Source organism: Pristiophorus japonicus, unplaced genomic scaffold (assembly GCF_044704955.1).
Source record: "Pristiophorus japonicus isolate sPriJap1 unplaced genomic scaffold, sPriJap1.hap1 HAP1_SCAFFOLD_380, whole genome shotgun sequence".
NCBI lineage: Eukaryota > Metazoa > Chordata > Chondrichthyes > Pristiophoridae > Pristiophorus > Pristiophorus japonicus.
In genome coordinates, this window is record NW_027253653.1 from 414,772 (window position 1) to 558,950 (window position 144,179).

Below are 144,179 nucleotides of genomic sequence, written 5' to 3' on the forward strand. Positions count from 1 at the left end.
AAGGGTCAAGGATGTCTCGGAGCAGCTGCAGAGCATTCTGGAGAGGGAGGGTGAACAGCCAGTTGTCGTGGTACACGTAGGTACCAACGATATAGGTAAGAAGTGGAAAGAGGTCCTACAAGCTGAATTTAGGGAGCTAGGAGTTAAATTAAAAAGTAGGACCTCAAAGGTAGTAAACTCTGGATTGCTACCAGTGCCACGTGCTAATCAGAGTAGAGGGAGCAGGATTGTTAGAATAAATACGTGGCTTGAGCAGTGGTGCAAGAGGGAGGGATTCAAATTCCTGGGACATTGGAACCAGTTCTGGGGGAAGTGGGACCTGTACAAAAGGGATGGTCTGCACTTGGGCAGGACTGGAACTGTTGTCCTGGGGGTAACATTTGCTAATGCAGTTCGGGAGTGTTTAAACTAATATGGCAGGGGGATGGGAACCTATGCAGCGAGACAGGGCGAAGTAATATGGAGTCAGAAACAGATGGTAGAAAGGTAAAAAGCAATAGTGGAAGGCCGAGTAAACAAAAAAGGCCACACTACATCATAATTCTAAAAGGACAAAGGGTGTTAAAAAAACAAGCCTGAAGGCTTTGTGTCTTAATGCAAGGAGTATCCATAATAAGGTGAATGAATTAAGTGTGCAAATAGATGTTAACAGATATGATGTGATTGGGATTACAGAGACGTGGCTCCAGGATGATCAGGGCTGGGACCTCAACATCCAGGGGTACTCAACATTCAGGAAGGATAGAATAAAAGGAAAAGGAGGTGGGGTAGCATTGCTGGTTAAAGAGGAGATTAATGCAATAGTTAGGAAGGACATTAGCTTGAATGATGTGGAATCTATATGGGTAGAGCTGCAGAACACCAAAGGGCAAAAAACGTTAGTGGGAGTTGTGTACAGACCTCCAAACAGTAGTAGTGATGTTGGAGAGGGCATCAAACAGGAAATTAGGGGTGCATGCAATAAAGGTGCAGCAGTTATAATGGTTGACTTCAATATGCACATAGATTGGGCTAACCAAACTGGAAGCAATACGGTGGAGGAGGATTTCCTGGACTGCATAAGGGATGGTTTTCTAGACCAATATGTTGAGGAACCAACTAGGGGGGAGGCCATCTTAGACTGGGTGTTGTGCAATGAGAGAGGATTAATTAGCAATCTCGTTGTGCGAGGCCCCTTGGGAAAGAGTGACCATAATATTGTGGAATTCTACATTAGGATAGAGAATGAAACAGTTAATTCAGAGAACATTGGTCCAGCACTTAAAGAAGGGTAACTTTGAAGGTATGAGGTGTGAATTGGCTCGGATAGATTGGCGAATGATACTTAAGGGGTTGACTGTGGATGGGCAATGGCAGACATTTAGAGACCACATGGATGAACTACAACAATTGTACATTCCTGTCTGGCGTAAAAATAAAAAAGGGAAGGTGGCTCAACCGTGGCTATCAAGGGAAATCAGGGATAGTATTAAAGCCAAGGAAGTGGTATACAAATTGGCCAGAAATAGCAGTGAACCCGAGGAGTGGGAGACATTTAGAACTCAGCAGAGGAGGACAAAGGGTTTGATTTGGGCAGGGAAAATGGAGTACGAGAAGAAGCTTGCAGGGAACATTAAGACGGATTGCAAAAGTTTCTATAGATATGTAAAGAGAAAAAGGTTAGTAAAGACAAACGTAGGTCCTCTGCAATCAGAATCAGGGGAAGTCATAACGGGGAACAAAGAAATGGCAGACCAATTGAACAGGTACTTTGGTTCGGTATTCACGAAGGAGGACACAAACAACCTTCCGGATATAAAAGGGGTCAGAGGGTCGAGTAAGAAGGAGGAACTGAGGGAAATCCTTATTAGTCGGGAAATTGTGTTGGGGAAATTGATGGGATTGAAGGCCGATAAATCCCCAGGGCCTGATGGACTGCATCCCAGAGTACTTGTGGAGGTGGCCTTGGAAATAGCGGATGCATTGACAGTCATTTTCCAACATTCCATTGACTCTGGATCAGTTCCTATCGAGTGGAGGGTAGCCAATGTAACCCCACTTTTTAAAAAAGGAGGGAGAGAGAAAACAGGGAATTATAGACCGGTCAGCCTGACCTCAGTAGCGGGTAAAATGATGGAATCAATTATTAAGGATGTCATAGCAGCGTATTTGGAAAGAGGGGACATGATAGGTCCAAGTCAGCATGGATTTGTGAAAGGGAAATCATGCTTGACAAATCTTCTGGAATTTTTTGAGGATGTTTCCAGTAGAGTGGACAAGGGAGAACCAGTTGATGTGGTATATTTGGACTTTCAGAAGGCTTTCGACAAGGTCCCACACAAGAGATTAATGTGCAAAGTTAAAGCACATGGGATTGGGGGTAGTGTGCTGACGTGGATTGAGAACTGGTTGGCAGACAGGAAGGAAAGAGTAGGAGTAAATGGGTAATTTTCAGAATGGCAGGCAGTGACTAGTGGGGTACCGCAAGGTTCTGTGCTGGGGCCCCAGCTGTTTACATTGTACATTAATGATTTAGACAAGGGGATTGAATGTAGTATCTCCAGATTTGCAGATGACACTAAGTTGGGTGGCAGTGTGAGCTGCGAGGAGGATGCTATGAGGCTGCAGAGTGACTTGGATAGGTTAGGTGAGTGGGCAAATGCATGGCAGATGAAGTATAATGTGGATAAATGTGAGGTTATCCACTTTGGTGGTAAAAGCAGAGAGACAGACTATTATCTGAATGGTGACAGATTAGGAAAAGGGGAGGTGCAATGAGACCTGGGTGTCATGGTACATCAGTCATTGAAGGTTGGCATGCAGGTACAGCAGGCAGTTAAGAAAGCAAATGGCATGTTGGCCTTCATAGTGGGTACAGGGGTAGGGAGGTGTTGCTACAGTTGTACAGGGCCTTGGTGAGGCCACACCTGGAGTATTGTGTACAGTTATGGTCTCCTAACTTGAGGAACGACATTCTTGCCATTGAGGGAGTGCAGCGAAGCTTCACCAGACTGATTCCCGGGATGGTGGGACTGACATATCAAGAAAGACTGGATCAACTGGGCTTGTATTCACTGGAGTTCAGAAGAATGAGAGGGGACCTCATAGAAACGTTTAAAATTCTGATGGGTTGAGACAGGTTAGATGCAGGAAGAATGTTCCCAATGTTGGGGAAGTCCAGAACCAGGGGTCACAGTCCAAGGATAAGGGGTAAGCCATTTAGGACCGAGATGAGGAGAAACTTCTTCACCCAGAGAGTGGTGAACCTGTGGGATTCTCCACCACAGAAAGTTGTTGAGGCCAATTCACTAAATATATTCAAAAAGGAGTTAGATGTAGTCCTTACTACTAGGGGGATCAAGGGGTATGGTGAGAAAGCAGGAATGGGGTACTGAAGTTGCATGTTTAGCCATGAACTCATTGAATGGCGGTGCAGACTCGAAGGGCCGAATGGCCTACTTCTGCACCTATTTTCCATGTTTCTCTGTTTCTATGCTGGCCAACATGCCATTTGCTTTCTTTACTGCCTGCTGTACCTGCATGCCAACCTTCAATGACTGATGTACCATGACACCCAGGTCTCACTGCACCTCCCCTTTTCCTAATCTGTCACCATTCAGATAATAGTCTGTCTCTCTGCTTTTACCACCAAAGTGGATAACCTCACATTTATCCACATTATACTTCATCTGCCATGCATTTGCCCACTCACCGAACCTATCCAAGTCACTGTGCAGAGTTAAATTCCTTTGTTTCGACAGCCAACAAATGCAGACACCATCACTCAATGTCAACTTTCATTGCATGGTTTGCAGCCTTTTCAGTTTAACCTTTCTGCTTTTGCACTTAAAGAAAAATATAATCTTCCCTTTTTTCCTTTTCATTGAGTTATAACTATCCATTATTCCCAATACACGTGAGTCACTAAAACGAGCACTTTCTCCTCTTTGTTTCGTTACTTCTTCCCTTAATTGCCTTAATTGCTCAATTTTTGGTTCCATCTTGTCACTCGATTGTAAAAACTGTTGCACTATAATTATACCGGCTTTCTGGGCTCTCTCTGTTTTCTCTTTTTCCCACCAAGTCCTTTGTTCGGCTGGTTCTTGTGACGGGCCCCACCCGTTTTTTAACATTTTGTCAATTAACCCCTTCTGGTCATTTGCATCGAATTTGGAAAGGCAAGTGTTCGAACCCCAGTCTAATCCTTTACCCCATGCCATTATATGGTCTGAGTTACCTGCCAATGATTGACAGCTCTCCAATCGTTAGTTTAATCCAACCTGTTAACTCTGAAACTTATTCAACCGGTACACTACTTGCACAACACAGTTTTCATCAATGACTTTAAACTAAATTTTTAACTTCAAACTAACTTATCATACTCACGCGGCAGCAAATTTGTTCTTTACCAGACTTTTACAGTTCGGAATACCCAGTTGACAGACAGTCTTGTCATCGCAAAAACCATGTAATTTTGGAATGGTATTTTAATCTTACTCACTCCGACGTGTTCTACCAACGAATTGGACCTGAGGGTGGATTCACTCTGAAGCATCCACGATGCTGAGAATGATGTGAGTAGCACGTGTAGCGAGTTGGTCTTACCGCAGGTGAAGGGTCCACAGCCAGATAGGGAATGGAAGACCATCAGGAAGAGCAGTGCAAGGAAGGTAGTGCAGGGGTCCCCTGCGGTCATCCCCCTGCAAAACAGATACACTGCTTTGGGTACTGCTGAGGGGGATGACTCATCAGGGGAGGGCAGCAGCAGCCAAGTTCATGGCACCGTGGCTGGCTCTGCTGCACAGGAGGGCAGGAAAAAGAGTGGGAGAGCGATAGTGATAGGGGATTCGATTGTAAGGGGAATAGATAGGCGTTTCTGCGACCACAACCGAGACTCCAGGATGGTATGTTGCCTCCCTGGTGCAAGGGTCAAGGATGTCTCGGAGCAGGTGCAGGACATTCTGAAAAGGGAGGGTGAACAGCCAGTTGTCGTGGTGCACATTGGTACCAACGATATAGGTAAAAAAAGGGATGAGGTCCTACGAGACGAATTTAAGGAGCTAGGAGCTAAATTAAAGCGTAGGACCTCAAAGTAGTAATATCAGGATTGCTACCAGTGCCACGTGCTAGTCAGAGTAGGAATCGCAGGATAGCGCAGATGAATACGTGGCTTGAGCAGTGGTGCAGCAGGGAGGGATTCAAATTCCTGGGGCATTGGAACCGGTTCTGGGGGAGGTGGGACCAGTACAAACTGGACGGTCTGCACCTGGGCAGGACCGGATCCAATGTCCTAGGGGGAGTGTTTGCTCGTGCTGTTGGGGAGGAGTTAAACTAATATGGCAGGGGGATGGGAACCAATGCAGGGAGACAGGGAAATAAAAAGGAGACAAAATCAAAAGACAGAAAGGAGATGAGTAAAAGTGGAGGGCAGAGAAACACAAGGCAAAGAACAAAAAGGGCCACTGAATGTAAAGGGGCTTGTGGAGGGGTCAAAACTAAAAATCATGGTTTAAAGACTAGTATTAAAACACTCTACCTCAACGCACGCAGCATTCGAAATAAAGTAAATGAGTTGACGGCACAAATCATTACAAATGGGTATGATTTGGTAGCCATTACAGAAACGTGGTTGCAGGGTGGCCAAGACTGGGAATTAAACATACAGGGGTATCTGACGATTCGGAAAGATAGACAAGAAGGGAAAGGAGGTGGGGTAGCTCTGTCAATAAAGGATGATATCAGGGCAGTTGTGAGAGACGATATTGGCTCTAATAAACAAAATGTTGAATCATTGTGGGTGGAGATTAGAGATAGTAAGGGGAAAAAGTCACTGGTGGGTGTCGTTTATAGGCCCCCAAATAATAACTTCACGGTGGGGCGGGCAATAATCAAGGGAATAATGGAGGCATGTGAAAAAGGAACGGCAGTAATCATGGGAGATTTTAACCTACATATCGATTGGTCAAATCAAATCGCACGGGGTAGCCTGGAGGAGGAATTCATAGAATGCATATGGGATTGTTTCTTAGAACAGTATGTTACAGAACCTACAAGGGAGCAAGCTATCTTAGATCTGGTCCTATGTAATGAGACAGGAATAATAAACAATCTCCTTGTAAAAGATCCTCTCGGAATGAGTGATCACAGTCTGGTTGAATTTGTAATACAGATTGAGGGTGAGGAAGTAGTGTATCAAACGAGCGTACTATGCTTAAACAAAGGGGACTATAGTGGGATGAGGGCAGAGTTGGCTAAAGTAGACTGGAAACACAGACTAAACAGTGGCACAATTGAGGAACAGTGGAGGACTTTTAAGGAGCTCTTTCATAGTGCTGTACAAAAATATATTCCAGTGAAAAAGAAGGGCGGTAAGAGAAGGGATAACCAGCCGTGGATAACCATGGAAATTAAGGAGAGTATCAAATTAAAAACCAATGCGTATAAGGTGCCCAAGGTTAGTGGGAAAATAGAAGATTGGGAAAATTTTAAACGACAGCAAAGAATGACTAAGAAAGCAATAAAGAAAGGAAAGATAGATTACGAAGGTAAACTTACGCAAAACATAAAAACGGATAGTAAAAGCTTTTACAGATATATAAAACAGAAAAGAGTGACTAAAGTAAATGTTGATCCCTTAGAAGATGAGAAGGGGGATTTCATAATGGGAAATGTGGAAATGGCTGAGACCTTAAACAATGATTTTGCTTCGGTCTTCACAGTGGAAGACACAAAAACCATGCCAAAAATTGCTGGTCACAGGAATGTGGGAAGGGAGGACCTTGAGACAATCACTATCACTAGGGGGGTAGTGCTGGACATGCTAATGGGACTCAAGGTAGACAAGTCCCCTGGTCCTGATGAAATGCATCCCAGGGTATTAAAAGAGATGCGGAAGTTATAGCAGATGCATTCATTATAATCTACCAAAATTCTCTGGACTCTGGGGAGGTACCAGCGGATTGGAAAGCAGCTAATGTAGCACCTCTGTTTAAAAAAGGGGGCAGACAAAAGGCAGGTAACTATAGGCCGGTTAGTTTAACATCTGTAGTGGGGAAAATACTTGAAGCTATCATTAAGGAAGAAATAGCGGGACATCTAGACAGGAATAATGCAATCAAGCAGACGCAGCATGGATTCATGAAGGGGAAATCATGTTTAACTAATTTACTGGAATTCTTTGAGGATATAATCAGCATGGTGGATAGAGGTATACCGATGGATGTGGTGTATTTAGATTTCCAAAAGGCATTCGATAAGGTGCCACACAAAAGGTCACTGCAGAAGATAAAGGTACGCGGAGTCAGAGGAAATGTATTAGCATGGATAGATAATTGGCTGGCTAACAGAAAGCAGAGAGTCGGGATAAATGGGTCCTTTTCGGGTTGGAAATCGGTGGTTAGTGGTGTGCCACTGGGATCGGTGCTGGGACCACAACTGTTTATAATATACATAGATGACCTGGAAGAGGGGACAGAGTGTAGTGTAACAACATTTGCATATGACACAAAGATTAGTGGGAAAGCGGGTTGTGTAGAGGACACAGAGAGGCTGCAAAGAGATTTAGATAGGTTTAGCGAATGGGCTAAGGTTTGGCAGATGGAATACAATGTCGGAAATTGTGAGATCATCCACCTTGGAGAAAAAAAACAGTAAAAGGGAATATTATTTGAATGGGGAGAAATTACAACATGCTGTGGTGCAGAGGGACCTGGGGGTCCTTGTGCATGAATAACAAAAAGTTAGTTTGCAGGTGCAGCAGGTAATCAGGAAGGCGAATGGAATGTTGGCCTTCATTGCGAGAGGGATGGAGTACAAAAGCAGGGAGGTCCTGCTGCAACTGTACAGGGTATTGGTGAGGCCGCACCTGGAGTACTGTGTGCAGTTTTGGTCAGCTTACTTAAGGAAGGATATACTAGCTTTGGATGGGGTACAGAGACGATTCACGAGGCTGATTCCGGAGATGAGGGGGTTACCTTATGATTATAGATTGAGGAGACTGGGTCTTTACTCGTTGGAGTTCAGAAGGATGAGGGGTGATCTTTTCGAAACATTTAAAATAATGAAAGGGATAGACAAGATAGAGGCAGAGAGGTTGTTTCCACTGGTCGGGGAGACTAGAACTAGGGGGCACAGCCTCAAAATACGGGTCAGCCAATTTAAAACCGAGTTAAGAAGGAATTTCTTCTCCCAGAGGGTTGTGAATCTGTGGAATTCTCTGCCCAAGGAAACAGTTGAGGCTAGCTCATTGAATGTATTCAAGTCACAGACAGATAGATTTTTAACCAATCAGGGAATTAAGGGTTACGGGGAGAGGGCGGGTAAGTGGAGCTGAGTCCACGGCCAGATCAGCCATGATCTTGTTGAATGGCGGAGAAGGCTCAAGGGGCTAGATGGCCTACTCCTGTTCCTAATTCTGATGTTGTTATGTTCTTATGTGACCCCTTTGTACTCGCTGTAAGTACAGACCCGCTCTGTGTCTCCCCTGTTTACTCACTGTAAGTACAGACCCACTCGGTGACTCCCTGTTTACTCCCTGTAAGTACTGCCCCACTCTGTGACTCCCCCTGTGTAGTCTGTGTAAGTGCTGATACACTCTGTGATTCCCCTGTGTCGTCTCTGTAAGTACAGACACACTCTGTGACTACCCCTGTTTACTCGCTGTAAGTACAGACACACTCTGTCACTCCTGTGACTAGTCGCTGTAAGTAGTTCTCCTGAGCAGACATACAGTGTGACTCTGATACTGAATCCCTATAAATACAGACCCGTTCTATGACTCTCCCTATGGAATATATCTGAGATCAGAATCACTTTTGACTCCGACATTGAATCTCTGTAAGTACAGACACACTATGTGATCCCACTGGGAGGTCTATGTAACTACAGACCCACCACCAGCTAACAATCTTCTCCCACACTCCATCAGCCTATGAATCGTGTTGAACACCACTTGCAAGCAGCACGGAGAGTATCGAGGGCACAGAATGTACTGTGGGTGGGGGACTTCAATGTCCATCTCAAGAGTGGCTGTGCAGTACCAATACAGACCGAGCTGGCCCAGTGCTCAAGGGTATAAGTGTCAGACCGGGCCTGCGTCAGGTGGTGAGAGAAACAACACAACAAAAATACCCATTTGACCCCGGCCTCCCCAATCTACCTATCGCCATGTATCTGTCCATGAGTGCATTGATAGCAGTGATCAGCACACAGTCTTTGTGGAGACAAATTTGTTTTTCACACTGAGGTGACACCCAATCGTGTTGTGTACAACTATCACTGTGCTAAATTGAATAGATTCGGAACTGATCTCGCAGCTAAAACCTGGCTGTCCATCAGGCATTGTGGGCCATCACCAGCAGCACAATTTAATTCCAGCACAATCTCTAACCTCATGGACCAACATATATCTAACTCTATCATTACCATCAGGCCAGCGGACCAACCCTGGTTCAATACCAGGGCAGAAGAGCATGCTGGGAGTAACACCAGGCGTACACAAAGATGTGGTGCCAACCTGGGGAAGCTTCACCTGAGGACCACAAGCATCCTAACCAGCAGAAGCAGCATGCTGTTAACAAAGCTAAGTGATCCCACAATTAATGGATCAGATCAAAGATCTACAGTCCTGCCACATCCAGTTGTGCATGGTAATGGATCATTAAACAACTAACGGGAGGAGGAAGCTCCATGAATATCCCAATCCTCAATGATGGCGAAGTCTAGCACACACGTGCAAAAGACACGGCTGAATGGTGTAGAACCATCTTCAGCCAGAAATGTAGAGTGGGTTTTCCACGTCTGTCTCCTCCGGAGGTAACCATCATCACAGAAGTCAGTCTTCACTCCTGGTGATATCAAGAAACAGCAGCATGCACTGGATACAGCAAAGGCTACGGGATCTGACAACATCCCGGCTATTGTGCTGAAGACATGTGCTCCAGAATTAGCCTCGCCTCTAGCCCAGCTGTTCCAGTCCAGATACAACACTGGCATCTACCCGGCAATGTGGAAAACTGCCCAGGTATGTCTGTCCACAAAAATCAGGGCAAATCCAATCCGGCCAATTACTGCCCCATCGGTCTACTCTCAATCATCAGCAAAGTGATAGAAGGTCTCGTCAATCCTACGATCAAGTGGCACTTACTCACTAATAGCCTTGCTCACAGCAGCCTAGTTTGGGTTCTGCCAGGACCACTCGGCTCCAGACCACATTACAGCCTTGGACCAACATGAACTAAAGAGCTGAATTCCAGAGGTGAGCTGAGAGTGACTGCCCTTGAAATCACGGCAGCATTTGACCGAGTGTGGCACCAAGCAGCCCTAGTAAAATTGAAGGCAATGGGAATCAGGGGGGAAGCTCTCCATTGGCTGGAGTCATAGCTAGAACAAAGGAAGATGGTTGTGGTGGTTTCATGTCAATCATCACAGCCCCAGGACATGGTTGCAGGAGTTCCTGAGGGCAATGTCCCAGGTTCAACCATCTTCACCTGCTCCATCAATGATCTTCCCTCCATCAGAATGTCACAAGTGGGTATAATTGCACAATGTTCAGTTCCATTCACAACTCCTCAGATAATGAAGCAGTCCATGCTCGCATGCAGCAAGACCTGGAGGACATTCAGGCTTGTGCTGATAAGTGGCAAGTTATATTCACGCCACACAAGTGCCAGGCAATGACCGTCTCCAACAAGCGAGAGTCTAACCAGCTCCCATTGATATTCAATGGCATTTCCATCGGTGAATCCCCATCATCGACATCCTGGTGGTTACCATTAACCAGAAACTTAACTGGATGAGCCACATCAACACCGTGGCAACAGGAACACATCAGATGTGGATTATTCTGTGCCGTGTATCACAACTCTCGAATCCCCAAAGCCTTTCCTCCATCTACAAGACACACATCAGGAGTGTGATGGAATATGCTCCAATTGCCTGGAGGAATGCAGCTCCAAAAAGACTCCAGTAGCCCGACACCATCAAGGACAAAGCAGCCTGCATGATTTGTATCCCATCCACCCCTGAATCATTCATTCCCTCCACCACTGTCACACCGTGGCTCAGTGTAGACCCTCTATAAGATGCACTGTGGCAACTCACCAATGCTTCTTTAGTAGCACCTCCCAAACTCCCAAACTCTAAAACCTAGATGGACAAGGGCAGCAGGCGCATAGGAACACAACCACCTGCAAGTTCCCCTCGAAGTTACACACCACCCGGACTTGGAAATATATTGACGTTCTTTCATCGTCACGAGGTCTAAATCCTGGAACTCCCTCCTTCACAGCACTGTGAGTGAACCTTCAACACACCGACTGCAGGGATGTAATGTCAATTATGGGGGGCAATTAATGCTGGACTTGTCATAGACACCAAGATCCCTGAACGAATAAAGCAAAACACCCAGGGCAGGTACGGGATCGGTTCGATGCAGAGTCATTCGGGATTGTTGAATGCGACAGTGGAGAAGGAAATTTGCATCTAACACATGCTGCACCTGCCCTGGAAGTGTTTGATGGGATAGTGTAGAGCGAACTTCGATCTGTTTCTAATGAGCACTTTACCTGACCTAGGTATGTATTTCAGGACAGTGGAGAGGGAGCTTTAAAATGTACCGAAGCTGTGCTCTGATTGTCATTGGAGTGCTGGATGTCACCGTTTACACGGAACTATCCTCTGTTTACAACACTTCCCTTTTCTGAACATCAAGTGTTGATTGGGACAATGTAAATGGAGAGTTAATGTACACCTAACCCCGTGCATTACCTGCCCTGGGAGTGTTTGTTGGGACAGTGCAGAGGGAGCTTTACTCTGTATCTAACCCCGTGCTGTACCTGCCCTGAGAGTGTTTGATGGGACAGTGCAGAGGGAGCTTTACTCTGCATTTAACCCCATGCATTACCTGTCTGGGAGTGTTTGATGGGACAGTGTAGAGGGAGATTTACTCTGCATTTAACCCCATGCATTACCTGCCCTGGGAGTGTTTGATGGGACAGTGTAGAGGGAGCTTTACTCTGTATCTAACCCCGTGCTGTACCTGCCCTGAGAGTGTTTGATGGGACAGTGCAGAGGGAGCTTTACTCTGTATCTAACCCCGTGCATTACCTGCCCTTGGAGTGTTTGATGGGACAGTGTAGAGGGAGCTTTACTCTGTATCTAACCCCGTGCATTATCTGCCCTGGGAGTGTTTGATGGGGCAGTGTAGATGGACCTTTACTCTGTATCTCACCCATGCTGTGCCTGCCCTGGGAGTGTTTGAGGGGATAATATAGAAGGAGCTTTACTCTGTATCTAACACGTTCTGCAGCTGCTATGGGAGTGTTTGATGGGGCAGTGCACTTGAAGCTTTACTTTGTAATCGAATGCGTGCTGTATCTGGACTATGAGTTGTGATTGGGACAGTGTAGACCGAGCTTTATGCTGTATCTAGAACGTGCTGTATCTGCCCTGGGAGGTTTGATGGGACAGTGTAGAGGGAGCTTTACTCTTTATCTAACCCACTGTACATTGCCCTGGGAATGTTTGATGGGACAGGTTAGAGGGAGCTTTACTCTGTATCTAAGGCATGCTATACCTGCCCTGGGAATGTTTGATGGGGCAGTGTAGAGGGAGCTTTATTCTGTATCTAACCCCGTGTACCTGCCCTGGGAGTGTTTGATGGGACAGTGTAGAGGGAGCTTTACTCTGTATCTAACCCATGTTGTGCTTGCCCTGGGACTGTTTGATGGGACAGTGTAGAGGGATCTTTACTCTGTATCTAACCCTGAGCTGTACCTGTCCTGGGAATGTTTGAGGGACAGGTTAGAGGGAGCTTTACTCTGTATCTAAGGCATGCTGTACCTGCCCTGGGAGTATTTGATGGGACAGTGTAGAGGGAGCTTTACTCTGTATCTACCCCGTGTACCTGCCCTGGGAGTGTTTGATGGGACACTGTAGAGGGAGCTTTACTCTGTATCTCACCCATGTTGTGCTTGCCCTGGGACTGTTTGATGGACAGTGTAGAGGGATCTTTACTCTGTATCTAACCCCGAGCTTTACCTGCCCTGGGAATGTTTGATGGGACAGGTTAGAGGGAGCTTTACTCTGTATCTAAGGCATGCTGTACCTGCCCTGGGAGTGTTTTGATGGGGCAGTGTAGAGGGAGCTTTTCACTGTATCTAACCCGAAGAGATTAGTGTGCAAAATTAAGGCACATGGGATTGGGTGTAATGTATTGATGTGGATAAAGAACTGGTTGACAGACAGGAAGCAAAGTGTGGGAATAAACAGGGACTTTTTCAAAATGGCAGGCAGTGACGAATGGGGTACTACAAGGTTCAGTGCTGGGACCCCAGATATTTACAATATATATTAATGATTTAGACAAAGGAATTGAATGTAATATTTCCAGGTTTGCAGATGACAATAAATTGGTGGCGGTGTGAGCTGAGAGGTGGACGCTAAAAGGCTGCAGGGTGACTTGGACAGGTTAGGTGAGTGGGAAAATGCATGGCAGATGCAGTATAATGTGGATAAGTGTGAGGTTATCCACTTTGTTGGCAAAAACAGGAAGGCAGATTATCTGAATGGTGACAGATCGGTAAAAGGGAAGCAGCAACGAGACCTGTGTGTCATGGTACATCAGTCATTGAAAGTTGGCATGCAGGTACAGCAGGCAGCTCAGAAAGCAAATGGTATGTTGGCCTTCATAGTGAGAGTATTTGAGTGTAGGAGCAGGGAGGTCTTGCTGCGGTTGTACAGGGCCTTGGTGCGACCACACCTGGAATATTGTGTTCAGTTTTGTTTTCCTAATCTGAGTAAGGACATTCTTGCTATTGAGGGAGTGCAGCGAAGGTTCATCAGACTGATTCCAGGGATTGGAGGACTGAAATGAGAAGAAAGATTGGATCGACTAGGCTTATATTCATTGGAATTTAGATGAAGGATAGGGGATCTCATAGAAACATGTAAAATTCTGACGGGATTAGAAACATAGAAACATAGAAAATAGGTGCAGGAGTAGGCCATTCGGTCCTTCGAGCCTGCACCACCATTCAATAAGATCATGGCTGATCATTCACCTCAGTATCACATTCCTGCTTTCTCTCCATACCCCTTGATTCCTTTAGCCATATGGGCCATATCTAACTACCTCTTGACTATATCCAATGAAGCGGCCTCAACAACTCTTTGCGGCAGGGAATTCCACAGGTTAACAACTCTCTGAGTGAAGAAGTTTCTCCTCATCTCAGTCCGAAATGGCCTATCCCTTATCCTAAGACTATGTCCCCTGGTTCTGGACTTCCCCAACATCGGGAACATTCTTCCTGTATCTAACCTGTCCAGTCCCGTCAGAATCTTGTAAGTTTCTGTGAGATCCCCTCTCATCCTTCTAAACTCCAATGTATAAAGGCTCAGTTGATGCAGTCTCTCCTCATATGTCAATCCCGCCATCCCGGGAATCAGTCTGGTGAACCTTCGCTGCACTCCCTGAATAGTAAGAATGTCCTTCCTCAGATTAGGAGACCAAAACTGTACACGATATTTCAGGTGAGGCCTCACCAAGGCCCTGTACAACTGCAGTAAAACCTCCCTGCTCCTATACTCAAATCCTCTCGCTATGAAGGCCAACACACCATTTGCCGCCTTCACCGCCTGCTGTACCTGCATGCCAACTTTCAATGCCTGATGAACCATGACACCCAGGTCTCGTTGCACATCCCCTTTTCCTAATCTGTCACCATTCAGATAATATTCTGCCTTCGTGTTTTTGCCCCAAAAATGGATAACCTCACATTTATCCACATTATACTGCATCTGCCATGCATTTGCCCACTCACCTAACCTATCCAAGTCGCTCTGCAGCCTTTTAGCATCCTCCTCGCAGCTCACACCGCCACCCAGCTTAGTGTCATCTGCAAACTTGGAGATATTATATTCAATTCCTTCATCTAAATCATCAATATGTATTGGAAAGAGCTGGGGTCCCAGCTCTGAGCCCTGCGGCACCCCACTAGTCACTGCCTGCCATTCTGAAAAGGACCCATTTATCCCGACACTCTGCTTCCTGTCGGCCAACCAGTTCTCTATCCACGTCAGTACATTACCCCCAGTACCATGTGCTTTGATTTTGCACACCAATCTCTTGTGTGGGACTTTGTCAAAAGCCTTTTGAAAGTGCAAATACATCACACCCACTGGTTCTCCCTTGTCCACTCTACGAGGTACATCCTCAACAAATTCCAGAAGATTTGTCAAGCAGGATTTCCCTTTCATAAATCCATGCTGACCTGGTCCAATCCTGTCACTGCTTTCCAAATGCGCTGCTATTTCATCCTTATTGATTGATTCCAACATTTTCCCCACTACTGATGTCAGCCTAACCGGTCTATAATTACCCGTTTTCTCTCTCTCTCCTTTTTAAAAAGTGGCGTTACATTAGCTACCCTCCAGTCCATAGGAACTGATCCAGAGTCAATAGACTGCTGGAAAATAATCACCAATGCATCTACTATTTCTAGGGCCACTTCCTTAAGTACTCTGGGATGCAGACTCTCAGGCCCCAGGGATTTATCAGCCTTCAATCCCATCAATTTCCCCAACACAATTTCCTGACTAATAAGGATATCCTTCAGTTCCTCCTTCTCACTAGACCCTCGGTCCCCTGGTATTTCTGGAATGTTATTTCAGTCTTCCTTCGTGAAGACAGAACCAAAGTACTTTTTCAACTGGTCTGCCATTTCTTTGTTCCCCATTATAAATTCACCTGAATCTGACTGAAAGGGACCGACATTTGTTTTCACTTTTTCTCTTCACATGTCTATAGAAGCTTTTGCAGTCAGTTTTTATGTTCCCATCAAGCTTCCAATCATACTCTATTTTCCCCCTCCTAATTGAACGCTTTGTCCTCCTCTGCTGTATTACAGTCCTCAGGTTTGCTGCTTTTTCTGGCCAATTTCTATGCCTCTTCCTTGGATCTAACACTATCCTTAATTTCCCTTGTTAATCACGGTTGAGCCACCTTCCCCGTTTTATTTTTACTCCAGACAGGGATGTACAATTGTTGAAGTTCATCCATGTGATCTTTAAAAGTTTGCCATTGCCTATCTACCGTCAACCCTTTAAGTATCATTTGCCCGTCTATTCTAGCCAATTCACGTCTCATACCATCGAAGTTACCTTTCCCCAAGTTCAGGACCCTAGTCTCTGAATTAACTGTGCCACTTTCCATCTTAATAAAGAATTCTACCATGTTATGGTCGCTCTTCCCAAAGGGGCCTCACACAACAAGATTGTTAATTAGTCCTTTCTCATTACACATCATCCAGTCTAGGATGGCCTGCTCTCTGGTTGGTTCCTCGACATATTGATCGAGAAAACTATCCCTAATACACTCCAGGAAATCCTCCTGCACCGCATTGCTACCAGTTAGGTTAGCCCAATCAATATGTAGATTAAAGTCGCCCATGATAACTGCTGTACCTTTATTGCACACATCCCTTATTTCTTGTTTGATTTTGTCCCCATCCTCACTACTACTATTGGGTGGTCTGTACACAACTCCCACTCGCATTTTCTGCCCTTTGGTATTCTGCAGCTCCACCCATACCGATTCCACATCATCCAGGCTAATGTCCCTCCTTACTATTGCATTAATTTCCTCTTTAACCAGCAACGCCACCCCGCCTCTTTTTCTTTTCTGTCTATCCTTCCTAAATGTTGAAAATCCCTGGATTTTGAGTTCCCAGACTTGGTCACCCTGGAGCCATGTCTCTGTGATGCCAACCACATCGTATCCATTAACTGCTATCTGCGCAGTTAATTCGTCCACCTTATTCCGAATACTCCTCGCATTGAGGCACAGAGCCTTCAGGCTTGTTTTTTTCAACACACTTTACCCCTTTGGATTTTGATGTAATGTAGTCAGAGTAGGAATCGCAGGATAGCTCAGATGAATATGTGGCTTGAGGAGTGATGCAGGAGGGAGGGATTCAAATTCCTGGGACAATGGAACCAGTTCTGCGGGAGGTGGGACCAGTACAAACCAGATGGTCTGCAGATGGGCAGGACTGGAACCAATGTCAGTCGAGGAGGCGGGAGCTCGGAGCAGTGTGAGTCCGAGGTCGGTGAGAGGACTATAAAGGCCAGCGGGAGTCAGGCAGTTCGAGGAGGCGGGAGCTCGGAGCAGTGAGAGTCCGGGGGTTGGTGAGAGGACTATAAAGGCCAGTGGGAGTCAGGCAGTTCGAGGAGGTGGGAGCTCGGAGCAGTGAGAGTCCGGGGTCAGCGAGAGGACTATAAAGGCCAGCGGGAGTCAGGCAGTTCGAGGAGGTGGGAGCTCGGAGCAGTGAGAGTCCGGGGTCAGCGAGAGGACTATAAAGGCCAGCGGGAGTCAGGCAGTTCGAGGAGGTGGGAGCTCGGAGCAGTGAGAGTCCGGGGTCGGCGAGAGGCCTATAAAAGGCCAGCGGGAGTCAGGCAGTTCGAGGAGGTGGGAGCTCGGAGCAGTGAGAGTCCGGGGTTCGGCGAGAGGACTATAAAAGGCGAGACTTGTGCAGCTACATGGAGAAGGCAAAAAAGAAGTCGAAAGAAACAGAAAGGTGACGTCACAGCCAAGGGGGTCAGTGATTGGCTGGTGATTGGTGAGTAGTTTTTCTTTTTTCTCTTCTATAACAGTGAGTAAACTTTAGCATTGTTGTTGCCAATTTAAGTGTATCTAATGGTTAAGTCATGGCAGGAGAGCTCGGACACGTGATATGCTCCTCCTGTACCATGTGGGAACTCAGGGACACTTCCGGTGTCCCTGACGACTACGTGTGCGGGAAGTGTATCAGCCTCCAGCTGCGGAGTTGGAGCTGAGGGTGGATTCACTCTGGAGCATCCACGATGCTGAGAATGACGTGAATAGCACGTGTAGCGAGTTGGTCTTAACCGCAGGTGAAGGGTCCACAGCCAGATAGGGAATGGAAGACCAGCAGGAAGAGCAGTGCAAGGAAGGGAGTGTAGGGGTCCCCTGCGGTCATCCCCCTGCAAAACAGATACACCGCTTTGAGTACTGTTGAGGGGGATGACTCATCAGGGGAGGGCAGCAGCAGCCAAGTTCATGGCACCGTGGGTGGCTCTGCTGCACAGGAGGGCAGAAAAAAGAGTGGGAGAGCGATAGTGATACGGGATTCAATTGTAAGGGGAATAGATAAGCGTTTCTGCGGCCGCAACCGAGACTCCAGGATGGTATGTTGCCTCCCTGGTGCAAGGGTCAAGGATGTCTTGGAGCGGGTGCAGGAAATTCTGAAAAGGGAGGGTGAACAGCCAGTTGACGTGGTGCACATTGGTACCAACGATATAGGTAAAAAACGGGATGACGTCCTACGAGACGAATTTAAGGAGCTAGGAGCTAAATTAAAAAGTAGGACCTCAAAAGTAGTAATCTCAGGATTGCTACCAGTGCCACGTGCTAGTCAGAGTAGGAATCGCAGGATAGCTCAGATGAATATATGGCTTGAGCATATGTGGTGCAGCAGGGAGGGATTCAAATTCCTGGGGCGTTGGAACCGGTTCTGGGGGAGGTGGGACCAGTACAAACCGGACGGTCTGCACCTGGGCAGGACCGGAACCAATGTCCGAGGGGGAGTGTTTGCTAGTGCTGTTGGGAAGGAGTTAAACTAATATGGCAGAGGGATGGGAACCAATGCAGGGAGACAGAGGGAAACAAAAAGGAGACAAAAGCAAAAGACAGAAAGGAGATGAGTAAAAGTGGAGGGCAGAGAAACCCAAGGCAAAAAACAAAAAGGGCCACTGAATGTAAAGGGGCTGCAGGAGGGGTCAAAACTAAAAATCATGGATTAATAAACTAGTATTAAAACACTCGACCTAAACGCACGCAGCATTCGAAATAAAGTAAATGAGTTGACGGCACAAATCATTACAAATGGATATGATTTGGTAGCCATTACAGAAACATGGTTGCAGGGTGGCCAAGACTGGGAATTAAACATACAGGGGTATCTGATGATTCGGAAAGATAGACAAGAAGGGAAAGGAGGTGGGGTAGCTCTGTTAATAAAGGATGATATCAGGGCAGTTGTGAGAGACGATATTGGCTCTAATGAACAAAATGTTGAATCATTGTGGGTGGAGATTAGAGATAGTAAGGGGAAAAAGTCACTGGTGGGCGTAGTTTATGGGCTCCCAAATAAAAAGTTCATGGTGGGGCGGGCAATAATCAAGGGAATAATGGAGGCATGTGAAAAAGGAATGGCAGTAATCATGGGGGATTTTAACCTACATATCGATTGGTCAAATCAAATCGCACGGGGTAGCCTGGAGGAGGAATTCATAGAAAGCATACGGGATTGTTTCTTAGAACAGTATGTTACAGAACCTACAAGGGAGCAAGCTATCTTAGATCTGGTCCTGTGTAATGAGACAGGAATAATAAATGATCTCCGAGTAAAAGATCCTCTCGGAATGAGTGATCACAGTACGGTTGAATTTGTAATACAGATTGAGGGTGAGGAAGTAGTGTCTCAAACGAGCGTACTATGCTTAAACAAAGGGGACTACAGTGGGATGAGGGCAGAGTTGGCTAAAGTTGACTGGAAACACAGACTAAACGGTGGCACAATTGAGGAACAGTGGAGGACTTTTAAGGAGCTCTTTCATAGTGCTCAACAAAAATATATTCCAGTGAAAAAGAATGGCGGTAAGAGAACGGATAACCAGCCGTGGATAACCAAGGAAATAAAGGAGAGATTCAAATTAAAAACCAATGCGTATAAGGTGGCCAAGGTTAGTGGGAAAATAGAAGATTGGGAAAATTTTAAACGACAGCAAAGAATGACGAAGAAAGCAATAAAGAAAGGTCGATTACGAAGGTAAATTTGCGCAAAACATAAAAACGTACAGTAAAAGCTTTTACAGATATATAAAACGGAAAAGAGTGACTAAAGTAAATGTTGGTCCCTTAGAAGATGAGAAGGGAGATTTAATAATGGGAAATGTGGAAATGGCTGAGACCTTAAACAATTATTTTGCTTCGGTCTTCCCAGTGGAAGACACAGAAACCATGTCAAAAATTGGTCACAGGAATGTGGGAAGGGAGGACCTTGAGACAATCACTATCACTAGCGGGGTAGTGCTGGACAGGCGAATGGGACTCAAGGTAGACAAGTCCCCTAGTCCTGATGAAATGCATCCCAGGGTATTAAAAGAGATGGCGGAAGTTATAGCAGATGCATTCGTTATAATCTACCAAAATTCTCTTGAATCTGGGGAGGTACCAGCGGATTGGAAAGCAGCTAATGTAACGCTTCTGTTTAAAAAAGGGGGCAGACAAAAGGCAGGTAAATATACGCCGGTTAGTTTAACATCTGTAGTGGGGAAAATGCTTGAAACTATAATTAAGGAAGAAAAAGTGTGACATCTAGATAGGAATAGTGCAATCAAGCAGACGCAACATGGATTCATGAAAGGGAAATCATGTTTAACTAATTTACTGGAATTCTTTGAGGATATAACGAGCATGGTGGATAGAGGTATACCGATGGATGTGGTGTATTTAGATTTCCAAAAGGCATTCGATAAGGTGCCACACAAAAGGTTACTGCAGAAGATAAAGGTACGCGGAGTCAGAGGAAATGTATTAGCATGGATCGAGAATTGGCTGGCTAACAGAAAGCAGAGAGTCGGGATAAATGGGTCCTTTTCGGGTTGGAAATCGGTGGTTAGTGGTGTGCCACAGGGATCGGTGCTGGGACCACAACTGTTTACAATATAGATAGATGACCTGGAAGAGGGGGCAGAGTGTAGTGTAACAAAATTTGCAGATGACACAAAGATTCGTGGGAAAGCGGGTTGTGTAGAGGACACAGAGAGGCTGCAAAGAGATTTAGATAGGTTAAGCGAATGGGCTAAGGTTTGGCAGTTGGAATACAATGTCGGAAAGTGTGAGGTCATCCACCTTGGAAAAAAACATTAAAAGGGAATATTATTTGAATGGGGAGAAATTACAACATGCTGCGGTGCAGAGGGACCTGGGGGTCCTTGTGCATGAATCCCAAAAAGTTAGTTTGCAGGTGCAGCAGGTAATCAGGAAGGCGAATGGAATGTTGGCCTTCATTGCGAGAGGGATGGAGTACAAAAGCAGGGAGGTCCTGCTGCAACTGCACAGGGTATTGGTGAGGCCGCACCTGGAGTACTGCGTGCAGTTTTGCTCACCTTACTTAAGGAAGGATATACTAGCTTTGGAGGGGGTACAGAGACAATTCACGAGGCTGATTCCGGAGATGAGGGCGTTACCTTATGATGATAGATTGAGTAGACTGGGTTTTTACTCGTTGGAGTTCAGAAGGATGAGGGGTGATCTTATACAAACATTTAAAATAATGAAAGGGATAGACAAGATAGAGGCAGAGAGGTTGTTTCTACTGGTCGGGGAGACTAGAACTAGGGGGCACAGCCTCAAAATACGGGGGAGCCAATTTAAAGCTGAGTTGAGAAGGAATTTCTTCTCCCAGAGGGTTGTGAATCTGTGGAATTCTCTGCCCAAGGAAGCAGTTGAGGCTAGCTCATTGAATGTATTCAAATCACAGATAGATAGATTTTTAACCAATAAGGGAATTAAGGGTTCCGGGGAGTGGGCGGGTAAGTGGAGCTGAGTCCACGGCCAGATCAGCCATGATCTTGTTGAATGGCGGAGCAGGCTCGAGGGGCTAGATGGCCTACTCCTGTTCCTAATTCTTATATTATGTTCTTATGTTCTTTTTGCTTTTTGCCTTGGGTTCCTCTGTCCTCCACTTTTACTTTTCTTCTTTCTATCATTTGCTTCTGCCCCCATTCTACTACGCTCTGTCTCCCGGTATAGGTTCCCATCCCCCTGCCATATTAGTTTAACTCCTCCCCAACAGCACGAGCAAACACTCCCCCGAGGACATTGGTTCCAGTCCTGCCCATGTGCAGACCATCCGGTTTGTACTGGTCCCACCTCCCCCTGAACCGGTTCCATTGTCCCAGGAATTTGAATCCCTCCCTCCTGCACCACTCCTCAAGTCACGTATTCATCTGAGCTATCCTGCGATTCCTACTCTGACTAGCACGTGGCACTGGTAGCAATCCTGAGATTAATATTTTGAGGTCCAACTTTTTAATTTAGCACTTAGCTCGCTAAATTCGTCTTGTCGGACCTCATCCCGCTTTTTACCTCTATCGTTGGTACCTGTATGCACCACGACAACTGGCTGTTTACCCTCCCCCTTCAAAATTTCCTGCACCCGCTCCGTGACATCCTTGACCCTTCCACCTGATGGTAACATACCATCCTGGAGTCTCAGTTGCACACTACCTTCCTTCCACTGCTCTTCCTGTTGGTCACCCATCCCCTATCTGGCTGTGTAACCTTTACCTGCGGTAAGACCAACTCACTAAAAATGCTATTCCCGACATCCTCAGCATCGTGCATGCTCCAGAGTGAATCCACCCGCAGCTCCAGTGCCGCAATGTGGTCTGTCAGGAGCTGCATCCCGATACACTTCCCACTTATGTAGTCGTCAGGGACACTGGAAGCGTCCCTGACTTCCCACCTAGTACAGGAGGAGCATAACACGTGTCCGAGCTCTCCTGCCATGAATTAACCCCTAGATTAACTTAATTTGGCAACAATAATGCTAAAGGTTACTTACTAATAAAGAAAAGAAAAAGAAAAAACTACTCACCAATCAGCAGCCAATCACTTACCCCCTTGGCTGTGACATCACCTTTCGATTTCTTTCTACTTGGACAGGTTAGATGCAGGAAGAATGTTCCCGATGTTGGGGAAGACCTAAGCCAGGATTCACAATCTAAGGATAGGGGATAAGGCATATCGGACCGAGATGAGGAGTAACCTCTTCACCCAGGGAATTGTGAACCTCTGGAATTCTCTATCACAGAAAGTTGTTGAGTCCAGTTCATTGGATATACTCAAAAGGGAGTTAGATGTGGCCCTTACGGCTAAAGGGGTCATGGGGTATGGAGAGAAGGCAGGAATGGGGTACTGAAGTTGCATGATCAGCCATGATCATATTGAATGGTGGTGCAGGCTCGAAGGGCCGAATGGCCTTCTCCTGCACCTATTTTCTATGTTTCTATGTTTCTATGTTTCTACTCCTTGCTCTGCCTGGGCGGCTGGACCGAGCGGACTCATTCCTATAAGTATTTTAATTGGAATAAAAATCCTCCAAAGCAAGGTGCAGGTCCGCTCCCCCAGCGTCAGAGTCCAGTAATACCTACACTGTAACTTTCAACATGCAGGCCACATGCACGCTTTCAAACAGGTTGTAGTCACTGAATCTGATTTCTCATCATTAAACAAGAACTGCGCAGGCACAAGACATTCTGAAGGAAAAGCATGTTTTTTTACAGTGGACTCCCGCTTTAACCTCACATGGTGGGCTCCGCTATCATCGAGGATGGACATGTTCATGATGCCTTCACCTCCCGTTAATTATTCAATAGTCACCGCCATTCACGACTGGATGTGGCAGGACTGCAGAGCTTTGATCTTTGGATCTTCCATGTGGTCTCACTTAGCTTTGTCTGACGAACACACTTGCTGCTTCCACACTTTAGCATGCATGTAGTCCTGTGTTGTTGCTTCACCAGTTTGGCACCTCCTTCACAGGTACGCCAGGTTTTGCTTCTGGCATGCTCTTCTACATTCCTATTTCCACCAATGTTGGTCACTGGCTTGATAGCAATGGGAGTGTGAGGGGTATTCTGGGCCATGAGTTTACAGATTGTCCTCTCCTGCTGATGGTGCATCATGGATGCCCACTTTTAAACGGCTATTTCTGTGCTGAATCTACATCAATCATTTAGATGAAGGAATTGTGTGTAATATCTCCAAGTTTGCAGATGACACTAAGCTGGGTGGCGGTGTGAGCTGTGAGGAGGATGCTAAGAGGCTGCAGGGTGACTTGGACAGGTTAGGTGAGTGGGCAAATGCATGGCAGATGCAGTATAATGTGGATAAATGTGAGGTTATCCACTTTGCTGGCAAAAAACATGAAGGCAGAATATTATCTGAATGGCAGCAAATTAGGAAAAGGGGAGGTGCAACGAGACTTGAGTGTCATGATACATGAGTCATTGAAAGTTGGCATGCAGGTAGAGCAGGCGGTGAAGAAGGCAAATGGCATGTTGGCCTTCATAGCTAGGGGATTTGAGTATAGGAGCAGGGAGGTCTTACTGCAGTTGTACAGGGTCTTGGTAAAGCCTCACCTGGAATATTGTGTTCAGTTTTGGTATCCTAACCTGAGGAAGGACATTCTTGCTATTGACGGAGTGCAGCAAAGGTTCACCAGACTGATTCCCGGGATGGCAGGACTATCAAATGAGGAGAGTCTGGATCGACTGGGCCTGTATTCACTGGAGTTTAGAAGGATGAGAGGGGATCTCATAGAAACATATAAAATTCTGACGGAACTGGACAGGTTAGATGCAGGAAGAATGTTCCCGATGTTGGGGAAGTCCAGAACCAGGAATCACAGTCTAAGGATAAGGGGTAGGCCATTTAGGACCGAGATGAGGAGAAACTTCTTTACTCAGAGAGTTGTTAACCTGTGGAATTCTCTTCCACAGAGAGTTGTTGATGCCAGTTCATTAGCTATATTCAAGAGGGAGTTAGATATGGCCCTTATGGCCAAAGAGATCAAGGGGTATGGAGAGAAAGCAGGAAAGGGGTACTGAGTGAATGATCAGCCATGACCTTATTGAATGGTGGTGCAGGCTCGAAGGGCCGAATGCCGACACCTGCACCTATTTTCTATGTTTCTATGTCTCTATCCCATTGATCAGGGCTGGGAACTCAACATCCAGGGGTATTCAACATTCAGGAAGGATAGAATAAAAGGAAAAGGAGGTGGGGTAGCATTGCTGGTTAAAGAGGAGATTAATGCAGTAGTTAGGAAGGACATTATCTTAGATGATGTGGAATCTATATGGGTAGAGCTGCAGAACACCAAAGGGCAAAAAACGTTAGTGGGAGTTGTGTACAGACCTCCAAACAGTAGTAGTGATGTTTTGGAGGGCATCAAACAGGAAATTAGGGGTGCATGCAATAAAGGTGCAGCAGTTATCATGAGTGACTTTAATATGCATATAGATTGGGCTAACCAAACTGGAAGCAATACGGTGGAGGAGGATTTCCTGGAGTGCATAAGGGATGATTTTCGAGACCAATATGTCGAGGAACCAACTAGGGGGGAGGCCATCTTAGACTGGGTGTTGTGTAATGAGAGAGGATTAATTAGTAATCTCGTTGTGCGAGGCCCCTTGGGGAAGAGTGACCATAATATGGTGGAATTCTACATTAGGATGGCGAATGAAACAGTTAATTCAGAGACCATGGTCCAGAACTATTAGAAGGGTAACTTTGAAGGTATGAGGCATGAATTGACTAGGATAGATTGGCAAAGGCTACTTAAGAGGTTGACAGTGGATGGGCAATGGCAGACATTTAGAGACTGCATGGATGAATTACAACAATTGTACATCCCTGTCTGGCATAAAAATAAAAAAGGGAAGGTGGCTCAACCGTGGCTATCAAGGGAAATCAGGGATAGTATTATAGCCAAGGAAGTGGCATACAAATTGGCCAGAAACAGCAGTGAACCTGGGGACTGGGAGAAATGTAGAACTCAGCAGAGGAGGACAAAGGGTTTTTTAGGGCAGGGAAAATAGAGTACAAGAGGAAGCTTGCAGGGAACATTAAGACAGACTGCAAAAGTTTCTATAGATATGGAAAGAGAAAAAGGTTGGTAAAGACAACCGTAGGTCCCCTGCAGTCAGAATCAGGGGAGTCATAACGGGTAACAAAGAAATGGCAGACCAATTGAACAAGTACTTTGGTTCAGTATTCACTGAGGAGGACACAAACAACCTTCCGGATATAAAAGGGGTCAGAGGGTCTAGTAAGAAGGAGGAACTGAGGGAAATCCTTATTAGTCGGGAAATTGAGTTGGGGAAATTGATGGGATTGAAGGCCGATAAATCCCCAGGGCCTGATGGACTGCATCCCAGAGTACTCAAGGACATGGCCTTAGAAATAGCGGATGCATTGACAGTCATTTTCCAACATTCCATAGACTCTGGATCAGTTCCTATCGAGTGGAGGGTAGCCAATGTAACCCCACTTTTTAAAAAAGGAGGGAGAGAGAAAACAGGGAATTATCGACAGGTCAGCCTGACATCGGTAGTGGGTAAAATGATGGAATCAATTATTAAGGATGTCATAGCAGCGCGTTTGGAAAGAGGTGACATTATGGGTCCAAGTCAGCATGGATTTGTGAAAGGGAACTCATGCTTGACAAATCTTCTGGAATTTTTTGAGGATGTTTCCAGTAGAGTGGACAAGGGAGAACCAGTTGATTTGGTGTATTTGGACTTTCAGAAGGCTTTCGACAAGGTCCCACACAAGAGATTAATGTGCAAAGTTAGAGCACATGGGATTGGGGGTAGTGTGCTGACATGGATTGAGAACTGGTTGTCAGACAGGAAGCAAAGAGTAGGAGTAAATGGGTACTTTTCAGAATGGCAGGCAGTGACTAGTGGGGTACCGCAAGGTTCTGTGCTGGGGCCTCAGCTGTTTACTTTGTACATTAATGATTTGGACGAGGGGATTAAATGTAGTATCTCCAAATTTGCGGATGACACTAAGTTAGGTGGCAGTGTGAGCTGCGAGGAGGATGCTATGAGGCTGCAGAGTGACTTGGATAGGTTTGGTGAGTGGGCAAATGCATGGCAGATGACGTATAATGTGGATAAATGTGAGGTTATCCACTTTGGTGGTAAAAACCGAGAGACAGACTATTATCTGAATGGTGACAGATTAGGAAAAGGGGAGGTGCAACGAGACCTGGGTGTCATGGTCCATCAGTCATTGAAGGTTGGCATGCAGGTACAGTAGGCGGTTAATAAAGCAAATGGCATGTTGGCCTTCATATCGAGGGGATTTGAGTACAGGGGCTGGGAGGTATTGCTACAGTTGTACAGGGCCTTGGTGAGGCCACACCTGGAGTATTGTGTACAGTTTTGGTCTCCTAACTTGAGGAAGGACATTCTTGCTATTGAGGGAGTGCAGCGAAGATTCACCAGACTGATTCCCGGGATGACGGGACTGACCTATCAAGAAAGACTGGATCAACTGGGCTTGTATTCACTGGAGTTCAGAAGAATGAGATGGGACCTCATAGAAACGTTTAAAATTCTGACGGGTTTAGACAGGTTAGATGCAGGAAGAATGTTCCCGATGTTGGGGAAGTCCAGAACCAGGGGACACAGTCTCAGGATAAGGGGTAAGCCATTTAGGACCGAGATGAGGAGAAACTGCTTCATTCAGAGAGTTGTTAACCTGTGGAATTCTCTACCACAGAGAGTTGTTGATGCCAGTTTGTTAGATATATTCAAGAGGGAGTTGGATATGGCCCTTATGGCTAAAGAGATGAAGGGGTATGGAGAGAAAGCAGGAAAGGGGTACTGAGTGAATGATGAGCCATGATCTTATTGAATGGTGGTGCAGGCTCGAAGGACCGAATGCCTACACCTGCACCTATTTTCTATGTTTCTATGTCTCTATCCCATTGATCACAGTGGTAGTGCCACACAGCACGATGGAGGGTGTTGTTAGTGTGAAGACAGAACTTTGTCCCCACATTGACTGTGTTGTGGTCACTGCTACCAATAATGTCTGTGAGAGGTAGATTGGGGAGGACGAGTTCAGGTCTGTTTCCCTGGTGTTGGTTCTCTCACCATTTGCCACATGCCCAGTCTGGCAGCTTTGTCCTTCATGACTCGGCTGGCTCTGTCAGTAGTGGATCTACCGAGCCACTCTTGGTGATGGACATTGAAATCTCCAACTCAGGGTACATTCTCTGACGTTGCTACTCTCAATGCTCCTTCCAAGTGTTGTTCAACATGGAGGGTTCCTCAACTGAGGGCGGGCGATATCTGGTAAACAGCATGTGCTTTCCCTGTACTAACTGTTTGACCTAATTCCACAAGAACTCATATGATCGAGAGTCAGTGTTAGGAATCTCAGAGCCAATCCTTTCCGACTGTTACACAAATGTGCCCCAACTCCACTGGGGCTGTGCTGCTGGAGGAAGTGGACCAACACTGGGATGGTGTTGGGAGAATCCACAATGTTGACTGCGAGGTATGGATCTCTGAATAAGATTATGATTATACAAGACTTCAATGTTTCGAGAGCATTTCATGGTGTATTGAGATATTTACAGAGTACTTATCTCCATGGTTAATATTTAAGCAATTTCCTTTGGTTCCTTGGGATCAAACCTTTGCTTCTTTTATTATTCCTCCCCTCGATAAAGGAGATGCTTGACTGGGTAAGGGCATTCTTTACAAATAACCTGTTGTTCCTGTTCGAGTGTCAGATAATATAGACCGTCCCGGGAATGAAATTCCTGGACTGAAGTGGAAGGACTGTAATCTAGAGGGCTTGGAATGGAATTCCTGGACTGAAGTGGAAGGACTGTAATCTAGAGGGCTTGGAATGGAATTCCTGGACTGAAGTGGAAGGACTGTAATCTAGAGGGCCTAGGAATGGAATTCCTGGACTGAAGTGGAAGGACTGTAATCTAGAGGGCTAGGAATGGAATTCCTGGACTGAAGTGGAAGGACTGTAATCTCGAGGGCCTAGGAATGGAATTCCTGGATTGAGGCTGGAGTTGTGTCACGTACGTGAGTCCCATTGATCCATTACAGCGACCATCGCTCAGATACTGCCGTTTGGGAACATTTATTGATTGGGAATGTTTTGACCCTGGTGGCCTGGGATCCAATGCATCAGAGAACAAGATTGCTGCAATCTGTCTTTTCATCTTTTATCCCTCCTTTGTTTCTGTCACTTTCTCATCTTTTGTTCTCAGTTTTAATTCAATACAGAAATATAAACTATGTTATCTTTGTCCTCGGTATTTTATGGGTGGGTAAAAAAAATCGCACATTATCTCACTTTTAATTTAAAACTGTGTACAATACGGTGAGCTGGATTAAGTTGCAGTGAAATATTGTGGTGACAATGGTTCAATGAGTCTGTTTGTTCAATGTCTGTGATTAATGTCAGTTACAGTGATGCCTAATGATGTCATCGGGGATTTCCCTCTGCTCGATGTAAGGAGCGCCCTTCAATGTTTCACCTCACACAATCAGCAGGTCTCCTCCAGCACAGACACCAAAAGAGAGTCACAGAAGGGAAGTCATGGTTGTGTCTCGCATCCCACCAGCGCCTCCCATGACTGATGAATTTCTAGCCATAGTTGCTAGTTGGCGTCTAGATGAGAAGATAACAGGAGTATTGATGAAAATACAACGTATTTACTATCCTCTAATCACTGCTTTTGGTGTTCCGAGTAAGTATCTATTTTCAGTTATTAAATATATAAACCATGTTTCACTGTAATAACATTCTTGCTCTATAACCGGGGATAATCAGTTATTAATGGTATTCTGGCTTTCAAAGTGTTGCATTTTGTTTACGTACATGTTGTTGTTTAAAAATACTGGTACATCCTCACTGCTGTTAGTGTATCTGGTACCTCGCTGTTAGTGTATCTGGTACCTCGCTGTTAGTGTATCTGGTATCTCGCTGTTAGTGTATCTGGTACCTCACTGTTAGTGTATCTGGTACCTCACTGTTACTGTATCTGGTACCTCACTGTTAGTGTATCTGCTACCTCGCTGTTAGTGTATCTGGTACCTCACTGTTACTGTATCTGGTACCTCGCTGTTAGTGTATCTGGTACCTCACTGTTAGTGTATCTGGTACCTCGCTGTTAGTGTATCTGGTACCTCACTGTTAGTGTATCTGGTATCACGCTGTTAGTGTATCTGGTCCCTCACTGTTAGTGTATCTGGTACCTCGCTGTTAGTGTATCTGGTACCTCACTGTTAGTGTATCTGGTATCACGCTGTTAGTGTATCTGGTCCCTCACTGTTAGTGTATCTGGTACCTCACTGTTAGTGTATCTGGTACCTCGCTGTTAGTGTATCTGGTACCTCGCTGTTAGTGTATCTGGTACCTCACTGTTAGTGTATCTGGTATCACGCTGTTAGTGTATCTGGTCCCTCACTGTTAGTGTATCTGGTACCTCACTGTTAGTGTATCTGGTACCTCACTGTTAGTGTATCTGGTACCTCGCTGTTAGTGTATCTGGTACTTCACTGTTCGTGTATCTGGTATCTCACTGTCAGTGTATCTGGTACCTCACTGTTAGTGTATCTGGTACCTCGCTGTTAGTGTCCATGGTACCTCACTGTTAGTGTATCTGGTATCTCGCTGTCAGTGTATCTGGTACCTCACTGTTAGTGTATCTGGTACCTCGCTGTTAGTGTCCATGGTACCTCACTGTTAGTGTATCTGGTACCTCACTGTTAGTGTCCATGGTACCTCACTGTTAGTGTATCTGGTACCTCACTGTTAGTGTATCTGGTACCTCACTGTTAATGTATCTGGTACCTCACTGTTAGTGTATCTGGTACCTCACTGTTAGTGTATCTGGTACCTCACTGTTAGTGTATCTGGTACCTCGCTGTTAGTGTATCTGGTACCTCGCTGTTAGTGTATCTGGTACCTCACTGTTAGTGTGTCTGGTACCTCACTGTTAGTGTATCTGGTACCTCACTGTTAGTCTATCTGGTACCTCACTGTTAGTGTATCTGGTACCTCACTGTTAGTGTATCTGGTACCTCGCTGTTAGTGTATCTGGTACCTCACTGTTAGTGTATCTGGTACCTCACTGTTAATGTATCTGGTACCTCACTGTTAGTGTATCTGGTACCTCACTGTTAGTGTCCCTAGGACCTCACTGTTAGTGTATCTGGTACCTCACTGTTAGTGTCCCTTGGACCTCACTGTTAGTGTATCTGGTACCTCACTGTTAGTGTATCTGGTACCTCTCTGTTAGTGTATCTGGTACCTCACTGTTAGTGTATCTGGTACCTCACTGTTAGTGTATCTGGTACCTCACTGTTAGTGCATCTGTTACCTCACTACTGTCCATCACCGTGCTGTCGGCTATTGATTCTTTAAATGATATTGTGCCATCAAGATTCAAATGTTCTGTTTTGAACTCAAGCAAAGATATTGGTTGAGACACTTTATTTCCCGAATTTCAGAATCCTCACTACACTGCACATTTGGATCAGATCAGAAGCAGGTTTTCTGCGTTTCGGGAACTTGTCACCAAATGACGACAGGTGATTGACCTGAAACAGTCACTGTGTTTCTCTCTCCTCAGATGCTGCCTGACCTGTTGATTATATCTCGGATTTTCTATTTTTATTTCGGACGTTCATCATCCACAGTATTTTACTGTTGTGTTCACCGAATGCTCGCCATGTTTACTTACACACAGTGCGAAGAACAAATCCTGACAGATCATACACATCTTCTTAAATCACTGAAATATCTCCTATTTTCTATGTTTCTCCTATTTTCTATATTTCTATAAAGGACATCCAGTGGTATGAGGGAAAAGCGGGGTATGGTGTTGAGATAGAGGATCAGCCTTGATCATATTGAATGGTGGTGCAGACTCGAAGGGCCGAATGGCCCACTCCTGGTCCTATTTTCTATGTTTCTATGTTTCGAATCATTCAGTTCCAGCCAGTGCCTCATTTTCCACATTCTCCAGTTCTGCATTACTGCCACTGCTTCTGATGGTTGGAACAGATTTATCAGGGTCATTTGCATTCTCACTAAATGCTGTTGTACCCTGCTTTCATTCAGCATAAAGAATGTCAGCTGATTGTAACTGAAGTATTAATGATCAAACAATCCTTTGATATTTTTCCATCCAATATACGATGCACAAGTTGGAAAGCAACATGTGAAAGAAAACAAGAATAACTCATATCCATTTGTGTTCAGATACTTTACAGAAACATTGGGCAGCACTTTACCTGTGGAATAAGTCGTCCGATTTCGATGCTAAAACAAAGCATTTAGTTGGACATTCCCTGGTCAATGATAACCATTTATTTTATTCAGAGTCCATTCTTTGCCATGTTATTCGGAAATTCTTACTTTCAATGAACAACAATTTCAACAAAAAAGTGTAAAGCTCATTGTTCAATACACTTCCTGCAGCCCAGTTATCTTTCTAACTGCTGTACATTTGTATTTAATAACCTAACATCGTCATATTAGCTTCATACATTTTAAGTAGAACCACCTGTAATTATTGCACGCCACAATTGCAGTCGATGTTTATTTCTGTTACACTCACTTTCAGTTCGAATTCGAATCCATATCCTCAGCAGGAGCAAGAATACAATGAGGGTCTCCCTCCCTCTCCCCCCATCACCGCCCCCTCCCACCAACACAGCGGCACAGAAGTGAATCTCACCGCTCTCGGTGCTGACTGATCCCGGGACACGAAGGCTTCCTGAGAGGTTCTTGACCCGTGTGTCCCTGTTACCTTGGGCAGTGTTGTTGTCTGCTGAGCTAAAGGTAGATCTATCATTTAATGTCTCATTGATCAAACATCTGTTCATTTCATGTTGTCTTTATCCCCATTTCATTTATTGATTCCTTATTATTTTTGCAATAAACACTGCATTCATTTCCTCAGGTACGAGAATTAGATTATATCATTTCATGTCACTAATGATTTGCAGATTGCAGACCGAATCCCATCAATCTTCTGCTCTTGCTCCCAGCCTGATGTTTAATTTAACTGGTTATTTCCTTTCCTCACAGTGAACTTAGTGACGATAGTGATCCTGTCCCGGGGAAAGTGTGGACTCTCCAAATGTGTCACTCGTTACCTGGTGGCCATGGCAACAGCGGATCTACTGGTCGTGATCCTGGATCTGATACTGAGGCACATTCCAATTCGTTATGAGGAACAGTTTATTTTCGTGAAGTCCATCCCCCTGTGTAATATCCACGCCGTCCTGCTCTATGCAGCCACAGACTGTTCTGTCTGGTTCACCATCACTTTCACCTTCGATCGATTTGTGGCCATTTGTTGCCAGAAGCTGAAAACTAAATATTGCACCGAGAGAACGGCGGCTGTGGTTCTGGGAACAGTGACTGTGCTGAGCTGTTTAAAGAACATACCCTGGTATTTTATGTTCATGAGTAGGTATGTGCTTGGTAACAACCCCTGGTTTTGTGATGTGTATTACACTAATTATACATCACTGGGCTGGGGAGCATTCGAACTACTTCATTATATTCTAACCCCGTGTGTCCCATTTATTCTGATCCTGCTGCTCAATGCTCTCACTGTCAGACACATTTTACTGGCCAGCAGAGCTCGCAGGAGACTCCGGGGTCACAGCAGTGGGGAGAGTCCCAGAGACCCCGAGATGGAGAGTCGCAGGAAATCCATGATTTTATTGTTTGTTATCTCGGGGAATTTCATCCTGCTATGGGCAATGTATATGGTGGTTCTTGTGGCAAACCGGCTTGTTTGGATTTCACATCTTGTATTTATACCTACGTTAGTAAATGAACTAGGATTCATGCTGCAGCAGCTGAGTTGCTGTACAAACACTGGGATTTACGCCGTGACACAGACTAAGTTCCGGGAGCAGTGGAAGAATGTGCTGAAATATCCCTTTGTTGTAATTGTAAAATGCATTAAACGATAAGAAGCAGCAGAGACTTTACAGCCTCAGAACTCAATGCCACCAGATAATGGGGGGGAAATCCCGGTTGGGGGCTTCCTTCGGACAAATGCCTCCGACCGGAGGATATTTTACGTAAACCTTCGATTCCCATCCGAGACCTTCATTCCATGTGTAGCGTTAGGGAAATGGCCTTCCCCATACGTACAGTAAAGCTGGAGTCACATGGGCCTGAAGCACCAATCACGCTGCAGTATTCTCAGTGATAATAATAGCAACTCGCTTTTTCAGAGTTCCCATTATTATCAATGTGAATAAACACCTCAATATTGAAAAGCAACAGAATAAATTAAAAACACATCACATATTTAAAATTAATTGAAATTAAAGTCAATTAAATGTTTTGTTAAAAAAATGTTTTGGAATTTTTTTAACATGTTTCAATAAGGTTTAAAATAAATGATCCTTGGTGGAAAGGGTTTTTACTGTAAAAATATGTATTTCAGTTTATTTTTGATCTGTTTTAGAACTCTTACACTGGTAAAAGTAATGTATCGACCTGCTTTTACCTGGTTTAAGAGTTTGAAGGACATTCTCTGGGCATGATTTGGGCAAATGACCCAATCTCACCCACACAAATGGTCTTCTCCCCGGGATGTGGAGAATCCATATGGAGAAATCTTTGACAGATCGGAAAAGCCGGTTTCCGGGGCATGCACACTTGGGCCTGACCTGGTGAGGCCGGAATTTAAGGCCCATTGTGTCCGAGCCACTCTCCCTCATGGTGAATATTATCACACTCACTCACACACTGTCTACACAGGGCTCCCTGGGCGGGGAGTGACAATCTGTCAGGATCCTCTGCAAGGTCAGCAGTGACCTGCAAAAGGATGGCACCCCCTAAAGTACCACCTAGAGTAGCTGGTCTCCCGCCTGCACTAAGGTGGCGACATCCGTTGCCTAGACAATGGGGTAGTGTTCCTCAGGACCCCTCCCTGCCTCACATATGGATGTCCTCACTCGCGCTCGGCACAGCATATACAGCTCTGGTACCCAGCACAAAGCTGGCGGCAGGATCTATTCCCATTGGCTGGTTGATGTCACTGACCTTCCCCTTCCCAGAAGTGAGGCCAGGTGAGTTACAGCGAGAGTCGAGGTCAGCAGCAGATAGAGGTTTGTTCACCAAAGCAGTGAGTGAGTGGCTAGGGGGAGCCACTCGGCCCGGCCCTGCACCAATCCCCACAACCCAGCATGGTAAGGAGGAGTTCCAACACCAGGTACGATGGCAGCTCCTGTCGGCCAGGCTTTACATCAGGGCCTGAATCTGACTGCAAGAGACCTACGTCTGTCTTCACTAATCGTTTTCTCTTCACATATCTGTGGAAGCTTTTGCAGTAAATAGGAGCACGATTAGTCCATTGATCCCCTCGAGCCTGCTCTGCCATGCAAGATCGTGGCAGGTGGAGGCTTGTAATAAATGCACCGAAAGAATCCTGGGCGATTTTAACCTACATATTGATTGGACAAAGCAAATTGGCCAGCGTAGCACCGAGGAAGAGTTCATAGAGTGTATCCTGGATGGTTTCCTTGAACAGCATATTGCGGATCCAACCAGCGAGCAGGCTATCTTAGATCTGGTACAGTGAAATGAATGACCATAACATGGTTCAATTTGAAATTCTTTTGGGCGGTGAGTAAGATACTTCTCAAACCAGTGACCTAAGCTTAAATTATTGAGAAAACAAAGGTATGAGGGCAGAGTTGGCTCAAGTGGACTGGGAAAATAGATTAAAGTACGGGACGGTTGATGATCAGTGGTAGACATTTAAGGAGATATTTCTTAACTCGCAACTAAAATATATCGCAATGAGATGGAAAGACTGTAAGAGAAGGGACAACCATCCGTGCCTAACTGAGGAAATAAGGGATGGCATCACATTGAAAACAAGGGCCTGCAATGGGCCAAGATCAGTGGGAGACCAGAGGATTGGGAAACGTTTAAAAGCCAGCAAAGAACAAATACAAAATTGACAAAGAGAGGGAAGATAGAGTATGAAAGTAAACAAGCACAAAATATAAAAACACAGTAAGAGTATCTACAGGTACATAACAAGGAAAAGAGTGGCTAAAGTAAATATTCCTCCCCTGGAGGATGAGACTGGGGAATGGTAGAGACATTCAACAAATATATTGTATCCGTCTTCACTGTAGAAGCCACTGAAACACCCCAATAGTGGATAAGCAAGGGGCTGTAGGGAGGTTGGAACTTCATACAATCACTATCGCTAATGAAGTAGTACTCAGTAAAATAATGGGACTAAAGGCGTACAAGTTCCCTGTGTCATGTATTTAACCATCTTGTAATGATTTGGTCATGCAACTGTAACTCATGCACACTGTACCTGTACCCTAGAAATGCACACCCTGACCACAGGGGGTCAACTTGCGGGAGACACTCCTCACCTGGGTTTCCAGGTATAAAAGGGCAGGTCCCACCCAGGGTCAGTACTCCTTGGTCCTGGCAATAAAGGTGAAGGTCACAGAGTGACCGTGTCTGATATATCCATGCCTCGTGTGAGTTTGTAGTAAGGTGCAGGGACACTACATTTGGCGACGAGAAACGGGAATCACCAAACCACGAGGATGGCCACCGGTGGCACAGAGGAACGTTACTGTGTGGGTGAGGACTGGGATGACTTCATGGAAAGACTCCAGCAGAGCTTTGCCACAAAGGACTGGCTGGAAGAGGCAGCGTCTGACAAGCGGAGGGCGCATCTACTGACCAGCTGTGGTCCACAGACGTATGCATCTACTGACCAGCTGTGGTCCACAGACGTATGCATCTACTGACCAGCTGTGGTCCACAGACGTATGCATCTACTGACCAGCTGTGGTCCACAGACGTATGCATCTACTGACCAGCTGTGGTCCACAGACGTATGCATCTACTGACCAGCTGTGGTCCACAGACGTATGCATCTACTGACCAGCTGTGGTCCACAGACGTATGCATCCACTAACCAGCTGTGGTCCACAGACGTATGCACTGATGAAAGATCTGCTCGCACCCCAAAAGCCAGCGGACAAGTCTTTTGAAGAGCTCAGCCAACTGATCAGTGAGCATCTCAAGCCGGCAAGTAGTGTACACATGGCCCGGCACCGGTTCTACTCTCACCGGCACCGGGAGGGACAAAATGTCTCAGACTTCGTGGCTGAACTGCGGTGCTTGGCCAATTTCTGTAAGTTCTCTGATGCCTGCAGGGGGAGATATTAAGGGACTTTTGCCATCGAGGGCATTTATCATGCCAGCATTTCCAGGAAGCTCATAGAGACCAAGAACTTGACCTTAGAAGGGGCGGCGTTGAAAGCTCAGACCTTTATGGCAGGGGAAGAGGAGACCAAGCAAATTTACGCACGCAACCCTGGTCCCAACGTGGCGATGGACCAGGGAGTTAACATGGTGAAAACTGCTCGGGACCCCGCAGGCAGGCAAGGGCATTTTGAAACCACCCAGGCAGCAACAGGCTCTAGGGTGGGCCTGCAACAAGGACAATGGAGAGGGGATCGGCAATTCATGCCATCTCGAGGAACAATGCGTCCCACGATAGGACCATTAACACCCACCATCAGAGTGCTTAGAAACAGCCAAATGGGCAATCAGAGGGGAATGCCGGGTAATAGTCCTTTTGTTAACCGCAATCTCAATCTCAGCTCATGCTGGAGATGTGGGGGGTAGACACACTGCAAGAAGCTGCAGGTTCCAGCAATATACCTGAAGGATTTGTAATGTCAGTGGACTCTTGGCCAGGATGTGCAAAAAGGCAGTAGCGAGGCTAATCTGCGAGACAGAGGAACCAGACGAGGGATCTGCAATGCAGGATGATGCCTGGGGTAAAGCCATGGATGCTGAAGTTCAGCGGGTTCACATGGCTGACGTCCACAGCTCATACACTAAATCGCCACCCATGATGATGCAAGTCTTACTGAATGGCATCCCGGTGCACATGGAGCTGGATACGGGAGTGAGCCAGTCACTCATGAGCGCCCAACAATTTAAGAGACTATGGCCACACAGAGCTAGCAGGCCCAAACTGGAACGCATTGAGACGCAGCTACGGACTTACACCAAAGAGATCATCCCAGTGCTGGGCAGTGCAAACTTGGTGGTAACATATAATGGATCACAGAACCGGCTGCCACTCTGGGTCGTTCCGGGAAATGGCCCCGCGCTTTTGGGGAGGAGTTGGCTAGCTGGGATGAAATGGAAATGGGGGGATGTGCATGTCATTTCATCCGTGGAGTGAAGTTCATGCTCACAGGTCCTGCAAAAATTCGGGTCACTGTTTCAACCCAGTGTCAGAACGTTCAAGGGCACTAAAGTAGTGATACACATCACTCCGGACGCCAGACCAGTGCACCACAAGGCCAGAGCAGTGCCGTATGTGATGCATAAAAATATTGATTGTGAATTGGACAGGCTCAGAGAGGGCATAATTTCGGCCGTTGAATTCAGCGACTGGGCCAGTCCCATCGTTCCTGTCGTTAAAGCAGACGGCTCGGTCAGGATTTGTGGCGACTACAAAGCCACCATCAACCGAGTGTCACTGCAAGACCAATACCCGCTCCCGAGAGCGGAGGACCTTTTTGCCACACTGGCAGGTGGTAAGCTGTTCACGAAGCCGGACCTCACTTTGACCGACATGACTCAGGAACAGACTGAAGAACCCAAGCTTCTGACCATCATCACGACACACAAGGGATTATTTATCTACAACAGGTGTCCGTTTGGCATTCGTTCGGCAGCAGCTATCTTTCAGAGAAACATGGAAAGTTTGCTCAAGTCCACCCCTGGAACGATTGTGTTCCAAGACGACATTCCCATAACGGGTCGAGACACCGAGGAACACCTCCACAACCTGGAGGAGATGCTACGCCGATTGGATCGGGTAGGCTTGCGGCTGAAAAAGGCCAAGTGTGTGTTTTTGACCCCAGAGATCGAGTTTTTGGGCAGGAGGGTTGCTGTACACGGGATCCGGCCCACTGAATCAAAAACTGAGGTGATTCGCCGGGCACCCAGGCCTGGAAACACGTCGGAGCTGTGATCATTCCTGGGACTTTTGAACTATTTCGGGAACTTTCTGCCGAACTGAAGCACATTGTTGGAGCCGTTACACATGTTCCTGCGTAAAGGTTGTGAATGGTTTTGTAGGGACTGTCAAGAACGGGCTTTCAATAAGGCGAGGAACTGCTGTGTTCCAACAAACTGTTGACTTTGTATGACGCCTGTAAAAAACTGGTTTTAACATGCGAGGCGTCATCCTACGGGGTTGGGTGTGTGTTGCAGGGTAACGATGACGGCCAACTCCAACCAGTGGCTTACGCCTCCAGGTCGCTCTCCCAGGCAGAGCGTGGATACAGCGCGGTCGAGAAGGAGGCACTCGCGTGTGTGTACGGTGTGAAAAAGATGCACCAGTACCTCTTCGGTAGACGGTTCGAGCTAGAGACGGACCACAAGCCGTTAACATCCTTGTTGTCCGACAGCAAGGCTGTCAATGCTAATGCATCAGCTCACATACAGCGCTGGGCCCTCACGCTGGCTGCGTATAACTACCTCATACAGCACCGGCCAGGCACCGAAAACTGCGCTGACGCACTCAGCAGGCTCCCACTGGCCACCACCGAGGAGACGTCGGAGCAGAGCGCTGAGATGGTCATGGCCGTTGAGACTTTTCACACTGCGGGCTCCCACATCACAGCCCGCCAGATCAAACTCTGGACCAACAGGGACCCCCTCCTATCCATGATAAAGAAATGTGTCCTGACTGGAGACTGGGTGCCCGCACACGGAACGTGCCGCGAGGAGGTCAGACCGTTTCAGAGACGGATGGATGAGCTCCCCATCCAAGCCGACTGCCTGCTATGGGGCAGCCAGGTAGTCATGCCCCAGAAAGGAAAGGAAGCGTTCATCAGGGAACTCCACAGCGAGCACCCTGGCATCGTGTTAATGAAGGCCATTGCCCGGTCACATGTATGGTGGCCAGGGATTGACTCAGACCTGGAACACTGGGTTCACAGATGCACGACGTGTGCTCAGCTGGGCAATGCCCCCAGGAAGGCCCCACTCAGCCTGTGGCCCTGGCCCACCAGCCCATGGTCACGTATTCACATAGACTACGTGGGCCCGTTCATGGGGAAAATGTTCCTGATCGTTGTCGATGCATACTCGAAGTGGATCGAGTGCATCATATTAAACTCGTGCATGACATCCACCACCGTGGAGAGTCTGCGTACGGTTTTCGCGACCCACGGTTTGCCGGATATCCTGGTCAGCGACAATGGCCCATGTTTTACCAGCCATGAATTTCAGGAGTTTATGTCGGGCAATGGGATCAAGCACGTCCAGACAGCGCCGTTCAAGCCGGCCTCCAATAGCCAGGCGGAACGCGTGGTCCAAGTCATAAAGCAGGACATGCTACGAATCCAAGGTCCCACCCTTCAGTACCGACTATCGCGCCTCCTGCTGGCCTACAGGTCCCGGCCACACTCGCTCACGGGAGTCCCGCCTGCGGAACTCCTCATGAAACGCACGCTCAAGACGCAGCTGTCCCTCATTCACCCAGCCCTGGCAAACATTGTTGAGGGCAAGCGCCAGTCCCAAACCGATCTCCATGATCGAGGCTCAAGGGGGAGGTGTATAGAAATAGATGACCCATTATTTGTTCTTAACCATGCTTTGGGACCCAAGTGGCTTGAGGGCAGCGTAATTGGCAAAGAAGGAAATAGGGTCATGGTGGTCAGACTAAACAATGGGCAGCTATGCCGCAAACACTTGGACCAAGTAAAGACAAGGTTCAGTGCAGACACGGAGGAATCGGATGAAGAGCATGATGAGATAGCACCCACACCACTGCCAGCGTACGAGCAACAAAGACAGCCCTCAGCATGCACAGTCCCTGTGGCCAGCCCGGACAGGCCGGAATCACCTCAAGTGACACAGACACGTGCTGAGGCTCAGCCACCAGAGCCACAACTGCAGCGCTCCACGAGAGAGCACAGACCACCCGATAGACTTAACCTCTGAAACTAAAAGTCTCAAGGGGGGAGGTGATGTCATGTATTTCACCATCTTGCAATGACATAGTCATGTAACTGTAACTCATGCACCCTGTACCTGTACCCTAGAAATGCACACCCTGACCACAGGGGGGTGAACTTGCGGGAGACACTCCTCACCTGGGTTTCCAGGTATAAAAGGGGAGGTCCCACCCAGGGTCAACACTCCTTGGTCCTGGGTTAAAGGTGAAGGTCACAGAGTGACCGTGTCTGATATATCCATGCCATGTGTGAGTTTGTAGTAAGGTGCAGGGACACTACACCGTGGACCTGACGCCTACATCTTCGGAGAAGTAGCGGCAGCAAAAGTGGATGCTTTGGTTGTAATCGACCAAAATTCCCTGCATTCTGAGGCGGTCGCAGTGGATTGCAAAACCGCAAATGTAACGCCCCTATTTAAAAAAGGATGCAGAACAAAAGCATTAATCATAACTCCCTATATTCAAATCTAAATTGTTGATATATACCGCAAAAAGCAAGGGATCCAGTACTGAGCCCTGCGGAACCCCACTGGAAACATCCTTCCAGTCACAAAAACATCCATCAATCATTACCCTTTGCTTCCTACCTCCAAGCCAATTTTGGAGCCAACTTGCAATTATAAATTCACCTGACTCCGATCGCAAGGGACCTACGTTTGTCTTCACTAATCTTTTTCTCTTCACATATCTATAGAAGCTTTTGCAGTCAGATTTTATGTTCCCGGCAAGCCTCTTCTCGTACTCTATTTTCATCCCTCTTAATTAAACCCTTTGTCCTCCTCTGCTGAATCCTAAATTTCTCCCAGTCCTCAGGTTTGCTGCTTTTTCTGGCCAATTTCTATGCCTCTTCCTTAGATTTAACACTATCCTTAATTTCCCTTGTTAGCCACGGTTGAGCCACTTTCCCCGTTTTATTTTTACTCCAGACAGTGTTGTACAATTGCAGAAGTTCATCCATGTGACCTTTAAATGTTTGCTATTGTCTATCCACTGTCAACCCTTTAAGCATCATTTGCCAGTCTATTCTCGCCAATTCACGCCTCAAACCATCGAAGTTACCTTTCCTTAAGTTCAGCACCCTAGTCTCTGAATTAACTGTGTCACTCTCCATCCTAATAAAGAATTCTACCATATTATGGTCACTATTCCCCAAGAGGTCTCGCACAACAAGACAGCTAATTAGTCCTTTTCATTACACATCACCCAGTCTAGGATGGCCAGCTCCTTGGTTGGTTCCTCGACATATTGGTCTAGAAAACCATCCCTAATACACTCCAGGAAATCCTCCTCCACCGCATTGCTACCAGTTTGGTTAACCCAATCAATATGTAGATTAAAGTCACCCATGATAACTGCTGTACCTTTATTGCATGCATCCCTAATTTCTTGTTTGATGCTGTCCCCAACATCACTACTACTGTTTGGTGGTCTGTACACAACTCCCACTAACGTTTTCTGCCCCTTGGTATTCCGCAGCTCCACCCATTTACAGGCCTGTCAGCCTAATGTCAGAGTTGGAAAAACTATTGGAAAAAATGCTAAAAGACAGGATAAATCTGCATTTGGATAGGCAAGGATTGATTCGGGACAGTCAGCACGGATTTGTTAAGGGAAGATCCTGTTTGACTAAACTGATTGACTTTTTTGAGGCAGTAACCAAGAGGGTCGATGAGGGTAGAGCGTACGATGTAATACATATGGACTTTAGCAAGGCTTTTGATAGGTCCCACATGGTAGACTGGTCATGAAGATTAAAGCCCATGGGATACAGGGCAAAGTGACAAGTTGGCTCCAAAATTGGCTTGGAGGTAGGAAGCAAAGGGTAATGGTTGATGGATGTTTTTGTGACTGTAAGGATGTTTCCAGTTGGGTTCCGCAAGGCTCAGTACTGGTTCCCTTGCTTTTTGTGGCATATATCAATGATTTAGATTTGAATATAGGGAGTAGGATTAAGAGGTTTGCAGACAATGCTAAAATTGGCTGTGTGTTTGATAATGAAGAGGAAAGTCATGGGCTGCAGGAGGAGATCAATCTACTGGTCAGCTGGGCAGAGCAGTGGCAAATGGAATTTAGTTCAGAGAAGTGTGAGAAAGGTGGAAACATCGAAATTAGTTGCAGGAGTAGGCCATTCGGCCCTTCGAGCCTACACCGCCATTCAATAAGATCATGGCTGATCATTCCCTCAGTAACCCATCCCTGCTTTCTCTCCATACCCCTTGCTCCCTTTGGCCGTAAGGTCCCCATCCAACTCCCTTTTGAATATATCGAACGAACTGACTTCAACAACTTTCTGCGGTAGAGAATTCCACAGATTCACCACTCTCTGAGTGAAGAAGTTTCTCCTCATCTCGGTCCTAAATGGCTTACCCCTTATTCTTAGACTGTGACCACTGGTTCTGGAACTCCCCAGCAATGGGAACATTCTTCCTGCATCTAACCTGTCTAATCTCGTCAGAATTTTATATGTTTCTATGAGATCCCCTCTCATTCTTCTAAACTCCAGAGGATACAAGCCCAATTGATCCAGTCTCTCCACATATGTCAGTCCTGCCATCCCAGGAATCAGTCTGATGAACCTTTGCTGTACTCGTTCAATAGCAAGAACATCTTTCCTCAGATCAGGAGACCAAAACTGAACACAATATTCCAGGTGTGGCCTCACCAATGTTCTGTACAACTGCAGTCAGACCTCCCTGCTCCTATACACAAATCCTCTAACTATGAAGCCAACATGCCATTTGCCTTCTTCACCGCCTGCTGTACCTGCATGCCAACCTTCAGTGACTGATGAACCATGACACCCAGGTCTCGTTGCACCTCCCCTTTTCCTAATCTGTCACCATTCAGATTAATATTCTGCCTTCCAGTTTTTGCCCCCAAAATGGATAACCTCACATTTATCCACATTATACTGCACCTGCCATGCATTTGCCCACTCACCTAACCTGTCCAAGTCAACCTGCAGCCTCTTAGCATCCTCGTCACAGCTCACACTGCCACCCAGCTTAGTGTCATCTGCAATCTTGGAGATATTACACTCAATTCCTCCATCTAAATCATTAATGTATTTTGTAAATAGCTGGGGTCCCAGCACTGAGCCCTGTGGCAATCCACTAATCACTGCCTGCCATTCTGAAAAGGACCTTTTTATCCCGACTCTCTGCTTCCTGTCTGCCAACCAGTTCTCTATCCACGTCAGTACATTGTCCCCAATATCATGTGCTTTAATTTTGCACACTAATCTCTTGTGTGGGACTTGTCAAAAGCCTTTTGAAAGACCAAATACACCACAGCCACTGGTTCTCCCTTGTCCACTCGACTAGTTACATTCTCAAAAAATTCTAGAAGATTTGTCAAGCATGATCTCCCTTTCATAAATCCATGCTGACTTGGACCAATCCTATCACTGCTTTCCAAATGGGCTGCTATTTCATTTTTAATAATTAATTCCAACATTTACCCCACCACCGATGTCAGGCTAACCGGTTTATAATTACCAGTTTTCTCTCTCCCCCCAGTCCATAGTAACTAAACCAGAGTTAATAGAATGTTGGGAAATGATCACCAATGCACCTACTAATTCTAGGGCCACTTCCTTAAGTACTCTGCGATGCAGCCTGTCAGGCCCTGGGGAATTATCGGCCTTCATAGAAACATAGAAACATAGAAAATAGGTGCAGGAGTAGGCCATTCGGCCCTTCTAGCCTGCACCGCCATTCAATGAGTTCATGGCTGAACATGCAACTTCAGTACCCCATTCCTGCTTTCTTACCATACCTCTTGATCCCCCGAGTAGTAAGGACTTCATCTAACTCCTTTTTGAATATATTTAGTGAATTGGCCTCAACAACTTTCTGTGGTAGAGAATTCCACAGGTTCACCACTCTCTGGGTGAAGAAATTCCTCCTCATCTCGGTCCTAAATGGCTTCCCCCTTATCCTTAGACTGTGTCCCCTGGTTCTGGACTTCCCCAACATTGGGAACATTCTTCCTGCATCTAACCTGTCTAACCCCGTCAGAATTTTAAATGTTTCTATGAGGTCCCCTCTCATTCTTCTGAACTCCAGTGAATACAAGCCCAGTTGATCCAGTCTTTCTTGATAGGTCAGTCCCACCATCCCGGGAATCAGTCTGGTGAACCTTCGCTGCACTCCCTCAATAGCAAGAATGTCCTTCCTCAGGTTAGGAGACCAAAACTGTACACAATACTCCACGTGTGGCCTCACCAAGGCCCTGTACAATTGTAGCAACACCTCCCTGCCCTTGTACTCAAATCCCCTCGCTTTGAAGGCCAACATGCCATTTGCTTTCTTAACCGCCTGCTGTACCTGCATGCCAACCTTCAATGACTGATGTACCATGACACCCAGGTCTCTTTGCACCTGCCCTTTCCTAATCTGTCACCATTCAGATAATAGTCTGTCTCTCTGTTTTTACCCCAAAGTGGATAACCTCACATTTATCCACATTATACTTCATCTGCCATGCATTTGCCCACTCACCTAACCTATCCAAGTCGCTCTGCAGCCTCAATCCCATCAATTTCCCGAACACAATTTCCTGGCTAATAAGGATTTCCTTCAGTTCCTCCTTTTCACTAGACCCTCGAACCCCGAGTATTTCCAGAAGGTTATATATCTTCCTTAGTGAAGACAGATCCAAAGTATTTGTTCAATTGGTCTGCCATTTCTTTGTTCCCCATTATAAATTCACCTGATTCTGACTGCAAAGAACCTATGTTGGTTTTCACTAATCTTTATCTCTTCACATATCTAAATAAGCTTTTGAAGTCAGTTTTTATGCTCCCTGCAAGCTTCCTCTCATACTCTATTTTCCCCCTCCTAATTAGACAATTTGTCCTCCTCTGCTGAATTCTAAATTTCTCCCAGTCCTCAGGTTTACTACTTTTTCTGGCCAATTTATAAACCTCTTCCTTGGAGATTAACACTGTCGCTAATTTCCCTTGTTAGCCACGGTTGAGCTACCTTCCCTGTTTTATTTTTACTCCAGACAGGGATGTGCAATTGTTGAAGTTCATCCATGTACTCTATAAATGTCTGGCATTGCCTGTCCACTGTCAACCCTTTAAGAATAATTTGCCAGTCTATCCAAGCCAATCATCGAAGTTACCTTTCCTTAAGTTCAGGACCTTAGTCTCTGAATTAGCTATGTCACTCTCCATCTTAATAAAGAATTCTACCATATTATGGTCACTCTTCCCCAATAGGCCTCGCACAACAAGATTGCTAATTAATCCTCTCTCATTACACATCACCCAGTCTAGGATGGCCAGCTCTCTCGTTGGTTCCTCGACATATTGTTCTAGAAAACCATCCCTAATACACTCCAGGAAATCCTCCTCCATTGCATTGCTACCAGTTTAGTTAGCTCAATCTATATGTAGATTAAAGTCGCATGATAACTGTTGTACATTTATTGCATGCATCCCTAATTTCCTGGTTGATGCCATCCCCAAACTCACTACTACTGTTTGGTGATCTGTACATAACTGCCACGAGCATTTTCTGCCCTTTGGTATTCCACAGCTCTACCCATACAGATTCCACATCATCCAGGCTAATGTCCCTTCTTACTATTGCGTTAATTTCCTCTTTAACCAGCAACGCTACCCTGCCTCCTTTTCCTTTCTGTCTAACCTTCCTGATTGATGAATACCCCTGGATGTTGAGTTCCCAGCCTTGGTGACCCTGGAGCCATGTCTCCGTAATCCCAATTATATCATAATCGTTAATAGCTGCCTGTGCAGTTAATTCATCCACCTTATTACGAATACTCCTCGCATTGAGGCACAGAGCCTTCAGGCTTCTCATTTTAACACCCTTTGTCCCTTTAGACTATTTCTGCAATGTCGCTGCTTTAGATTTTTGCCTTGGGTTTCTCTACCCTCCACTTTTACTATTCTCCTTTCCATCTTTTGCTTCTGCCCCCATTTTATTTCCCTCTGTCTCGCTGCATTGGTTCCCATCCCCCTGCCATATTAGTTTAACTCCTCCCCAACAGCACCAGCCAACACTCCCCCTCGGATATTGGTTCCGGTCCTGCCCAGGTGCAGACCGTCCGGTTTGTACTGGTCCCACCTCCCCCAGAACCTGTTCCAAAGTCCCAGGAATTTGAATCCCTCCCTGCTGCACCACTGCTCAAGCCACGTATTCATCTGAGCTATCCTGCGATTCCTACTCTGACTAGCACGTGGCACTGGTAGCAATCCTGAGATTACCACCTTTGAGGTCCTACTTTTTAATTTAACTCCTGGCTCCCTAAATTCAGCTTGTAGGACCTCATCCCGTTTTTTACCTTTATCGTTGGTACCTGTATGTACCACGACAACTGGCTGTTCACACTCCGCCTCCAGTACGCCCTACAGCTGCCCCAAGACATCCTTGACCCTTGCACCAGGGAGGCATCATACCATCCTCGAGTCTCGGTTTCAACCGCAGAAACACCTTTCTATCCCCTTTGATGCATTTTGTGAATGCTAATAAGGAAAGGGTAAACACATTAAGTGGTAGGCCACTTAATAGTGTAGATGAACAAAGGGACCTTGGAGTGCTTGTCTACAGATCCCTGAAAGTAGCAGGCCAGGTGGATAAGGTGGTTAAGAAGGCATACGGAATGCTTGCCTTTATTGGCCGAGACATAGAATATAAGAGCAGGGAGGTTATGCTTAAATTGTATAATACTTTGGTTAGGCCACAGCTGGAGTACTGCGTGCAGTTCTGGTTGCCATATTGCAGGAAGGATTTGATTGTACCTGAGAGGGTGCAGAGGAGATTTACTAGGATGCTACCTGGAATGGAGGATCTTAGTTATGAGGACCGATTGGATAGGCTGGGTTTGTTCTCATTGGAACGGAGGAGGTTGAGAGGAGACCTCATCGATGTCAACAAAATATTTAGGGGCCTGGACATAGTGGATAGTAAGGATCTATTTCCATTGGTGGAAGGGTCTATTACAAGGGGGCATAGTTTTAAGGTGGTAGGTGGAAGGTTTAGAGGGGATTTGAGGGGGGGGGGCTTCTTTACGCAGAGGGTTGTGGGGATCTGGAACTCGCTGCCTGGAAGAGTGGTGGATGCAGAAACCCTCACCACTTTTAAGAGATGGTTGGATGGTCACTTAAAGTGCAGTAACCTGCAGGGTTACAGACCCAGAGCTGGTAATTGGGATTAGACTGGATGACCTTTTGTTGGACTGAGCAGATATAATGGTAAGTACTGCAGGGAATAGAATCCGGCCAGGGTGATCTCCTGGACTAGTGTCGATCGCCTGGATGTGTCGGAGAGGAATTTTCCCAGATTTTTTCTCCCTAAATTGGCCTGGGTTTTTATCTGGTTTTTGCGCCTCCCAGGAGATCACATGACTCCGGTTGGGGTGCAGTGTAGAATGTTTCAGTATAAGGGGTGTCACAGTTGTGTGAGGCGGACTGGTTGGGCTGGGTGCTCTTTGCCTTTCCGTCATTGTTCATAGGTTTATATATAACCTTCAGGGCTGCTGACCGAGGGCCGTGTGGCTCTTTGTCGGCCGGTGAGGACACGATGGGATGGAATGGCCTCCTTCTGTGCTGTAAATTTCTATGTTTCTATGTTGCTATGGAATTTAGGGTGAGAAGGGTGGACCCTGCAAGGGAACAGACTCTCTGGCTCCCAGGACAAATTGATCAAAGTGAATGATACCCATGGGAGCCAGCGCCAGATCCAGTCAATAAAGCGAACCATCTTGCCAGCTTCTGACTGGGGATTGTCGTTGGACTCAGCTATTGACTGGGTGAAGTCTCTGAGCCACACACCAGGCAGGTCCCAGAGACAATCCCCAGTCTGCACATACAAATGTACACCAAGACTGTCAGTAGATAAAGTCTGTCAGACAGAATAACCTGGCATGTTCCTGTCCCACCTCCCAGTAACACTATCTCTCGGAACATACAAAGAAACGTGTTCAATTCAGGAAAAGCCTCCGGGCAATTGCTCTCCAACTGCCTGAGGCTCCAGGGAGAGCACTGTTGCTCCGGTAACATCACAATCTAAAGTGTCCACTCACTCCCTGTAACTGGCAATGTCCTCTCAGAAACGTTTCAACTTCCCCTTTTAAAGGTCTGTAGTGAGCCCACACTCACCATATGAGCTCACACTCACTCTGAGTTCATGACCCTCCTGTCCTCCCTCAATCACTCCCTCCATGTAAATTCCTCCACCCATATTCACAGACACCTCATTGGCCTTGCAATCTCTCGTTGCCTTGTTACTCCAACAGTGTCAATTACAGATGGGACCATCTCTGACCATTTCCTTGTATCGCTCTAGACCCACATGCCCCTTTCCCCAAGACAAACCTACTCCTTTCTGTATCTGCCCCTGGAATAAAACTCTCCCCAAACTCTCTTACAACTGCACTTATCAACTCAAAACGGTCCAACCTTTCGCCCTCTTTTAACAATGGCATTTCTGCAGTCACCGATCTGCTCAACCAGACCCTCAACACCACCTTTCATTCCCTAGTCCCTATTAAAAATAATACGCTCTCCAATGCTTGCTGTTACCCCTGGTACAACCCTCATCCCACTGCCCTGCTCTCTCCACATAGCCCTGTATCAATCCCCAAACTAATCCCACTGCCCCACACTCTCCCCATAACCCTGTATCAATCCCAAACTAATTCCACTGCCCCACTCGTTCCCCATAGCCCTGTATCAATCCCAAACTAATTCCACTGCCCCACTCGTTCCCCATAGCCCTGTATCAATCTCAAACTAATCCCACTGCCCCGCTCTCTCCCCATAGCCCTGTATCAATCCCAAACTAAACCCACTGCCCCGCTCTCTCCACACAGCCCTGTATCAATCCCAAACTAATCCCACTGCCCCACCCTCTCCCCATAGCCCTGTATTAATCCCAAACTAATCCCACTGCCCCGCTCTCTCCCCACAGCCCTGTATCAATCCCAAACTAATCCCACTGCCCTAACCTCTCCCCATCGCCCTGTATCAAACCCAAACTATTCCCATTGCTCCGCTCTCTCCCCATAGCCCTGTATCAATCCCCAACGAATCGCACTGCCCCACTCTCTCCCCATAACTCTGTATCAATCCCCAAACTAATCCCACTGCCCTGCTCTCTCCCCTTAGCCTTGTATCAATCCCAAACTATTCCCACTGCCCCACTCTCTCCCCAAAGCCCTGTATCAATCCCAAACTAATCTCACTGCCCTGCTCTCTCCCCAGAGCCCTGTATCAATCCCAAACTAATGCCACTGCCCCCCCCACTCTCTCCCCATAGCCCTGTATCAATCCCAAACTAATCCCATTGCCCCGCTCTCTCCCCATAGCCCTGTATCAATCCCAAACTAATCCCACTGCCCTGCTCTCTCCCCATAGCCGTGCATCAATCCCAAACTAATCCCACTGCCCCGCTCTCTCCCCATAGCCCTGTATCAATCCCAAACTAATCCCACTGCCCTGCTCTCTCCCCATAGCCGTGCATCAATCCCAAACTAATCCCACTGCCCCACCCTCTCTCCATAGCCCTGTATCAATCCCAAACTAATCCCACTGCCCCGCTCTGTCCCCATGGCCCTGTATCAATCCCAAACTAATCCCACTGCCCTGCTCTCTCCCCATAGCCCTGTATCAATCCCAAACTAATCCCACTGCCCCACTCTCTGCCCATAGCCCTGTATCAATCCCAAACTAATCCCACTGCCCCACTCTCTGCCCATAGCCCTGCATCAATCCAAAACTAATCCCACTGCCCTGCTCTCTTCCCATGGCCCTGTATCAATCCCAAACTAATCCCACTGCCCTGCTCTCTCCCCATAGCCCTGTATCAATCCCAAACTAATCCCACTGCCCCACCCTCTCCCCATAGCCCTGTATCAATCCCAAACTAATCATCTTCCCTGCTCTTTCCCCATAGCCCTGTATCAATCCCAAACTAATCCCATTGCCCTGCTCTCTGCCCATAGCCCTGTATCAATACCAAACTAATCCCACTGCCCTGCTCTCTCCCCATGGCCCTGTATCAATCCCAAACTAATCCCACTGCCCTGCTCTCTCCCCATAGCCCTGTATCAATCCCAAACTAATCCCACTGCCCCACCCTCTCCCCATAGCCCTGTATCAATCCCAAACTAATCATCTTCCCTGCTCTTTCCCCATAACCCTGTATCAATCCCAAACTAACCCCATTGCCCTGCTCTCTCCCCATAGCCCTGTATCAATCCCAAACTAATCCCACTGCCCTGCTCTCTCCCCATAGCCCTGTATCAATCGCAAACTAATCCCACTGCCCCACCCTCTCCCCATAGCCCTGTATCAATCCCAAACTAATCCCACAGCCCTGCTCTTTCCCCATAGCCCTGTATCAATCCCAAACTAATCCCACTGCCCTGCTCTCTCCCCATAGCCCTGTATCAATCCCAACCAATCCCACTGCCCCACCCTCTCCCCATAGCCCTGTATCAATCCCAAACTAATCCCACTGCCCTGCTCTCTCCCCATAGCCCTGTATCAATCCCAAACTAATCCCACTGCCCCGCTCTCTCCCCATAGCCCTGTATTAATCCCAAACTAATCTCACTGCCCCACTCTCTCCCCATAGCCCTGTATCAATCCCAAACTAATCCCACTGCCCTGCTCTCTCCCCATAGCCCTCTGTCGTTTCACAGATACTCTGAGTGAGATGGGTCTTCGAGACACCAGTCAGTGTACAGATGCACTATTTTGTTGATAAATGTGAGGTTATCCACTTTGTTTGCAAAAACAGGAAGGCAGAATATTATCTCAAGTTGACAGATTAGGAAAAGTGGAGGTGCAACGAGACCTGGGTGTCATGGTACATCAGTCATTGAAAGTTGGCATGCAGGTACAGCAGGCTGTGAAGAAGGCTCATTGGCATATTGGCCTTCATAGCGAGAGGATTTGAGTATAGGATCAGGGCGGTCATACTGCAGTTGTACAGAACCTTGGTGAGGCCTCATCTTGAATACTGTGCACAGCTTTGCTCTCCTAATCTGAGGAAGGACATGCTTGCTATTAGAAACATCGAAACATAGAAAATAGGTGCAGGAGTAGGCCATTCGGCCCTTCGAGCCTGCACCACCATTCAATGAGTTCATCGCTGAACATGCAACTTCAGTACCCCCTTCCTGCTTTCTCGCCATACCTCTTGATCCCCCTAGTAGTAAGGACTACATTTAACTCCTTTTTGAATATATTTAGTGAATTGGCCTCAACAACTTTCTTTATAGAGAATTCCACAGGTTCACCACTCTCTGGGTGAAGAAGTTTCTCCTCATCTCGGTCCTAAATGGCTTACCCCTTATCCTTAGACTGTGACCCCTGGTTCTGGACTTCCCCAACATTGGGAACATTCTTCCTGCATCTAACCTGTCTAAACCCGTCAGAATTTTAAATATTGCTATGAGATCCACTCTCATTCTTCTTAACTCCAGTGAATACAAGCCCAGCTGATCCAGTCTTTCTTGATAGGTCAGTCCCGCCATCCCGGGAATCAGTCTGGTGAACCTTCGCTGCACTCCCTCAATAGCAAGAATGTCCTTCCTCAAGATAGGAGACCAAAACTGCACACAATACTCCAGGTGTGGCCTCACCAAGGCCCTGTACAACTGTAGCAACACCTCTCTGCCCATGTACTCAAATCCCCTCACTATGAAGGTCAACATGCCATTTGCTTTCTTAACCGCCTGCTGTACCTGCATGCCAACCTTCAATGACTGATGTACCATGACACCCAGGTCTCATTGCACCTGCCCTTTTCCTAATCTGTCACCATTCAGATAATAGTCTGTCTCTCTGTTTTTACCACCAACGTGGATAACCTCACATGCATCCACATTATACTTCTTCTGCCATGCATTTTCCCACTCACCTAACCTATCCAAGTCACTCTGCAGCCTCATAGCATCCTCCTCGCAGCTCACACTGCCACCCAACTTAGTGTAATCTGCAAATTTGGAGATACTACATTTAATCCTCTCGTCTAAATCATTAATGTACAGTGTAAACAGCTGGGGGCCCAGCACAGAACCTTGCGGTACCCCACTAGTCACTGCCTGCCATTCTGAAAAGTACCCATTTATTCCTACTCTTTGCTTCCTGTCTGACAACCAGTTCTCAATCCACGTCAGCACACTACCCCCAATCCCATGTGCTTTAACTTTGCACATTAATCTCTTGTGTGGGACCTTGTCGAAAGCCTTTTGAAAGTCCAAATACACCACATCAACTGGTTCTCCCTTGTCTACTGTGCTGGAAACATCCTCAAAAAATTCCAGAAGATTTGTCAAGCATGATTTCCCTTTCACAAATCCATGCTGACTTGGACCTAGCATGTCACCTCTTTCCAAATGCGCTGCTATGACATCCTTAATAATTGATACCATCATTTTACCCACTACTGATGTCAGGCTGACCCGTCGATAATTCCCTGCTTTCTATGTCCCTCCTTTTTTAAAAAGTGGGGTTACATTGGCTTCCCTCCACTCCATAGGAACTGATCCAGAGTCAGTGGAATGTTGGAAAATGACTGTCAATGAGCGAGAGCAGCGAAGGTTCACCAGACAAATTCCCGGGATGGCAGGACTGACATATGAGGAGAGACTGGATCGATTGGGCCTGTATTCACTGGAGTTTAGAAGGATGAGAGGGGATCTCATACAAACATAAAATTCTGATGGGATTGGACAGGTTAGATGCAGAAAAAATGTTCCTGATTTTAGGGAACCAGGGGTCAGTCTAGAGATAAGGGGTAAGCCATGTAGGACCGAGATGAGGAAACATAGAAACATAGAAATATAGAAAATAGGTGCAGGAGTAGGCCATTCAGCCCTTCGAGCCTGCACCGCCATTCAATGAGTTCATGGCTGAACATGAAACTTCCGTACCCCCTTCCTGCTTTCTCGCCATAAACCTTGATCCCCCGAGTAGTAAGGACTTCATCTAACTCCCTTTTGAATATATTTAGTGAATTGGCCTCAACTACTTTCTGTGGTAGAGAATTCCACAAGTTCACCAGTCTCTGGGTGAAGAAGTTTCTCCTCATCTCGGTCCTAAATGGCTTACCCCTTATCCTTAGACTATGACCCCTGGTTCTGGACTTCCCCAACATTGGGAACATTCTTCCTGCATCGAACCTGTCTAAACCTGTCAGAATTTTAAACGTTTCCATGAGGTCCCCTCTCATTCTTCTGAACTCCAGTGAATACAAGCCCAGTTGATCCAGTCTTTCTTGATAGGTCAGTCCTGCCATCCCGGGAATCAGTCTGGTGAATCTTCGCTGCACTCCCTCAATAGCAAGAATGTCCTTCCTCAAGTTAGGAGACCAAAACTGTACACAATACTCCAGGTGTGACCTCACCAAGGCCCTGTACAACTGTAGCAACACCTCCCTGCCCCTGTACTCAAATCCCCTCGCTATGAAGGCCAACATGCCATTTGCTTTCTTAACCGCCTGCTGTACCTGCATGCCAACCTTCAATGACTGATGTACCATGACACCCAGGTCTCGTTGCACCTCCCCTTTTCCTAATCTGTCACCATTCAGATAATAGTCTGTCTCTCTGTTTTTACCACCAAAGTGGATAACCTCACATTTATCCACATTATACTTCATCTGCCATGCATTTGCCCACTCACCTAACATATCCAAGTCACTCTGCAGCCTCATAGCATCCTCCTCGCAGCTCACACTGCCACCCAACTTAGTGTCATCCGCAAATTTGGAGATACTACATTTAATCCCCTCGTCTAAATCATTAATGTACAGTGTAAACAGCTGGGGCCCCAGCACAGAACCTTGCGATACCCCACTAGTCACTGCCTGCCATTCTGAAAAGTCCCCATTTACTCCTACTCTTTGCTTCCTGTCTGACAACCAGTTCTCAATCCACGTCAGCACACTACCCCCAATCCCATGTGCTTTAACTTTGCACATTAATCTCTTGTGTGGGACCTTGTCGAAAGCCTTCTGAAAGTCCAAATATACCACATCAACTGGTTCTCCTTTGTCCACTTTACTGGAACCATCCTCAAAAAATTCCAGAAGATTTGTCAAGCATGATTTCCCTTTCACAAATCCATGCTGACTTGGACCTATCATGTCACCATTTTCCAAATGCGCTGCTATGACATCCTTAATGATTGATTCCATCATTTTACCCACTACTGAGGTCAGGCTGACCGGTCTATAATTCCCTGTTTTCTCTCTCCCTCCTTTTTTAAAAAGTGGGGTTACATTGGCTACCCTCCACTCCATAGGAACTGCTCCGGAGTAAATGGAATGTTGGAAAATGACTGTCAATGCATCCACTATTTCCAAGGCCACCTCCTTAAGTACTCTGGGATGCAGTCCATCAGGCCCTGGGGATTTATCGGCCTTCAATCCCATCAATTTCCCCAACACAATTTCCCGACTAATAAAGATTTCCCTCAGTTCCTCCTCCTTACTAGACCCTCTGACCCCTTTTGAATCCGGAAGGTTGTTTGTGTCCTCCTCAGTGAATACCGAACCAAAGTACTTGTTCAATTGGTCTGCCATTTCTTTGTTCCCCGTTATGACTTCCCCTGATTCTGACTGCAGGGGACCTACGTTTGTCTTTACTAACCTTTTTCTCTTTACATATCTATAGAAGCTTTTGCAATCCGTCTTAATGTTCCCTGCAAGCTTCTTCTCGTACTCCATTTTTCCTGCCCTAATCAAACCCTTTGTCCTCCTCTGCTGAGTTCTAAATTTCTCCCAGTCCCCGGGTTCACTGCTATTTCTGGCCAATTTGTATGCCACTTCCTTGGCTTTAATACTATCCCTGATTTCCCTATATAGCCACGGTTGAGCCACTTTTCCTTTTTTATTTTTACGCCAGACAGGAATGTACAATTGTTGTAGTTCATCCATGCGGTCTCTAAATGTCTGCCATTGCCCATCCACAGTCAACCCCCTAAATATCATTCGCAAATCTATCCTAGCCAATTCACACCTCATACCTTCAAAGTTAGCCTTCTTTAAGTTCTGGACCATGGTCTCTGAATTAACTGTTTCATTCTCCATCCTAATGCAGAATTCCACCATATTATGGTCACTCTTCCCCAAGAGGCCTCGCACAATGAGATTGCTAATTAATCCTCTCTCATTACACAACACCCAGTCTAAGATGGCCTCCCCCCTAGTTGGTTCCTCAACATATTGGTCTAGAAAACCATCCCTTATGCACTCCAGGAAATCCTCCTCCACCGTATTGCTTCCAGTTTGGCTAGCCCAATCTATGTGCATATTAAAGTCACCTATTATAACTGCTACACCTTTATTGCATGCACCCCTAATTTCCTGTTTGATGCCCTCCCCAACATCCCTACTACTGTTTGGAGGTCTGTACACAACTCCCACTATCGTTTTTTGCCCTTTGGTATTCTGCAGCTCTACCCATATAGATTCCACATCATCCAAGCTGATGTCTTTCCTAACTATTGCATTAATCTCCTCCTTAACCAGCAATGCTACCCCACCTCCTTTTCCTTTTATTCTATCCTTCCTGAATGTTGAATGTTAAATACCCCTGGATGTTGAGTTCCCAGCCCTGATCATCCTGGAGCCACGTCTCCGTAAACCGAAATCCCTTTTTCACTCAGTTCTCTACCACAGAATGTTGGTGAGGTCAGTTCATTAGATATATTCAAAAGGGAGGTGGATGTGGCCCTAATGGCTAAAGGGATCGAGGGGGATGCTGAGAATGCAGGAATGGGGTACTGAAGATGAAAGATCAGCCATGATCATATTGAATGGTGGTGCAGGATCGAAGGGCCGAATGTCCGAAACCTGCACCTATTTTCTATGTTTCTATGTTTCTATGTCCCCGAGAGAGAGGGACTGAGAGACAGTAGTCAGTGTACAGGTATCTCCCTGAGGGAGAGGGACGGAGAGATACCAGTCAGTGTACAGATATCTCCCTGACTGAGAGGGACTGAGAGATACCAGTCAGTGTACAGATATCTCCCTGAGGGAGAGGGACTGAGAGATACCAGTCAGTGTACAGATATCTCCCTGAGGGAGAGGGACTGAGAGATACCAGTCAGTGTACAGATATCTCCCTGAGGGAGAGGGGACTGAGAGACAGCAGTCAGTGTACAGATATCTCCCTGAGGGAGAGGGGACTGAGAGACAACAGTCAGTGTACAGGTATCTCCCTGAGGGAGAGGGGACTGAGAGACAGCAGCCAGTGTACAGATATCTCCCTGAGGGAGAGGGGACTGAGAGACACCAGTCAGTGTACAGGTATCTCCCTGAGGGAGAGGGGATTGAGAGACAGCAGCCAGTGTACAGGTATCTCCCTGAGAGAGAGGAACTGAGAGACACCAGTCAGTGTACAGGTATCTCCCTGAGAGAGAGGGACTGAGAGACAACAGTCAGTGTACAGGTATCTCCCTGAGGGAGAGGGACTGAGAGACACCAGTCCGTGTACAGGTATCTCCCTGAGAGAGAGGAACTGAGAGACACCAGTCAGTGTACAGGTATCTCCCTGAGAGAGAGGGACTGAGAGACAACAGTCAGTGTACAGATATCTCCCTGAGGGAGAGGGGACTGAGAGATACCAGTCAGTGTACAGATATCTCCCTGAGGGAGAGGGACTGAGAGATACCAGTCAGTGTACAGATATCTCCCTGAGGGAGAGGGACTGAAAGACACCAGTCAGTGTACAGATATCTCCCTGAGGGAGAGGGACGGAGAGATACCAGTCAGTGTACAGATATCTCCCTGAGGGAGAGGAGACTGAGAGACAGCAGTCAGTGCACAGATATCTCCCCGAGGGAGAGGGACTGAGAGACAGCAGTCAATGTAAAGATATCTCCCCGAAGGAGAGAGACTGAGAGACAGCAGTCAGTGTACAGATATCTCCCTGAGTGAGTGGCACTGAGAGATACCAGTCAGTGTACAGATTTCCCTGAGGGAGAGGGAGTGAGAGACACCAGTCAGTGTACAGATATCTCCCAGAGGGAGAGGGACTGAGAGACACCAGTCAGTGTACAGATATCTCCCTGAGGGGGAGGGACTGAGAGATACCATTCAGTGTACAGGTATCTCCCTGAGGGAGAGGGACTGAGAGACACCAGTCAGTGTACAGATATCTCCCTGAGGAAGAGGGACTGAGAGACAGCAGTCAGTGTACAGGTATCTCCCTGAGGGAGAGGGACTGAGAGATACCAGTCAGTGTACAGATATCTCCCTGAGGGAGAGGGACTGAGAGACACCAATCAGTGTACAGATATCTCCCAGAGGGAGAGGGACTGAGAGACACCAGTCAGTGTACAGATATCTCCCTGAGGGAGAGGGACTGAGAGATACCATTCAGTGTACAGGTATCTCCCTGAGGGAGAGGGACTGAGAGACACCAGTCAGTGTACAGATATCTCCCTGAGGGAGAGGGACTGAGAGACAGCAGTCAGTGTACAGGTATCTCCCTGAGTGAGAGGGGACTCAGAAACACCAGTCAGTGTACAGATATCTCTCTGAGTGAGAGGGGACTCAGAAACACCAGTCAGTGTACAGATATCTCCCTGAGGGGGAGGGACTGAGAGATACCAGTCAGTGTACAGATATCTCCCTGAGGCAGAGGGGACTGAGAGACACCAGTCAGTGTACAGATATCTCCCTGAGTGAGAGGGGACTCAGAAACACCAGTCAGTGTACAGATATCTCCCTGAGTGAGTGGCACTGAGAGATACCAGTCAGTGTACAGATATCTCCCTGAGGGAGAGGGACTGAGAGATACCAGTCAGTGTACAAATATCTCCATGAGGGAGAGGGGACTGAGAGACACCAGTCAGTGTACAGATATCTCCCTGAGGGAGAGGGGACTGAGAGACACCAGTCAGTGTACAGATATCTCCCTGAATGAGAGGTGACTCAGAAAAACCAGTCAGTGTACAGATATCTCCCTGAGGGGGAGGGACTGAGAGATACCAGTCAGTGTACAGATTTCCCTGAGGGAGAGGGACTGAGAGACAGTGTCACTGCACAGATATCTCCCTGAGGGAGAGGGACTAGGAGACACCAGTCAGTGTACAGATATCTCCCTGAGGGAGAGCGACTGAGAGATATCAGTCAGTGTACAGATATCTCCCTGAGGGAGAGGGACTGAGAGACACCAGTGTACAGATATCTCCCTGAGGAAGAGGGGACTGAGAGACACCAGTCAGTGTACAGATATCTCCCTGAGGGAGAGGGACTGAGAGACACCAGTCAGTGTATAGATATTTCCCTGAGGGAGAAGGGACTGAGAGACACCAGTCAGTGTACAGATATCTCCCTGAGGGAGAGGGACTGAGAGACACCAGTCAGTGTATAGATATTTCCCTGAGGGAGAGGGGACTGAGAGACACCAGTCAGTGTACAGATATTTCCCTGAGGGAGAGGGGACTGAGAGACACCAGTCAGTGTACAGATATTTCCCTGAGGAAGATGGACTGAGAGACACCAGTCAGTGTGCAGATATCTCCCTGAGGGAGAGGGACTGAGAGACACCAGTCAGTGTACAGATATCTCCCTGAGGGAGAGGGACTGAGAGACACAAGTCAGTGTACAGATATCTCCCTGAGGGAGAGGGACTGAGAGACACCAGTCAGTGTACAGATATTTCCCTGAGGGAGAGGGGACTGAGAGACACCAGTCAGTGTACAGATATTTCCCTGAGGGAGAGGGATTGAGAGACACCAGTCAGTGTACAGATATTTCCCTGAGGAAGAGGGACTGAGAGACACCAGTCAGTGTACAGGTATCTCACTGAGAGAGAGGGACTGAGAGACAACAGTCAGTGTACAGGTATCTCCCTGAGGGAGAGGGACTGAGAGACACCAGTCCGTGTACAGGTATCTCCCTGAGAGAGAGGAACTGAGAGACACCAGTCAGTGTACAGGTATCTCCCTGAGAGAGAGGGACTGAGAGACAACAGTCAGTGTACAGATATCTCCCTGAGGGAGAGGGGACTGAGAGATACCAGTCAGTGTACAGATATCTCCCTGAGGGAGAGGGACTGAGAGATACCAGTCAGTGTACAGATATCTCCCTGAGGGAGAGGGACTGAAAGACACCAGTCAGTGTACAGATATCTCCCTGAGGGAGAGGGACGGAGAGATACCAGTCAGTGTACAGATATCTCCCTGAGGGAGAGGAGACTGAGAGACAGCAGTCAGTGCACAGATATCTCCCCGAGGGAGAGGGACTGAGAGACAGCAGTCAATGTAAAGATATCTCCCCGAAGGAGAGGGACTGAGAGACAGCAGTCAGTGTACAGATATCTCCCTGAGTGAGTGGCACTGAGAGATACCAGTCAGTGTACAGATTTCCCTGAGGGAGAGGGAGTGAGAGACACCAGTCAGTGTACAGATATCTCCCAGAGGGAGAGGGACTGAGAGACACCAGTCAGTGTGCAGATATCTCCCTGAGGGGGAGGGACTGAGAGATACCATTCAGTGTACAGGTATCTCCCTGAGGGAGAGGGACTGAGAGACACCAGTCAGTGTACAGATATCTCCCTGAGGAAGAGGGACTGAGAGACAGCAGTCAGTGTACAGGTATCTCCCTGAGGGAGAGGGACTGAGAGATACCAGTCAGTGTACAGATATCTCTCTGAGTGAGAGGGGACTCAGAAACACCAGTCAGTGTACAGATATCTCCCTGAGGGGGAGGGACTGAGAGATACCAGTCAGTGTACAGATATCTCCCTGAGGCACAGGGGACTGAGAGACACCAGTCAGTGTACAGATATCTCCCTGAGTGAGAGGGGACTCAGAAACACCAGTCAGTGTACAGATATCTCCCTGAGTGAGAGGGGACTCAGAAACACCAGTCAGTGCACAGATATCTCCCTGAGTGAGTGGCACTGAGAGATACCAGTCAGTGTACAGATTTCCCTGAGGGAGAGGGACTGAGAGACAGTGTCACTGCACAGATATCTCCCTGAGGGAGAGGGGACTGAGAGACACCAGTCAGTGTACAGATATCTCCCTGAGGGAGAGGGGACTGAGAGACACCAGTCTGTGTACAGATATCTCCCTGAGGGAGAGGGGACTGAGAGACACCAGTCAGTGTACAGATATCTCCCTGAGTGAGAGGTGACTCAGAAAAACCAGTCAGTGTACAGATATCTCCCTGAGGGGGAGGGACTGAGAGATACCAGTCAGTGTACAGATTTCCCTGAGGGAGAGGGACTGAGAGACAGTGTCACTGCACAGATATCTCCCTGAGGGAGAGGGACTAGGAGACACCAGTCAGTGTGCAGATATCTCCCTGAGGGAGAGGGACTGAGAGACACCAGTCATTGTACAGATATCTCCCTGAGGGAGAGGGACTGAGAGACACAAGTCAGTGTCCAGATATCTCCCTGAGGGAGAGGGACTGAGAGACACCAGTCAGTGTACAGATATCTCCCTAAGGGAGAGGGACTGAGTGACACCAGTCAGTGTACAGATATTTCCCTGAGGGAGAAGGGACTGAGAGACACCAGTCAGTGTGCAGATATTTCCCTGAGGGAGAGGGGACTGAGAGACACCAGTCAGTGTACAGATATCTCCCTGAGGGAGAGGGACTGAGAGACACCAGTCAGTGTACAGATATTTCCCTGAGGGAGAGGGGACTGAGAGACACCAGTCAGTGTACAGATATTTCCCTGAGGGAGAGGGATTGAGAGGCACCAGTCAGTGTACAGATATTTCCCTGAGGAAGAGGGACTGAGAGACACCAGTCAGTGTACAGGTATCTCCCTGAGAGAGAGGGACTGAGAGACAACAGTCAGTGTACAGGTATCTCCCTGAGGGAGAGGGACTGAGAGACACCAGTCCGTGTACAGGTATCTCCCTGAGAGAGAGGAACTGAGAGACACCAGTCAGTGTACAGGTATCTCCCTGAGAGAGAGGGACTGAGAGACAACAGTCAGTGTACAGATATCTCCCTGAGGGAGAGGGGACTGAGAGATACCAGTCAGTGTACAGATATATCCCTGAGGGAGAGGAACTGAGAGATACCAGTCAGTGTACAGATATCTCCCTGAGGGAGAGGGATTGAGATATACCAGTCAGTGTACAGATATCTCCCTGAGGGAGAGGAGACTGAGAGACAGCAGTCAGTGCACAGATATCTCCCCGAGGGAGAGGGACTGAGAGACAGCAGTCAATGTAAAGATATCTCCCCGAAGGAGAGGGACTGAGAGATACCAGTCAGTGTACAGATATCTCTCTGAGTGAGAGGGGACTCAGAAACACCAGTCAGTGTGCAGATATCTCCCTGAGGGGGAGGGACTGAGAGATACCAGTCAGTGTACAGATATCTCCCTGAGGCAGAGGGGACTGAGAGACACCAGTCAGTGTGCAGATATCTCCCTGAGTGAGAGGGGACTCAGAAACACCAGTCAGTGTACAGATATCTCCCTGAGTGAGAGGGGACTCAGAAACACCAGTCAGTGCACAGATATCTCCCTGAGTGAGTGGCACTGAGAGATACCAGTCAGTGTACAGATTTCCCTGAGGGAGAGGGACTGAGAGACAGTGTCACTGCACAGATATCTCCCTGAGGGAGAGGGGACTGAGAGACACCAGTCAGTGTACAGATATCTCCCTGAGGGAGAGGGGACTGAGAGACACCAGTCTGTGTACAGATATCTCCCTGAGGGAGAGGGGACTGAGAGACACCAGTCAGTGTACAGATATCTCCCTGAGTGAGAGGTGACTCAGAAAAACCAGTCAGTGTACAGATATCTCCCTGAGGGGGAGGGACTGAGAGATACCAGTCAGTGTACAGATTTCCCTGAGGGAGAGGGACTGAGAGACAGTGTCACTTCACAGATATCTCCCTGAGGCAGAGGGACTAGGAGACACCAGTCAGTGTACAGATATCTCCCTGAGGGAGAGCGACTGAGAGATATCAGTCAGTGTACAGATATCTCCCTGAGGAACAGGGGACTGAGAGACACCAGTCAGTGTACAGATATCTCCCTGAGGGAGAGGGACTGAGAGACACCAGTCAGTGTATAGATATTTCCCTGAGGGAGAAGGGACTGAGAGACACCAGTCGGTGTACAGATATCTCCCTGAGGGAGAGGGACTGAGAGACACCAGTCAGTGTACAGCTATCTCCCTGAGGGAGAGGGTACTGAGAGACACCAGTCAGTGTACAGATATTTCCCTGAGGGAGAGGGGACTGAGAGACACCAGTCAGTGTACAGATATTTCCCTGAGGAAGATGGACTGAGAGACACCAGTCAGTGTGCAGATATCTCCCTGAGGGAGAGGGACTGAGAGACACCAGTCAGTGTACAGATATCTCCCTGAGGAAGATGGACTGAGAGACACCAGTCAGTGTGCAGATATCTCCCTAAGGGAGAGGGACTGAGAGACACAAGTCAGTGTACAGATATCTCCCTGAGGGAGAGGGACTGAGTGACACCAGTCAGTGTACAGATATTTCCCTGAGGGAGAAGGGACTGAGAGACACCAGTCAGTGTGCAGATATTTCCCTGAGGGAGAGGGGACTGAGAGACACCAGTCAGTGTACAGATATCTCCCTGAGGGAGAGGGACTGAGAGACACCAGTCAGTGTACAGATATTTCCCTGAGGGAGAGGGGACTGAGAGACACCAGTCAGTGTACAGATATCTCCCTGAGGGAGAGGGACTGAGAGACACCAGTCAGTGTACAGATATTTCCCTGAGGGAGAGGGGACTGAGAGACACCAGTCAGTGTACCGATATCTCCCTGAGGGAGAGGGGACTGAGAGACAGCAGTCAGTGTACAGATATTTCCCTGAGGGAGAGGGATTGAGAGACACCAGTCAGTGTACAGATATTTCCCTGAGGAAGAGGGACTGAGAGACACCAGTCAGTGTACAGATATCTCCCTGAGGGAGAGGGGACTGAGAGACACCAGTCAGTGTACAGATATCTCCCTGAGGGAGAGGGACTGAGAGACACCAGTCAGTGTACAGATATCTCTCTGAGGGAGAGGGACTGAGAGACACCAGTCAGTGTACAGATATTTCCCTGAAGAAGATGGACTGAGAGACACCAGTCAGTTGTAGGGGAGGATTAAAACCCCCTCATTTTACCCAGAAGGAAAAGGGCTGTGGGATCAGTCTGTGCTGTTAATTGAAACCGATACAGTTTGACCTTGGCAGAGCAGTGATTGGACGGGGGAGGACACTGGAGGGCCAATGGTGAGACAGAGTCAGCTCGAAGCATGGGGCTCTCAAGCCAATGGGAGAGCACTTGCTCAAACTGTGGGACTGACCCACAGCCATTATCGGACTATTGTCTTCCCCATGTTTACACTATGGAGGGAAATTATGCAGACCTTCAGAAAACCAGGGAACCCAAAACAACCCAAGGGCCTATACAATGGCTACAGGAGGCCAACGCAATCAACACCCACTCAAACCTTGAGTAGGTTAACATCAGTGGAAAAAACCCACAGTTATCTAAAACTGCTGCATTTTTCAAAATCACAAAGCCCACCAGTGGGAAGAATCGATTTCAGCAGGAGAGGCGGACTGGATAATCTGGCTATAAAAAGGGGTTTCTGACGTAGATTGTGTGGTTCCCTGCCCTCGTGATTCAACAACCACAAGCCCCTCGACACTGAAGGAAAACCAGTGTCCGAAGACACTGAAGATAGAAGCAACAAACCACCAGACTGCAGAAGGCACAGTAGTGAGTATAACCTCTGGTCCCCGGAACTCCCAACTCAGTTAGGCCAGGAAAGCTGGGAGGTTGGGCATTGTACTGCTAAACTGGTGCAAAGATTTTCGTTGGGTCCGTTTAGTGGGATTTCGGGGGATTGTTTTGTTGGTGTATTGCTGTTTGTTAAGTTACACCTTGTCAAATAAATTGGAAGCTAAAGTTTCTCTTGGAATCACCTTGTCTCAGTTCTATTGTATTACATCTCCTGATCGTGAGTCTTATGTCAGAACCGTGTAAGGGAAGCTAGGAGCGCCTTGGAAACGCTCAACTGTGTGTCACAGGCTCGGGAAGAAGGGGTTAGGAGTGTTTGACACTCACAGGTGCCTCACAGGCTAGGTATAAGCTGTGGGGACGCACGAGTCTCAAAACCCCCTTCATAAGCTGTGGACACAGTCTCTCCAGGGGTGCTCTTGCAGCACCCAGTGTACCTCACAGGCCAGGCATAAGCTGTGGACACAGTCTCTCCAGGGGTGCTCTTGCAGCACTCAGGGTACCTCACAGGCCAGGCATAAGCTGTGGACACAGTCTCTCCAGGGGTGCTCTTGCAGCACTCAGGGTACCTCACAGGCCAGGCATAAGCTGTGAGGGCAGAAGGCCAGAGAGAGACACCCAAGGCACAACAACAACCCTGTGAAAACCCCTTACAGACCATGGCGACCACGAAGGGACATAAGCAAACAGGAGATGTTAATATAACAGATGAGGTGATAAGAGAGGAAACTAAAATGGAGGAGAGAATTTCCTCATACATTTGTGGCAAGGTGAACCTCACCAAACCTTGGGTACAAGCCCTCACTCGGGCAGAGCGCCCAGTGGATGCTGCTGCTCAGTGGACAGCAGGGAAGGACCACAACCACAGGGTGGAAAAGGCCATCTGGCTTATCTGCCTCACCCGCCAAGTCCGAAAGCTCGACCAGTAGGTGAAGGACTTGGAACAGAGTCTTCAGAAATCAGAGGAGCTCTCTGCTGTCCGGGCTGTGGTTGGGGACAACCTGCTGACCGAATTAGCTGGGGAGCAGCTAAGGAACCGGCAGTTGGAGGAGACCTTCCGAAATAGCCGGGACTATCTTCAGTGTCAGGTCACTGAGGCCAAGGGTAGTGAGGGGTCCCTCCGGGAACAGAACTCTCGGTACACCCAGAAAATGTGGGAACTGGAGAATAAATTAAAAGACGTACAGGCAGCCTATAAAGTGGCCAGTCGCAGTGAGTTTGCAGATCACGATCCCTGCCAGGAGAGGATTATAACTCTCAGCCACACTCTATCCCAGGCAAAGGGGATGGTCGCCCTGATAGGACCCGGAGGGTCCACAGGGGACAAAGGAGAGTATTGGGGGGTAGAGGAGAATCCAAAGGCAAGAGACGCCCGACCACCTCCTGAGGCACCGGTGGTTTGTCCGGTGGGGTACCAGGAGGAGTGGGGCACGCAGGTAGTAGCATACCCAGGGCTGGGGGCAGGACCAATGTGTCCCGCTCGGCAGCAGGGCTGTGAGGCTCCAGCCGAGGGTCAGTTAAGGGCTGGATCAGGAGACCAGGCACTGTCTGCTGCACCGGGTATGGTGGGACAGCCGGAGGTAGAGGGACCAGCGCAGAAAGATCCTGAACCAGGGCGGATGTGCCCGGTCAGGCAGCGCAAGTACGGTCCTCCACAGGGAGGTGGCCAAGGTCAGGGAGCGCTGGAGAGCGACTTTATTATTCCCCATGGAGTTCAATCACTCAGGGCCATGGTGGCCCATTTGGCCAAACTCAATCGCAGCGGGGACCCGTCTATCCACTTCATGGAGGTGATGCAGGCCGGGGAAATTAATGGGTGCGACGAGGAAGAGACAGCCAAGCTGCTGCTCTTCTCTCTGGACACCAAATTGTACCAGGCCCTACCGGCAGAATGCCGGAGGGGACAGCGTACATTTACTGAGGGCCAGAGGGCCGTCCTTGAGGCTATGGGCTTCGATGACGGCAGTCCTTTCGAACGGGTCGAAAGGACAAGGCAGCTCGCAGGGGAAACCCCGCAGGCGTTTGTGGACAGGCTGTGGGTGGTATACCACGCAGCCTGTGGGGAGCTCCTCGACCGGGCGAATCTTTCCGCGGTACAGACTGGCCGCTGGCTGAGGATGCTGGGGGCAAACTGCTTGCCCCGGCTCAAGGCCAGGGCAGAACTGTGGTTCGATTCCCGGGACCCCAACCTCACCGAGGGAGCAGTGGTCAGGCAACTGGCACTGGTCCAACGGAATGGAGGAGGGGAGGAGGGGAAAACCTCCAAAGGTCGGGTAAATGAAGTAAAACCCAACTCGATTCCCAAAAGGGAATGGGACGAGGAGGGTGGCCGCTCGATTGATAAGGAGGGAGTGTGCTACGGGTGCGGGAAAGCTGGGCATTTTAAAAGGGATTGCAGGAGCCCAGTAAAGAGATATGGGGGAGAAGTCCTTCAGGAGCTGCCCAGAGTGGGGGAAGTGGAGCGAGCTCCTCACCATCCCTTGACCAGATAGTAGCTGCAGTGAGGACAGTGCTGGAGGGGACTGGGAAGGTAGCCACGGCAACAGGCAGGGAAGCACCAGCAACCCTGCCAGTACAGAGGCCGTGACTAGCCCAGACCCAGCCTGTATACCTGTGTCCACTAGAATACGACCCCTGGGGATGACCCTGGGTCAAGATGGAGGTTGAGGGTGTATTGGGTACTTACCTTTTGGACACTGGTGCTTCCAGCACCATAGTCCATTCGGAGGACCCCACAACCTCACCTCTATCAAACGGGGTGCCGTATCAACTAGTTGGGTTCACAGGTAATGAGAAGGCTGGGTTTTTCTCAGTCCCGCTCGCAGTTCGTTTAGGAGCACTCCAAACACAATGGAAGTGCGTCCTGATGAACTGGGATCAGGTGGGAAAAGGGATTTTGGGGGCTGATTTTATCATCGCTCGCCAGATCCTGGTAGACTTGAGGAATCACTGTCTATGGGGCACAGTGGGCACGGGAGCAGAGGGAGAAGTCATGGTTATTGATAAGAAACAGGGAAAAGGGACTCTGTGTACAATGAAGCCAAAAGGGGGTTACGACCTGGAGGTTCTGGTCTGTAACACCCCGGCTGAGTACCAGGCCTAAGTGCAAGCAAAGCTTGCAGCATTTGCCACCCATAAACACGACTGTGGGAGAGTCACAGGAGTGGAGGTTAGAATAGATGGGGATCCCATGTCCCGCCCGCAAAAGCAGTATGGCTTTCCCCGAGAGGCAGAAGCAGACTTGGAGACAGCTTTAAGCTCGCTTGTTGAGCAGGATGTTTTGAGACCCATAGCCACCCATGTTAACTCCCCGCTTTGGCCGGTTAGGAAACCGGACAATTCTTGGAGGGCTACGGTGGATTATAGGGTGCTCAATAAAAACATCCCAGCTTGTGCCCCCACAGTAGCGGCGGCTGTGGATCTGATCGGGGAAATCCCTGCATCCACAACCACGTTCACAGTGTTGGACATATCCAGCGGGTTCTGGTCTATCCCTGTATGGAGGGAAGACCAGTACAAGTTTGCCTTCACCTTCCGGGAACAGCAGGATACATGGAGCTGCCTCCCACAGGGCTTTCATAATAGTCCCAGCATCTTTCACCAATGCATGGCGAACTGCTTAACAGGTTCAGCCAGCCACACCAGCTGGTCCAGTATGTGGACGACCTGTTGTTGTTCACAGATAGCAGTGAGGAACACGGTCCACTGCTGGCCGAACTGCTGGTCTTACTGAAGGAAGGGGGTTTTAAAGTTAACCCCAAGAAAGCCCAGATAGGTCTAGGAGAGGTAAAATTCCTGGGCCTGACGATAAGGGCAGGAGAAAGGGCCATTGATGAGGCTAGAAGAAAGGCAGTGCAGGAACTCCCTGTCCCCAGGGATGTGTCGGGGGTAAGGTCTTTCCTGGGAATCACTGGCTACTGTAGGGACTTCATCGAGGACTATGCAGCCACTGCCGCCCCTCTGCTCAGACTCCTACATAAGGGGGTCGAGTGGGAATGGGACAAGGGCTGTGAGGCAGCATTTGTCCGTCTTAAGAGAGACCTACAGGTAGCACCAGCCCTCGGGGCAATTGATGGAGGGGAGGAATTCTTCCTGGAGGTGGCAGCCAGTGGTGACAGCTTAAGTGCAGTGTTGCTCCAGGGGTGAAACGGTCATCTGAGACCAGTGGTGTACTCCTCCAGGGTCCTCACGGAGGTAGAAAAGGGATACTCCAATTGTGAGAGGCACTTGCTTGCCACCCACTGGGCAGTAAAGAGAGCTCAGATCTTTACCGGAATATCCCCCATTACACTCCTCACCCATCATACCCCGACGCAGATGCTGTTGGACGGGAGGATTAAGGACGGGACAATGAGCTGTGTTAGAATCACTCGCTGGACCCTCCTCCTCTCCCAAATGACTTTAAAGGTCAAGGGCCTCTGCGAGCCCAGGCTCTCAGCAAATTTAATCTATCCAGGGCAGCCGCATCGATGCTCTGTGGAGTGGGTATGGGACAGTAACTTTGGATTTCGGGCAGGGATACACCCCACAGGCCACGAGATCTACGTTGATGGCTCCAGTTCAGTGTCCGCGGGTACAAGACTCACGGGCTGCGGAGTTTGGGATCCCAAGGCAGGAATTGCCTTGGCTCTTAAACTTCCATGCACCCTGAGCGCCCAGCAGGCGTAACTCTCGGCGGTGATGTATGTGGTCACACACCCCGAGGAATTCCCTCCCCCATACACGGTTTGCTCAGACAGCATGTTCACTTGCAATTGGTGTACAGAGTATCTGGCGATTTGGTCACGCCGGGGGTACACCTCTGTGGATGGGAAGCCCCTTGTGACCAAACCCCTGCTAGAAAAGATCGTGGCTGCAGTGGGAGAAACCGGGGATGTATATATCCATAAGTTAAAGGCCCACTCCAAAACTGAGCCACGGGGGGAAGGTAACCAGCAGGCAGACCTGCTGGCAAGGGAAGGTGCTCGCACAGGTCGCCCATGGGACCCATAAGAGGCAGGCAGGATAGCAGCAGCAAGAAGCAAGCCAGGGACACAAGGGAGCGTAGGGGCAGCTGTGGCCCCGGACCTTAAAGTAGTCCAGATGCAGGATCCGATCCTGAAGGCTGCCTTGGCTGCTATTAAAAGGGGGAAAAGGCGGAGGGCCCATACAGTGCTGTAGATATTGCTGTGCGGGAAGGCATGTTGTTTAAAGGGGACAAATGGGTAGTGCCCCCACAACACCGGAGGGATTTCCTTCAGCTGGCCCATGAGGGTCCAGGTGCGGGACACCCCAGGCCGGAATCTACCTGGCAACGGGTAGAAAAGGCAGGGTGGTGGCCAGGCCTCCGGGAAGACGTCCGCGACTTCTGTGCGGGCTGTCTGGTTTGTGCTGCAAACAACCCAGACCCTCAGAAAAGGAAGGCGTCTATGGGACACGTCAGGTGGGTAGAGGGACCATGGCAGTCGATCCAGATCGACTACATCGGACCCCTACCGGCCGCCCAGGGAGGTTATAAATACTGCCTCGTCCTGGTGGATGTGTTTTCCAAGTGGGTGGAAGCTTTCCCTTGCCGAACAGCTACCGCGGTGGGGACTGCAAAAATCCTGGTGAGGGAGGTGTTCTCTCGGTGGGGTCTACCTCAAATCGTGGAGTCCGACCGAGGAAGCCACTTCACCGGCCAGGTGATGCAGGCCACCCTAAAGGTGCTGGGGATAAGAGCCAAATGGCATGTGGCCTACAACCCTCAGTCCTCAGGCCCCGTAGAACGCCTGAACCGGACCCTAAAGGAAAGGCTGCGCAAGGAGACGGGAGACTCACCAAACAAGTGGGTGGAGGTCTTACCGTTGGTCCTCATGGGAATCCGGGCCAGTCAGTCAAAGAGCACAGGGTACTCACCCCATGAGCTGATGACGGGCCGGATCATGAGAACCCCAGTGCATGTGTTGGTGCCGGTTCTCACCGAAGGGCAGCTCCGAGAGGTGAACCGGGACCGGTTTGTCAGGAACCTGTTTGAACACCTGAAACAGATTCACTGGCAGGCTGCTAGTAACATGGGCAGACAGCATCAGAGTAACCGATTGCTGCTAGAACCCAGCAAACACCACGAATGGGAGATAGGGGACCAGGCCATGGTGAGGAACTATGCTCGGGTCGGGGTATTTGAACCACTGTATATGGGACCATACAGCATAGTCGACAAGGCTAGCCCTATGGTCTATGCGGTTCGATTACCTCGCCGGGTGAAGTGGTATCACATTAATCAGTGTAAATTGTTTGACCCCAAAAGAGGTAAAAAACAGAGGGGACGAGCAAGGGAAGGGAATGAGGCACTGGGGGAGGAACAGGCCCAGGTGGATTTGGAGGCTCCGGAGGAGGCAGCGGGCCCCGAAGCTCTACAGCCGGGGCTGGTTCACTGCTCCAGTAAGGCTATCCCACCACTGGGTAGAGGTTCCCAGCCCACTAACAGAAGTAGGGAGAAAGGCTCTACCATTAGCAAGGTTCAAGGGGAAGCTGAACCTCCCATGGTGGATCAGCTGGGGCTAGCCCAAGAGGTGGAGGAGATGGCATTGCAGCCCATAACGTGGGACTCTGCACCGACAGTAAGGAGGAGTAACAGAGTGCCACAGCCCAGGGCACCGTGGTCCCCTGTTTACTGAGACTCCCGCCCCAGACCGAGAAGGCGAAAGACAACAGGGAGGATGCTCTGTTGCACTAGCAAGGGTCTCCCACCGATTATCCGGGGCTCGGGAGGGCCTTGGAGGGCAGCACAAGACTCATTAAGGGGGACTATACGAGCCCCTCAGCGGAGGGCATCCTGGTCCCCAGGGTACGGTCAGCCGAGTGGTCGACGACGCCTGTACAGTGACAGGATGTAGCCTGGTCACCCAGGGACGGGTGGCGGTGTGTATATTTTCCCTTCCTGTTTTGTTACTTTGTGTTGTGTGTATATGTGTTTAGGTAAGGCAGTGACGGTTGTGTACAGCATTTTATGTTTGGAACATGTTACGCGGGCCGAGTCTGGAGAGGTCTCTCAAGGCAAGGCCATGTTCTTCTTGCCTTTCAGATGTCAACACCTCCCTACTGGACGTTAGTGATGCTGGTAGCGCTAAGGATCTGCACCGGGCACCGAGGGGACACCGAGGACTCCCTGGTTTTCGGATGCTCCGCGGGCAGAGCGCCGACAGTGACCACAGGAGAAGGGACTCCGGTGGTGGATGGCCGGGTCACCTACTCCCACGAGGGGAGATGGCGTGGGTGGTTGGGATCGAACTCCACCAAGTACTCCAACCATAAGGACTTTACCTACGGAGAGACCTCCATCCCCTGCCCGGAGATCACTGTGGCCACTTCCAGAGTGAGAGTGACAGAAGGCAGGAAGGTATGCCTAACTTGCCAAGGGTACATACCTCTGGGACGGTGGTGGTGGCTCAGAAAGCTCAAGAGGGACGTGGGAGACCGACACTCGGACTGGGAACGTCTGGATAATGATACCTACCGAACCATCATGGGGTTATCTGGCGGGGTCACGGTGTGCTGGGAGAAATGGTGGGCGTACGACCAAGGAATTTACTTGTGTATGTGGGGATCCACTCGCGTGTGTTCAGAGGGGGTCTCCATTGCTTTCTATAGGTGGGGGCAGGATGTCGGGGATGGGGTGGGATGGGATCGCAGCGGGGAGGCGTGTGTGATCCCCAATCCCCGGGTACCAGTAAATGCCACCGAACTTGTAGTTCGGGAAAGGGAGCCCCCACCCACGGCCAAGCCCACCGTCCCACATGAGGGCCCGACAACAACCAGGGGGCCGGGGAATGGTTTAGTGTTGGTCCCTACCGAGAAACTACTTTATCAGGGGGTACACTGCACGGTGACATCAGTGGTGCTAAATCTGACAGAAGTCCGCCTACCCACGTGGTGTCCCCGGGAAACCGAGCTGTTAGACCAGGCTCTGCTGCGGGAGATGTTCCGGAAGTTCTATGAACTGGACTTCGGGGATGTCAGTGTGACAGACTTGTATAAACAGTGGGATAGGGCTGAACCGGGCAGGCAGAGGCGTGGCACTTTAAATGACATTCTTACGGGGTTTAACACCGGGGCGTCCGCCATAAACAGTTTGGATAACATGCAGCTGGCCCTCCAGATAAATGGGTTAAAGAATCAGCTGCACAAAGTCCTGGGGGACGAGAATACCGTCGTGGGATCCGCGCTCCACCAAGAGGTGGCAATGACAGTTCACTTAAAGGAGATTATCTCTCAATTGGAGGCACAGGCCAGGGCTGTAAACGCTTTGATTCGGGAGGATAGAAACGCCTCCGATCAAGCCGCCCAAAATGAGGTGTGCGTGCTCTCTGGGGCCTGGTTGCTGGGAGAGGGACGGAGTAACCTCGAGGATCTGAGACAGGGACAGGTCCCCTCCTGGATCAGCAACCAGCACTTAGCAGCACTGCACCCTTATGGTAATGTTTTGAGTCCTTGCCAACTTCGTGTAGCGTCGGAAGTGTACCCGGTACCGGTGGACTGTGGAAAGTCAAACCATACCACCATGGGTGTGGTGGTCAGGATGCCCGTGATGGGGGCGTCCCCACGACCAGCACCCCTGTACCGAGTGGAGAATGTCGGAGTCATTCGTGGAGGGGTGCATGTTCGATTCCAAGAGGTCCCACCTGATGTCACAATGTGGGAGCACACTGTGACAGGTACAGACCTCTCGGGTTGTCGGAGCAGGGGAACACAGGTAATCCTGTGCCCCCAGCACTTGAACGCTTTTGCAAGGCCACAATGCGGGTTCAGCACTGCTGGGGCAGAGTCTATCAATTGTACAATGGAGGTAATGGCCCCTAACCACATGCCTCCACAGGTAGCATATGTAGGCAGTGGGACATATTGTGTCACCACAAGTGCCCAACGGTATGAACACGGACCGGGAAGGTGGCGTCCAATTCCGTACAGCAGCTTTTGCTTTAAACCCAGGGCAGAGGTTCAAGTGGCACACACCAGAATCACACCCATCCCTGAACCTTCCACGATTCACCTCACGGTTCAAAACAACCTCAGCCACCTACAACAATATGTCGCCCAGTTTGGCTATCCCATTGCCCCACTACCTGAGAAACTTACAGCCCTCCTCCAGGCAGTGCATTTGTCTCAAAAACATTTTTACACCATGGAGCAGAAAACTGAAATTCTAGCAGGGGAGATTGCCCAGATTAAACCCCCAGCATGGTGGGATTTGGGAATACGGGCAGACATACCTGCATGGATCCGGGTGGGATCGCATGCCTTAGTAATCGGCCAACTCCTGATTGTAGCTTATCTGCTCGTTACAAGCTGTAAGCTCAGGAGAAAAAGAAAAAGAACGCAGTTCCTCAGGCTACTACACAGCCAGGAGAGCCATTGCTAAACACTCAAGGTGTGTAAACAAAGCTTGACCGCGACACTTAGGCGGTTTTGTTATTCCCAGGGATGACTGCGTTTTTCATACATGGCCCCTGGGGAGTTTGCAGGGCAGGTTTCTTTGTTTTACGGTTGAGACCGAAGTGAGATTCAATGTACAATTACTGCTGTAACCTTAAGTACATATATGTATGTTGCTGTCGTGTATTGTAATCTGTTGGATTTCTGTGTTCAGTACCGCGTTAAAAGGAATTACGATATATATCGACGGGATCAGTTTAGAGTTAAACTGGGGAAAGTTGGGCAATTTGGGAGACCTAGGGTTTTCTCACCACCCTGAACTTTGACACACTCGAGTGGTGTCTGACTGTGTCAGATGGGGGATTATGTAGGGGAGGACAAAAACCCCCTCATTTTACCCAGAAGGAAAAGGGCTGTGGGATCAGTCTGTGCTGTGAATTGAAACCAATGGAAGGAAAACTTTGGGACACAAATGGAGACCCCCCGCAGTGTTTGGACTCATAGGAAAGGGAATTTAATTTGGAACTATCTACCAGAAAGTTTGAAATCCTAAAGTGCACATGGAAGAAACTACGAACTTTAATCGAATTTGGGATTTTTAAAAGGTGTATGTTGGGTCTGCAAGAAAAGGGGTGGGGTCAATATCTAAAGGGCCAGTTTGGTCATTGGAACTAATCAAATTGTCTGGGAACTGTATACCCTCGAAACTTGCCCCTTGAAAACATTAGCATTTAAACAATGCCATATACATATTCCAACACCTTTTTCATCAGGCATAGAAATATCTGGCTCAGGCCAGACTAGCACAATGGCTACAGGAGGCCAATGCAATCAACACCCACTCAAACCTTGAGTAGGTTAACATCAGTGGAAAAAAAAAACAATCTAAAACTGCTGCATTTTTCAAAATCAAAAAGTCCAACAATGAGAAGAATCGACTTCAGCAGGAGAGGCGGACTGGATAATCTGGCTATAAAAAGGGGTTTCTGACGTAGTGGTATATAGGAGTGATGATTTTCCCTGCCCTCGTGATTCAACAACCACAACCAGCAAGCCTCTCGACACTGAAGGAAAACCAGTGTCCGAAGACACCGAAGATAGAAGCAACAAAAAACCAGATTGCGGAAGGCACAGTAGTGAGTATAACCTCTGGTCCCCAGAACTCCCAACTCAGCTAGGCCAGGAAAGGTGGGAGGTTGGGCATTGTACTGCTAAACTGGTGTAAAGATTTTCGTTGTGTCCGTTTAGTGGGATTTAGGGGAATTGTTTTGTTGATGTATTGCTGTTTGTTGAGTTGCACCTTGTCAAATAAATTGGAAGCCTAAAGTTCCTCTTGGAATCATCTTGTCTCAGTTCTATTGTATTACATCTCCTGATCATGAGTCTTATGTCAGAACCGTGTAAGGGAAGCGAGGAGCGCCTCGAAAACGCTCAACTGTGTGTCACAGGCTCGGGAAGAAGGGGTTAGGAGTGTTTGACACTCACAGGTGCCTCACAGGCTGGGCATAAGCTGTGGGGACGCACGAGTCTCAAAACCCCCTTCATAAGCTGTGGACACAGTCTCTCCAGGGGTGCTCTTGCAGCACTCAGGGTACCTCACAGGCCAGGCATAAACTGTGGACACAGTCTCTCCAGGGGTGCTCTTGCAGCACTCAGGGTACCTCACAGGTCAGGCATAAGCTGTGAGGGCAGAAGGCCAGAGAGAGACACCCAAGGCACAACAACCCTGTGAAAACCCCTTACAGACTACATACACCACCACAGACAGTTCAGCGTGCTGGGCGCTCATAGTACTGGGGAGTTTAATCACCAGGGCAATACCTGCCTCGGGGTCATAAACTCCGCAGCCTGTGAGTCGTTCACCCGCAGATACTGTGCTTGAACCGTCCACATAGATCTCTCGGCCTGTGGGGTGTAACCCAGCCCGAAAGCCTATGTTAATTTCCCATACCCCTTCTACAGAACACCGGTGGGCTGTCCCTGGATAAATCATGTTGGCTGTGAGTCTTGGCTCGCAGAGACCCTTTACCCTTAGGTCCATTGGGAGAGGAGCAGGATCCAGCGAGCAATGTGGGCACTGCTCACTGTCCCGTCCTTGATTCTCCCGTCCAGGAACATTTGGGTGGGAGTATGGTGGGTAAGGAGTGTGATAGGGGACCCTCCTCTCAAGTTTGCAGATGACACTAAGCTGGGTGGCGGTGTGAGCTGTGAGGAGGATGCTAAGAGGCTGCAGGGTGACTTGGACAGGTTAGGTGAGTGGGCAAATACATGGCAGATGCAGTATAATGTAGATAAATGTGAGGTTATCCACTTTGGGGGCAAAAACACGAAGGCAGAATATTATTTCAATGGCGGCAGATTAGGAAAAGGGGAGGTGCAACGAGACCTGGGTGTCAGGGTTCATCAGTCACTGAAAGTTGGCATACAGGTACAGCAGGCGGTGAAGAAGGCAAATGGTATGTTGGCCTTCATAGCTAGGGGATTTAAGTATAGGAGCTGGGAGGTCTTACTGCAGTTGTACAGGGCCTTGGTGAGGCCACACCTGGAGTATTGTGTTCAGTTTTGGTCTCCTAATGTGAGGAAGGACATTCTTGCTATTGAGGGAGTGCAGCGAAGGTTCACCAGACTGATTCCAGGGATGGCTGGACTGTCATATGAGGAGAGACTGGATCAACTGGGCCTTTATACACTGGAGTTTAGAAGGATGAGAGGGGATCTCATAGAAACATATAAGATTCTGACGGGACTGGACAGGTTAGATGCGGGTAGAATGTTCCCGATGTTGGGGAAGTTCAGAACCAGGGGACACAGTCTAAGGATAAGGGATAGGCCATTTAGGACGGAGATGAGGAGAAACTTCTTCACTCAGAGAGTGGTGAACCTGTGGAATTCCCTGCCGCAGAGAGTTGTTGAGGCCAGTTCATTGGATATATTCAAGAGGGAGTTAGATGTGGCCCTTACGGCTAAAGGGATCAAGGAGTATGGAGAGAAAGCAGGAAAGGGGTACTGAGGGAACGATCAGCCATGATCTTATTGAATGGTGGTGCAGGCTCGAAGGGCCGAATGGCCTACTCCTGCACCTATTTTCTATGTTTCTATGTTATCAGTGATCTTTTCACAGCCCAGTGAGTGGCTAGGAGGTGCCGCTCACAGTTGGAGTATCCCTTCTCCATGTCCGTGAGTATCCTGGAGGAGTAGACCACTGGTCTCAGCCGGCCATGCCACTCTTGGAGCAGTACTGCACTCAGACTGTCCCCACTGGCTGCTACCTCCAGGAAAAACTCTTTACCCCCCATCGATGGCCCCTAGAGCTGGCACGGTCTGTAGGTCTTTCTTGAGCTGGATAAATGCTGCCTCACAACCTTTGTCCCATTCCCACTCCACTCCCTTGTGTAGGACTCGGAGCAGAGGGGCTGCAGTGACTGATAATCCTCAATGTAATCTCTGCAGTACCCGGTTAGCCCGAGAAAAGATCTTACTCCTGTCACTGTGTTGGGGGCGGGTAACTTCTGCACTGCTTCCCTTCTAGCCTTGTCAATGGCTCTCTCCCCAGCGCGCTCATAGTCCCAGGAATTTTACTTCCTTCAGGCCGATCTGTGCCTTCTTGGGGTTTACTTTAAATCCCTCTTCTTTCAGCAGCTCCAGTAGCTCAGCCAGCAGTGGGCCATGTTCCTCCCCCTGATCGGTGAACAGGAGCAGGTCATCCACATACTGCACCAACTGCTGGGGTCTGCTAAAGCCCTTTAAACAGTTGGCCATACACTGGTGGAAAACACTGGGGCTGTTGTGGAAACTCCGAGGGAGACAGTTCCAAGTGTATTGCTGTCCTTTAAAGGTAAAAGCAAACTTGTTCTGATCTTCCCTTCTTAAAGGTATGGACCAGAACCCGTTGGAAATATCCAGCACCGTGAAGGTGGTCGCGGAGGCTGGGATACTTCCAGTGAGGTCAGCGACAGCAGCAACAGTGGGTGCACAGGCGGGGATGTTACGGTCGAGTACTCGATAGTCCACCGTGGCTCTCCAGGAGTTGTCTGGTTTCTTAACCGGCCACAATGGAGAGTTCACATGGGTCGCTATTGGTCTCAGTACCCCCTGTTTAACCAGAGAACCCAAGGCTGTTTCCATGTCTGTCTCCGCCTCCCTGGGGAAGTTGTACTGTTTCTGTGGTCAGGTCATGGGGTCCCCATCTATGCTAACCTTGACCCCATTTATTCTCCCACAGTCGTGTTTGTGAGTATCAAAAGCTGCAAGGTTTTTCCTCACATACGCTTGATATTCTACAGGGGTGTTACTGACCAGTGATTCAAGTTCGTAACCATCCTTTGGTTTCATGGTGCACACTGTCCCTTTCCCTGTTTTCCCGGGATAACCATCACCTCACTCTCCTGTCCCGTACAGACTGACCCCCAAAGACAGTGGTTTCTTAAATCCACTAGGATCCCGTGGCCTGGGATCCCTCTCCCTTCCTGCTCCCACTCCATCAGGACACAAGTCCACTTGGTGTGGAGTGTACCGAAATGAATGGAGAGCGGAACGGAGAATGAGCCAGTCTGTTCAGTGCCTGTGAAACCCACCAAGCTGTAGGGGACCCCGTTAGACAGAGGTGAGGTGGTGGGGTTAGCTGTATAGACAAGGGTGCTTGAGGCACCGGTGTCCAGCAGGTAAGTCCCTTTCATCTTTTCCACTTCCATCTGTACGGTCAGTCTCCCCCACACATCATACTCGAGGACACACAGGTGGACAGGCTGTGCCTGTCCCAGTCACGGTTTTGGTTGGGAGGGGGCAGGTGGGATCTGTACCGGTGGCAGTGGCTACCCTCCCAGGGCCATCTAACATGGCTCGGAGCGCAGGTAAATCGGTCTCAAACGAGTGGGGAGGGACTGGCTTATCTGTCCCGGTCTTTTGGGCCGGGGTTGGAGAATTCTTTCCTGCGCTATTCTCCCAAGGATTTCCACAATCCTTTCTCCAGTGCCCACTCTTTCCGTACCCGAAGCAGGTATGTTTTGTATTGGGGGGGTTACCCCCCTCATGGTGCCATTCCCTCTTGTCTTGGTTAGGTCGGATTTCGTGAACCCTTCCCTTTTGTGGGGGCTCTTCTGTCCCTCTGCTGTTTCTGTAAGCTAGGGTCAGTTGCCTAAACACTCCCTGTTCTGTGGCCTGGGGCTCTCTGGGGTCGAACCAGGCCTCAGCCTTGGTTCTTATTCTGGGTAAACTGTTAGTGACTAGGCTTCGGAGCCAGTGGGCTAACTCGGCCGGGTTTCAGTGATCTCTGTCTATGTCCCCACTACAGGCGCTCTGGTACACAGGCCACAGTCGGTCTGAGAAAGCCTGTGGGGTTTCTCCTGTGAGCTGCACCGTTTACTCTAGAGACGGGACTCCGTCATTGCAGCCCATAGTTTCTAAATGTTTGTCTGGGTGGCAGCAAGTGTTTTCTGTCCTCTTTTGCCCTCAGTAGAGAGGGACTGGTACAGTTTGCTGTCGAGGGATAGGAGAAGCATCTTTGCCATTTCTGCATCATCGCACCCATTAATATCCCCGGCCTGTTCCACCTCCACAAAGTGAACCGGGGGGTCTCCCTTTGGAGTGAGCTTTCCCAGGTGGGTTAACATAGCCCTAAGCTGGTGGGGAGTGTGGGGGACCACAAACTGACTTTCCAGGGGCCCTGGACCCCCGCCACTGGTGGGTGGGCCAAACCTCTGTTGCCGGACTGGGCACATTGGCCCTGGTTCTGGCTCTCCCTGTTCTGGCTCCCCTCCCTCTCCTCCCTGCGGCCAAGCCGAGCTGAAACTCAGTACCACAGGTAGTGGTTCACTATCCCTGTCCGCACCACAACTCGATCCCCCCTCCTGCTGCTTCACCGGTGTAGTCACCGGTACCACAGGTAGTGGTTCACTATCCCTGTCCGTCCCACAACTCGTTCCCCCCTCCTGCTGCTTCACCGGTGTAGTCACCGGTACCACAGGTAGTGGTTCACTATCCCTGTCCGTCCCACAACTCGATCCCCCCTCCTGCTGCTTCACCGGTGTAGTCACCAGTACCACAGGTAGTGGTTCACTATCCCTGTCCGCCCCACAACTCGATCCCCCCTCCTGCTGCTTCACCGGTGTAGTCACCGGTACCACAGGTAGTGGTTCACTATCCCTGTCCGCACCACAACTCGATCCCCCCTCCTGCTGCTTCACCGGTGTAGTCACCGGTACCACAGGTAGTGGTGGTTCACTATCCCTGTCCGTCCCACAACTCGATCCCCCCTCCTGCTGCCTCACCGGTGTAGTCACCGGTACCACAGGTAGTGGTGGTTCACTATCCCTGTCCGTCCCACAACTCGATCCCCCCTCTCCTGCTGCTTCACCGGTGTAGTCACCGGTACCACAGGTAGTGGCCAGGTGGTTCCTTCCTTCTCTCCCAGGTTTACCTGGGGCGTACCCGGCTTATTAAACATAACATGCCTTTTGCCTTGGACAGAGCAAGGTTTAAACTTTTAATTGGTTGCTGGCAGAGACCGTGGTCTCCCGATTCAAACCCATCAGTGCTAGTTACTTTATACACTGCCTGCACATCTTTTAATCTTTCCTGGAGCTCTTTTACTTGTAGGGTGAGGAGAGTGCTTTCCTCCCTCAGTGACCTTTCATTACTTTTGGCCCCGGTAACCTGACATTGAAAATAGTCCTGACTGTTTTTAAACCTTTCCATTATTAGGGTCCTTTCCTGTTTTAGCTTACGGAGTTCTCCCGATAATCTTTCTTCTGCCACAGCCCTTTCCTGATAGGTCTCTGCACATTCCCATAACTCTGCCTGTAGTGTCTCATTGGTTTTGTCGAGGAGTTGGACCTGTTGCTGTAGACAGAGCGACCAGATTGCCTTTTCTACTGATACTTTGTGACCCTTGCTTACTGTCCACTGGGCTGCAGTGTCGGCTGGACACTCAACTCACAACAGACCAAGCACCCATTCCTCAGTGACATTCACTTGCTTGTACACATCGGAGGAAATCCTCTCTTCCCCCAAACCAGCACTCTCCGCATCACACCCCTTGGACCAGAGTCCTGCCGCGGTCACCATTTGTAAGGGGTGGTCCCGGGCTTCAGGTTCACCTCTGACCTACTTGAGCGGTTCGAATGGCTCCCACTCCCTTGGGTTCTGGACTCTGGGTTTATTTGGGGGATGTGACAAAGTGCAAAGGACATTGGTTTGGTGCAAAAGAATTTTGTTTTTATTGCAGACAAGAAAGTACAAGGTCAGCCTTATAATCACTCTAATAAAGAACAATACATTACACATTCAAAGGGGGTTACAGTAAAAGTTACACCTCCCACCTCCCAGTACCTAAGCCTAGCTAGGTTAGACTCCAGGGCAGGCAGGGACTATGCTCACCAATCCTTTCTGGTCAGTTAGCAGTAGTTCGCGATTTCAGGGTTCATTGACTTCTGTAGGTTCTGCTTGCCATACCCTAAACATCGGAGAGGACTTCTTACTGCACAATCTTCAGTTGGGTTGAGTCCGCTGATGCGGAAAGGCGCGTTTTGGATTTGTGGGGTAAGTACCCGTTTTATTTCGTTAGAAGTAGGTTTTTACAGTACTTTAGGTAATGTTTTACCTGTTGGTAGCTCAGGAACAGCTTGTAGGCTGGAAACTTTCGATTCTTCGGTTTCTTTCCGTTGGAGATTTGTTTGGAGTTTGGTCGATGGCGGTGGATTTTGGTGATACCACGTTGGCTGTGGTCAGTTGCTGCCACGATGGTGATCTTCTTCCTTCCCTTTAGGACTTCAGGACTTCGAGGCTGGAGAAGTTAGTTTTCAACTGTCGCGTTGGTCTCTCTCCCTTCTTGATACATAGTCTAGTATGGCATACAAGCATAGCATCCCCAGTGTCTCCTGAGGTAGTAGCAACCTAGCCTCTGTTAAAACAGGGGCCAGTTATGAGCTGTCCTATTCTTTGTGCCAAATCAGTCCAGAATTCGTTGTTTAAATTTGGCAGGCTTGACATTACTTTGTAATATTTTGGCGGGCTCGATAAAAGTTAATATGTCTTGGGTGGGTTGCTCCTTCTAAATCTGTTTCCTGATGGAAAATATTAGCTTGGTAATCGAAATGTCCTTTTGTGCTTGGTTTTTACATACAGGCTGTAGTGGGCCCTTTTGTTTTTATTCGTGCTGAAGATGGCTTTTCTCGGTCCGGTTGGATGGCTGGCCATCTCTGAGTTAGTGTTGTAAAATTAATGTCTCTTGTGGAGAAGGGTTTTCAAATATCCATTTCTCCAGACACTTTACCTTAGCCCCAACACCCAGACAGTTCCAATAATCACGTTGGCTCCTGCAGTTCCTTTAGGCCCACCCACAGACTTGAATTTGTCCTGTAAAAGTCAAAAATTCAATTAAAGTTCGTAGTTTCTTCCTTAAGCACTTTCAGATTTCAAACTTTCCGGTAGATAGTCCCAAATTAAATGTCCTTTCCACTGAGCCCAAACACTGGCGGGGGGGGGGGTGAGGTGGGGGGGTGCGGGGGGGGGGTGCGGGGGAGGTGGGTGGCGGTGGGGGGGGGGTGCGGGGGGTGGGGGGGGTGGGGGGGGGGGTGCGGGTGAGGTGGTGGGGGGGTTCCAGTGAATTTTGACCTTTCACTCCACTAGTCACTGCCTCCCATTCTGAAAAGGACCCGTTTATCCCGACTCTCTGCTTCCTGTCTGCCAACCAGTTCTCTATCCACGTCAGTACATTACCCCCAGTACCATGTGCTTTAATTTTGCACCAATCTCTTGTGTGGGACCTTGTCAAAAGCCTTTTGAAAGTCCAAATATTTTCTCTGAACGTAGATGTTATAACCATGCATCCATTGTGGATACAAACCGTATTAGCATACAATGTCCGTTGCCTTTCTGTAATAGTACCTAGTCAATTAATTTATGCCATGCTCTTGTCACGTTTGCAGAGGAAGATATCCAAGAATCAGGCGGACCAGAGGCACACCGGAGGAGGCCCTGCTGATATACAGACCCTGACTGACTTGGCACAATGTGCTGTAGCACCAGTGGGCAGTCACAGTCGCTCTGCCACCGGCGGTGGTGCAGGTCCCGTTGTTGTACCGCGTGACTAATGTGTAAAGCAGTGGTAAACCAGAGTCATTTAAAGTCATCTAATGGCATTTCATTATAATATAATAATGGTGCCGTGTTATGCATGCAGCTTCTGTAATACTATCAGGTCAAGAACATAAGAACATAAGAAATAGGAGCAGGAGTAGGCCATACACCCCTCGATCCGATCACGGACTCAGCTCCACTTCCCTGCCCGCTCCCCATAACCCTTTACTCCCTTATCACTCAAAAATCTGTCTATCTCCACCTTAACTATATTCAATGACCCAGCCTCCACAGCTCTCTGGGGCAGAGAATTCCATCGCTGTACAACCATATGATGTAATCATATTTAACGTCTCTCGTTCACATTTATTGCAGTAATGTTGCTCCTCGTACATATACCAGCACAGTGCAAGCATTCTCCTGTCTACCCTTCTGTTCTAATAACCTCAATGATGATTTGCAGGTCCCGAGACTCCCGAGGTGTGAAGGGAGGCCCCTCCACGGACACCTGTGCCATTGCAGGTGGTCATCACCACGGGTCCAGAGGGGACTACTGAGGAGGAGGAAGATGACCAATTGCCATTTGTTGTACCTGCGGTCTTCATGGGCGGATGAAGTAGCGGGCCAAGCGGCTTACAGCAGGCCACTCCAAGGTGTACAGTGCCCAGGCCAACCCCACGGAGGTTGAGTCAGCGAGCTGGGCACGCGCTGCGACGGGCAGATCTTCCTTCTGACTCGGAAAATGTTTCTTCCAAAACGTCTTCTCCTCCAGCCACTGCCCCCCACAGCAGCAGGCCTTGAGGTCCCCTGCTGCAAGACGTATTGGTCCCGTTACTCGGGGATTGAAACGGGGGCTTATTAGAAGGGGGGGGTCAAGGTTCAGGAGGGAAGAGTGGCCGCAGGTAGGGAGGGGGGGTGTTGTATATTGTTGCTACTTCTTGTTCAAAATACATTTTTGTTAAATGTTCACTGTTATGTTATTGTTGTGTTAAAAATATTGTTGAATGTTTGGGGTGGGGGTGAGGGGGTGTTATATATGTTTGTTGTAAAAATTCTCAGATGTGAGTTTAACTATTAAATATTTTTATTTAACTTTACAATTGTCCTGAAGTGCCTTCTAATAACGTAAGGTGAAACATCAGTACAAGGGTTGGACACAATGGCCATGGTCAGCCCAGGCCGGGCAAGGATGGAACACAACACAACTGTAACTGTCACCAATGTAAGCTCACACAAAGTCTTCATTTATCAGCTGTTGACACAAGGGTTTTACAGCCACGTAACTACCATGGGGCTTTTCCAGTCTTGTGGGGGGAGCATGGGTTCATCGCCAGGCTGATTGTCCTCCCCGAGGTCCTCCTCATCCTCCTCCTCATCCTCCTCTTCCGATTCCCCTCTCTCCTGAGGTGGACCGGCGATCCCATTTGCAATTGTTGTCCTCTCCTGATAGCTAGGTTCTACAACATGCAGCACACCACAATAAACTCAGCGACCTGCTCAGGGTGGTATTGTAGGTTACCTCCTGAGTGGTCCAGGTATCTGAAGCACTGTTTAAGCACTCCAATTGTCTTTCTAACGACATTGCATGTCGCTATATGGCTTTCATTGTAGCACTTCTCGGCTTCTGTCCGGGGCTTACGCAGCGGGGTCATGAGCCAGCTGGCAAGGTCATATCCTTTATCCCCCAGCATCCAACCGTGACCTTGTGGCTGACTCTTAAACAGGTCAGAGACAGTGCTCTCACGCAAGATGTGCGCACCATGGATGCTGCCTGGATAATTGCATTTACTGATGATGTGCCGAAAGTCTAGTCCCACAGATTCTAGAACGGTTCCCGTGGACTGGAATGTTGCTAATGTTATGCCTCTATTTAAGAAAGGAGGGAGAGAGAAAACGGGGAACTACACACCAGTTCGCCTGACATCAGTAGGAGGGAAAATGCTAGAATCTATTATTAGGGCACTGAGAAAATAACAATAGGATTGGGCAGAGTCAACATCGATTTATGAAAGGGAAAACGTGTTTGACAAATCTGTTTTGAGTTTTTTGAGGTGGTAACTAGCAGAATAGATCGGGAGAATCAGTGGATGTGGTCTGTTTGGATATTCAGAAGGCATTCGATAAGGTGCCACACCAGAGATTATTAAACAAAATGAGGGTTGATGGGATTAGGGGTAATATACTAGCATGGATTGAGGATTGGTTAAAGGACAGGGTTGGGAAAATGTTGTTAAAGAAGCAGTAGCAGGACATTTGGAAAAACATAATGCAGTCAGGCAGAGTCAGCATGGGTTTATGAAGGGGAAGTCACGTTTGATAAATTTGCTGGAATTTTTTGAGGATGTAATGAACAGGGTGGATAAAGGGGAACCAGTGGATGTGGTGTATTTGGATTTCCAGAAGGCATTTGACAAGGTGCCACATAAAAGGTTACTGCACAAGATAAAAGTTCACGGGGTTGGGGTAATATATTAGCATGGATAGAGGATTGGCTAACTAACAGAAAACAGAGAGTCGGGATAAATGGTTCGTTTTCTGGTTGGCAAACAGTAACTAGTGGGGTGCCACAGGGATCAGTGCTGGGACCTCAACTATTTACAATCTATATTAACGACTTGGAAGAAAGGACTGAGTGTAACGTAACCAAGTTTGCTATGATACAAAGATGAGAGGTAAAACAATGTGTGAGGAGGACACAAAAAATCTGCAAAAGGCTAAGTGAGTGGGCAAAAATTTGGCCGATGAAGTATAATGTTGGAAAGTGTGAGGTCATGCACTTTGGCAGAAAAAAAATTAAAGAGCAAGTTATTATTTAAATGGAGAAAGATTGCAAAATGCTGCAGGACCTGGGGGTACTTGTGCATGAAACACAAAAGGTTAGTATGCAGGTACAGCTAGTGATCAGGAAGGCCAATGGTATCTTGGCCTTTATTGCAAAGGGGATGGAGTATAAAAGCAGGAAAGTCTTGCTACAGTTATACAGGGTATTGGTGAGGTCACACCTGGAGTACTGCGTGCATTTTGGCTTCCATATTTACGAAAGGATATACTTGCTTTGGAGGCAGTTCAGAGAACGTTCACTCGGTTGATTCTGGGGATGAGGGAGTTGACTTATGAGGAAAGGTTGAGTATGTTGGGCATCTACTCATTGGAATTGAGAAGAATGAGAGGGGATCTTATCAAAGCGTTTAAGATTATGAGGGGGCTTGACAAGGTGGATGCAGAGAGGATGTTTCCACTGATGGGGGAGACTAGAACTAGGGGGCATGGTCTTAGAATAAGGGGCCGCCCATTTAAAACTGAGATGAGGAGGAATTTCTTCTCTCAGAGGGTTGTAAATCTGTGGAATTCACTGCCGCAGAGAGCTATGGAGGCTGGGACATTGAATAAATTTAAGACAGAAATAGACAGTCTCTTAACTGATAAGGGATTAAGGGAGCGGGCAGGGAAGTGGACCTGAGTCCATGATCGGATCAGCAATGATCGTATTAAATAGCGGAGCAGGCTTGAGGGGCCGAATGGCCGACTCCTGCTCCTATTTCTTATGATCTTATGTTCTTATGACTGCTGCACCACCGTTGATCTGAGCATCCAGCACTCCAAACCCAAGAAACACAAACGCTGTTTCAGAAGGACATTGGAGTGTTAGAGTCATCCTCCATCCAGAGATGTGGGCACGGAGAAGGCAAACAAGTTTATCATTGTCCATCACCCGAGCACCCTCTTCTCTGGGTCATAACCAAGTGTAAAGCTGTTATTGTATTCTAGTGCATCTAGTCTTTGTAATCTAAAGCCCAGGGGATTCTGGCCAAACACAGTTACATCAAGGTGAGGACCTTTCACTGGACGGGACAAACCGTGACATCACAGGGCAAGCCTGCCCCTACCCTGTACATCACAGTGAGATCAGGCATCACAATAGGTTTGTAACCTGGGGCTACCTGAGACACAAGCAGTTTCAGTGAAGGAAAGCACTGACTGGGACTAACTGGCTGATCTCTCCAGCAGTGACTGTGGCCGGATACAATATCTCACCATCTTTGCTTTATGAAGAGAACACGATGAAAACATCATCAACCAGCAGATTAGAGAGAAGGTTGTGAGCTTTGAAAGGTTGGTATTAACCTATTGATCTTGTATCATCATTTGTGAAAGTCAGAATGAGCAACATAACGAGTTTAATAGATACAGTAATACTGGTGCACAGTAGCTTGTTGGAACAGTTCATTTTGTTGTTATTCGATCTACTTTGGGGTTGTTAGTAGTTAGTCTGGAGCCTGTAGCCTGCTCACAGATGGTTACTGAGTCCCACTCTCAGCTCCCTCACTGACCAGACCCTCCCAGCCCTTGAGTTTGGTGCTGACTCCGTGTTCTGTAAATGGAGACAACTACTTATCATTGGTAGATCTCCCGGGGCATTGCTCGGGACAGTCTGCAGGGTGAGCAACAGTCACACATGTAACTGGGCCCCACTGAGAGAAGGGGGCACGGAGAAGGCAAACAATCCCATCACTGCCCATTGCCCACACACCCGACTCTCTGGGTCATAACCAAGTGCAAAGCTGTTATTGTATTCCAGCACATCCAGTCTAAGGCCCAAGGTCATTGCATCAAGGTGAGGCCCTTTCACTGGACGGGTCAAACTGTGACATCACAGGGCAAGCCTGACCCTACCCTGAGCATCACGTGATCACTGACATCACGATAGGTTTGTAAACAGGGACAACATGAGGCAGAGAGGCTGCACAAGCAGTTTCAGTGAAGGAAAGGGAGCTGTACTGACTGTGACTAACTGGCTGGTCTCTCTAGGGGTGAATGTGGCCGGCTAGAAGACCTGGTGAAGGGAGCGTGAACAATGGAATCATCGCTAACCAGCTGACAGTCGGAAGGGTGTTGCTGTAGAAGGTTTGTTTATTCCAGCTTGAACTAGGGGCATAATCTTAGAATAAGGGGCCACCCATTTAAAACTGAGATGAGGAGGAATTTCTTCTCTCAGAGGGTTGTAAATCTGTGGAATTCACTGCCTCAGAGTGCTTTGGATGCTGGGACATTGAATGGATTTAAGACAGAGATAGACAGTTTCTTAACTGATAAGGGATTAAGGGGTAATGGGGAGCGGGCAGGGAAGTGGAGCTGAGTCCATGATCGGATCAGCAATGATTGTATTAAATGGTGGAGCAGGTTCGAGGGGCCGAATGGCCTACTCCTGCTCCTATTTCTTATGATCTTATGTTCTTATGACTGCTGCACCACCGTTGATCTGAGCATCCAGCACTCCAAACCCAAGAAACACAAACGCTGTTTCAGAAGGACATTGGAGTGTTAGAGTCATCCTCCACCCAGAGATGTGGCCACGGAGAAGGCAAACAAGTTTATCATTGTCCATCACCCGAGCACCCTCTTCTCTGGGTCATAACCAAGTGTAAAGCTGTTATTGTATTCTAGTGCATCTAGTCTTTGTAATCGAAAGCCCAGGGGATTCTGGCCAAACACAGTTACATCAAGGTGAGGCCCTTTCACTGGACGGGTCAAACCGTGACATCACAGGGCAAGCCTGACCCAACCCTGTACATCACGTGATCACTGACATCACGATAGGTTTGTTACCTGTTATATATGCAGACTATAGATATACTCTCTGTGTAGTCGCTGTATAGTTACATAAGATGGAGACCTGTTAACTGGTGTACTATCAGTAAAGTTTACACTGTGTATATACTATGCTGGCACCACTAGAGGGTGCAACTGGTGGAGGCCGGGGTTTCCTGCCCCTGAGGCAGAGGCTGTCCACCAGAGGGCACTGTGGTGGGAGATCTGAGGGTCATCTGCATAGGTGTGCAGGGCCCAGTATAAAAGGCTGCCCATCACGCTTGTGCCTCACTCTGGAATTATGAATAAAGGACCAAGATCACTACAGTTTGAGTACAACACGTTGCCTCGTGGAGTCTTTCATAAGTGCATTACACACATAACAACTGGCGACGAGAATACGGACTTTCATGCGATTATGGTTACCTTTGGTACACTAAAAGACTTTACAGAGGGTGATGATTGGGATTCCTACACAGAAAGACTGGAGCAATATTTTGTGGCAAACGACCTGGCAGGGGAGATGGACACATTGGTGGAGAAGCACAAGGCAATACTGCTGACCAGTTGTGGGCCCGAGGTCTATCACCTCATCAGGGACTTGCTGGCACCCACGAAGGCCAAGGATAAGACATACGATGAGCTGACTGAACTAGCTTACAACTAAAACCAAAGCAGAGCATCCTCACGGCCAGGCACAGATTCTACACTCACCGCAGACCTGAGGGCCAGGAGACTGCAAAATATGCTGCCTGTTATGTCTCAAATAAAGCAATGTGACTGAGTACTGTAGACTTGAGTAAGTGTGACCTTAGTCTCTTTATTCTGACTCCAGAGTGCCGGCACAGCATGGGAGGTCGGCTTATATACAGTGCTCCCAAGGGATGCTGGGATCCCTTGGGACTCCAACAGATGCGCCCTCTGGTGGCGGTAGAATGCTGGTTACAAAGTGTTGCATACATAACATTAGTCCCCCCGCAAAGTCAATAGTTCACTTATTTACAGGGTGAGACGATCTGGGCCTTTCGCTCCCTAGTCGATCGTCTCGGTACAAACACAGATGCAGGTGAGTTGGTTGGGCCTTCGCTGGGCTGCTGTGCAGCTGGTCTTCGCTGGGCTGCTGGGGATGATGAGTTCAGCTTCATGGTCAACCGTGATGTCGCTTGCCACTTGTGTGTGTATCGGAGGGTCGAAGTTGGTGGTGTCCTCTTCAGGTTGCTCGTGGCTGTCTGTGAATCGCAGTTTGGTTCGGTCCAAATGCTTTCTGCAAGTTAGTCCATTTACAAGTTTGACATCGAACACCCTACTCCCTTCTTTGGCTACGACAGTGCCAGCAAGCCATTTGGGACCATGTCCATAGTTGAATACAAATACAGGGTCATTGACTTCAGTATCACGTGACAAATTTGCACGATCATGGTACATGCTTTGTTGATACCGCCTGCCCTCGACATGATCCTGGAGATCAGGATGGACGAGAGAGAGCCTTGTTTTGAGCGCCCTTTGCATGAGCAGTTCGGCTGGGGGAACCTCGGTGAGCGACTGGGATCTTGTGCGGTAGCTGAGCAGGACTCGGGACAGGCTGGTCTGCAGGGAGCCTTCCGACACACATTTCAAGCTTTGTTTAATGGTTTGGACTGCCCGTTCTGCCTGGCCATTGGATGCGGGCTTGAACGGGGCAGATGTGACGTGTTTGATCCCGTTGCGGGTCATGAATTCCTTGAATTCAGCACTGGTGAAGCACGGCCCATTGTCGCTGACAAGGACATCAGGCCAGGCCGTGCGTGGCAAACATGGCTCGTAGGCTTTCGATGGTGGCAGTGAAAGAGCTTACAGACATTATTACACACACTATCCATTTTGAATAAGCATCCACAACAACCAGAAACATTTTGCCTAGAAACAGGTCAGCGAAGTCAACGTGGATCCTAGACCGTGGTTTGGAGTTCCATGACCACAAACTTAGCGATGCCTCCCTTGTGTTCATTGCTCAGTTGAGAGCAAGTGTTGCATTGGCGCACACAAAACTCCATGCAAGAGTGGATGCCAGGCCACCACACATGGGATCTGGCTATAGCTTTCATCATTACTATGCCTGGGTGGGTACTGTGTAGGTCACGTATGAACCTTTTCCTGCCTTTCTTAGGCAAAACCACGTGATTACCCCACAAAGGACAGCCCGCCTGTATGGACAGTTCCTGTTTGCACCACTGGAACGGCTTGATCTCTTCACACTGGACCAGCTCCCATGGAGGACACAGTTTTTTTTACAGTTTTCAAATGCATCCATCACGAAGAGCAAGTGTGCAGGCTGTGCCATTTCCATCCCGCTGGTGGGCAATGGTGGCATCAGCGCAGTTCTCTGTGCCTGGTCTGTGGAGAATGACATCGTTACATGTAGACAGTGTGAGCGGCCATCTTTGGATGTGAGCAGAGGCATTGGTATTAATCCCTTTGCTCTCTGAGACCAGCGATATGAGTGGCTTATGGTCAGTTTCTAACTCAAACTTAGGCCCAAACAAATACTGGTGCATTTTATCACCCTGTAAACGCATGTCAGAGCTTCTTTTTCAATCATGCTGTCGGCACTTTCGGACTTGGACAAACTCCTGGATGCAGAGGCGACCGGTTGCAATGTCCCCGATTCGTTAGCTTGTTGTAACACACACCTGACCCCGTACGAAGACGCATCACAAGCTAGCACTAAATGTTTACATGGGTCATACAGAACAAGCAGTTTGTTGGAACATAACAGATTTCTGGTTTTCTCAAAAGCAGTCTCTTGTGATTTCCCCCACACCCAGTCATCTCCCTTGCGTAGCAACACATGTAGAGGTTCTAGCAAGGTGCTTAACCCGGGTATGAAATTATCAAAATAATTGAGGAGTCCCAGGAACGACAGCAGCTCTGTCACGTTCTGTGGTCTCGGTGCGTTTTTGATGGTCTCTGTCTTGACATGGGTCTGATGCCGTCTGCCGCGATTCTTCTCCCGAAGAACTTGACCTCTGGCGCCAGGAAAACACACTTCGAGCATTTCAACCTGAGTCCCACATGATCTAGCCGACTAAAAACCTCTTCCAGGTTCTGCCAGTGTTCGATGGTGTACCAACCTGTGATCAATATGTCGTCCTGGAAAACCACGATACGTGGAACCTACTTTAGCAGACTCTCCATGTTCCTTTGAAAAATAGCCACGGCTGATCGAATCCCAAATGGGCATCTATTGTAGATGAACAGACCTTTGTGTGTTGCTGCAGGTGAGGCCTTTCGAAGATTCCACCAGCTCCTGCGTCATGTAGGCCGAGGTCAGGTCCAACTTGGTGAACGTCTTCCCTCTTGCCAGTGTCGCAAATAGGTCGTCTGCCTTAGGTAGCGGGTACTGGTCCTGCAGCGAAAAATGATTAATCGTTACTTTATAGTCCCCACAAATTCTGCCCGTGCCATCGCTCTTGACCGGAACAATCGGACTGGTCCACTCGTTGAACTCAACCGGCGCGATGATGCTCTCTCGTTGCAGCCTGTCCAGCTCGAACTCCACTTTCTCTCACATCATGTATGGCACCGCCCGTGCCTTGTGGTGGATGGGTCGTGTGCCGGGAATCAAGTGGACCTGCACCTTTGCCCGAGAGAAACTTCCGATGCCTGGCTCAAACAACGATGGGAACTTGCTCAGAACCTGGGCACATGAGGCGTTGTCTACGGACGAGAACGCTCGGATGTTGTCCCAGTTCCAGTGTACTTTTCCCAGCCAGCTTCTGCCAAACAGTGTGGGGCCATCTCCTGGTATAATCCATAGTGGGAGTTCGTGCACCCCTCCATCATAGGAGACTTTTACTGCTGCACTGCCAATTACAGGGATCAGCTCTTTAGTGTAAGTTCTCAGCTTGGTATGAATCGGGCCCAGCTTGGTCCTTTGTGCCTTGTTGCACCACAGCTTGTCAAAGGCCTTTTTGCTCATGATAGACTGACTCGCACCCGTGTCCAATTCCATGGATACTGGAATTGCGTTCAGTTCAACTTTTACCATGATCGGTGAACATTTCGTGGTGAAGGTGTGTACCCCGTACATTTCTGCCTCCTCGGTTCGAGTCTCTAGTTCAGCCTGATCCACCATGGATCGGTCTTCCTCTGCAACGTGGTGGTTTGCAGGGTTTGCAGGGTTTGCACATTCGCTGGAGGTGTCCCATTGTTCCACAGCCTTTGCACACATCGTGTTTGAAGCAGCATTGATGGTCTCGATGATCACCTCCGCAGCACCAACAAGGTGTTAACTGCCTCATATTAACGCTTGATGGCAGACTCTGGGTCACCTGAGGTCGTGCAGCTGCAGGTGTGTACATTCTGCCATATGCATTCCTGCCTGAAAACGACGTTACTTTGTGTACAGTACTTGCTGAAACCTCTTTATGCTGTGAAATTAGTTTGGTGTTATCGCTGGTGGATATAAATGCCTGGGCTATCGTTATGGCTTTGCTCAGGTTCGGTGTTTCAACAATCAATCGTTTGTGAAGGATAACCTCATGACCCATGCCAAGCACAAAAAGGTCTCTTAGCATTTGCTCCAGGAATACACTGAATTTGCAATGTCCTGTAAGGCGCCTTAGTTCAGTGCCATAGCTCACCACTTCCTGGCCTTCAGACCGTTGACATGTATAAAATCCATACCTTGCCATCAGAACGCTCTCCTTCAGATTTAGGTGCTCCCGGACCAGCGTACACAGTTCTTCATATGATTTGGTTGTTGGTTTCACTGGAGCTAGAAGATTCTTCATGAGGCCATAGGTTGTTGCCCTGCAGACGGTGAGGAGGATCGCCCTCCGTTTGGCAGTGTTCACACTCCCTTCCAGCTCGTTGGCCACGAAGTATTGGTCGAGTCGCTCCACGAAGGCCTCCTAATCATCACCTTCTGAGAATTTCTCCAGGATACCAACAGTTCTCTGCATTTTCATGTGATGGTTCGTTATCTATTACTCGTCGCCAGTTATTATGTCTCAAAGCAATGTGACTGAGTACTGTAGACTTGAGTAAGTGTGACCTTAGTCTCTTTATTCTGACTCCAGAGTGCCGGCACAGCATGGGAGGCCGGCTTATAAGCAGTGCTTCCAAGGTATGCTGGGATACCTTGGGACTCCAACAGATGCGCCCTCTGGTGGTGGTAGAACGCTGGTTACAAGGTGTTGCATTCATAACATTGTCGACCTCAGGAGACTTGCGGCACCGTGTGATTTCGGCACGCATCTCAGCGAAGCATTGTGGGACATCTTCGTTATGGGAATTGGCCACGAGGGTCTCCTTCACAGGCTATTAGCTGCTGACACCACAGTCAACCTGCAGAAGGCCATCAGCATCAGTCAGTGTTCATGACCCCGACCTGTAGCACCAAGCAAATTATTCATCCTGTGGGCTCAAACCCGACAAGTACTGTACACAGAATGGTGCCTTTCACAGGCAAGGCTGTAGAACGTGGCTCTGTCCAGGGCAGAGAGCACAGACCTCAGGGTTCCAGAACTCAGAGTCCGCCGAGGGGTGCTAATCGAGGAGCACCATGCTGGCGTTGTGGAGGAAACCATAGGGCTTACCAGTGTCAGTTTGCTGAGTAGGTATGCAAAGCCTGTACACGAAGGGACACCTCCAGCGTATGTGTAAAAGAAATACGACTCACCGTCTAGCAGAGGAGTCGGGAGATGACTTTGAATCCAGCGGGGAGTATGATGATTTGGCCAGAGAGGCAGCTCAGCCCAAAGAAGTGTATGGAGTGTATACCTGCACCACCGATTGTCCTCCAGTGAAGATGGAAGTCGAGATAAACGGCGTTCCAGTCTTTATGGAAGTGGACACGGGAGCGAGCCAGTCAGTGATGAGCCAGGATGCCTTCGAGAGGCTATGGAATGAAAAACGACCCGAGCTGGTTCCAGTGCAGGAAAAGTTGCACACCTACACCAAGGAGCTGATCCCAGTCCTCGGTAGTGCGGATGTAAGTGTAATCCAGAATGGCGTGGTGCACAAGTTACCTCTGTGGATTGTGCAGGTGATGGTCCAATGCTACTCGGAAAAAGGTGGATGGGGAAGATCCAGTGGAAATGGGAAGACCTCTTCACTCCAGCAATCGATGTCCCCCGTGCTCAGAGGCAGAGCAAAACCTCACCTTCGCTTGGGCCAGGCACCAGAGAACAGACCAGCGCAGAACCTGAGGCACAGACCGTTCATCGACTGCGTGGCAATGATCCGACCGGAACGACCTAAAAGTACCTTCCCGGCTCCAGTGGCAGGACTCCTGGGGAGGAAGATCGAATTCACAGGCACTCTTCCAGCGTTTGTGGCAGAATCGCGGGAGAGAAGGATCAAGGCAGTCGACCTCGAAGACAGAGGCAAGATGTGTCCCTGCTGCAGCGAGGGGCAGCGAGGCTGGAAAAACAGATGTCTGCGGCCAGACCACGAGGTGCAACACTGAGGGACCAACACGTGGGGTCTAACAAAGGATCTGATTGGGGTAAAGCCAGCAGGGTTCTCTTAAAGGAGACGTGCAACCAACTGAACTTAAAGAGACATTGTATGCATGGCAATCAGTGTAATGAACCGATTAAGGTTGTGAACAAAATGTTGTTGCGAGATGTCGGGAATAGAGTGTCCCCAAAAATAGCAAGCGAGCAAATTCAGGAGGGTGAAGGCACTGATCCTGATACCCTGCCCCAGGTCTATCCCACAAGTTATAGGTCAGTGACCTCAGGAGGGTGAAGGCACTGATCCTGATACCCTGCCCCAGGTCTATCCCACAAGTTATAGGTCAGTGACCTCAGGAGGGTGAAGGCACTGATCCTGATACCCTGCCCCAGGTGTCCCCACAAGTTATAGGTCAGTGACCTCAGGAGGGTGAAGACACTGATCCTGATACCCTGCCCCAGGTCTACCCACAAGTTATAGGTCAGTGACCTCAGGAGGGTGAAGGCACAGATCTGAATACCCTGCCCCAGGTGTCCCCACAAGTTATAGTTCAGTGACCTCAGGAGGGTGAAGACACTGATCCTGATACCCTGCCCCAGGTCTATCCCACAAGTTATAGGTCAGTGACCTCAGGAGGGTGAAGACACTGATCCTGATACCCTGCCCCAGGTGTCCCCACAAGTTATAGGTCAGTGACCTCAGGAGGGTGAAGGCACTGATCCTGATACCCTGCCCCAGGTCTATCCCACAAGTTATAGGTCAGTGACCTCAGGAGGGTGAAGGCACTGATCCTAATACCCTGCCCCAGGTGTCCCCACAAGTTAAAGGTCAGTGACCTCAGGAGGGTGAAGGCACTGATCCTGATACCCTGCCCCAGGTCTATTCCACAAGTTATAGGTCAGTGACCTCAGGAGGGTGAAGGCACTGATCCTGATACACTGCCCCAGGTCTATCCCACAAGTTATAGGTCAGTGACCTCAGAAGGGTGAAGGCACTGATCCTGATACCCTGCCCCAGGTCTATCCCACAAGTTATATGTCAGTGACCTCAGGAGGGTGAAGGCACTGATCCTGATACCCTGCCCCAGGTGTCCCCACAAGTTAAAGGTCAGTGACCTCAGGAGGGTGAAGGCACTGATCCTGATACCCTGCCCCAGGTCTATTCCACAAGTTATAGGTCAGTGACCTCAGGAGGGTGAAGGCACTGATCCTGATACACTGCCCCAGGTCTATCCCACAAGTTATAGGTCAGTGACCTCAGGAGGGTGAAGGCACTGATCCTGATACCCTGCCCCAGGTGTCCCCACAAGTTATAGGTCAGTGACCTCAGGAGGTTGAAGGCACTGATCCTGATACCCTGTCCCAGGTGTCCCCACAAGTTATAGGTCAGTGACCTCAGGAGGGTGAAGGCACTGATCCTGATACCCTGCCCCAGATCTATCCCACAAGTTATAGGTCAGTGACCTCAGGAGGGTGAAGGCACCGATCCTGATACCCTGCCCCAGGTGTCCCCACAAGTTATAGGTCAGTGACCTCAGGAGGGTGAAGGCACTGATCCTGATACCCTGCCCCAGGTCTATCCCACAAGTTATAGGTCAGCGACCTCAGGAGGGTGAAGGCACTGATCCTGATACCATGCCCCAGGTCTATCCCACAAGTTATAGGTCAGTGACCTCCGGAGGGTGAAGGCACTGATCCTGATACCCTGCCCCAGGTGTCCCCACAAGTTATAGGTCAGTGACCTCAGGAGGGTGAAGACACTGATCCTGATACCCTGCCCCAGGTCTATCCCACAAGTTATAGGTCAGTGACCTCAGGAGGGTGAAGGCACTGATCCTGATACCCTGCCCCAGGTGTCCCCACAAGTTATAGGTCAGTGACCTCAGGAGGGTGAAGGCACTGATCCTGATACCCTGCCTCAGGTCTGTCCCACAAGTTATAGGTCAGTGACCTCAGGAGGGTGAAGGCACTGATCCTGATACCCTGCCCCAGGTCTATCCCACAAGTTATAGGTCAGTGACCTCAGGAGGGTGAAGGCACTGATCCTGATACCCTGCCCCAGGTCTATCCCACAAGTTATAGGTCAGTGACCTCAGGAGGGTGAAGGCACTGATCCTGATACCCTGCCCCAGGTCTATCCCACAAGTTATAGGTCAGTGACCTCAGGAGGGTGAAGGCACTGATCCTGATACCCTGCCCCAGGTGTCCCCACAAGTTATAGGTCAGTGACCTCAGGAGGGTGAAGACACTGACCCTGATACCCTGCCCCAGGTCTACCCACAAGTTATAGGTCAGTGACCTCAGGAGGGTGAAGGCACAGATCTGAATACCCTGCCCCAGGTGTCCCCACAAGTTATAGTTCAGTGACCTCAGGAGGGTGAAGACACTGATCCTGATACCCTGCCCCAGGTCTATCCCACAAGTTATAGGTCAGTGACCTCAGGAGGGTGAAGACACTGATCCTGATACCCTGCCCCAGGTGTCCCCACAAGTTATAGGTCAGTGACCTCAGGAGGGTGAAGGCACTGATCCTGATACCCTGCCCCAGGTCTATCCCACAAGTTATAGGTCAGTGACCTCAGGAGGGTGAAGGCACTGATCCTGATACCCTGCCCCAGGTGTCCCCACAAGTTAAAGGTCAGTGACCTCAGGAGGGTGAAGGCACTGATCCTGATACACTGCCCCAGGTCTATACGACAAGTTATAGGTCAGTGACCTCAGGAGGGTGAAGGCACTGATCCTGATACCCTGCTCCAGGTCTATCCCACAAGTTATAGGTCAGTGACCTCAGGAGGGTGAAGGCACTGATCCTGATACCCTGCCCCAGGTCTATCCCACAAGTTATAGGTCAGTGACCTCAGGAGGGTGAAGGCACTGATCCTGATACCCTGCCCCAGGTCTATCCCACAAGTTATAGGTCAGTGACCTCAGGAGGGTGAAGGCACTGATCCTAATACCCTGCCCCAGGTGTCCCCACAAGTTAAAGGTCAGTGACCTCAGGAGGGTGAAGGCACTGATCCTGATAACCTGCCCCAGGTCTATTCCACAAGTTATAGGTCAGTGACCTCAGGAGGGTGAAGGCACTGATCCTGATACACTGCCCCAGGTCTATCCCACAAGTTATAGGTCAGTGACCTCAGAAGGGTGAAGGCACTGATCCTGATACCCTGCCCCAGGTCTATCCCACAAGTTATATGTCAGTGACCTCAGGAGGGTGAAGGCACTGATCCTGATACCCTGCCCCAGGTGTCCCCACAAGTTAAAGGTCAGTGACCTCAGGAGGGTGAAGGCACTGATCCTGATACCCTGCCCCAGGTCTATCCCACAAGTTATAGGTCAGTGACCTCAGGAGGGTGAAGGCACTGATCCTGATACCCTGCCCCAGGTGTCCCCACAAGTTATAGGTCAGTGACCTCAGGAGGGTGAAGGCACTGATCCTGATACCCTGCCCCAGGTCTATTCCACAAGTTATAGGTCAGTGACCTCAGGAGGGTGAAGGCACTGATCCTGATACACTGCCCCAGGTCTATCCCACAAGTTATAGGTCAGTGACCTCAGGAGGGTGAAGGCACTGATCCTGATACCCTGCCCCAGGTGTCCCCACAAGTTATAGGTCAGTGACCTCAGGAGGTTGAAGGCACTGATCCTGATACCCTGTCCCAGGTGTCCCCAAAAGTTATAGGTCAGTGACCTCAGGAGGGTGAAGGCACTGATCCTGATACCCTGCCCCAGATCTATCCCACAAGTTATAGGTCAGTGACCTCAGGAGGGTGAAGGCACCGATCCTGATACCCTGCCCCAGGTGTCGCCACAAGTTATAGGTCAGTGACCTCAGGAGGGTGAAGGCACTGATCCTGATACCCTGCCCCAGGTCTATCCCACAAGTTATATGTCAGTGACCTCAGGAGGGTGAAGGCACTGATCCTGATACCCTGCCCCAGGTCTATCCCACAAGTTATAGGTCAGTGACCTCAGGAGGGTGAAGACCCTGATCCTGATACCCTGCCCCAGGTGTCCCCACAAGTTATAGGTCAGTGACCTCAGGAGGGTGAAGGCACTGATCCTGATACCCTGCCCCAGGTGTCCCCACAAGTTATAGGTCAGTGACCTCAGGAGGGTGAAGACACTGATCCTGATACCCTGCCCCAGGTGTCCCCACAAGTTATAGGTCACTGACCTCAGGAGGGTGAAGACACTGATCCTGATACCCTGCCCCAGGTCTATCCCACAAGTTATAGGTCAGTGACCTCCGGAGGGTGAAGGCACTGATCCTGATACCCTGCCCCAGGTGTCCCCACAAGTTATAGGTCAGTGACCTCAGGAGGGTGAAGACACTGATCCTGATACCCTGCCCCAGGTCTATCCCACAAGTTATAGGTCAGTGACCTCAGGAGGGTGAAGGCACTGATCCTGATACCCTGCCCCAGGTGTCCCCACAAGTTATAGGTCAGTGACCTCAGGAGGGTGAAGGCACTGATCCTGATACCCTGCCTCAGGTCTATCCCACAAGTTATAGGTCAGTGACCACAGGAGGGTGAAGGCACTGATCCTGATACCCTGCCCCAGGTCTATCCCACAAGTTATAGGTCAGTGACCTCAGGAGGGTGAAGGCACTGATCCTGATACCCTGCCCCAGGTCTATCCCACAAGTTATAGTCAGTGACCTCAGGAGGGTGAAGGCACTGATCCTGATACCCTGCCCCAGGTATATCCCACAAGTTATAGGTCAGTGACCTCAGGAGGGTGAAGGCACTGATCCTGATACCCTGCCCCAGGTGTCCCCACAAGTTATAGGTCAGTGACCTCAGGAGGGTGAAGACACTGATCCTGATACCCTGCCCCAGGTCTACCCACAAGTTATAGGTCAGTGACCTCAGGAGGGTGAAGGCACAGATCTGAATACCCTGCCCCAGGTGTCCCCACAAGTTATAGTTCAGTGACCTCAGGAGGGTGAAGACACTGATCCTGATACCCTGCCCCAGGTCTATCCCACAAGTTATAGGTCAGTGACCTCAGGAGGGTGAAGACACTGATCCTGATACCCTGCCCCAGGTCTATCCCACAAGTTATAGGTCAGTGACCTCAGGAGGGTGAAGACACTGATCCTGATACCCTGCCCCAGGTCTATCCCACAAGTTATAGGTCACTGACCTCAGGAGGGTGAAGGCACTGATCCTGATACCCTGCCCCAGGTGTCCCCACAAGTTATAGGTCAGTGACCTCAGGAGGGTGAAGGCACTGATCCTGATACCCTGCCCCAGGTCTATCCCACAAGTTATAGGTCAGTGACCTCAGGAGGGTGAAGGCACTGATCCTGATACCCTGCCCCAGGTGTCCCCACAAGTTATAGGTCAGTGACCTCAGGAGGGTGAAGACACTGACCCTGATACCCTGCCCCAGGTCTACCCACAAGTTATAGGTCAGTGACCTCAGGAGGGTGAAGGCACAGATCTGAATACCCTGCCCCAGGTGTCCCCACAAGTTATAGTTCAGTGACCTCAGGAGGGTGAAGACACTGATCCTGATACCCTGCCCCAGGTCTATCCCACAAGTTATAGGTCAGTGACCTCAGGAGGGTGAAGACACTGATCCTGATACCCTGCCCCAGGTGTCCCCACAAGTTATAGGTCAGTGACCTCAGGAGGGTGAAGGCACTGATCCTGATACCCTGCCCCAGGTCTATCCCACAAGTTATATGTCAGTGACCTCAGGAGGGTGAAGGCACTGATCCTGATACCCTGCCCCAGGTGTCCCCACAAGTTAAAGGTCAGTGACCTCAGGAGGGTGAAGGCACTGATCCTGATACACTGCCCCAGGTCTATACGACAAGTTATAGGTCAGTGACCTCAGGAGGGTGAAGGCACTGATCCTGATACCCTGCTCCAGGTCTATCCCACAAGTTATAGGTCAGTGACCTCAGGAGGGTGAAGGCACTGATCCTGATACCCTGCCCCAGGTCTATCCCACAAGTTATAGGTCAGTGACCTCAGGAGGGTGAAGGCACTGATCCTGATACCCTGCCCCAGGTCTATCCCACAAGTTATAGGTCAGTGACCTCAGGAGGGTGAAGGCACTGATCCTAATACCCTGCCCCAGGTGTCCCCACAAGTTAAAGGTCAGTGACCTCAGGAGGGTGAAGGCACTGATCCTGATAACCTGCCCCAGGTCTATTCCACAAGTTATAGGTCAGTGACCTCAGGAGGGTGAAGGCACTGATCCTGATACACTGCCCCAGGTCTATCCCACAAGTTATAGGTCAGTGACCTCAGAAGGGTGAAGGCACTGATCCTGATACCCTGCCCCAGGTCTATCCCACAAGTTATATGTCAGTGACCTCAGGAGGGTGAAGGCACTGATCCTGATACCCTGCCCCAGGTGTCCCCACAAGTTAAAGGTCAGTGACCTCAGGAGGGTGAAGGCACTGATCCTGATACCCTGCCCCAGGTCTATCCCACAAGTTATAGGTCAGTGACCTCAGGAGGGTGAAGGCACTGATCCTGATACCCTGCCCCAGGTGTCCCCACAAGTTATAGGTCAGTGACCTCAGGAGGGTGAAGGCACTGATCCTGATACCCTGCCCCAGGTCTATTCCACAAGTTATAGGTCAGTGACCTCAGGAGGGTGAAGGCACTGATCCTGATACACTGCCCCAGGTCTATCCCACAAGTTATAGGTCAGTGACCTCAGGAGGGTGAAGGCACTGATCCTGATACCCTGCCCCAGGTGTCCCCACAAGTTATAGGTCAGTGACCTCAGGAGGTTGAAGGCACTGATCCTGATACCCTGTCCCAGGTGTCCCCAAAAGTTATAGGTCAGTGACCTCAGGAGGGTGAAGGCACTGATCCTGATACCCTGCCCCAGATCTATCCCACAAGTTATAGGTCAGTGACCTCAGGAGGGTGAAGGCACCGATCCTGATACCCTGCCCCAGGTGTCGCCACAAGTTATAGGTCAGTGACCTCAGGAGGGTGAAGGCACTGATCCTGATACCCTGCCCCAGGTCTATCCCACAAGTTATATGTCAGTGACCTCAGGAGGGTGAAGGCACTGATCCTGATACCCTGCCCCAGGTCTATCCCACAAGTTATAGGTCAGTGACCTCAGGAGGGTGAAGACCCTGATCCTGATACCCTGCCCCAGGTGTCCCCACAAGTTATAGGTCAGTGACCTCAGGAGGGTGAAGGCACTGATCCTGATACCCTGCCCCAGGTGTCCCCACAAGTTATAGGTCAGTGACCTCAGGAGGGTGAAGACACTGATCCTGATACCCTGCCCCAGGTGTCCCCACAAGTTATAGGTCACTGACCTCAGGAGGGTGAAGACACTGATCCTGATACCCTGCCCCAGGTCTATCCCACAAGTTATAGGTCAGTGACCTCCGGAGGGTGAAGGCACTGATCCTGATACCCTGCCCCAGGTGTCCCCACAAGTTATAGGTCAGTGACCTCAGGAGGGTGAAGACACTGATCCTGATACCCTGCCCCAGGTCTATCCCACAAGTTATAGGTCAGTGACCTCAGGAGGGTGAAGGCACTGATCCTGATACCCTGCCCCAGGTGTCCCCACAAGTTATAGGTCAGTGACCTCAGGAGGGTGAAGGCACTGATCCTGATACCCTGCCTCAGGTCTATCCCACAAGTTATAGGTCAGTGACCACAGGAGGGTGAAGGCACTGATCCTGATACCCTGCCCCAGGTCTATCCCACAAGTTATAGGTCAGTGACCTCAGGAGGGTGAAGGCACTGATCCTGATACCCTGCCCCAGGTCTATCCCACAAGTTATAGTCAGTGACCTCAGGAGGGTGAAGGCACTGATCCTGATACCCTGCCCCAGGTATATCCCACAAGTTATAGGTCAGTGACCTCAGGAGGGTGAAGGCACTGATCCTGATACCCTGCCCCAGGTGTCCCCACAAGTTATAGGTCAGTGACCTCAGGAGGGTGAAGACACTGATCCTGATACCCTGCCCCAGGTCTACCCACAAGTTATAGGTCAGTGACCTCAGGAGGGTGAAGGCACAGATCTGAATACCCTGCCCCAGGTGTCCCCACAAGTTATAGTTCAGTGACCTCAGGAGGGTGAAGACACTGATCCTGATACCCTGCCCCAGGTCTATCCCACAAGTTATAGGTCAGTGACCTCAGGAGGGTGAAGACACTGATCCTGATACCCTGCCCCAGGTCTATCCCACAAGTTATAGGTCACTGACCTCAGGAGGGTGAAGGCACTGATCCTGATACCCTGCCCCAGGTGTCCCCACAAGTTATAGGTCAGTGACCTCAGGAGGGTGAAGGCACTGATCCTGATACCCTGCCCCAGGTCAATCCCACAAGTTATAGGTCAGTGACCTCAGGAGGGTGAAGGCACTGATCCTGATACCCTGCCCCAGGTGTCCCCACAAGTTAAAGGTCAGTGACCTCAGGAGGGTGAAGGCACTGATCCTGATACCCTGCCCCAGGTCTATTCCACAAGTTATAGGTCAGTGACCTCAGGAGGGTGAAGGCACTGATCCTGATACACTGCCCCAGGTCTATACGACAAGTTATAGGTCAGTGACCTCAGGAGGGTGAAGGCACTGATCCTGATACCCTGCTCCAGGTCTATCCCACAAGTTATAGGTCAGTGACCTCAGGAGGGTGAAGGCACTGATCCTGATACCCTGCCCCAGGTCTATCCCACAAGTTATAGGTCAGTGACCTCAGGAGGGTGAAGACACTGATCCTGATACCCTGCCCCAGGTGTCCCCACAAGTTATAGGTCAGTGACCTCAGGAGGTTGAAGGCACTGATCCTGATACCCTGTCCCAGGTGTCCCCACAAGTTATAGGTCAGTGACCTCAGGAGGTTGAAGGCACTGATCCTGATACCCTGCCCCAGGTCTATCCCACAAGTTACAGGTCAGTGACCTCAGGAGGGTGAAGACACTGATCCTGATACCCTGCCCCAGGTGTCCCCACAAGTTATAGGTCAGTGACCTCAGGAGGGTGAAGGCACTGATCCTGATACCCTGCCCCAGGTCTATCCCACAAGTTATAGGTCAGTGACCTCAGGAGGGTGAAGGCACTGATCCTGATACCCTGCCCCAGGTGTCCCCACAAGTTAAAGGTCAGTGACCTCAGGAGGGTGAAGGCACTGATCCTGATACCCTGCCCCAGGTCTATTCCACAAGTTATAGGTCAGTGACCTCAGGAGGGTGAAGGCACTGATCCTGATACACTGCCCCAGGTCTATCCCACAAGTTATAGGTCAGTGACCTCAGGAGGGTGAAGGCACTGATCCTGATACCCTGCTCCAGGTCTATCCCACAAGTTATAGGTCAGTGACCTCAGGAGGGTGAAGGCACTGATCCTGATACCCTGCCCCAGGTCTATCCCACAAGTTATAGGTCAGTGACCTCAGGAGGGTGAAGACACTGATCCTGATACCCTGCCCCAGGTGTCCCCACAAGTTATAGGTCAGTGACCTCAGGAGGTTGAAGGCACTGATCCTGATACCCTGTCCCAGGTGTCCCCACAAGTTATAGGTCAGTGACCTCAGGAGGGTGAAGGCACTGATCCTGATACCCTGCCCCAGGTCTATCCCACAAGTTATAGGTCAGTGACCTCAGGAGGGTGAAGGCTCTGATCCTGATACCCTGCCCCAGGTGTCCCCACAAGTAAAAGGTCAGTGACCTCAGGAGGGTGAAGGCACTGATCCTGATACCCTGCCCCAGGTCTATTCCACAAGTTATCGGTCAGTGACCTCAGGAGGGTGAAGGCACTGATCCTGATACACTGCCCCAGGTCTATCCCACAAGTTATAGGTCAGTGACCTCAGGAGGGTGAAGGCACTGATCCTGATACCCTGCCCCAGGTCTATCCCACAAGTTATATGTCAGTGACCTCAGGAGGGTGAAGGCACTGATCCTGATACCCTGCCCCAGGTCTATCCCACAAGTTATAGGTCAGTGACCTCAGGAGGGTGAAGACACTGATCCTGATACCCTGCCCCAGGTGTCCCCACAAGTTATAGGTCAGTGACCTCAGGAGGGTGAAGGCACTGATCCTGATACCCTGCCCCAGGTGTCCCCACAAGTTATAGGTCAGTGACCTCAGGAGGGTGAAGACACTGATCCTGATACCCTGCCCCAGGTGTCCCCACAAGTTATAGGTCAGTGACCTCATGAGGGTGAAGGCACTGATCCTCATACCCTGCCCCAGGTCTATCCCACAAGTTATAGGTCAGTGACCTCAGGAGGGTGAAGTTGCTGATCCTGATACCCTGCCCCAGATGTCCCCACAAGTTATCGGTCAGTGACCTCAGGAGGGTGAAGGCACTGATCCTGATACCCTGCCTCAGGTCTATCCCACAAGTTATAGGTCAGTGACCTCAGGAGGGTGAAGGCACTGATCCTGATACCCTGCCCCAGGTCTATCCCACAAGTTATAGGTCAGTGACCTCAGGAGGGTGAAGGCACTGATCCTGATACCCTGCCCCAGGTGTCCCCACAAGTTAAAGGTCAGTGACCTCAGGAGGGTGAAGGCACTGATCCTGATACTCTGCCCCAGGTCTATCCCACAAGTTATAGGTCAGTGACCTCAGGAGGGTGAAGACACTGATCCTGATACCCTGCCCCAGGTCTATCCCACAAGTTATAGGTCAGCGACCTCAGAAGGGTGAAGGCACTGATCCTGATACCCTGCCCCAGGTGTCCCCACAAGTTACAGGTCAGTGACCTCAGGAGGGTGAAGACACTGATCCTGATACCCTGCCCCAGGTCTATCCCACAAGTTATAGGTCAGTGACCTCAGGAGGGTGAAGACACTGATCCTGATACCCTGCCCCAGGTGTCCCCACAAGTTATAGGTCAGTGACCTCAGGAGGGTGAAGGCACTGATCCTGATACCCTGCCAAAGGTGTCCCCACAAGTTATAGGTCAGTGACCTCAGGAGGGTGAAGACACTGATCCTGATACCCTGCCCCAGGTCTATCCCACATGTTATAGGTCAGTGACCTCAGGAGGGTGAAGGCACCGATCCTGAAACCCTGCCCAAGCTGTCCCCACAAGTTATAGGCCAGTGACTTCAGGAGGGTGAAGGCGCTGATCCTGATACCCTGCCCCAGGTGTCCCCACAAGTTATAGGTCAGTGACCTCAGGAGGGTGAAGACACGGATCCTGATACCCTGCCCCAGGTCTATCCCACAAGTTATAGGTCAGTGACCTCAGGAGGGTGAAGGCACTGATCCTGATACCCTGCCCCAGGTCTATCCCACAAGTTAGAGGTCAGTGACCTCAGGAGGGTGAAGGCACTGATCCTGATACACTGCCCCAGGTCTATCCCACAAGTTATAGGTCAGTGACCTCAGGAGGGTGAAGGCACTGATCCTGATACCCTGCCCCAGGTGTCCCCACAAGTTATAGGTCAGTGACCTCAGGAGGGTGAAGGCACTGATCCTGATACCCTGCCTCAGATCTATCCCACAAGTTATAGGCCAGTGACCTCAGGAGGGTGAAGGCGCTGATCCTGATACCATGCCGCAGGTCTATCCCACAAGTTATAGGTCAGTGACCTCAGGAGGGTGAAGGCACTCATCCTGATACCCTGCCCCAGGTCTATCCCACAAGTTATAGGTCAGTGACCTCAGGAGGGTGAAGACACTGATCCTGATACCCTGCCCCAGGTCTATCCCACAAGTTATAGGTCAGTGACCTCAGGAGGGTGAAGTCACTGATCCTGAAACCCTGCCCCAGGTGTCCCCACAAGTTATAGGTCAGTGACCTCAGGAGGGTGAAGGAACTGATCATGACACCCTGCCCCAGGTGTCCCCACAAGTTATAGGTCAGTGACCTCAGGAGGATGAAGGCACTGATCCTGATCCCCTGCCCCAGGTGTCCCCACAAGTTATAGGTCAGTGACCTCAGGAGGGTGAAGACTCTGATCCTGATACCCTGCCCCAAGTCTATCCCACAAGTTATAGGTCAGTGACCTCAGGAGGGTGAAGACACTGATCCTGATACCCTGCCCCAGGTGTCCCCACAAGTTATAGGTCAGTGACCTCAGGAGGGTGAAGGCACTGATCCTGATACCCTGTACCAGGTGTCCCCACAAGTTATAGGTCAGTGACCTCAGGAGGGTGAAGGCACTGATCCTGATACCCTGCCCCAGGTCTATCCCACAAGTTATAGGTCAGTGACCTCAGGAGGGTGAAGGCACTGATCCTGATACCCTGCCCCAGGTGTCCCCACAAGTTAAAGGTCAGTGACCTCAGGAGGGTGAAGGCACTGATCCTGATACCCTGCCCCAGGTCTATTCCACAAGTTATAGGTCAGTGACCTCAGGAGGGTGAAGGCACTGATCCTGATACACTGCCCCAGGTCTATCCCACAAGTTATAGGTCAGTGACCTCAGGAGGGTGAAGGCACTGATCCTGATACCCTGCCCCAGGTCTATCCCACAAGTTATATGTCAGTGACCTCAGGAGGGTGAAGGCACTGATCCTGATACCCTGCCCCAGGTCTATCCCACAAGTTATCGGTCAGTGACCTCAGGAGGGTGAAGACACTGATCCTGATACCCTGCCCCAGGTGTCCCCACAAGTTATAGGTCAGTGACCTCAGGAGGGTGAAGGCACTGATCCTGATACCCTGCCCCAGGTGTCCCCACAAGTTATAGGTCAGTGACCTCAGGAGGGTGAAGACACTGATCCTGATACCCTGCCCCAGGTGTCCCCACAAGTTATAGGTCAGTGACCTCAGGAGGGTGAAGGCACTGATCCTGATACCCTGCCCCAGGTCTATCCCACAAGTTATAGGTCAGTGACCTCAGGAGGGTGAAGGCGCTGATCCTGATACCCTGCCCCAGGTGTCCCCACAAGTTATAGGTCAGTGACCTCAGGAGGGTGAAGACACTGATCCTGATACCCTGCCCCACGTGTCCCCACAAGTTATAGGTCAGTGACCTCAGGAGGGTGAAGACACTGATCCTGATACCCTGCCCCAGGTCTATCCCACAAGTTATAGGTCAGTGACCTCCGGAGGGTGAAGGCACTGATCCTGATACCCTGCCCCAGGTGTCCCCACAAGTTATAGGTCAGTGACCTCAGGAGGGTGAAGGCACTGATCCTGATACCCTGCCCCAGGTCTATCCCACAAGTTATAGGTCAGTGACCTCAGGAGGGTGAAGGCACTGATCCTGATACCCTGCCCCAGGTGTCCCCACAAGTTATAGGTCAGTGACCTCAGGAGGGTGAAGGCACTGATCCTGATACCCTGCCTCAGGTCTATCCCACAAGTTATAGGTCAGTGACCTCAGGAGGGTGAAGGCACTGATCCTGATACCCTGCCCCAGGTCTATCCCACAAGTTATAGGTCAGTGACCTCAGGAGGGTGAAGGCACTGATCCTGATACCCTGCCCCAGGTCTATCCCACAAGTTATAGGTCAGTGACCTCAGGAGGGTGAAGGCACTGATCCTGATACCCTGCCCCAGGTCTATCCCACAAGTTATAGGTCAGTGACCTCAGGAGGGTGAAGACACTGATCCTGATACCCTGCCCCAGGTCTACCCACAAGTTATAGGTCAGTGACCTCAGGAGGGTGAAGGCACAGATCTGAATACCCTGCCCCAGGTGTCCCCACAAGTTATAGTTCAGTGACCTCAGGAGGGTGAAGACACTGATCCTGATACCCTGCCCCAGGTCTATCCCACAAGTTATAGGTCAGTGACCTCAGGAGGGTGAAGACACTGATCCTGATACCCTGCCCCAGGTGTCCCCACAAGTTATAGGTCAGTGACCTCAGGAGGGTGAAGGCACTGATCCTGATACCCTGCCCCAGGTCTATCCCACAAGTTATAGGTCAGTGACCTCAGGAGGGTGAAGTCACTGATCCTGATACCCTGCCCCAGGTGTCCCCACAAGTTAAAGGTCAGTGACCTCAGGAGGGTGAAGGCACTGATCCTGATACCCTGCCCCAGGTCTATCCCACAAGTTATAGGTCAGTGACCTCCGGAGGGTGAAGGCACTGATCCTGATACCCTGCCCCAGGTGTCCCCACAAGTTATAGGTCAGTGACCTCAGGAGGGTGAAGACACTGATCCTGATACCCTGCCCCAGGTCTACCCACAAGTTATAGGTCAGTGACCTCAGGAGGGTGAAGGCACAGATCTGAATACCCTGCCCCAGGTGTCCCCACAAGTTATAGTTCAGTGACCTCAGGAGGGTGAAGACACTGATCCTGATACCCTGCCCCAGGTCTATCCCACAAGTTATAGGTCAGTGACCTCAGGAGGGTGAAGACACTGATCCTGATACCCTGCCCCAGGTGTCCCCACAAGTTATAGGTCAGTGACCTCAGGAGGGTGAAGGCACTGATCCTGATATCCTGCCCCAGGTCTATCCCACAAGTTATAGGTCAGTGACCTCAGGAGGGTGAAGGCACTGATCCTAATACCCTCCCCAGGTGTCCCCACAAGTTAAAGGTCAGTGACCTCAGGAGGGTGAAGGCACTGATCCTGATACCCTGCCCCAGGTCTATTCCACAAGTTATAGGTCAGTGACCTCAGGAGGGTGAAGGCACTGATCCTGATACACTGCCCCAGGTCTATCCCACAAGTTATCGGTCAGTGACCTCAGGAGGGTGAAGGCACTGATCCTGATACCCTGCTCCAGGTCTATCACACAAGTTATAGGTCAGTGACCTCAGGAGGGTGAAGGCACTGATCCTGATACCCTGCCCCAGGTCTATCCCACAAGTTATAGGTCAGTGACCTCAGGAGGGTGAAGACACTGATCCTGATACCCTGCCCCAGGTGTCCCCACAAGTTATAGGTCAGTGACCTCAGGAGGGTGAAGGCACTGATCCTGATACCCTGTCCCAGGTGTCCCCACAAGTTATAGGTCAGTGACCTCAGGAGGGTGAAGGCACTGATCCTGATACCCTGCCCCAGGTCTATCCCACAAGTTATAGGTCAGTGACCTCAGGAGGGTGAAGGCACTGATCCTGATACCCTGCCCCTGGTGTCCCCACAAGTTAAAGGTCAGTGACCTCAGGAGGGTGAAGGCACTGATCCTGATACCCTGCCCCAGGTCTATTCCACAAGTTATAGGTCAGTGACCTCAGGAGGGTGAAGGCACTGATCCTGATACACTGCCCCAGGTCTATCCCACAAGTTATAGGTCAGTGACCTCAGGAGGGTGAAGGCACTGATCCTGATACCCTGCCCCAGGTCTATCCCACAAGTTATATGTCAGTGACCTCAGGAGGGTGAAGGCACTGATCCTGATACCCTGCCCCAGGTCTATCCCACAAGTTATAGGTCAGTGACCTCAGGAGGGTGAAGACACTGATCCTGATACCCTGCCCCAGGTGTCCCCACAAGTTATAGGTCAGTGACCTCAGGAGGGTGAAGGAACTGATCCTGATACCCTGCCCCAGGTGTCCCCACAAGTTATAGGTCAGTGACCTCAGGAGGGTGAAGACACTGATCCTGATACCCTGCCCCAGGTGTCCCCACAAGTTATAGGTCAGTGACCTCAGGAGGGTGAAGGCACTGATCCTGATACCCTGCCCCAGGTCTATCCCACAAGTTATAGGTCAGTGACCTCAGGAGGGTGAAGGCGCTGATCCTGATACCCTGCCCCAGGTGTCCCCACAAGTTATAGGTCAGTGACCTCAGGAGGGTGAAGACACTGATCCTGATACCCTGCCCCAGGTCTATTCCACAAGTTATAGGTCAGTGACCTCAGGAGGGTGAAGGCACTGATCCTGATACCCTGCCCCAGGTCTATCCCACAAGTTATAGGTCAGTGACCTCAGGAGGGTGAAGGCACTGATCCTGATACCCTGCCCCAGGTGTCCCCACAAGTTATAGGTCAGTGACCTCAGGAGGGTGAAGACACTGATCCTGATACCCTGCCCCAGGTCTATCCCACAAGTTATAGGTCAGTGACCTCCGGAGGGTGAAGGCACTGATCCTGATACCCTGCCCCAGGTGTCCCCACAAGTTATACGTCAGTGACCTCAGGAGGGTGAAGGCACTGATCCTGATACCCTGCCCCAGGTCTATCCCACAAGTTATAGGTCAGTGACCTCAGGAGGGTGAAGGCACTGATCCTGATACCCTGCCCCAGGTGTCCCCACAAGTTATAGGTCAGTGACCTCAGGAGGGTGAAGGCACTGATCCTGATACCCTGCCTCAGGTCTATCCCACAAGTTATAGGTCAGTGACCTCAGGAGGGTGAAGGCACTGATCCTGATACCCTGCCCCAGGTCTACCCCACAAGTTATAGGTCAGTGACCTCAGGAGGGTGAAGGCACTGATCCTGATACCCTGCCCCAGGTCTATCCCACAAGTTATAGGTCAGTGACCTCAGGAGGGTGAAGGCACTGATCCTGATACCCTGCCCCAGGTCTATCCCACAAGTTATAGGTCAGTGACCTCAGGAGGGTGAAGGCACTGATCCTGATACCCTGCCCCAGGTGTCCCCACAAGTTATAGGTCAGTGACCTCAGGAGGGTGAAGACACTGATCCTGATACCCTGCCCCAGGTCTACCCACAAGTTATAGGCCAGTGACCTCAGGAGGGTGAAGGCACAGATCTGAATACCCTGCCCCAGGTGTCCCCACAAGTTATAGTTCAGTGACCTCAGGAGGGTGAAGACACTGATCCTGATACCCTGCCCCAGGTCTATCCCACAGGTTATAGGTCAGTGACCTCAGGAGGGTGAAGACACTGATCCTGATACCCTGCCCCAGGTGTCCCCACAAGTTATAGGTCAGTGACCTCAGGAGGGTGAAGGCACTGATCCTGATACCCTGCCCCAGGTCTATCCCACAAGTTATAGGTCAGTGACCTCAGGAGGGTGAAGGCACTGATCCTGATACCCTGCCCCAGGTGTCCCCACAAGTTAAAGGTCAGTGACCTCAGGAGGGTGAAGGCACTGATCCTGATACCCTGCCCCAGGTCTATTCCACAAGTTATAGGTCAGTGACCTCAGGAGGGTGAAGACACTGATCCTGATACACTGCCCCAGGTCTATCCCACAAGTTATAGGTCAGTGACCTCAGGAGGGTGAAGACACTGATCCTGATACCCTGCCCCAGGTGTCCCCACAAGTTATAGGTCAGTGACCTCAGGAGGGTGAAGGCACTGATCCTGATACCCTGCCCCAGGTCTATCCCACAAGTTATAGGTCAGTGACCTCAGGAGGGTGAAGGCGCTGATCCTGATACCCTGCCCCAGGTGTCCCCACAAGTTATAGGTCAGTGACCTCAGGAGGGTGAAGACACTGATCCTGATACCCTGCCCCAGGTGTCCCCACAAGTTATAGGTCAGTGACCTCAGGAGGGTGAAGACACTGATCCTGATACCCTGCCCCAGGTCTATCCCACAAGTTATAGGTCAGTGACCTCCGGAGGGTGAAGGCACTGATCCTGATACCCTGCCCCAGGTGTCCCCACAAGTTATACGTCAGTGACCTCAGGAGGGTGAAGGCACTGATCCTGATACCCTGCCCCAGGTCTATCCCACAAGTTATAGGTCAGTGACCTCAGGAGGGTGAAGGCACTGATCCTGATACCCTGCCCCAGGTGTCCCCACAAGTTATAGGTCAGTGACCTCAGGAGGGTGAAGGCACTGATCCTGATACCCTGCCTCAGGTCTATCCCACAAGTTATAGGTCAGTGACCTCAGGAGGGTGAAGGCACTGATCCTGATACCCTGCCCCAGGTCTACCCCACAAGTTATAGGTCAGTGACCTCAGGAGGGTGAAGGCACTGATCCTGATACCTTGCCCCAGGTCTATCCCACAAGTTATAGGTCAGTGACCTCAGGAGGGTGAAGGCACTGATCCTGATACCCTGCCCCAGGTCTATCCCACAAGTTATAGGTCAGTGACCTCAGGAGGGTGAAGGCACTGATCCTGATACCCTGCCCCAGGTGTCCCCACAAGTTAAAGGTCAGTGACCTCAGGAGGGTGAAGGCACTGATCCTGATACCCTGCCCCAGGTCTATTCCACAAGTTATAGGTCAGTGACCTCAGGAGGGTGAAGACACTGATCCTGATACACTGCCCCAGGTCTATCCCACAAGTTATAGGTCAGTGACCTCAGGAGGGTGAAGACACTGATCCTGATACCCTGCCCCAGGTGTCCCCACAAGTTATAGGTCAGTGACCTCAGGAGGGTGAAGGCACTGATCCTGATACCCTGCCCCAGGTCTATCCCACAAGTTATAGGTCAGTGACCTCAGGAGGGTGAAGGCGCTGATCCTGATACCCTGCCCCAGGTGTCCCCACAAGTTATAGGTCAGTGACCTCAGGAGGGTGAAGACACTGATCCTGATACCCTGCCTCAGGTGTCCCCACAAGTTATAGGTCAGTGACCTCAGGAGGGTGAAGACACTGATCCTGATACCCTGCCCCAGGTCTATCCCACAAGTTATAGGTCAGTGACCTCCGGAGGGTGAAGGCACTGATCCTGATACCCTGCCCCAGGTGTCCCCACAAGTTATACGTCAGTGACCTCAGGAGGGTGAAGGCACTGATCCTGATACCCTGCCCCAGGTCTATCCCACAAGTTATAGGTCAGTGACCTCAGGAGGGTGAAGGCACTGATCCTGATACCCTGCCCCAGGTGTCCCCACAAGTTATAGGTCAGTGACCTCAGGAGGGTGAAGGCACTGATCCTGATACCCTGCCTCAGGTCTATCCCACAAGTTATAGGTCAGTGACCTCAGGAGGGTGAAGGCACTGATCCTGATACCCTGCCCCAGGTCTACCCCACAAGTTATAGGTCAGTGACCTCAGGAGGGTGAAGGCACTGATCCTGATACCTTGCCCCAGGTCTATCCCACAAGTTATAGGTCAGTGACCTCAGGAGGGTGAAGGCACTGATCCTGATACCCTGCCCCAGGTCTATCCCACAAGTTATAGGTCAGTGACCTCAGGAGGGTGAAGGCACTGATCCTGATACCCTGCCCCAGGTGTCCCCACAAGTTATAGGTCAGTGACCTCAGGAGGGTGAAGACACTGATCCTGATACCCTGCCCCAGGTCTACCCACAAGTTATAGGCCAGTGACCTCAGGAGGGTGAAGGCACAGATCTGAATACCCTGCCCCAGGTGTCCCCACAAGTTATAGTTCAGTGACCTCAGGAGGGTGAAGACACTGATCCTGATACCCTGCCCCAGGTCTATCCCACAAGTTATAGGTCAGTGACCTCAGGAGGGTGAAGACACTGATCCTGATACCCTGCCCCAGGTGTCCCCACAAGTTATAGGTCAGTGACCTCAGGAGGGTGAAGGCACTGATCCTGATACCCTGCCCCAGGTCTATCCCACAAGTTATAGGTCAGTGACCTCAGGAGGGTGAAGGCACTGATCCTGATACCCTGCCCCAGGTGTCCCCACAAGTTAAAGGTCAGTGACCTCAGGAGGGTGAAGACACTGATCCTGATACCCTGCCCCAGGTCTATCCCACAAGTTATAGGTCAGTGACCTCCGGAGGGTGAAGGCACTGATCCTGATACCCTGCCCCAGGTGTCCCCACAAGTTATACGTCAGTGACCTCAGGAGGGTGAAGGCACTGATCCTGATACCCTGCCCCAGGTCTATCCCACAAGTTATAGGTCAGTGACCTCAGGAGGGTGAAGGCACTGATCCTGATACCCTGCCCCAGGTGTCCCCACAAGTTATAGGTCATTGACCTCAGGAGGGTGAAGGCACTGATCCTGATACCCTGCCTCAGGTCTATCCCACAAGTTATAGGTCAGTGACCTCAGGAGGGTGAAGGCACTGATCCTGATACCCTGCCCCAGGTCTATCCCACAAGTTATAGGTCAGTGACCTCAGGAGGGTGAAGGCACTGATCCTGATACCCTGCCCCAGGTCTATCCCACAAGTTATAGGTCAGTGACCTCAGGAGGGTGAAGGCACTGATCCTGATACCCTGCCCCAGGTCTATCCCACAAGTTATAGGTCAGTGACCTCAGGAGGGTGAAGGCACTGATCCTGATACCCTGCCCCAGGTGTCCCCACAAGTTAAAGGTCAGTGACCTCAGGAGGGTGAAGGCACTGATCCTGATACCCTGCCCCAGGTCTATTCCACAAGTTATAGGTCAGTGACCTCAGGAGGGTGAAGACACTGATCCTGATACACTGCCCCAGGTCTATCCCACAAGTTATAGGTCAGTGACCTCAGGAGGGTGAAGGCACTGATCCTGATACCCTGCCCCAGGTGTCCCCACAAGTTATAGGTCAGTGACCTCAGGAGGTTGAAGGCACTGATCCTGATACCCTGCCCCAGGTGTCCCCACAAGTTATAGGTCAGTGACCTCAGGAGGGTGAAGACACTGATCCTGATACCCTGCCCCAGGTCTATCCCACAAGTTATAGGTCAGTGACCTCCGGAGGGTGAAGGCACTGATCCTGATACCCTGCCCCAGGTGTCCCCACAAGTTATACGTCAGTGACCTCAGGAGGGTGAAGGCACTGATCCTGATACCCTGCCCCAGGTCTATCCCACAAGTTATAGGTCAGTGACCTCAGGAGGGTGAAGGCACTGATCCTGATACCCTGCCCCAGGTGTCCCCACAAGTTATAGGTCAGTGACCTCAGGAGGGTGAAGGCACTGATCCTGATACCCTGCCTCAGGTCTATCCCACAAGTTATAGGTCAGTGACCTCAGGAGGGTGAAGGCACTGATCCTGATACCCTGCCCCAGGTCTACCCCACAAGTTATAGGTCAGTGACCTCAGGAGGGTGAAGGCACTGATCCTGATACCCTGCCCCAGGTCTATCCCACAAGTTATAGGTCAGTGACCTCAGGAGGGTGAAGGCACTGATCCTGATACCCTGCCCCAGGTCTATCCCACAAGTTATAGGTCAGTGACCTCAGGAGGGTGAAGGCACTGATCCTGATACCCTGCCCCAGGTGTCCCCACAAGTTATAGGTCAGTGACCTCAGGAGGGTGAAGACACTGATCCTGATACCCTGCCCCAGGTCTACAGACAAGTTATAGGCCAGTGACCTCAGGAGGGTGAAGGCACAGATCTGAATACCCTGCCCCAGGTGTCCCCACAAGTTATAGTTCAGTGACCTCAGGAGGGTGAAGACACTGATCCTGATACCCTGCCCCAGGTCTATCCCACAAGTTATAGGTCAGTGACCTCAGGAGGGTGAAGACACTGATCCTGATACCCTGCCCCAGGTGTCCCCACAAGTTATAGGTCAGTGACCTCAGGAGGGTGAAGGCACTGATCCTGATACCCTGCCCCAGGTCTATCCCACAAGTTATAGGTCAGTGACCTCAGGAGGGTGAAGGCACTGATCCTGATACCCTGCCCCAGGTGTCCCCACAAGTTATAGGTCAGTGACCTCAGGAGGTTGAAGGCACTGATCCTGATACCCTGTCCCAGGTGTCCCCACAAGTTATAGGTCAGTGACCTCAGGAGGGTGAAGGCACTGATCCTGATACCCTGCCCCAGATCTATCCCACAAGTTATAGGTCAGTGACCTCAGGAGGGTGAAGGCACCGATCCTGATACCCTGCCCCAGATGTCCCCACAAGTTATAGGTCAGTGACCTCAGGAGGGTGAAGGCACTGATCCTGATACCCTGCCCCAGGTCTATCCCACAAGTTATAGGTCAGTGACCTCAGGAGGGTGAAGACACTGATCCTGATACCCTGCCCCAGGTGTCCCCACAAGTTATAGGTCAGTGACCTCAGGAGGGTGAAGGCACTGATCCTGATACCCTGCCCCAGGTGTCCCCACAAGTTATAGGTCAGTGACCTCAGGAGGGTGAAGACACTGATCCTGATACCCTGCCCCAGGTGTCCCCACAAGTTATAGGTCAGTGACCTCAGGAGGGTGAAGGCACTGATCCTGATACCCTGCCCCAGGTCTATCCCACAAGTTATAGGTCAGTGACCTCAGAAGGGTGAAGGCGCTGATCCTGATACCCTGCCCCAGGTGTCCCCACAAGTTATAGGTCAGTGACCTCAGGAGGGTGAAGACACTGATCCTGATACCCTGCCCCAGGTGTCCCCACAAGTTATAGGTCAGTGACCTCAGGAGGGTGAAGACACTGATCCTGATACCCTGCCCCAGGTCTATCCCACAAGTTATAGGTCAGTGACCTCCGGAGGGTGAAGGCACTGATCCTGATACCCTGCCCCAGGTGTCCCCACAAGTTATAGGTCAGTGACCTCAGGAGGGTGAAGACACTGATCCTGATACCCTGCCCCAGGTCTATCCCACAAGTTATAGGTCAGTGACCTCAGGAGGGTGAAGGCACTGATCCTGATACCCTGCCCCAGGTGTCCCCACAAGTTATAGGTCAGTGACCTCAGGAGGGTGAAGGCACTGATCCTGATACCCTGCCTCAGGTCTATCCCACAAGTTATAGGTCAGTGACCTCAGGAGGGTGAAGGCACTGATCCTGATACCCTGCCCCAGGTCTATCCCACAAGTTATAGGTCAGTGACCTCAGGAGGGTGAAGGCACTGATCCTGATACCCTGCCCCAGGTCTATCCCACAAGTTATAGGTCAGTGACCTCAGGAGGGTGAAGGCACTGATCCTGATACCCTGCCCCAGGTCTATCCCACAAGTTATAGGTCAGTGACCTCAGGAGGGTGAAGGCACTGATCCTGATACCCTGCCCCAGGTGTCCCCACAAGTTATAGGTCAGTGACCTCAGGAGGGTGAAGGCACTGATCCTGATACCCTGCCCCAGGTGTCCCCACAAGTTAAAGGTCAGTGACCTCAGGAGGGTGAAGGCACTGATCCTGATACCCTGCCCCAGGTCTATTCCACAAGTTATAGGTCAGTGACCTCAGGAGGGTGAAGACACTGATCCTGATACACTGCCCCAGGTCTATCCCACAAGTTATAGGTCAGTGACCTCAGGAGGGTGAAGGCACTGATCCTGATACCCTGCCCCAGGTGTCCCCACAAGTTATAGGTCAGTGACCTCAGGAGGTTGAAGGCACTGATCCTGATACCCTGTCCCAGGTGTCCCCACAAGTTATAGGTCAGTGACCTCAGGAGGGTGAAGGCACCGATCCTGATACCCTGCCCCAGATGTCCCCACAAGTTATAGGTCAGTGACCTCAGGAGGGTGAAGGCACTGATCCTGATACCCTGCCCCAGGTCTATCCCACAAGTTATATGTCAGTGACCTCAGGAGGGTGAAGGCACTGATCCTGATACACTGCCCCAGGTCTATCCCACAAGTTATAGGTCAGTGACCTCAGGAGGGTGAAGACACTGATCCTGATACCCTGCCCCAGGTGTCCCCACAAGTTATCGGTCAGTGACCTCAGGAGGGTGAAGGCACTGATCCTGATACCCTGCCCCAGGTGTCCCCACAAGTTATAGGTCAGTGACCTCAGGAGGGTGAAGGCACTGATCCTGATACCCTGCCCCAGGTCTATCCCACAAGTTATAGGTCAGTGACCTCAGGAGGGTGAAGGCGCTGATCCTGATACCCTGCCCCAGGTGTCCCCACAAGTTATAGGTCAGTGACCTCAGGAGGGTGAAGACACTGATCCTGATACCCTGCCCCAGGTGTCCCCACAAGTTATAGGTCAGTGACCTCAGGAGGGTGAAGACACTGATCCTGATACCCTGCCCCAGGTCTATCCCACAAGTTATAGGTCAGTGACCTCCGGAGGGTGAAGGCACTGATCCTGATACCCTGCCCCAGGTGTCCCCACAAGTTATACGTCAGTGACCTCAGGAGGGTGAAGGCACTGATCCTGATACCCTGCCCCAAGTCTATCCCACAAGTTATAGGTCAGTGACCTCAGGAGGGTGAAGGCACTGATCCTGATACCCTGCCCCAGGTGTCCCCACAAGTTATAGGTCAGTGACCTCAGGAGGGTGAAGGCACTGATCCTGATACCCTGCCTCAGGTCTATCCCACAAGTTATAGGTCAGTGACCTCAGGAGGGTGAAGGCACTGATCCTGATACCCTGCCCCAGGTCTACCCCACAAGTTATAGGTCAGTGACCTCAGGAGGGTGAAGGCACTGATCCTGATACCCTGCCCCAGGTCTATCCCACAAGTTATAGGTCAGTGACCTCAGGAGGGTGAAGGCACTGATCCTGATACCCTGCCCCAGGTCTATCCCACAAGTTATAGGTCAGTGACCTCAGGAGGGTGAAGGCACTGATCCTGATACCCTGCCCCAGGTGTCCCCACAAGTTATAGGTCAGTGACCTCAGGAGGGTGAAGACACTGATCCTGATACCCTGCCCCAGGTCTACCCACAAGTTATAGGCCAGTGACCTCAGGAGGGTGAAGGCACAGATCTGAATACCCTGCCCCAGGTGTCCCCACAAGTTATAGTTCAGTGACCTCAGGAGGGTGAAGACACTGATCCTGATACCCTGCCCCAGGTCTATCCCACAAGTTATAGGTCAGTGACCTCAGGAGGGTGAAGACACTGATCCTGATACCCTGCCCCAGGTGTCCCCACAAGTTATAGGTCAGTGACCTCAGGAGGGTGAAGGCACTGATCCTGATACCCTGCCCCAGGTCTATCCCACAAGTTATAGGTCAGTGACCTCAGGAGGGTGAAGGCACTGATCCTGATACCCTGCCCCAGGTGTCCCCACAAGTTAAAGGTCAGTGACCTCAGGAGGGTGAAGGCACTGATCCTGATACCCTGCCCCAGGTCTATTCCACAAGTTATAGGTCAGTGACCTCAGGAGGGTGAAGACACTGATCCTGATACACTGCCCCAGGTCTATCCCACAAGTTATAGGTCAGTGACCTCAGGAGGGTGAAGGCACTGATCCTGATACCCTGCCCCAGGTGTCCCCACAAGTTATAGGTCAGTGACCTCAGGAGGTTGAAGGCACTGATCCTGATACCCTGTCCCAGGTGTCCCCACAAGTTATAGGTCAGTGACCTCAGGAGGGTGAAGGCACTGATCCTGATACCCTGCCCCAGATCTATCCCACAAGTTATAGGTCAGTGACCTCAGGAGGGTGAAGGCACCGATCCTGATACCCTGCCCCAGATGTCCCCACAAGTTATAGGTCAGTGACCTCAGGAGGGTGAAGGCACTGATCCTGATACCCTGCCCCAGGTCTATCCCACAAGTTATATGTCAGTGACCTCAGGAGGGTGAAGGCACTGATCCTGATACCCTGCCCCAGGTCTATCCCACAAGTTATAGGTCAGTGACCTCAGGAGGGTGAAGACACTGATCCTGATACCCTGCCCCAGGTGTCCCCACAAGTTATAGGTCAGTGACCTCAGGAGGGTGAAGGCACTGATCCTGATACCCTGCCCCAGGTGTCCCCACAAGTTATAGGTCAGTGACCTCAGGAGGGTGAAGACACTGATCCTGATACCCTGCCCCAGGTGTCCCCACAAGTTATAGGTCAGTGACCTCAGGAGGGTGAAGGCACTGATCCTGATACCCTGCCCCAGGTCTATCCCACAATTTATAGGTCAGTGACCTCAGAAGGGTGAAGGCGCTGATCCTGATACCCTGCCCCAGGTGTCCCCACAAGTTATAGGTCAGTGACCTCAGGAGGGTGAAGACACTGATCCTGATACCCTGCCCCAGGTGTCCCCACAAGTTATAGGTCAGTGACCTCAGGAGGGTGAAGACACTGATCCTGATACCCTGCCCCAGGTCTATCCCACAAGTTATAGGTCAGTGACCTCCGGAGGGTGAAGGCACTGATCCTGATACCCTGCCCCAGGTGTCCCCACAAGTTATAGGTCAGTGACCTCAGGAGGGTGAAGACACTGATCCTGATACCCTGCCCCAGGTCTATCCCACAAGTTATAGGTCAGTGACCTCAGGAGGGTGAAGGCACTGATCCTGATACCCTGCCCCAGGTGTCCCCACAAGTTATAGGTCATTGACCTCAGGAGGGTGAAGGCACTGATCCTGATACCCTGCCTCAGGTCTATCCCACAAGTTATAGGTCAGTGACCTCAGGAGGGTGAAGGCACTGATCCTGATACCCTGCCCCAGGTCTATCCCACAAGTTATAGGTCAGTGACCTCAGGAGGGTGAAGGCACTGATCCTGATACCCTGCCCCAGGTCTATCCCACAAGTTATAGGTCAGTGACCTCAGGAGGGTGAAGGCACTGATCCTGATACCCTGCCCCAGGTCTATCCCACAAGTTATAGGTCAGTGACCTCAGGAGGGTGAAGGCACTGATCCTGATACCCTGCCCCAGGTGTCCCCACAAGTTAAAGGTCAGTGACCTCAGGAGGGTGAAGGCACTGATCCTGATACCCTGCCCCAGGTCTATTCCACAAGTTATAGGTCAGTGACCTCAGGAGGGTGAAGACACTGATCCTGATACACTGCCCCAGGTCTATCCCACAAGTTATAGGTCAGTGACCTCAGGAGGGTGAAGGCACTGATCCTGATACCCTGCCCCAGGTGTCCCCACAAGTTATAGGTCAGTGACCTCAGGAGGTTGAAGGCACTGATCCTGATACCCTGCCCCAGGTGTCCCCACAAGTTATAGGTCAGTGACCTCAGGAGGGTGAAGACACTGATCCTGATACCCTGCCCCAGGTCTATCCCACAAGTTATAGGTCAGTGACCTCCGGAGGGTGAAGGCACTGATCCTGATACCCTGCCCCAGGTGTCCCCACAAGTTATACGTCAGTGACCTCAGGAGGGTGAAGGCACTGATCCTGATACCCTGCCCCAGGTCTATCCCACAAGTTATAGGTCAGTGACCTCAGGAGGGTGAAGGCACTGATCCTGATACCCTGCCCCAGGTGTCCCCACAAGTTATAGGTCAGTGACCTCAGGAGGGTGAAGGCACTGATCCTGATACCCTGCCTCAGGTCTATCCCACAAGTTATAGGTCAGTGACCTCAGGAGGGTGAAGGCACTGATCCTGATACCCTGCCCCAGGTCTACCCCACAAGTTATAGGTCAGTGACCTCAGGAGGGTGAAGGCACTGATCCTGATACCCTGCCCCAGGTCTATCCCACAAGTTATAGGTCAGTGACCTCAGGAGGGTGAAGGCACTGATCCTGATACCCTGCCCCAGGTCTATCCCACAAGTTATAGGTCAGTGACCTCAGGAGGGTGAAGGCACTGATCCTGATACCCTGCCCCAGGTGTCCCCACAAGTTATAGGTCAGTGACCTCAGGAGGGTGAAGACACTGATCCTGATACCCTGCCCCAGGTCTACAGACAAGTTATAGGCCAGTGACCTCAGGAGGGTGAAGGCACAGATCTGAATACCCTGCCCCAGGTGTCCCCACAAGTTATAGTTCAGTGACCTCAGGAGGGTGAAGACACTGATCCTGATACCCTGCCCCAGGTCTATCCCACAAGTTATAGGTCAGTGACCTCAGGAGGGTGAAGACACTGATCCTGATACCCTGCCCCAGGTGTCCCCACAAGTTATAGGTCAGTGACCTCAGGAGGGTGAAGGCACTGATCCTGATACCCTGCCCCAGGTCTATCCCACAAGTTATAGGTCAGTGACCTCAGGAGGGTGAAGGCACTGATCCTGATACCCTGCCCCAGGTGTCCCCACAAGTTATAGGTCAGTGACCTCAGGAGGTTGAAGGCACTGATCCTGATACCCTGTCCCAGGTGTCCCCACAAGTTATAGGTCAGTGACCTCAGGAGGGTGAAGGCACTGATCCTGATACCCTGCCCCAGATCTATCCCACAAGTTATAGGTCAGTGACCTCAGGAGGGTGAAGGCACCGATCCTGATACCCTGCCCCAGATGTCCCCACAAGTTATAGGTCAGTGACCTCAGGAGGGTGAAGGCACTGATCCTGATACCCTGCCCCAGGTCTATCCCACAAGTTATAGGTCAGTGACCTCAGGAGGGTGAAGACACTGATCCTGATACCCTGCCCCAGGTGTCCCCACAAGTTATAGGTCAGTGACCTCAGGAGGGTGAAGGCACTGATCCTGATACCCTGCCCCAGGTGTCCCCACAAGTTATAGGTCAGTGACCTCAGGAGGGTGAAGACACTGATCCTGATACCCTGCCCCAGGTGTCCCCACAAGTTATAGGTCAGTGACCTCAGGAGGGTGAAGGCACTGATCCTGATACCCTGCCCCAGGTCTATCCCACAAGTTATAGGTCAGTGACCTCAGAAGGGTGAAGGCGCTGATCCTGATACCCTGCCCCAGGTGTCCCCACAAGTTATAGGTCAGTGACCTCAGGAGGGTGAAGACACTGATCCTGATACCCTGCCCCAGGTGTCCCCACAAGTTATAGGTCAGTGACCTCAGGAGGGTGAAGACACTGATCCTGATACCCTGCCCCAGGTCTATCCCACAAGTTATAGGTCAGTGACCTCCGGAGGGTGAAGGCACTGATCCTGATACCCTGCCCCAGGTGTCCCCACAAGTTATAGGTCAGTGACCTCAGGAGGGTGAAGACACTGATCCTGATACCCTGCCCCAGGTCTATCCCACAAGTTATAGGTCAGTGACCTCAGGAGGGTGAAGGCACTGATCCTGATACCCTGCCCCAGGTGTCCCCACAAGTTATAGGTCAGTGACCTCAGGAGGGTGAAGGCACTGATCCTGATACCCTGCCTCAGGTCTATCCCACAAGTTATAGGTCAGTGACCTCAGGAGGGTGAAGGCACTGATCCTGATACCCTGCCCCAGGTCTATCCCACAAGTTATAGGTCAGTGACCTCAGGAGGGTGAAGGCACTGATCCTGATACCCTGCCCCAGGTCTATCCCACAAGTTATAGGTCAGTGACCTCAGGAGGGTGAAGGCACTGATCCTGATACCCTGCCCCAGGTCTATCCCACAAGTTATAGGTCAGTGACCTCAGGAGGGTGAAGGCACTGATCCTGATACCCTGCCCCAGGTGTCCCCACAAGTTATAGGTCAGTGACCTCAGGAGGGTGAAGGCACTGATCCTGATACCCTGCCCCAGGTGTCCCCACAAGTTAAAGGTCAGTGACCTCAGGAGGGTGAAGGCACTGATCCTGATACCCTGCCCCAGGTCTATTCCACAAGTTATAGGTCAGTGACCTCAGGAGGGTGAAGACACTGATCCTGATACACTGCCCCAGGTCTATCCCACAAGTTATAGGTCAGTGACCTCAGGAGGGTGAAGGCACTGATCCTGATACCCTGCCCCAGGTGTCCCCACAAGTTATAGGTCAGTGACCTCAGGAGGTTGAAGGCACTGATCCTGATACCCTGTCCCAGGTGTCCCCACAAGTTATAGGTCAGTGACCTCAGGAGGGTGAAGGCACCGATCCTGATACCCTGCCCCAGATGTCCCCACAAGTTATAGGTCAGTGACCTCAGGAGGGTGAAGGCACTGATCCTGATACCCTGCCCCAGGTCTATCCCACAAGTTATATGTCAGTGACCTCAGGAGGGTGAAGGCACTGATCCTGATACACTGCCCCAGGTCTATCCCACAAGTTATAGGTCAGTGACCTCAGGAGGGTGAAGACACTGATCCTGATACCCTGCCCCAGGTGTCCCCACAAGTTATCGGTCAGTGACCTCAGGAGGGTGAAGGCACTGATCCTGATACCCTGCCCCAGGTGTCCCCACAAGTTATAGGTCAGTGACCTCAGGAGGGTGAAGGCACTGATCCTGATACCCTGCCCCAGGTCTATCCCACAAGTTATAGGTCAGTGACCTCAGGAGGGTGAAGGCGCTGATCCTGATACCCTGCCCCAGGTGTCCCCACAAGTTATAGGTCAGTGACCTCAGGAGGGTGAAGACACTGATCCTGATACCCTGCCCCAGGTGTCCCCACAAGTTATAGGTCAGTGACCTCAGGAGGGTGAAGACACTGATCCTGATACCCTGCCCCAGGTCTATCCCACAAGTTATAGGTCAGTGACCTCCGGAGGGTGAAGGCACTGATCCTGATACCCTGCCCCAGGTGTCCCCACAAGTTATACGTCAGTGACCTCAGGAGGGTGAAGGCACTGATCCTGATACCCTGCCCCAAGTCTATCCCACAAGTTATAGGTCAGTGACCTCAGGAGGGTGAAGGCACTGATCCTGATACCCTGCCCCAGGTGTCCCCACAAGTTATAGGTCAGTGACCTCAGGAGGGTGAAGGCACTGATCCTGATACCCTGCCTCAGGTCTATCCCACAAGTTATAGGTCAGTGACCTCAGGAGGGTGAAGGCACTGATCCTGATACCCTGCCCCAGGTCTACCCCACAAGTTATAGGTCAGTGACCTCAGGAGGGTGAAGGCACTGATCCTGATACCCTGCCCCAGGTCTATCCCACAAGTTATAGGTCAGTGACCTCAGGAGGGTGAAGGCACTGATCCTGATACCCTGCCCCAGGTCTATCCCACAAGTTATAGGTCAGTGACCTCAGGAGGGTGAAGGCACTGATCCTGATACCCTGCCCCAGGTGTCCCCACAAGTTATAGGTCAGTGACCTCAGGAGGGTGAAGACACTGATCCTGATACCCTGCCCCAGGTCTACCCACAAGTTATAGGCCAGTGACCTCAGGAGGGTGAAGGCACAGATCTGAATACCCTGCCCCAGGTGTCCCCACAAGTTATAGTTCAGTGACCTCAGGAGGGTGAAGACACTGATCCTGATACCCTGCCCCAGGTCTATCCCACAAGTTATAGGTCAGTGACCTCAGGAGGGTGAAGACACTGATCCTGATACCCTGCCCCAGGTGTCCCCACAAGTTATAGGTCAGTGACCTCAGGAGGGTGAAGGCACTGATCCTGATACCCTGCCCCAGGTCTATCCCACAAGTTATAGGTCAGTGACCTCAGGAGGGTGAAGGCACTGATCCTGATACCCTGCCCCAGGTGTCCCCACAAGTTAAAGGTCAGTGACCTCAGGAGGGTGAAGGCACTGATCCTGATACCCTGCCCCAGGTCTATTCCACAAGTTATAGGTCAGTGACCTCAGGAGGGTGAAGACACTGATCCTGATACACTGCCCCAGGTCTATCCCACAAGTTATAGGTCAGTGACCTCAGGAGGGTGAAGGCACTGATCCTGATACCCTGCCCCAGGTGTCCCCACAAGTTATAGGTCAGTGACCTCAGGAGGTTGAAGGCACTGATCCTGATACCCTGTCCCAGGTGTCCCCACAAGTTATAGGTCAGTGACCTCAGGAGGGTGAAGGCACTGATCCTGATACCCTGCCCCAGATCTATCCCACAAGTTATAGGTCAGTGACCTCAGGAGGGTGAAGGCACCGATCCTGATACCCTGCCCCAGATGTCCCCACAAGTTATAGGTCAGTGACCTCAGGAGGGTGAAGGCACTGATCCTGATACCCTGCCCCAGGTCTATCCCACAAGTTATATGTCAGTGACCTCAGGAGGGTGAAGGCACTGATCCTGATACCCTGCCCCAGGTCTATCCCACAAGTTATAGGTCAGTGACCTCAGGAGGGTGAAGACACTGATCCTGATACCCTGCCCCAGGTGTCCCCACAAGTTATAGGTCAGTGACCTCAGGAGGGTGAAGGCACTGATCCTGATACCCTGCCCCAGGTGTCCCCACAAGTTATAGGTCAGTGACCTCAGGAGGGTGAAGACACTGATCCTGATACCCTGCCCCAGGTGTCCCCACAAGTTATAGGTCAGTGACCTCAGGAGGGTGAAGGCACTGATCCTGATACCCTGCCCCAGGTCTATCCCACAAGTTATAGGTCAGTGACCTCAGAAGGGTGAAGGCGCTGATCCTGATACCCTGCCCCAGGTGTCCCCACAAGTTATAGGTCAGTGACCTCAGGAGGGTGAAGACACTGATCCTGATACCCTGCCCCAGGTGTCCCCACAAGTTATAGGTCAGTGACCTCAGGAGGGTGAAGACACTGATCCTGATACCCTGCCCCAGGTCTATCCCACAAGTTATAGGTCAGTGACCTCCGGAGGGTGAAGGCACTGATCCTGATACCCTGCCCCAGGTGTCCCCACAAGTTATAGGTCAGTGACCTCAGGAGGGTGAAGACACTGATCCTGATACCCTGCCCCAGGTCTATCCCACAAGTTATAGGTCAGTGACCTCAGGAGGGTGAAGGCACTGATCCTGATACCCTGCCCCAGGTGTCCCCACAAGTTATAGGTCAGTGACCTCAGGAGGGTGAAGGCACTGATCCTGATACCCTGCCTCAGGTCTATCCCACAAGTTATAGGTCAGTGACCTCAGGAGGGTGAAGGCACTGATCCTGATACCCTGCCCCAGGTCTATCCCACAAGTTATAGGTCAGTGACCTCAGGAGGGTGAAGGCACTGATCCTGATACCCTGCCCCAGGTCTATCCCACAAGTTATAGGTCAGTGACCTCAGGAGGGTGAAGGCACTGATCCTGATACCCTGCCCCAGGTCTATCCCACAAGTTATAGGTCAGTGACCTCAGGAGGGTGAAGGCACTGATCCTGATACCCTGCCCCAGGTGTCCCCACAAGTTATAGGTCAGTGACCTCAGGAGGGTGAAGACACTGATCCTGATACCCTGCCCCAGGTCTACCCACAAGTTATAGGTCAGTGACCTCAGGAGGGTGAAGGCACAGATCTGAATACCCTGCCCCAGGTGTCCCCACAAGTTATAGTTCAGTGACCTCAGGAGGGTGAAGACACTGATCCTGATACCCTGCCCCAGGTCTTTCCCACAAGTTATAGGTCAGTGACCTCAGGAGGGTGAAGACACTGATCCTGATACCCTGCCCCAGGTGTCCCCACAAGTTATAGGTCAGTGACCTCAGGAGGGTGAAGGCACTGATCCTGATACCCTGCCCCAGGTCTATCCCACAAGTTATAGGTCAGTGACCTCAGGAGGGTGAAGGCACTGATCCTGATACCCTGCCCCAGGTCTATCCCACAAGTTATAGGTCAGTGACCTCAGGAGGGTGAAGGCACTGATCCTGATACCCTGCCCCAGGTGTCCCCACAAGTTATAGGTCAGTGACCTCAGGAGGGTGAAGACACTGATCCTGATACCCTGCCCCAGGTCTACCCACAAGTTATAGGTCAGTGACCTCAGGAGGGTGAAGGCACTGATCCTGATACCCTGCCCCAGGTCTATCCCACAAGTTATAGGTCAGTGACCTCAGGAGGGTGAAGGCACTGATCCTGATACCCTGCCCCAGGTGTCCCCACAAGTTATAGGTCAGTGACCTCAGGAGGGTGAAGGCACTGATCCTGATACCCTGCCCCAGGTCTACCCACAAGTTATAGGTCAGTGACCTCAGGAGGGTGAAGGCACAGATCTGAATACCCTGCCCCAGGTGTCCCCACAAGTTATAGTTCAGTGACCTCAGGAGGGTGAAGACACTGATCCTGATACCCTGCCCCAGGTCTATCCCACAAGTTATAGGTCAGTGACCTAAGGAGGGTGAAGACACTGATCCTGATACCCTGCCCCAGGTGTCCCCACAAGATATAGGTCAGTGACCTCAGGAGGGTGAAGGCACTGATCCTGATACCCTGCCCCAGGTCTATCCCACAAGTTATAGGTCAGTGACCTCAGGAGGGTGAAGGCACTGATCCTGATACCCTGCCCCAGGTCTATCCCACAAGTTATAGGTCAGTGACCTCAGGAGGGTGAAGGCACTGATCCTGATACCCTGCCCCAGGTGTCCCCACAAGTTATAGGTCAGTGACCTCAGGAGGGTGAAGACACTGATCCTAAATACCCTGCCCCAGGTCTACCCACAAGTTGTAGGTCAGTGACCTCAGGAGGGTGAAGGCACAGATCTGAATACCCTGCCCCAGGTGTCCCCACAAGTTATAGTTCAGTGACCTCAGGAGGGTGAAGACACTGATCCTGATACCCTGCCCCAGGTCTATCCCACAAGTTATAGGTCAGTGACCTCAGGAGGGTGAAGACACTGATCCTGATACCCTGCCCCAGGTGTCCCCACAAGTTATAGGTCAGTGACCTCAGGAGGGTGAAGACACTGATCCTGATACCCTGCCCCAGGTCTATCCCACAAGTTATAGGTCAGTGACCTCCGGAGGGTGAAGGCACTGATCCTGATACCCTGCCCCAGGTGTCCCCACAAGTTATAGGTCAGTGACCTCAGGAGGGTGAAGACACTGATCCTGATACCCTGCCCCAGGTCTATCCCACAAGTTATAGGTCAGTGACCTCAGGAGGGTGAAGGCACTGATCCTGATACCCTGCCCCAGGTGTCCCCACAAGTTATAGGTCAGTGACCTCAGGAGGGTGAAGGCACTGATCCTGATACCCTGCCTCAGGTCTATCCCACAAGTTATAGGTCAGTGACCTCAGGAGGGTGAAGGCACTGATCCTGATACCCTGCCCCAGGTCTATCCCACAAGTTATAGGTCAGTGACCTCAGGAGGGTGAAGGCACTGATCCTGATACCCTGCCCCAGGTCTATCCCACAAGTTATAGGTCAGTGACCTCAGGAGGGTGAAGGCACTGATCCTGATACCCTGCCCCAGGTCTATCCCACAAGTTATAGGTCAGTGACCTCAGGAGGGTGAAGGCACTGATCCTGATACCCTGCCCCAGGTGTCCCCACAAGTTATAGGTCAGTGACCTCAGGAGGGTGAAGACACTGATCCTGATACCCTGCCCCAGGTCTACCCACAAGTTATAGGTCAGTGACCTCAGGAGGGTGAAGGCACAGATCTGAATACCCTGCCCCAGGTGTCCCCACAAGTTATAGTTCAGTGACCTCAGGAGGGTGAAGACACTGATCCTGATACCCTGCCCCAGGTCTATCCCACAAGTTATAGGTCAGTGACCTCAGGAGGGTGAAGACACTGATCCTGATACCCTGCCCCAGGTGTCCCCACAAGTTATAGGTCAGTGACCTCAGGAGGGTGAAGGCACTGATCCTGATACCCTGCCCCAGGTCTATCCCACAAGTTATAGGTCAGTGACCTCAGGAGGGTGAAGGCACTGATCCTGATACCCTGCCCCAGGTCTATCCCACAAGTTATAGGTCAGTGACCTCAGGAGGGTGAAGGCACTGATCCTGATACCCTGCCCCAGGTGTCCCCACAAGTTATAGGTCAGTGACCTCAGGAGGGTGAAGGCACTGATCCTGATACCCTGCCCCAGGTCTATCCCACAAGTTATAGGTCAGTGACCTCAGGAGGGTGAAGGCACTGATCCTGATACCCTGCCCCAGGTGTCCCCACAAGTTATAGGTCAGTGACCTCAGGAGGGTGAAGGCACTGATCCTGATACCCTGCCCCAGGTCTACCCACAAGTTATAGGTCAGTGACCTCAGGAGGGTGAAGGCACAGATCTGAATACCCTGCCCCAGGTGTCCCCACAAGTTATAGTTCAGTGACCTCAGGAGGGTGAAGACACTGATCCTGATACCCTGCCCCAGGTCTATCCCACAAGTTATAGGTCAGTGACCTCAGGAGGGTGAAGGCACTGATCCTGATACCCTGCCCCAGGTGTCCCCACAAGTTATAGGTCAGTGACCTCAGGAGGGTGAAGACACTGATCCTGATACCCTGCCCCAGGTCTACCCACAAGTTGTAGGTCAGTGACCTCAGGAGGGTGAAGGCACAGATCTGAATACCCTGCCCCAGGTGTCCCCACAAGTTATAGTTCAGTGACCTCAGGAGGGTGAAGGCACTGATCCTGATACCCTGCCCCAGGTCTATCCCACAAGTTATAGGTCAGTGACCTCAGGAGGGTGAAGACACTGATCCTGATACCCTGCCCCAGGTGTCCCCACAAGTTATAGGTCAGTGACCTCAGGAGGGTGAAGGCACTGATCCTGATACCCTGCCCCAGGTCTATCCCACAATTTATAGGTCAGTGACCTCAGGAGGGTGAAGGCACTGATCCTGATACCCTGCCCCAGGTGTCCCCACAAGTTAAAGGTCAGTGACCTCAGGAGGGTGAAGGCACTGATCCTGATACCCTGCCCCAGGTCTATTCCACAAGTTATAGGTCAGTGACCTCAGGAGGGTGAAGACACTGATCCTGATACACTGCCCCAGGTCTATCCCACAAGTTATAGGTCAGTGACCTCAGGAGGGTGAAGGCACTGATCCTGATACCCTGCCCCAGGTGTCCCCACAAGTTATAGGTCAGTGACCTCAGGAGGTTGAAGGCACTGATCCTGATACCCTGTCCCAGGTGTCCCCACAAGTTATAGGTCAGTGACCTCAGGAGGGTGAAGGCACTGATCCTGATACCCTGCCCCAGATCTATCCCACAAGTTATAGGTCAGTGACCTCAGGAGGGTGAAGGCACCGATCCTGATACCCTGCCCCAGATGTCCCCACAAGTTATAGGTCAGTGACCTCAGGAGGGTGAAGGCACTGATCCTGATACCCTGCCCCAGGTCTATCCCACAAGTTATATGTCAGTGACCTCAGGAGGGTGAAGGCACTGATCCTGATACCCAGCCCCAGGTCTATCCCACAAGTTATAGGTCAGTGACCTCAGGAGGGTGAAGACACTGATCCTGATACCCTGCCCCAGGTGACCCCACAAGTTATAGGTCAGTGACCTCAGGAGGGTGAAGGCACTGATCCTGATACCCTGCCCCAGGTGTCCCCACAAGTTATAGGTCAGTGACCTCAGGAGGGTGAAGACACTGATCCTGATACCCTGCCCCAGGTGTCCCCACAAGTTATAGGTCAGTGACCTCAGGAGGGTGAAGGCACTGATCCTGATACCCTGCCCCAGGTCTATCCCACAAGTTATAGGTCAGTGACCTCAGAAGGGTGAAGGCGCTGATCCTGATACCCTGCCCCAGGTGTCCCCACAAGTTATAGGTCAGTGACCTCAGGAGGGTGAAGACACTGATCCTGATACCCTGCCCCAGGTGTCCCTACAAGTTATAGGTCAGTGACCTCAGGAGGGTGAAGACACTGATCCTGATACCCTGCCCCAGGTCTATCCCACAAGTTATAGGTCAGTGACCTCCGGAGGGTGAAGGCACTGATCCTGATACCCTGCCCCAGGTGTCCCCACAAGTTATAGGTCAGTGACCTCAGGAGGGTGAAGACACTGATCCTGATACCCTGCCCCAGGTCTATCCCACAAGTTATAGGTCAGTGACCTCAGGAGGGTGAAGGCACTGATCCTGATACCCTGCCCCAGGTGTCCCCACAAGTTATAGGTCAGTGACCTCAGGAGGGTGAAGGCACTGATCCTGATACCCTGCCTCAGGTCTATCCCACAAGTTATAGGTCAGTGACCTCAGGAGGGTGAAGGCACTGATCCTGATACCCTGCCCCAGGTCTATCCCACAAGTTATAGGTCAGTGACCTCAGGAGGGTGAAGGCACTGATCCTGATACCCTGCCCCAGGTCTATCCCACAAGTTATAGGTCAGTGACCTCAGGAGGGTGAAGGCACTGATCCTGATACCCTGCCCCAGGTCTATCCCACAAGTTATAGGTCAGTGACCTCAGGAGGGTGAAGGCACTGATCCTGATACCCTGCCCCAGGTGTCCCCACAAGTTATAGGTCAGTGACCTCAGGAGGGTGAAGACACTGATCCTGATACCCTGCCCCAGGTCTACCCACAAGTTATAGGTCAGTGACCTCAGGAGGGTGAAGGCACAGATCTGAATACCCTGCCCCAGGTGTCCCCACAAGTTATAGTTCAGTGACCTCAGGAGGGTGAAGACACTGATCCTGATACCCTGCCCCAGGTCTATCCCACAAGTTATAGGTCAGTGACCTCAGGAGGGTGAAGACACTGATCCTGATACCCTGCCCCAGGTGTCCCCACAAGTTATAGGTCAGTGACCTCAGGAGGGTGAAGGCACTGATCCTGATACCCTGCCCCAGGTCTATCCCACAAGTTATAGGTCAGTGACCTCAGGAGGGTGAAGGCACTGATCCTGATACCCTGCCCCAGGTGTCCCCACAAGTTAAAGGTCAGTGACCTCAGGAGGGTGAAGGCACTGATCCTGATACCCTGCCCCAGGTCTATTCCACAAGTTATAGGTCAGTGACCTCAGGAGGGTGAAGGCACTGATCCTGATACACTGCCCCAGGTCTATACGACAAGTTATAGGTCAGTGACCTCAGGAGGGTGAAGGCACTGATCCTGATACCCTGCTCCAGGTCTATCCCACAAGTTATAGGTCAGTGACCTCAGGAGGGTGAAGGCACTGATCCTGATACCCTGCCCCAGGTCTATCCCACAAGTTATAGGTCAGTGACCTCAGGAGGGTGAAGACACTGATCCTGATACCCTGCCCCAGGTGTCCCCACAAGTTATAGGTCAGTGACCTCAGGAGGTTGAAGGCACTGATCCTGATACCCTGTCCCAGGTGTCCCCACAAGTTATAGGTCAGTGACCTCAGGAGGGTGAAGGCACTGATCCTGATACCCTGCCCCAGGTCTATCCCACAAGTTATAGGTCAGTGACCTCAGGAGGGTGAAGACACTGATCCTGATACCCTGCCCCAGGTGTCCCCACAAGTTATAGGTCAGTGACCTCAGGAGGGTGAAGGCACTGATCCTGATACCCTGCCCCAGGTCTATCCCACAAGTTATAGGTCAGTGACCTCAGGAGGGTGAAGGCACTGATCCTGATACCCTGCCCCAGGTGTCCCCACAAGTTAAAGGTCAGTGACCTCAGGAGGGTGAAGGCACTGATCCTGATACCCTGCCCCAGGTCTATTCCACAAGTTATAGGTCAGTGACCTCAGGAGGGTGAAGGCACTGATCCTGATACACTGCCCCAGGTCTATCCCACAAGTTATAGGTCAGTGACCTCAGGAGGGTGAAGGCACTGATCCTGATACCCTGCTCCAGGTCTATCCCACAAGTTATAGGTCAGTGACCTCAGGAGGGTGAAGGCACTGATCCTGATACCCTGCCCCAGGTCTATCCCACAAGTTATATGTCAGTGACCTCAGGAGGGTGAAGGCACTGATCCTGATACCCTGTCCCAGGTCCATCCCACAAGTTATAGGTCAGTGACCTCAGGAGGGTGAAGACACTGATCCTGATACCCTGCCCCAGGTGTCCCCACAAGTTATAGGTCAGTGACCTCAGGAGGGTGAAGGCACTGATCCTGATACCCTGCCCCAGGTGTCCCCACAAGTTATAGGTCAGTGACCTCAGGAGGGTGAAGACACTGATCCTGATACCCTGCCAAAGGTGTCCCCACAAGTTATAGGTCAGTGACCTCAGGAGGGTGAAGACACTGATCCTGATACCCTGCCCCAGGTCTATCCCACAAGTTATAGGTCAGTGACCTCAGGAGGGTGAAGGCACCGATCCTGAAACCCTGCCCAAGCTGTCCCCACAAGTTATAGGCCAGTGACTTCAGGAGGGTGAAGGCGCTGATCCTGATACCCTGCCCCAGGTGTCCCCACAAGTTATAGGTCAGTGACCTCAGGAGGGTGAAGACACGGATCCTGATACCCTGCCCCAGGTGTCCCCACAAGTTATAGGTCAGTGACCTCAGGAGGGTGAAGGCACTGATCCTGATACCCTGCCCCAGGTCTATCCCACAAGTTATAGGTCAGTGACCTCAGGAGGGTGAAGACACTGATCCTGATACCCTGCCCCAGGTGTCCCCACAAGTTATAGGTCAGTGACCTCAGGAGGGTGAAGGCACTGATCCTGATACCCTGCCCCAGGTCTATCCCACAAGTTATAGGTCAGTGACCTCAGGAGGGTGAAGGCACTGATCCTGATACCCTGCCCCAGGTCTATCCCACAAGTTAGAGGTCAGTGACCTCAGGAGGGTTAAGGCACTGATCCTGATACACTGCCCCAGGTCTATCCCACAAGTTATAGGTCAGTGACCTCAGGAGGGTGAAGGCACTGATCCTGATACCCTGCCCCAGGTGTCCCCACAAGTTATAGGTCAGTGACCTCAGGAGGGTGAAGGCACTGATCCTGATACCCTGCCTCAGATCTATCCCACAAGTTATAGGCCAGTGACCTCAGGAGGGTGAAGGCGCTGATCCTGATACCATGCCCCAGGTCTATCCCACAAGTTATAGGTCAGTGACCTCAGGAGGGTGAAGTCACTGATCCTGATACCCTGCCCCAGGTGTCCCCACAAGTTATAGGTCAGTGACCTCAGGAGGGTGAAGGAACTGATCCTGATCCCCTGCCCCAGGTGTCCCCACAAGTTATAGGTCAGTGACCTCAGGAGGATGAAGGCACTGATCCTGATCCCCTGCCCCAGGTGTCCCCACAAGTTATAGGTCAGTGACCTCAGGAGGGTGAAGACTCTGATCCTGATACCCTGCCCCAAGTCTATCCCACAAGTTATAGGTCAGTGACCTCAGGAGGGTGAAGACACTGATCCTGATACCCTGCCCCAGGTGTCCCCACAAGTTATAGGTCAGTGACCTCAGGAGGGTGAAGGCACTGATCCTGATACCCTGTCCCAGGTGTCCCCACAAGTTATAGGTCAGTGACCTCAGGAGGGTGAAGGCACTGATCCTGATACCCTGCCCCAGGTCTATCCCACAAGTTATAGGTCAGTGACCTCAGGAGGGTGCAGGCACTGATCCTGATACCCTGCCCCAGGTGTCCCCACAAGTTAAAGATCAGTGACCTCAGGAGGGTGAAGGCACTGATCCTGATACCCTGCCCCAGGTCTATTCCACAAGTTATAGGTCAGTGACCTCAGGAGGGTGAAGGCACTGATCCTGATACACTGCCCCAGGTCTATCCCACAAGTTATAGGTCAGTGACCTCAGGAGGGTGAATGCACTGATCCTGATACCCTGCCCCAGGTCTATCCCACAAGTTATATGTCAGTGACCTCAGGAGGGTGAAGGCACTGATCCTGATACCCTGCCCCAGGTCTATCCCACAAGTTATAGGTCAGTGACCTCAGGAGGGTGAAGACACTGATCCTGATACCCTGCCCCAGGTGTCCCCACAAGTTATAGGTCAGTGACCTCAGGAGGGTGAAGGCACTGATCCTGATACCCTGCCCCAGGTGTCCCCACAAGTTATAGGTCAGTGACCTCAGGAGGGTGAAGACACTGATCCTGATACCCTGCCCCAGGTGTCCCCACAAGTTATAGGTCAATGACCTCAGGAGGGTGAAGGCACTGATCCTGATACCCTGCCCCAGGTCTATCCCACAAGTTATAGGTCAGTGACCTCAGGAGGGTGAAGGCGCTGATCCTGATACCCTGCCACAGGTGTCCCCACAAGTTATAGGTCAGTGACCTCAGGAGGGTGAAGACACTGATCCTGATACCCTGCCCCAGGTGTCCCCACAAGTTGTAGGTCAGTGACCTCAGGAGGGTGAAGACACTGATCCTGATACCCTGCCCCAGGTGTCCCCACAAGTTATAGGTCAGTGACCTCAGGAGGGTGAAGACACTGATCCTGATACCCTGCCCCAGGTGTCCCCACAAGTTATAGGTCAGTGACCTCAGGAGGGTGAAGGCACTGATCCTGATACCCTGCCCCAGGTCTATCCCACAAGTTATAGGTCAGTGACCTCAGAAGGGTGAAGGCGCTGATCCTGATACCCTGCCCCAGGTGTCCCCACAAGTTATAGGTCAGTGACCTCAGGAGGGTGAAGACACTGATCCTGATACCCTGCCCCAGGTGTCCCTACAAGTTATAGGTCAGTGACCTCAGGAGGGTGAAGACACTGATCCTGATACCCTGCCCCAGGTCTATCCCACAAGTTATAGGTCAGTGACCTCCGGAGGGTGAAGGCACTGATCCTGATACCCTGCCCCAGGTGTCCCCACAAGTTATAGGTCAGTGACCTCAGGAGGGTGAAGCCACTGATCCTGATACCCTGCCCCAGGTCTATCCCACAAGTTATAGGTCAGTGACCTCAGGAGGGTGAAGGCACTGATCCTGATACCCTGCCCCAGGTGTCCCCACAAGTTATAGGTCAGTGACCTCAGGAGGGTGAAGGCACTGATCCTGATACCCTGCCTCAGGTCTATCCCACAAGTTATAGGTCAGTGACCTCAGGAGGGTGAAGGCACTGATCCTGATACCCTGCCCCAGGTCTATCCCACAAGTTATAGGTCAGTGACCTCAGGAGGGTGAAGGCACTGATCCTGATACCCTGCCCCAGGTCTATCCCACAAGTTATAGGTCAGTGACCTCAGGAGGGTGAAGGCACTGATCCTGATACCCTGCCCCAGGTCTATCCCACAAGTTATAGGTCAGTGACCTCAGGAGGGTGAAGGCACTGATCCTGATACCCTGCCCCAGGTGTCCCCACAAGTTATAGGTCAGTGACCTCAGGAGGGTGAAGACACTGATCCTGATACCCTGCCCCAGGTCTACCCACAAGTTATAGGTCAGTGACCTCAGGAGGGTGAAGGCACAGATCTGAATACCCTGCCCCAGGTGTCCCCACAAGTTATAGTTCAGTGACCTCAGGAGGGTGAAGACACTGATCCTGATACCCTGCCCCAGGTCTATCCCACAAGTTATAGGTCAGTGACCTCAGGAGGGTGAAGACACTGATCCTGATACCCTGCCCCAGGTGTCCCCACAAGTTATAGGTCAGTGACCTCAGGAGGGTGAAGGCACTGATCCTGATACCCTGCCCCAGGTCTATCCCACAAGTTATAGGTCAGTGACCTCAGGAGGGTGAAGGCACTGATCCTGATACCCTGCCCCAGGTGTCCCCACAAGTTAAAGGTCAGTGACCTCAGGAGGGTGAAGGCACTGATCCTGATACCCTGCCCCAGGTCTATTCCACAAGTTATAGGTCAGTGACCTCAGGAGGGTGGAGGCACTGATCCTGATACACTGCCCCAGGTCTATACGACAAGTTATAGGTCAGTGACCTCAGGAGGGTGAAGGCACTGATCCTGATAACCTGCTCCAGGTCTATCCCACAAGTTATAGGTCAGTGACCTCAGGAGGGTGAAGGCACTGATCCTGATACCCTGCCCCAGGTCTATCCCACAAGTTATAGGTCAGTGACCTCAGGAGGGTGAAGACACTGATCCTGATACCCTGCCCCAGGTGTCCCCACAAGTTATAGGTCAGTGACCTCAGGAGGTTGAAGGCACTGATCCTGATACCCTGTCCCAGGTGTCCCCACAAGTTATAGGTCAGTGACCTCAGGAGGGTGAAGGCACTGATCCTGATACCCTGCCCCAGGTCTATCCCACAAGTTATAGGTCAGTGACCTCAGGAGGGTGAAGGCACTGATCCTGATACCCTGCTCCAGGTCTATCCCACAAGTTATAGGTCAGTGACCTCAGGAGGGTGAAGGCACTGATCCTGATACCCTGCCTCAGGTCTATCCCACAAGTTATATGTCAGTGACCTCAGGAGGGTGAAGGCACTGATCCTGATACCCTGCCCCAGGTCTATCCCACAAGTTATAGGTCAGTGACCTCAGGAGGGTGAAGACACTGATCCTGATACCCTGCCCCAGGTGTCCCCACAAGTTATAGGTCAGTGACCTCAGGAGGGTGAAGGCACTGATCCTGATACCCTGCCCCAGGTGTCCCCACAAGTTATAGGTCAGTGACCTCAGGAGGGTGAAGACACTGATCCTGATACCCTGCCAAAGGTGTCCCCACAAGTTATAGGTCAGTGACCTCAGGAGGGTGAAGACACTGATCCTGATACCCTGCCCCAGGTCTATCCCACAAGTTATAGGTCAGTGACCTCAGGAGGGTGAAGGCACCGATCCTGAAACCCTGCCCAAGCTGTCCCCACAAGTTATAGGCCAGTGACTTCAGGAGGGTGAAGGCGCTGATCCTGATACCCTGCCCCAGGTGTCCCCACAAGTTATAGGTCAGTGACCTCAGGAGGGTGAAGACACGGATCCTGATACCCTGCCCCAGGTCTATCCCACAAGTTATAGGTCAGTGACCTCAGGAGGGTGAAGGCACTGATCCTGATACCCTGCCCCAGGTCTATCCCACAAGTTAGAGGTCAGTGACCTCAGGAGGGTGAAGGCACTGATCCTGATACACTGCCCCAGGTCTATCCCACAAGTTATAGGTCAGTGACCTCAGGAGGGTGAAGGCACTGATCCTGATACCCTGCCCCAGGTGTCCCCACAAGTTATAGGTCAGTGACCTCAGGAGGGTGAAGGCACTGATCCTGATACCCTGCCTCAGATCTATCCCACAAGTTATAGGCCAGTGACCTCAGGAGGGTGAAGGCGCTGATCCTGATACCATGCCCCAGGTCTATCCCACAAGTTATAGGTCAGTGACCTCAGGAGGGTGAAGTCACTGATCCTGATACCCTGCCCCAGGTGTCCCCACAAGTTATAGGTCAGTGACCTCAGGAGGGTGAAGGAACTGATCATGACACCCTGCCCCAGGTGTCCCCACAAGTCATAGGTCAGTGACCTCAGGAGGATGAAGGCACTGATCCTGATCCCCTGCCCCAGGTGTCCCCACAAGTTATAGGTCAGTGACCTCAGGAGGGTGAAGACTCTGATCCTGATACCCTGCCCCAAGTCTATCCCACAAGTTATAGGTCAGTGACCTCAGGAGGGTGAAGACACTGATCCTGATACCCTGCCCCAGGTGTCCCCACAAGTTATAGGTCAGTGACCTCAGGAGGGTGAAGGCACTGATCCTGATACCCTGTCCCAGGTGTACCCACAAGTTATAGGTCAGTGACCTCAGGAGGGTGAAGGCACTGATCCTGATACCCTGCCCCAGGTCTATCCCACAAGTTATAGGTCAGTGACCTCAGGAGGGTGAAGGCACTGATCCTGATACCCTGCCCCAGGTGTCCCCACAAGTTAAAGGTCAGTGACCTCAGGAGGGTGAAGGCACTGATCCTGATACCCTGCCCCAGGTCTATCCCACAAGTTATAGGTCAGTGACCTCAGGAGGGTGAAGGCACTGATCCTGATACACTGCCCCAGGTCTATCCCACAAGTTATAGGTCAGTGACCTCAGGAGGGTGAAGGCACTGATCCTGATACCCTGCCCCAGGTCTATCCCACAAGTTATATGTCAGTGACCTCAGGAGGGTGAAGGCACTGATCCTGATACCCTGCCCCAGGTCTATCCCACAAGTTATAGGTCAGTGTCCTCAGGAGGGTGAAGACACTGATCCTGATACCCTGCCCCAGGTGTCCCCACACGTTATAGGTCAGTGACCTCAGGAGGGTGAAGGCACTGATCCTGATACCCTGCCCCAGGTGTCCCCACAAGTTATAGGTCAGTGACCTCAGGAGGGTGAAGACACTGATCCTGATACCCTGCCCCAGGTGTCCCCACAAGTTATAGGTCAGTGACCTCAGGAGGGTGAAGGCACTGATCCTGATACCCTGCCCCAGGTCTATCCCACAAGTTATAGGTCAGTGACCTCAGGAGGGTGAAGGCGCTGATCCTGATACCCTGCCACAGGTGTCCCCACAAGTTATAGGTCAGTGACCTCAGGAGGGTGAAGACACTGATCCTGATACCCTGCCCCAGGTGTCCCCACAAGTTGTAGGTCAGTGACCTCAGGAGGGTGAAGACACTGATCCTGATACCCTGCCCCAGGTCTATCCCACAAGTTATAGGTCAGTGACCTCCGGAGGGTGAAGGCACTGATCCTGATACCCTGCCCCAGGTGTCCCCACAAGTTATAGGTCAGTGACCTCAGGAGGGTGAAGGCACTGATCCTGATACCCTGCCCCAGGTCTATCCCACAAGTTATAGGTCAGTGACCTCAGGAGGGTGAAGGCACTGATCCTGATACCCTGCCCCAGGTGTCCCCACAAGTTATAGGTCAGTGACCTCAGGAGGGTGAAGACACTGATCCTGATACCCTGCCCCAGGTCTACCCACAAGTTATAGGTCAGTGACCTCAGGAGGGTGAAGGCACAGATCTGAATACCCTGCCCCAGGTGTCCCCACAAGTTATAGTTCAGTGACCTCAGGAGGGTGAAGACACTGATCCTGATACCCTGCCCCAGGTCTATCCCACAAGTTATAGGTCAGTGACCTCAGGAGGGTGAAGACACTGATCCTGATACCCTGCCCCAGGTGTCCCCACAAGTTATAGGTCAGTGACCTCAGGAGGGTGAAGGCACTGATCCTGATACCCTGCCCCAGGTCTATCCCACAAGTTATAGGTCAGTGACCTCAGGAGGGTGAAGGCACTGATCCTGATACCCTGCCCCAGGTGTCCCCACAAGTTAAAGGTCAGTGACCTCAGGAGGGTGAAGGCACTGATCCTGATACCCTGCCCCAGGTCTATTCCACAAGTTATAGGTCAGTGACCTCAGGAGGGTGAAGGCACTGATCCTGATACACTGCCCCAGGTCTATACGACAAGTTATAGGTCAGTGACCTCAGGAGGGTGAAGGCACTGATCCTGATAACCTGCTCCAGGTCTATCCCACAAGTTATAGGTCAGTGACCTCAGGAGGGTGAAGGCACTGATCCTGATACCCTGCCCCAGGTCTATCCCACAAGTTATAGGTCAGTGACCTCAGGAGGGTGAAGACACTGATCCTGATACCCTGCCCCAGGTGTCCCCACAAGTTATAGGTCAGTGACCTCAGGAGGTTGAAGGCACTGATCCTGATACCCTGTCCCAGGTGTCCCCACAAGTTATAGGTCAGTGACCTCAGGAGGGTGAAGGCACTGATCCTGATACCCTGCCCCAGGTCTATCCCACAAGTTATAGGTCAGTGACCTCAGGAGGGTGAAGACACTGATCCTGATACCCTGCCCCAGGTGTCCCCACAAGTTATAGGTCAGTGACCTCAGGAGGGTGAAGGCACTGATCCTGATACCCTGCCCCAGGTCTATCCCACAAGTTATAGGTCAGTGACCTCAGGAGGGTGAAGGCACTGATCCTGATACCCTGCCCCAGGTGTCCCCACAAGTTAAAGGTCAGTGACCTCAGGAGGGTGAAGGCACTGATCCTGATACCCTGCCCCAGGTCTATCCCACAAGTTATAGGTCAGTGACCTCAGGAGGGTGAAGGCACTGATCCTGATACCCTGCCCCAGGTCTATTCCACAAGTTATAGGTCAGTGACCTCAGGAGGGTGAAGGCACTGATCCTGATACCCTGCCCCAGGTCTATCCCACAAGTTATAGGTCAGTGACCTCAGGAGGGTGAAGGCACTGATCCTGATACCCTGCTCCAGGTCTATCCCACAAGTTATAGGTCAGTGACCTCAGGAGGGTGAAGGCACTGATCCTGATACCCTGCCTCAGGTCTATCCCACAAGTTATATGTCAGTGACCTCAGGAGGGTGAAGGCACTGATCCTGATACCCTGCCCCAGGTCTATCCCACAAGTTATAGGTCAGTGACCTCAGGAGGGTGAAGACACTGATCCTGATACCCTGCCCCAGGTGTCCCCACAAGTTATAGGTCAGTGACCTCAGGAGGGTGAAGGCACTGATCCTGATACCCTGCCCCAGGTGTCCCCACAAGTTATAGGTCAGTGACCTCAGGAGGGTGAAGACACTGATCCTGATACCCTGCCAAAGGTGTCCCCACAAGTTATAGGTCAGTGACCTCAGGAGGGTGAAGACACTGATCCTGATACCCTGCCCCAGGTCTATCCCACAAGTTATAGGTCAGTGACCTCAGGAGGGTGAAGGCACCGATCCTGAAACCCTGCCCAAGCTGTCCCCACAAGTTATAGGCCAGTGACTTCAGGAGGGTGAAGGCGCTGATCCTGATACCCTGCCCCAGGTGTCCCCACAAGTTATAGGTCAGTGACCTCAGGAGGGTGAAGACACGGATCCTGATACCCTGCCCCAGGTCTATCCCACAAGTTATAGGTCAGTGACCTCAGGAGGGTGAAGGCACTGATCCTGATACCCTGCCCCAGGTCTATCCCACAAGTTAGAGGTCAGTGACCTCAGGAGGGTGAAGGCACTGATCCTGATACACTGCCCCAGGTCTATCCCACAAGTTATAGGTCAGTGACCTCAGGAGGGTGAAGGCACTGATCCTGATACCCTGCCCCAGGTGTCCCCACAAGTTATAGGTCAGTGACCTCAGGAGGGTGAAGGCACTGATCCTGATACCCTGCCTCAGATCTATCCCACAAGTTATAGGCCAGTGACCTCAGGAGGGTGAAGGCGCTGATCCTGATACCATGCCCCAGGTCTATCCCACAAGTTATAGGTCAGTGACCTCAGGAGGGTGAAGTCACTGATCCTGATACCCTGCCCCAGGTGTCCCCACAAGTTATAGGTCAGTGACCTCAGGAGGGTGAAGGAACTGATCATGACACCCTGCCCCAGGTGTCCCCACAAGTCATAGGTCAGTGACCTCAGGAGGATGAAGGCACTGATCCTGATCCCCTGCCCCAGGTGTCCCCACAAGTTATAGGTCAGTGACCTCAGGAGGGTGAAGACTCTGATCCTGATACCCTGCCCCAAGTCTATCCCACAAGTTAGAGGTCAGTGACCTCAGGAGGGTGAAGACACTGATCCTGATACCCTGCCCCAGGTGTCCCCACAAGTTATAGGTCAGTGACCTCAGGAGGGTGAAGGCACTGATCCTGATACCCTGTCCCAGGTGTCCCCACAAGTTATAGGTCAGTGACCTCAGGAGGGTGAAGGCACTGATCCTGATACCCTGCCCCAGGTCTATCCCACAAGTTATAGGTCAGTGACCTCAGGAGGGTGAAGGCACTGATCCTGATACCCTGCCCCAGGTGTCCCCACAAGTTAAAGGTCAGTGACCTCAGGAGGGTGAAGGCACTGATCCTGATACCCTGCCCCAGGTCTATTCCACAAGTTATAGGTCAGTGACCTCAGGAGGGTGAAGGCACTGATCCTGATACACTGCCCCAGGTCTATCCCACAAGTTATAGGTCAGTGACCTCAGGAGGGTGAAGGCACTGATCCTGATACCCTGCCCCAGGTCTATCCCACAAGTTATATGTCAGTGACCTCAGGAGGGTGAAGGCACTGATCCTGATACCCTGCCCCAGGTCTATCCCACAAGTTATAGGTCAGTGACCTCAGGAGGGTGAAGGCACTGATCCTGATACCCTGCCCCAGGTCTATCCCACAAGTTATAGGTCAGTGACCTCAGGAGGGTGAAGGCACTGATCCTGATACCCTGCCCCAGGTCTATCCCACAAGTTATAGGTCAGTGACCTCAGGAGGGTGAAGGCACTGATCCTGATACCCTGCCCCAGGTCTATCCCACAAGTTATAGGTCAGTGACCTCAGGAGGGTGAAGGCACTGATCCTGATACCCTGCCCCAGGTGTCCCCACAAGTTATAGGTCAGTGACCTCAGGAGGGTGAAGACACTGATCCTGATACCCTGCCCCAGGTCTACCCACAAGTTATAGGTCAGTGACCTCAGGAGGGTGAAGGCACAGATCTGAATACCCTGCCCCAGGTGTCCCCACAAGTTATAGTTCAGTGACCTCAGGAGGGTGAAGACACTGATCCTGATACCCTGCCCCAGGTCTAT

At 50.5% G+C, this 144,179-nt stretch overlaps 1 protein-coding gene across 1 annotated transcript; it reads left to right on the forward strand.

The window, feature by feature from the left end:
• Positions 1–29,206: 29,206 nt before the first annotated feature.
• LOC139250469 (probable G-protein coupled receptor 139) lies at positions 29,207–82,894 on the forward strand. Its single transcript, XM_070872872.1, has 3 exons — positions 29,207–29,357; positions 32,708–33,579; positions 82,730–82,894. Exons 1-3 carry the CDS (start codon positions 29,207–29,209, stop codon positions 82,892–82,894), a joined length of 1,188 nt encoding a protein of 395 aa, XP_070728973.1.
• The last annotated feature ends 61,285 nt before the right edge of the window (positions 82,895–144,179 follow it).

What these genes read in the sequence shown, in the direction of transcription:
- LOC139250469 (XM_070872872.1), top strand. Translation starts at nt 29,207, where the DNA reads ATGGTTGTGTCTCGCATCCCACCAGCGCCTCCCATGACTGATGAATTT. An exon ending in CACTGCTTTTGGTGTTCCGA is followed by an intron (nt 29,358 to 32,707) that starts GTAAGTATCTAT and finishes CTTTCCTCACAG; the next exon opens with TGAACTTAGTGACGATAGTG. An exon ending in TGCTGAAATATCCCTTTGTT is followed by an intron (nt 33,580 to 82,729) that starts GTAATTGTAAAA and finishes TCACGTTTGCAG; the next exon opens with AGGAAGATATCCAAGAATCA.